This window comes from Bombus affinis, chromosome 2 (assembly GCF_024516045.1).
Source record: "Bombus affinis isolate iyBomAffi1 chromosome 2, iyBomAffi1.2, whole genome shotgun sequence".
NCBI classification, from domain to species: domain Eukaryota; kingdom Metazoa; phylum Arthropoda; class Insecta; order Hymenoptera; family Apidae; genus Bombus; species Bombus affinis.
In genome coordinates, this window is record NC_066345.1 from 5,807,018 (window position 1) to 5,948,862 (window position 141,845).

General features: G+C 34.3%; 3 protein-coding genes and 3 long non-coding RNA genes across 15 annotated transcripts; 2 read left to right on the forward strand and 4 right to left on the reverse strand.

Annotated features, from left to right (window-relative positions):
* The first annotated feature begins 334 nt into the window (after positions 1-334).
* On the forward strand, positions 335-70,601 carry LOC126928711 (probable G-protein coupled receptor CG31760). 5 transcript variants are annotated; one of them, XM_050744400.1, is made up of 18 exons: positions 335-609; positions 35,716-35,873; positions 37,567-37,734; positions 44,390-44,594; positions 48,202-48,436; positions 58,139-58,273; positions 58,911-59,061; positions 59,332-59,476; positions 59,559-59,691; positions 59,953-60,106; positions 60,193-60,302; positions 61,228-61,442; positions 61,626-61,764; positions 61,845-61,950; positions 62,080-62,223; positions 64,264-64,446; positions 64,554-64,937; positions 65,083-70,601. In XM_050744400.1, the coding sequence occupies exons 3-17, from the start codon at positions 37,588-37,590 to the stop codon at positions 64,914-64,916; spliced, it is 2,565 nt and encodes an 854-aa protein (XP_050600357.1). In that variant the 5' UTR covers positions 335-609; positions 35,716-35,873; positions 37,567-37,587; the 3' UTR covers positions 64,917-64,937; positions 65,083-70,601. The 5 variants fall into 5 exon arrangements, with proteins under 5 accessions (XP_050600357.1, XP_050600359.1, XP_050600358.1 ...); XM_050744402.1 differs by having other exon boundaries at positions 65,206-70,601; XM_050744401.1 differs by having other exon boundaries at positions 66,107-70,601.
* LOC126928740 (uncharacterized) lies at positions 4,452-6,250 on the reverse strand. Its single transcript, XR_007716924.1, has 3 exons — positions 5,853-6,250; positions 5,599-5,755; positions 4,452-4,655 (listed from the first exon to the last, which is right to left on the reverse strand). It is a non-coding gene; the product is annotated as an uncharacterized LOC126928740 (long non-coding RNA).
* LOC126928718 (protein tramtrack, beta isoform-like) lies at positions 70,039-91,653 on the reverse strand. Of its 5 annotated transcripts, none has more exons than XM_050744417.1 (6): positions 91,056-91,653; positions 81,588-81,830; positions 80,572-80,963; positions 76,291-76,557; positions 75,618-76,007; positions 70,039-75,247 (listed from the first exon to the last, which is right to left on the reverse strand). In XM_050744417.1, exons 2-6 carry the CDS (start codon positions 81,805-81,807, stop codon positions 74,999-75,001), a joined length of 1,518 nt encoding a protein of 505 aa, XP_050600374.1. In that variant the 5' UTR covers positions 81,808-81,830; positions 91,056-91,653; the 3' UTR covers positions 70,039-74,998. The 5 variants fall into 5 exon arrangements, with proteins under 5 accessions (XP_050600374.1, XP_050600375.1, XP_050600372.1 ...); XM_050744418.1 differs by lacking the exon at positions 91,056-91,653 and adding an exon at positions 84,969-85,074 and having other exon boundaries at positions 76,387-76,557; XM_050744415.1 differs by lacking the exon at positions 91,056-91,653 and adding an exon at positions 84,969-85,074 and having other exon boundaries at positions 76,342-76,557.
* A 1,778-nt stretch (positions 91,654-93,431) lies between these two features.
* LOC126928717 (protein downstream neighbor of son homolog) lies at positions 93,432-101,298 on the reverse strand. Of its 2 annotated transcripts, XM_050744412.1 has the most exons (8): positions 100,416-101,297; positions 96,328-96,474; positions 95,423-96,050; positions 94,938-95,266; positions 94,660-94,865; positions 94,386-94,589; positions 94,132-94,318; positions 93,432-94,054 (listed from the first exon to the last, which is right to left on the reverse strand). In XM_050744412.1, exons 3-8 carry the CDS (start codon positions 96,022-96,024, stop codon positions 93,879-93,881), a joined length of 1,704 nt encoding a protein of 567 aa, XP_050600369.1. In that variant the 5' UTR covers positions 96,025-96,050; positions 96,328-96,474; positions 100,416-101,297; the 3' UTR covers positions 93,432-93,878. The 2 variants fall into 2 exon arrangements, with proteins under 2 accessions (XP_050600369.1, XP_050600370.1); XM_050744413.1 differs by lacking the exon at positions 96,328-96,474 and having other exon boundaries at positions 100,416-101,298.
* Positions 99,855-111,127, forward strand: LOC126928727 (uncharacterized). The gene is made up of 3 exons (XR_007716907.1): positions 99,855-99,969; positions 101,429-101,539; positions 110,386-111,127. It is a non-coding gene; the product is annotated as an uncharacterized LOC126928727 (long non-coding RNA).
* On the reverse strand, positions 111,025-111,566 carry LOC126928728 (uncharacterized). Its single transcript, XR_007716908.1, has 2 exons — positions 111,436-111,566; positions 111,025-111,269 (listed from the first exon to the last, which is right to left on the reverse strand). It is a non-coding gene; the product is annotated as an uncharacterized LOC126928728 (long non-coding RNA).
* Between the last annotated feature and the right edge of the window lie 30,279 nt (positions 111,567-141,845).

A 141,845-nucleotide genomic window follows, 5' to 3' on the forward strand; every position in this document is an offset into this window, starting at 1 on the left:
AATAATAAAAACGAACACAGAATCGATCTGCATATAGAAGAAACGAAAAAATTCTGTAATTCACCGCCGTATTGAGGGGCAACGTTTTATCATAGAACGATAGAGCTTTTCAAATCGTTTCAATGTTTTCATCTAATTGCAATCAAACAAGAAATGTGCTAGTTGCTCCAAACCACCCTATAGAGAGGCGATGGGCCACGTAGCTAGGAGATCCGTGGTTATGGGCGGTGTGGCGAGGCGAAGAGAAGCGACGCAGCCCGTACCCGTGGTGAATTTCCTCGAGTGGAGGCAAAGTTTGATTTTGCGGAGGGCGCACGCCCCGCTTCCAGCTGCACAACCGACTGGCCTTTAAGCAGTCACGAACGAACCCTCGTTCGTTGCAGCCGTAGAAAACCTCTTCGTTTCTGCGCGACTTCTTCCTTTTTCTTCACTCTCGTCAGTGAAAACGAATCGCCCCGAATCTCGGAATCGCTAACCATAAATATCAGTTACGTGTGTGATATTCTCAATATTAACAGTGTGACTGTGATCCATTTTCTGTTTGGGTTTCTCTAACGTTCTGTCGCTGCAAGAGATGCTGCTGGAAATAGAGGGCAAGGGCTACTTCTCGTAAGTCTATTCCTATGCTACGACGCTCGTCGAAAGATGATAAGCTTAGTCAGTTTAGACGAATCTTGCTTCGATTCGATCCTCACCGCGGTTAATCCATTAAGAATTTCGTTAGTAGCGAAATTTGTCGACGCTGGATGCAGGCGAGCTTATTGAATTAGCTCGGTAGGACGGAGATTGGGATGCCAGGATCGTGAATTAGGATGCGAATACACGGAATACTCTCATAGATAGACGTTGTAAATCAGTGTTTGAGAAATCCTCGTTAATTCGGACCGTTTGCTCGAACGATATTTACCTACTCGCTCCTTTTCTTCTTCTTCTTTTTTTTTTAAGACTTCACGGATTTCTACCTTTCAATATTCGCGTGAGGGGAATAACTTTAGATCTAGTGATACGTACATTTATCGTGCATGTATATTTGTAATATTGATGTACTTGTAATTGCTAGAAATTTGTATTTGCTTAGAACATTCTACTTGTACGTCCTTCCGTATGACAGAGATTTTGTTAAGATCAAAATATTATCTTCGCGTTGAAAGGAAGAAGAGGCTTTTATGTGGTTGAATGGACGAACATATTTCGTAAACGAGAAGCAACATTTATCGACATTTAACGATAAACGAGCGATTGTGTCAGCTATTAATCGTGTTGCTAAGCGCGTATCTTATTGTCGATGCAACATGTTTTCTGCTTTAAATTGCATATTGATCATTATAAAATATCCGCGTACACGCGTCGTACAAGATCATTACTTTCTGATTCTGCGTGATGTGATTGAATACCAAAAATAGGTGAATACATATTTTCTAATTATAGCGATAATTAAGAAAACTTCAACGACAAGACGTAAAATATGAAATGATATTATTACAGATTATGCTAAATGAAACGTTCGTCTCTGGCAGTGTATCGTTTTCATGTATATAGAATAATATTACATCTGAAAAATCCTCAAACCATAACAATTTCATGTATTTTAGGGTGAAACGGAGAAATTCTGTTAATTCCTGTAATTAAAATTGAATGTGTTCATTCTTATTCATTGAACGCATTATTATTTCAATGCTTAATTTTAATATTTAAATGTTAATATTTAAATAACATTTATACACCGAGAAACCATGTTACACAGAGAAAGCTGTATTATAGAAATTTACTATATTTCCAGCAATACAAACAAATAATTTCGAAGCTTAGAAATAAATATATTTAATAACTTTGTTGCAGAATATTTTATGGTTTTATAAAATATTAAATATAGTTTCTTAACATTCAATTTGCTGTTATTTACTTGAAGGTAGATTTTATCTGATCGAACATTGGCTTGATTTTAATTGGTTTGAAATCGTTTCTGTTATATTATTATAAGGTCATGGCTATTGCCATTATATAAATAAACATGATACTTATAACCCTTAGATACAATGATACGCAAACGATACATTATGGTCTTAATAAATTTTAACGTTAATATGCAAACAAGAACATAGGCTGTCTAAATAAAAACATTCACAGTGATCAGGTTCCTTTGTTTTTATACGAATTGAATTAATTTTTCATAAAGATTTATGCAAATATAATTTTCATCCCGTCTGTTGGAAATCTCCGCCTCGAACGTGAATTACAATTAATTTTTTCATAAGAAATATATGAAGATATTATACTGAAAAGACATCTGACAAAGTAGATTTTCAAATGTATTGTACATAAAATACATAGAATGAAAATTTGATAAGGATCTTATGAATTTGTGTTGAATGCGTATATGTTTGATGTTTAAATAGCATGTGCCATAAATATCTTCTCAAGCGAGATTTTTATTGAAGATATAATATCGTTTACACAGTTCAGTGAATATGTTAAAATTTTGCGTTAATTAACATATGTAAAACCAAACTATAGCTCATTTACCTTCAAACGTTAATTTGTTTCTTTTCTCATGGTTTTCTAATTCGCAAAAATTATCGTATGTACTTAGTGGTTTATATAAATTATTTCGTACATGAAAATATGTACTGTTGTATATTGTCAAAATCTTCTAACTGAAACAAAAAGATCAAAATCACTAAACTAGAAATTTGAAAGTAAATAAAATATTTTAAATTAGTTACACGGTGTTTAGGCTTGGAATCTTATAAAAAGGACCACTGGTAACAGTGACTTGCATTATCAAAAACCTATTAATCACAATTAAAATACGTCCAGTGAAATAAATGCTTTTTGGACAAAAATACTAGTAGCTTTTCGTCAGGCGCTCTGCTTGATTGATCTACTATGATTTTCAAATATTCGAGCTAATTGGTGGTTTGTTCACAAGTATCATTTTTTCTATTTTTTCCTGTTATACGTGTACTTCACATTAATAATATTTAAAATAGATACATATTTCAAATGAAAATATTAATCATCGATATTTATGTGACATTCGTTAGCTACCTTTAGATGTAAATATAATTATTTATTTATAATTTATAACGTGCTGTCACACGTGCAACAATTAACCATAATCGGTTACTGTTTAATATAAAATGACATCATCCGAAGGCTTGCAAATTTTCTGCAAATTTGTCAATTCCGTATATTTCAAATAAACCATTTGAATAATCCATTAAATTAAAATTATTGTATATAATTTCGTAAACGAAGGTAAACTAGATTCTGCATAATTCGACGTTCAGTTAATGTTGCGAAACGTAATTAAACAAATACGCGTAAAATGTAAAAAATTTGAACAAATGAAAGATAGATATTCCACGGTTTACTGTTATTATTATGAACGTTCACGTTCTCGAAAAATGTGGAAGCTTTAAATACGAAGTGTATACCTACGTACGTATGTGCAATTATTAACATGAAGATGAATATACAATTATTATAAATAAAATATACCTGTATATGTCTTATTTTTCGCGTGTTACATAAAAAAATAATAGCACCAATTAGAAACAAATTTTATTAACGATTGTTTCAATGACATTGATATTGTTTATCTTAAAATTATGGTACCTGTTTTTTTTTTTTGTTAAAAACTCTACCGTAACATTGTGATAACGTATTATAATAATGCGAAGAATACGTTACACAAAGCTAACTAAGCGTAGATAGTGTAGCTAGTGGAAACTATCTACGTGTCAAGTCTAAGAATCATTATTAATAAATTATCTGCTAAAACAGTAGCGAACAGGTGCTATTGCAGTTGCGAGTTTTAAATGTCTGTTTGTATAAAAAGAAATTCGAAGTTTATTCAAAAGTTATTTAGAAGAGTGAGAAATTACCGTATAAGAAGTTTAAAAACCAACCAATTCCAACTGAACTTCATTTAGCTAAGGATTAAGTTCGGCTTTAATGCAACAAAGAGACTAATCCGTGTAATTGTAGAACGACTAGATGACGAAAAAGCTCAATGAAATCCTGTTTAGTAGTTCAGTGCTCTTAAATATCACATATTTGCGCATCGCAGGTTCTACTTTTGACGTTTGCGATTCTTGAATTTCTGGTTCAATAGAACGTCTAAAATGTATGTTTCTTTGACGTAATAAATACATATAAAACGTTGCTACAGTTACGTTATAAAAATTTCAATCATCAAACTAATGCAATAAACATTTTAATTAGAAACTTGAGCCATTTCATTTTCCTTAGCTTTGTAATTATTTAACGTCTTGTGCAACGTTTATGTACGTAGAGGGGAAATAATAGACTGAAAGTTAAATCTTTACTTTTAAATCTGAAAACAAATTAAAATATACTTTATCGATCGGAATTTAATTTAAAGGGAATATTTTGCCGAAAGGTAATTAAAGATTTTATTTTTTATTTCAATGATTTTAGTTGCTTCGGTTACAATGTTTATCCATCCTTATCCGCCTATATTATAAGATTTCGGTAATGCTGTTTAAGTAAAACGAGATTTTCATTGCATAATGCTTCAACTGCTTTATTGTTTTCTGGTAGCCGAGCTATTTCCAGCTTTCTCCCTTTTGTTGCTTTATTGGCTGCTAGCCACGAGCAGTTTTTGACACTTCACAGCAGGCTGATCTTGTCTGTTATACAAAAGGAATTTAAAGAAATTAGAATGAAACACCATAAAGTTCAATCATCTATAAGAAGATTATACATGATTGATGTCAAATTGCCAATGATATTCCGATAAATAAACGTCGATATCTTTTAACGTGTCGTTCTAACAAATTATTTTAAGCGAATCTTAGTTCGCACAAAATTGAATGGATGTTTAACATTTCAATGAGCTGAACTGAAATCTAATTGTACACATTATTGTAATTTCATATTTTGCCGATTGTCGAGCCTATCAAACAAATATCTAACTGAATGATCTAGAAAACTGACAGCTATCGCGAGAGACATTGGACGTTACGGTTATTCCATGCTAATCTTTAATTAAGGAAATCAGAAAACATTTTTATCATTTTTTAATAGTCTGGAACATTGCTGAGACTAAAATTGCTTGTTTGAGATAAACCTCGATTACGTTCGATTTTCGGAAGACGAAGATTGGAAAGACAGATATTTCTAAAACAAAAATAAAAAAAGACCTGCTTTTTTTTCTCGCGAATATAATTAAAGGAGCATAAGTTCGATAGAAAATTGTTTCAAGTATTACAGGAAGCACTATACTTTATATATTTCATACATTTTGTTCATACTATCCGCATCCTGTGCATTTTAGAATTTCCTATAAACGCGTAAAAATCCGCCATAGCCCCCATGGTCTGATTATCTTACATGCGAAATGTAGTTTTAGTTTCAAAGTACGTGGTGCATAACTGAGAAAGCGTATTTAATAAAATTACAAGTGTATAATGTCCAACAAAAAAAAAAAAAAAAAAAAAAAAATTGTACTATCGGGCAAAAGATGTAAGACAATATTAGAACAATAAGAGTCCTCTGCACTTTCTTTCTTTTCCTTGCTCCTTTTGCAGCGTAACCTTAAGGGAAGATGAAGGGAATTAAAAAAAGGCTTACTCGTTTCTTCTATGCAGCCCTTGATTCTAAACAGGCCGATATCCATCGAGGGTCGTTCTATCCGGTCTATCGATTTTTCCTGAAATCCGTTGTTGACCTTAATAGCTGCCTGTCGTTGCTATCTCAATCCAGCTTGCCTTCGAACGACCAAGATCTCCTTAAACATATCAGCCACGAAAATTGTTCGTAAGTATAAAGTAGCTCCATTCATCGTTCTCTAAGAGATACTAAACATATTCAAACAGTATACATACTATACACATGTGAGTGTTTCGAAGCGTGCAAATATTGAATAGAATTCTTTTCTTTTTCTTTTAACTTCTTTCTCTGTTGCATCCACCGATCAATTTCAGTCATTGGAAATCACGTGAATCGACGTAAGATCACAATTAAATATAGACACCACGTTAAATTAAAAGAAAAATTCGAAGGTGTTTCGAGAATTTCGATACAGCTGAGCACGAATTCGCAATTCGAGTCACTTCTTTAGGACTTTCGTTGATCATTACTGCTGGTACATCCTACGTTGATATTCCGGGCAAGATACGACCACGCGTTCAATCGAGTTTATTTCGTTTCATCTGTTACGCAATGGCTGGTCGTCGTTTTTAAGTAGATAAGCATCCGTACAATTTTTAGATGATCCGCAATCTTGTTAATGCTACCGGATGTTTTCTGTCAAACGACAATGGACTGGTTTCGTAAATATCGTTTCTCATACGGTGGAAATTTGTACGTATGTTGTACATGAAACTTTCCAAGCTTGTCTCAATGTTCTATGTATAAATCAATCTGTCTGCTCTTTAGGAAAATATGCAGCATTGCGCGATAATATTTCTAAGTTTAGAACAGGATAGTCGAAAATAAATAAAAGACCTACCTCTTTGAACATCTCCAAGCGTCGAAGTGCTGTGGCCGATTTACGTTTTCGGTGCTTCCTCAAGATTACAAATTCCCCTACATTTGGTTAAGCATTGGATGGAAAATGATCTGAAGAAGTGAAGTATTTTTTTCTACGTCAGCTATCCCGAGGGTAGAGAATATAAATACATTTTTAAAGGGCTCGTACTCGAGATAAGTTTATGCTAAAGTAAAAGGCAAGTTCGTTGAGCCAGCTTGAATCAAAAGACGCAGTTTTCACGTCCCACGCTATAGGATTTCTATATCCTTTGGTAAATCCCTTGAATGATTCAACTTGAAACAAACAATTCACATGTACCGTAAATGGTTGCAGAAATATGAGACGACATTATTATCTTGCTATTTTTGTATTAAAAGAAGAATACAATTCTCCAAAAATATATTTGTATATTATATACACATACATACATACATACATATGTAATATATAACGTCTCACGATTACATTATTATCGAGTTTAAACGAATTTGGTAATGTTGAATCGTTCCAGATTTATTCAAATTCTATCCGGATAGAAGTTTCACGTATAAGATGACACACATAATTCTTACAAGTTTTTTATGGCAAGTGCTCAAGTACTTTGATGAATCATTCTACAATAAGATTCACGGATATTTATAAATATTAACGCAGAATTATTAGCAATCAATGCGTCGAAGCGTTCAAATCTGGATATTTAGAAGCATATAACAGCATATTCAAATATTTATTTTCAGCTTAATTTTGTATCCCAGTTCATATCGTGTAAATTACGAAACTAACTGCTGTAAATAGTATTCATAGAATTTACGCAGAAATCATTTTATTATCCCGTGCTTGTAGGGAGACGGCTTAATCACGTTGGGGATAGAAGGTTTAAACTGAAACAGTAGTTAAAATCCAGACATCCGTCTCGCGTAGACGATGCTAGATAAAGCTTCTCATAATTCATTGGTATGATGAGTACCGGTACTTATCTAGAATAGACAGTGTAACGCAAAAACATCTGACTCAGTAAGTCATGTCCAAAGTTTCAGTTTCTGCTGATTCCCCCAAAACCATAAAATCCTCTGGGCAAGGCTCCTGAGTCTGTCTGCGATTAGATTTCAGAATATCTCTCGAAACGTCTCTCTGTGCTGCGCTTCTTTGATCAGCTGTCGAGACAGTTGATAATCGCGGACATGTTAATCCTATTGATGAAGTGGATCGCAAAAAAATGAATCTTTCCTTTTTTATTCTTCGTCGATCTGAGACTGCGTAACAACGAACTCAGAATTCATAATTCAGTGTCATAGCCACTTAAAGATAGGCGCCTTTATTTTTACTTGGCAGGCAAATCGCTCGAAATACCTGGTCGTAGATGAAAAGCGGATCTCGTACGATTATTTCGAAAGGAGACGATGCCGGACTGAGAAACTACGTTCTTCGAAACGACGTGCAAATGCGTGGCCCATGTACCCTCACAAGCTTCTTCTCTGTATTTAATGGTAACATCAAGGAATTTTGTATTTTTCGTTACGACCGAGAAATGAAACCTTTGCTTCAGATGTATATCGTACTCAGAAAAATTAAAGGAAGCGATACCAGTGAAATGTTATTATGTCCCACGGCCATCGTGCTGCGCGAGGGTTTCCGACATTCACAATAAAAAGAAATATCGTTTTGCCAAAAGAATAAGTTTTATTGAACTGGGAAGTTATCATCAACGCTGCGAATATAGCCTGGGGAACTAAAAAGCCTTTTTGTGCCCGATGTCAAGGTGCCTTTTCTGTCCATTCTTATCTTCAATGGCTAACCCCATGTTAGTTGGCGAAAATACTATGGCATCGTATGATAATCTCGTTTTCACATAAAACCATCCATTGTTTTAGTCTTCATATAACACCTTTCAATTGAATCGTAAAAAAAGAATTATTTCTTAACCCGGAAACGTTAGATCACACGTAACGTAAAATTTATCTTATCGTATTGTCATATTCACCATGTTTCTGAAACGTTGACACGTCCAATTGCTATCTTACACGCTATATTACTTTTTAGCAAGAAGGAACATTGGAAATGTCAATATCTACTATCAGTAGCGTGAAAAGCGATATCATGAAATATTCTAATAAGAAAATCAAGGAAATTTTCGAACGAAGACAGGGTGGTATTGTCACGAAAATGGAAATAATTTGGAAAGGGACAATGATCACGTTTTCTTAACAATTTCAACTCAAAAATGATAATATCTCAAAACTTGAAACGTGACTATGATAATAATAATAGTGCAATAACGCCATAGAATTTTTATCTGGAGTATCGAAATTATAAACTACGCATAATTAAACAACACTTTTGTGCCTCTAACATTTTTTTATTAAGAAACTTGTAACTATAACAATGTAAATTGTAATATTCTTTACTTTAAGGAATTTATCTCTTTAAACTTTGAAGTTTAATATCTATAAATATGCCAAAAATATATTCTTTCGTATGAGAAATGTACTTATCACATACATTTTGATCTACAATGTTGATTCTACAAATTATAATAAAAATTCTTCACAAGAAAAAATTACAGATAGTTTCTTCGCGATAAATGGTAAATAAAAAAAAGATGAAAGCAGAATTTCGGATTGTTCAATTGTCGCTATTATTAACAATGAACATTTTTTCCTGAATTTATCCATTAATCCATTAACGCATCCATTAATTGATTATGTGTATCTTAATTAATAACATATATATTTATCAAGTGATAAGAGAAGTGACACTAATGTGCTTACTTGATATTATCAGTTAAGAAAACGAAGTAACGCGTGATTCCAAAATTTCGAATGGTATTATACAATTACTACACATATAAAATATGTAGATTGGTTTACAAGCTTTTCGAATTTACTTTCTACGTTAGTTAATCACTTTTATCACTGTTTTCCAATTCTTCACTAAAGACCTAAAATAAACTGGCAATTTTAATTAAATCAATATATGGGCAAAGAGATATATACCTATATATATATATATATACGAATATTATTTCTGAGAAAATATTACTCCTATTCATTTTTCCTTCCTCGTGAAACACTGTTACTCATATTTTTATATCAGGCGCAATTCAAAGTTATTCTTTGGTTTCAGTTGATTATTAATTAATTAATTAATCTATCTTCTTTCATGATAAATTTTTGCCGCTTATTTGTGGTAGATAGGATCGTATCATCTTGATGGATATAGTTATCCCAATCGCATTTTGAAATTAATGCCACAGTGCTATCATTTCAATCATCTATAAATTCTCGGATCAATTGCCTCTGTCACGAAAATAATAGAAAATGAAAGTAAATGAAATAACAATTACTATTAATTTAGATTAAATCAATTTACTCGTATTATATGACAATTATCGTCACACTTGTTTCGAGTTATTAAGAATTATTTTCTTCCTCGTGTTAACATCTTCGTAGGCTAGTTTATGATATTAAAAAAGAAAGAGAGACTATTTTTGAATCAGGATATCAGTTAAACTTGACTATCGCTATGTTAAGCCCGGATATCATTTCTGCTATTATATACAGCCTGTCTGGAAATTTAACGGAATTGTCAATATACGTATTGCTGTCGATATATTATCACAAACATTCATCGTGTTTTTAAAAAACGTTCATATTTTATTCAGAATATGTTTGTTCGGCATCGATACAGTGTTGGACGTATAAACGTTAAACGAACGAATAGATATTTTTTTGACGATCCGTTTTTGAAATTGTCCGGGATATTCCTGTAGCGGCTACTGCGCTCGTAATGTTTTCCTAACGAGTCTTTTATTGCAATCATCTTTTTCACTTGATTTTTAACGTCGCATTAACTTCCCAGTTGTTAGCGACGAAGTTCGTTCTGTTTTTGAATTCCTGGGAGTAGCAAGTAGTTATAGAGCGTGAAATCGACTGAATATGTATCAGATGAATATGAAATGAGCAAGTCATTTGCTTTTTAGCCGAGAATTCACGTAGTGTTCAACCAAGTACGCCGCGCTACGATGAACAGGTTGCATTATCATCGAAACGAAGCCAGATTCATTAAGCAAGACGCTGTTACTAGTATGGTATGAGCTTTACATCATGTGCGTTCGAAGCTCATTAAATATTAATACTTGAATACTAAACTGAAAATATAAGTTTCAAGGCGACAGTAACGATTGGTAGGTAGCATTCACAGAGCAACTTGAAGAAAACGAAGTACGTTATTTTTCAGACAGATTGAATGGGCTTATCCAGATTAGGCGTCGCATCTTCAAATTGAAATAAAACATAAATTATTTGATATCTTTATTTCAACATAATACCTTTGTTTTAACGTAAGATTTATTTCATGACATTAGTTGAAGAGTGGAAGTAACAAAGGCTGTAAGTGGCATTTTAAAAGAGAAAACCTTTTTCCTTAAAATAATTGTTTATATGAAGACCAATATCAGCAAATATGGAACGAAATGTTAGTGTGATAATTCATACAGCTTTTAGCATTTCGTACGTGATATTATGTTACACGATTAGCTTTTTAAATTAGGCTGTAAATGTTATGTTTCAGCGAATCTGCTGCTTCGTATTTCAACATGCACGTGGATAAATCTGCTCCAATTATTTTAACAAATAAGAAAATCTGTACTGACACTTACAATCATTTTAAGGAATATACGTAACAAACTTAAAATCTCTCTTAGAATATAAAATTCTTTTTATTATTAATTTATATAATTAATACATTATAATAAGAATATTTTAATAAAGTTTTATAAAGTAGTATGGTACGTTTAATGAATACATTTTGTATAATAAATAACACTTGAGTAAACAAAGCATTGTTTTCTAAAAAACTTACAGTTTTGACACTTACAGCCTTATTTACTTTCACTGTTCGATTATGGAACGCAATATCATTCAAGCGCCTCCCTCAGCTTCTTTCCACTATCCCAAAACGTTTGACTCAATTTTCCGCTACATTTTCACATAACTGGGGCTCAATTTCATCAATGGTGGCAGTGACATTGTTTTTCAGCTCGTCACTCGTCTTTGGATCATTGGCGTAGGCTTTACTTTCAAAAATTCCCACAGAAAAAATTCTAACGGTGTAGAATCGCATAATCTTGCTGGTCAATTGATGTTTCTGCTTCGTGAAATTAAGCACCCATTGAATAACAATAAATTTAACAATAATAAAAGACAATAAATTAATTGAAGAAGATTGGTCATTCAGTAAAGTCAGCAAAGTTCAGTCAGAAGTCTCATTGTCAGACAAGTTTAGTTAAAATCATTCACTCGTTGTTAGTCGAAAGTATCGATATTCAGATACTCACTGGCATCTTAGACATAAATTTCAATTTGCAAGCATGTAGTGCCACGATAACTGATAACTTTACTTCGTTAACCTTCGTCTTTCGAGCATACTTCCAGCTTTGCATAATGTACGATATCTAAGGTTGCTAGTTACCGAAGTTCGAGTATACCTTATGACATCAGCGCTCTTTATTGCTATTAGTTGCTGTAACTGTTACGAATAAATATAATAAATTACGTTATTTATTACTGCGATGCTTTCAGAATGTTGCGAACAGAATTAGTTAATTCACTTCGTTCTATCGATTATATTCTGAATTCGTTTATTTGAATTTGCGTGTATACAGATGAAGAAAAGAAAGCAATAGAATAAGAATAGAATGTTTCATTTGTACATGTAATAACAGCTTATCAACGCTACTGTTTTGAATAGTCGCAGTAACCAAATAACGTTACCATTACATTGACCTAATTAAACATTGCACTTTGTATTAACGTTGGTGGATCTTGGTGAATATGTAATACCTTTACTAGTCAATGTATGCAAATATTTGTCCTGTTTCGTTTAGTGTCTATCATAGATAGTTATCTATCGTAAACAAAAATATCCTACGGAAGGAACTCCTACAGTTTCGTTGGTTACAGAAAGCCAGGAAAGTCGTACGACATATCACGATGTAATAGTAAAATTGCACGAACGAACGATTTTTATTCGAATATTATTACTGAATCTGATATCGATACAACGCAACGATCTCTTCGTACGAGATATGTTAAATTAACGAAGAGCGACTGGTTATTAAGTAGTATTGTACTAAAGTGAGGAGATGGTTAACAGGATGGCACAGAAGCAGGAGAAGTACTCCCCTATCACGCTCATTGTCACGCGATACTATATAATCCTATTTGCAGTTCAGGAATTTTCGGTTAAAATGCGCGCATGTATTTATGACTGTATTCGAAGTTATCGGATAATCGATCCGAAGTTCTAGAGATCCTCTCTATCTTGAGAAACTTTATAGAACAATAATCGCTCAAAGATAATCGATCAAATTGTCATGCCTTTACACACACCTAGCTAGCTTCGTTTCTGTATGATCGGTAAGACAAAGATAACTACGAGTCGATCGGATTTCAAGATAATCGCAAGTTTAATATTGGATAGATAATGTGGAAAGTTCACGTCTGAGAAACTGTGTATGTCTTTGGTAACGATTCAATTGAATTGCTTGTAATCGTCAAGTTTCAATAAAATGAATAATCCGCAATAAAATTATATCGCTGTGCGATGATAATTAAAATAAATTGAAATATAATTGCGAATTATCTATACTAAAAGATTCCTGATTACGATTTGCACTCCTACAGTAACTAAAGTGTGCATATGTATAGGATTGGACCTAATGAATTTTGAAAATGTGATTGGACTATTGGACATTGAATATTTAAGACCGACTTCGGAAGAGCAGTTTGCGGAAAATCGCCTTAGGGACGGTAGGTTGGAAGAACGAGGAAATGCATATGTATGTCTTCTTCTTTTGTGACATAGAAGAATTTTACATCTCTGCTCTATCAGCGCTACCGGCGTTAATCATGTCTTGTTAATCTCATTACAACGACTATATTAATGGGTCCATTCCGTTAATTTTAAGTAAATAAATGAAAAATTAAATGAAAATTAAAACTCGAGCGATATAATGCCGCATCCACGCTGCTACTTGCGAACAGCTCGCGAACCATATTCGCTGATGGTGTGGACACTTTTGTAAATTGCGAGCAGGTTACTGCAAACACTCTTCTTCCTTCTTCCAAAGGAAAGACTATTCGAGAAAGATTTTCTTCTCTTCGAACACTATCTATGCCTGTAAAATCAGCAACAATTTTTTTCTTAAAAACTTCTCACGTCTACGATAATGACCATAAAAAAATCTTATTATTCTTCGATGTTTACGATAATATGAATAGTCGAAATTTCTTTGGATGGTGTTTTCACCCCTAACACCGTTTCCCAGCAGGAAGACGAAATTGCCTCGTTACAAGCACCACATGAACTACATTTGCGTCGCAAAGTGACCAATTTTTGGAATTTTCGAGTTGCCGAACTTCCCTTGTTAGTAGCGCTTGAAAATACTGGTTTTACGAATCCTAATTCATGGTCACACGTGGCACATACACGTATACGTACAAAGTTTGCGCCGAGCGAGACGGGATTACGGTTGAATGTTAAACAGAATGGAAATGAGAAAAAATTATTGGCATGGAGGTGCTTCTGGTGAACGTAGTGTCGTAATTGGAGCGCTAGCAACTAGGTGCTTTTACAAGTATACCTCAGACTTGAAGAATTGCGGTTGAAAAATAGCTGTGACTTTCTCAACCTTACAGCCGCTGTTCATATGGAAGCAGCACTTGTACTTTGTGCATTTTTATTGTTTGCTGCTTGCTATTGTTTGCTAATGTTAGAGAGTGATAGATGGTCATTCTATGCAATACTGCAGAAAAAGTTTAATTATTGTTGATATTTACACATGTATGTAAGGGGAACCATTTAAATAGAATCACCTAAAATTGATCTGAATATTTCATCTGATATTTATGAGTTTATAAGAAAACTGTTTATAGTAACAGTGTATGTTTGAAATTCAGTAATATTTGAGCAGATATACAGGAACTGGATTCTACCAAACAACAGACATTAAATTATATTAAATATACAATTTTGCGCAATTATTCAATTTTTTTAATTAAAAACGTAACAGAAATATACAACAGCAAATAAATTCTCTGTATAATATGACATTGTTATATATCAGGCATTTTTCTTGACGATATCGACAATTTCTAATTTTAGCTTTATGACTGCGGAATTTGTGAAAAATTTCGGTTTACACTTATATCTTTATGGCGATTTGTTCGAAACAGCAAACAGAATCACAAAGAAGAAATTCCTTTGAAAACTTTAAAAAATATGTTAAGGTTAATTCTGTTCTTGTATACGATAAGAAATTGCAGAGTAATTAGAGTTAAATGTAACCACCATGTCACTGCTATTAGATTCTTCTCTGTGGAATAAATTAAATATATGGCTTATCATGATAAGCCAACAACGTTGCAGAATATGAAAAAGATTGTAGTTCCAAATTCAACACAAAATGGAAAATTGTATAAAGTATTGATTAAAACTTTGAGAAGTTATCAATAAAGTGTAACTGTAAATATTTTCCCTTAACTATCTATTACGATCGAAACAAAATCTTGATAAAATTCTTATACTTGTCATCTCATTCCAATCACATAGTAAAATATACAAATATATGAAACATATATTTTTCTATAACTTTGAAAAATAAGTAAATAATAGGCTTGATAGACGAAATTTTATTTTTCGTTGAAACATTTATAAAAATTCAACGGATTACGATATCGAAACAGTTTTACGCTAAATTATAGATAATATATTTTTGTACAAGTTCCCACAAAATTTGTTTACTTCATACATTCCACTCACATTTATTTTCTGAATACAAGCAAACAATGTTCCGCTGGGCGTGGAGTCGAATAATATTATAGCACTCAGGCATTTTGCAATTTTATATAATAAAAAAATTACGATGTTGCTTAATGTTCCCTATAAAAATCTTGATCCTTTGCCAAATATTTAGTTAAATAAGTATTATTTATCTAAATTAGTTCTTTTTCCAAACCTCGCATGCCTTCGTGATTTGATTATCAATGTCAGTGAGGAATTTATTATCTGAACAATCTACGTTTCATAGTAACTACTACGGAGTTAGTGCATCATTGATCAATCAACAATAATTTTCTGCTTATTAATTCACAGTTATATCAAGGAAGGGACGGTGAAAAATATAACTTATCAAGGTAAAGGTTTTCATGATTCATTACATACTCGTACATGCATATCAAGTGTCGTTGGTTCGTCCCGTTCTAATCATCGTATACTAGCGGAAGTTGTACTTTACGTGAAGTGCCATGCGATGCGCATGATACTTCTTCTCAAGACACTCCATGTACAACCCTCGCTGCCACCCTTTTAGATTAGTGCGGTCTGAATGAACAACACTTGCTGCCCATTGCCTTACACAAATTCGTGTGTAATCCACAATATAGCAAAGGGAGAATCTAAGGGAGATCGAAAAAATCTAAAAAGTAAATAAAATATTTACAGTTAGTATAATGTTTAGCGTTCGAAGCTTTATTTTCCAGAATAACGATTTAGAAAATTTATCTAATACTTATACAGCAATTCTCAAACATTCGTTTTGGCCACTGACTTTATCACTGATTTTTGTTATTTGGTTTGTTAATATTAACAATAAGACGAATGAAATTATACAATAAGTTTGGGTATTCTTCGAAGATTGTCGCATTTGATCGAATACGATCAGACGATTCTAAATTACAAGCATACCGAAAGTCTTACGTTATTTTTAAAGATGGTAATATTACGTATACAGAGATCAAACAAAATGATAGAAACATCTCTTATAAGTCGTACATGTATATAAGAGGTGTTTCCATTATCTTGTTCAATCGCTATAGAATCCAGTAATAAATAATTATTATATTACATAGAATATTATTTCCTTTAAAATCACTGAAATTTTATTAAAATAACTACATGTAGTTTCTTATCGTGTGTGGATATTTCTTCTTTTTATCTCCAATAATTTGTACAATTTATCCTAAGGGATATTCGAGGTAAATTTCTGTAGCAGGTTTCGAAGTCGTATCATGTAGATGCTTTCCCAGCAGAAAGCACCCGTGCAGAAAATTTATACCAATGTTCTGTCATCGCGGAAGAAGGTCTTCTGGATGTTTCCTATAGAGCCTTCTGGATACATTAATCGTCTAAAGATCCTTGTCTGCGTTATTCCGATAATTCGGTAGATTTATATTTCCCAATTAGATGGGTTATTTTTATTTCGTAGTGCTTAGTTTACTTCTACTTACTTTACTTAGTCTTTGCTAGAGTTTAGCAATATGAATTTTTACAGGCATGTCACAGAGCTCGACTCCACACGTCCAAATTAATTTGGTAATTATTTCATAAATTAAGAGCTTGTTTTTTTATAATTAATTTAAAGTGTTTGCCAGTGAATCAGTATAAACTTTTTCTTTCGATCCGGATTTCGTCCATTTTTTTACGTATATTGTGTTTCCATGTTAAGCGAGTTTAGACTCATTCCCAGATATGTAATTCTCGTAACTTGTGGTATCGTATTGTTGTTGAGTGATACTGAAGGGAAATACTTTTCCTTAGTTGGTATTTACTTTAATTTTCCATTGATCTTGCCGCAATTCAATCTTTTAGGCATGCTGCTGCGATATAAGAAACTGAAGAAACTGTGTTAGGATTCTCGTGCAAGGCTGACATGGGAACATGTATCAAAATAAGAACTGCGGAGAATATCTGTAAAGAAATTGATGGGGTTTATCATAATTAAAATCGAATTATCGACATATAATAGAAACGTTAGCGACTCTATCCATTCAATAGTTTTAAATACCTAACATATATATATATATTTAATGAACTCTTATTATGGCTTTCTTATACCTTTATGCAAAGTTTATATAAATATAAAAAAGAAATTATGCGTTTATCTTAGAGTGTATCTATTCCATAAGCATATGAATTCATACTTGCGTACAAAGAAAATGTTGTTGTAACGAACAATTTACGCTGTGATAGAAGAAAAATTTTCGGCTTTGTGGCTAATGAAAAGACATGTAATACATACGTACATATAAGGCAATATTTTCACATATTGTTTATTCATGGCAATCACATTTTCTCTTCATCGATCTTACCTTCGATTTACGTTAAATCTGCATTAATTTTATAACAAATACATATTTGTTTTTCTGATCCAAGATTACCTGTCTTTAATCTGTAGTTATCGTCATCGACACAATCGAATAAGGAAATTGCAGACGAAGTTGCAGGTACCTCGATGTAATTAAATAGATGAAAAGGTGTAAATCGTTGATAATTAATCAGTAATCATTTAATATCACGGAGGAACATGTCTTACTATGTTGTTGCTTATCAATAAAATTGCGTGATCGTGCTACGTTTCGTCTAATCGTAGCGTAATCAAGAAAAGTAATAGAAGCAGCATTATATAGCTTGCTTGCACTCAGTTTCTACCACCTACGGATCTTTTGCTCTCCGTCTCTTTCTCAAGAGTCGGCCGTTGTATATGACGAGCTTGCTTGCACACACACCACCTGCCGCGAATAAAAGCACGAAACGAGGCAGGGAAGCAACGTATAATATATAGTTTCAACATATACAGCAACGTATACAAAATGTTCGTAGAACAAACGGTAAGCAAGCGTAACTTTTACACGAAAAGAAATGTATCTTATGAAATATAAGCAAAATGAAACGTCTAATAAGGAGTTACATGTAATAATAACCATAGTATACGCTTGCTTCTCCTGCTACAAGAGATACACAAGGTATATAAATCAATGCTATTCCATGCTGTAATCTTGTGAACATAATATTATTTCATTTAAAATGTGCAAGATTATTTTACATTACACGATATTGCTTTCGGCCTGTAGCCTAATAATTTAAAGTAAAAGACGAATTCGATGTATTCTTTTTGAGAAATTGGAACACGTTATTTTCTTTGTTTATTTCAGAAATGGTATTTTTATTCTTCTTGCTTTTAATAGTAAGTAGGTATAAAGCGAGCGTTACCGTAAACTGAGAAAACATTAGCAAGTTTTTGTAATATTTTGTCGTGCGCTACAAAAACCAAAATACTTATATTTACTTTATATACCTTACCGTGACATTACATCTTCTGTCGTTTTACTTTAATTGCCTTTAACTTATTTAAGTATGCAAAAACGAAAGATTTTTCTTCTTTGCGACTTTTAATCTACGTTAATTGCCCGCAAGTTGTCTTCAAATTAGATTGTAAGTTATAGGATATAAGCATACACATATAGCAGAATCTACGGTAGAATCTCTCGAATCTCACGGGAAGAGTTTAAATCTTCGAATTATGGAGATATTGGCTTATCGACGTTATCGAGCAAGAGAGATTCAACGAACGAAAATTCGTCTTATAGAGGCTGTATACATGGTTTAAGTTCCTCAGATCAGAGATATTCAAAGGTGTAGAGAGACGCGTAACAAATATAACGATAGAAATCATAAATACATGCTTTCGACTTGACTGACAAAAAACAATCAGTTTGTGTGAGAGCAGCAAGGGCACGAAGAAAGGCGATACATAGTTTAGCGTGCAAGAAAACAAGGCCACGGTACTTCGAGTTCTAGAGGCAGCGGTGATAAAACTAACTTATAGGGGTGAACTTCGATTTGCAGAGGTCGAGCTTCTCTGAATTCGAGTTACAGAGATAAAATGACACATCTAAACGTGGAGAGAATAATTCGAGTTAGAGGTAGTTTATATTTCGATTTGCAGAACTTTTTAGAGCAGAGCGGAAGGGAACGAAGAAAATTCTACTCTTACAAATATTTTCAAATTGTAGAGATCCGAGTTACCGAGGTTCTACCGTATTACGTAATTTTGTATTTTGTATTTGACAAAAAGGTTCTTGTTTAGTACATAATTTAACAACTTCGTTACTTTCTATTTATTTTAATTATCGATTAATAATTTTAGACGATTACCGTAATGTTCTAATCAATAACACGAAAGCATTGTGATAGTAACGGCTCTAATTTATATCGTATGGCTTAAATTAAACCAGAGAAGAATATTTTTTTCGAGTTTCCATTGTTCTTCATTTTTTCTATTATCTTTCCGAGTTACCATTGTTCCAACAATTTTTTTCATTTTCTCTTTCTCTATTTTTCTTCGTATTTTCAGATCTTTCCTTGTTCATAAAGCCGATTTTGTATTATATTATTATATATTATTTATTATATTATTGTATTACTTCTGTTACATTATGTATAGGTATATACAGTACTCTCGGTTATATTCATGAATTTTAATTACAAATTTTTTCCAACAAATTATTTGAAAATGCCAGCATACCACTATTGTAAATGATATGAATATACCACAATCACTTTTGTAGATAAATAGATTAGAGGAATAATAACGTAAAATAGAAGGTATATATATGCATTAGATATAGTATCAAAAAGTTATTTTGTCTATCTTATTTATTTAAACCAGACTGCTGTTACATATAAAGGCTGCTTTTTCTCTGCTGTTCTTTTCTCAAGTTCGCTTGTACAATTCGCGGTTAATTTAACTGAATAAAAGTCATTACCTAATTTCGTGGAAAAACGTATGTTTAATGTATTACTTTGTGTCTAAACGATAAGAAATCATGAAAATTTACTCTTAGAGTTTCCTCTAAAGTTTCTCTTATCTACAAGAACTATATAGTAAACGAAACAGTACTTTCCAGTAAGTTAGGTAGAACGTTTCTCTTAAGAGCTAACAAACTACAACTGCAAACAAATGCTACAGACACATTACCACGAACAAATGCTATTAAATTTACTTGTGAAATCGGCGTGTTTTATCTTAAATTTAAAATGTGCAACGAAGATTTACAAGAATAGCACATAGTATCATTTATGTTAATTGAAAACTACTTTGAATTTAGTTTGCAACACAGAATAGAGGAAAATTTTCATTGAATAGGTATTAACGAATGGCTCACGTTCCCACTATGGGAATGAATTTAAAATGTAATTGGAAATTTAAATTGAAATTTCTGAATAACATTTACCAATAAAAAAATTGGACGCGGTAACAAACGACATGATCGGCGACGCTATGTAACAGACTAGATATATAATCTTATAAATTTTTTGTTTCGCGTGTCGATATATGGGCACCAACTATAATAGAAAGTAATTCTTTTAAAACGTTCTACTACAATTTTAATTTCTATTCGGAAAAAGACAGTAGATAAATATTTAAAAAATAAGACAAAATTGTTTGCAATCAACGAATTATTACAAAAATATGCTGTTCGTTTGTGTCATGTTTGTTAAGAGTCGGGTAATATACAATAATATAATATCCTATAAAATTTGTAAATCCACATTCCTGAGAGACCAAGCAACATTTATGCAATCACGTATATTCGTCTATAGTTATCTGCCATGCCAGGTCTTGCTAATAGCTCTGAGATATTCTGTTTTTCTTTTTTTATCATTTCATTATAACACGAATTTCAGATCTAACCATTTTTATATTTTCATGGTTCCGTGCTTTCTTATCAGGTATGCTGGAACAAACTTTGTTCGTATTCTACACCCTCTGATTTCGCATCAGATTCATCTGTAACTTTCTCAACCTTGCACGCTCTCTCCTTAATGATTTTCTGATTTCGCATTGCGTTCGTTCACGAAACTTCAAACTTCATTCGAAAATCCTGACTTCATGCCAGGTTTGCGTACCATACTAACATACCGACAATCGTATTTCATTCAGAATACTTTTCGCCTGTCTCATTCATCGTTCGCAATCTTAATATCTAGACTTGAATATCGACATTTATATCCCAATTATAATTGTTACATATAGATAAAATTCGGGATATTCAAAGAATTCGTTAAAATAAATGAGGAAAGTTTATTAAATATTTATGTAGAAGAAAAAATTGGTAAAAATTCACCCATTATTTTTCCCTATATATGAATTCTCAAGATATTCATCCTTCATTTTGAATATATACAATTGTGCGTATCTTATCTATGAAATTTCTGTGCCATTCTCTCACTTTTTGACACTTCTACGTTTACAGCTTTAATCACTGTACACTATAAATTACCGCATTACATGCCCAACCTTTTCAAGACGAAAGAATTTACAGTTTCGACATAATAGATATTTCAATTCACATTCCGCACACATCTTCTGTTTATTCTACGATCATATTGCATTATTTATACGTATTATTTCTAAAGATAGAAGATCTGTCGTTGCGAAATGTAGGTGAAACGAAAGTTTTAGTCCCATAGTACAGAATGAAAGGAAAGTAACATAAAAAAACAAATAAATGTGTGAAAAAATATTCGTCTTTAAGCTCACAATAATTTTAGGAAAAAAGAGAAAATAGTTGATCGCTTATTTATGGTATTGCGATAAAGAAGGGAAAATAGGAAGTTGGATGGTAAGGAGAAAATGGTGGCGAAGCAATGCAATGGGGAGACAGAGAGAGTGAGTGAGTGAGTGAGAGAGAGAGAGAGAGAGAGAGAGGGAAAATGAGAGAGAGAGAAAGAGAGAGGGTGAGACGGGGTCGTGAGATCTGGGGGCAGCTGGTTGTGCCGGTGGCTGCATCGATCGTCCCTACTGCGCGCGGCAAAGCTCTCCTCGTGCGGACGATACGGTCTCAGTTCCCTGAAAAATATCATAAATCTTGTTAACGATTCATTATGTGAAGCGGTCAATCGTCTATTTTTACCGTTCCGCTTTTAAAATAGGGACCACGTAGCACATATGTATCGTTTCAATCAATGAAAGAGTAAACGAAAAGAAACGTTACTTAAAAAGTCGGGAATTTATGGCTGACTATAATCTCCCTTAATTTCTTCTCTCCCAGGAGTTACCTGTTGACTTTATCGGATCAAAGCATAATATTTGTTCGCGTGTTTTATGGCTGCAAACCGTTAATTAAAATGATAGAAAACAAGTGTGAATTGAATGAAAGATGTGAAATATTAGTGCGTGATAAATTAAGGAAAATGATATATTTTGCTTTCTGTATACTGACCTCTGTATTTATATAAATATACGGTGAATCTATAAACAGGCGACAAAAATATGTAAGCTGTATGATAAGGGTCAACTTAAATTTAAGAATAAATTAATCTGACTTTATAGTACATGTTTTTGGCTTTCCAAGCAATGGGAATGTTATTATCAATGTACATGCAGTTGTTATGAACGATGATTTTAGTAAAAAATATTGATGTGTTCGTTCGTGCTAGTGTATTGAATGAAACAAAGACTATATTCACTAAGATGTATACTCCTGTGTAAATAATCTGGCGTAATGCTCTTTAAAAATACCGCTCACATAATGTTTTAAATATCTATAAATTTACAAAAACAGCCACTACACAAATTATGATTTACTATTAAGCTATTTTTTATCTTTCTCGTATTTATATATTAGTAGATAAAATATTCGAATTGTAAATACACAAGGGCTGTGCTCAATGTCTTTTTAATTTTATGGATACAAAAACATGAAGTGACATGAATATGCAAAATCTGTGTGAAGACATACATTATGTATAATCTATTAAGGGATTATTCAAACTGTAATTAGATTTTTAACGATATGCAAGCATTGTGAAACACATTGAATTGTTATCAAACATTAGTTTTAACAAAATTATAATAAAATCTTTTTGAAATATAAATCGAATTCTAATCAGAATGAATTACAAAAGATATCATGACACATGTAGTGGGTAAATAATATTCTATACAACTATATATGTTATGTAAGTTTTCTTTTATTATTTAATTTATACTTTACAATTTGTTTAGTTGGACATTTGGTAAATATGTTATATAAGTGCAATAAAAAAGTAGTGCGTTTAAAAAATTGCTACTTAATTTCACAGTGTTCTCACTATAACAAAATATTTTCAGACGTTCGTTTAATCGTTACATTAAATAATAATGTTAAATAGAGTTAGAATAATCTTATTGTAGGAAGTTTTGTATCTTTTTTCCTATTATAGAAAGTATCTTGAAAATTTTAGAGGTATCTTAAATATGCCACGAACTTTTAATGAATTTATTAAAACCTTGATAATTCCTCGTTTCTGGTCATTCAACTGTCATATAAATGCGATTATATGTACGTATTTTTATTCGCTATGTTGCGTATTTCATATATGAATTATTAACATCGTTTTTCATATATATAATACTTTATTTTCAATATGAATTAATTGCAGAAATCGTACAATAATATTCTTTCAGATTCGTTAATGTTGAATATATGTAAATGTCAACTACGTTTATAATTTATCACGTTTGTTAATTTAAACTTTTATTAGTCTCTTTGTAAATTATATCATGTTGTCAATGGAACTGTATTGAATATTTATTTGTTATTAACCACGTAAAAAGAAGCGTTTGTATCATCTCAAATTTCCTTAATTGTTTAAAAACTCTTCACGAATTCCGCATGTTAATTTTTACGGCCCACAATCAATAAATTGATCGAGTTGAAAAAAGAAAATATTTGTAATAAAACATAATGTATGATGAAAATGAAATATTTCTTTTATCAAGAAATGATATCTATGTATATTCTTTATGATGTTTGTACTCCAATAAGGTAATGTGTAAAGACTACTACTGATACTAAAAACAAAATCAATAATATAGTTGATTGACCTTTTAAACTTACCGAGTTTCAGCAACTTTAGTTTCTAAATGAATCCTATGTAAAAATTCTATTATTTCTGGCAATTGTCGATCCCAGTACTAAAGTGAGGTCAGCAGAGTCGTTGTACCTGAGCGCCTTATAAATGGTAAATCATTCGAATCATTCGACAAGTCGGTGGATGGAACAAAAGCGCAGTAATTCAAACATAGTGAAATCTTCCATTTAGGATGCACTAAGGTCAGAGCACACAGAATATTTCTCTGGGACCTTTTGCAAGAGACATCTCGCAGCGGATTATTATATGAAGAGGAGCTTTTCTTCTACATTGCACCTTGGCTATCCATATTCTTGCTCCAAAATTTGTTTGTTCGTTGTCTAATATGCGCTCAACGAAGAACTGAATGATCGTCGAGTACACGAAGAGTCTGGGGTTCTTTCGAAGGTAGATTTTATTAATTGGGCCTTTGTATGAGACGCATCCAGAGTTTAGGTATAGAGCTCGACAAACTGCCGCTTGAACCGGTTCTTTACCAACTTCTTCACAGTCTTATACATACGTATATGGGATACTAAAATGCCCTAGAACTTGTTGCAGACTTACGTCATTACACAAAGTCTAGGCCACGTTATACTGTTAAATACTATGACCTAAAGAAACGCGAGTGCAGCGCAATTCTCGCTGTAAACGTAGATTTGTTGAGTACTGTGGTATTTCTGTGGCTAAAGTACCACCAGCTTAGAAGCTCTTACACCTGAAAGACGAAGACACGAGTGCTCCAACTATACGCGAAGCTTACTCTAGGGCAAATCCTACCTTACACCAGCCATAATAGCACTTTGATGCTGGAATCCGTCTGTATAGAAACAAGTCCGTTTGGAGTGAGAAGTTTCTCTTAATTTAATCATAAACTGTATGTCGTTAGTCCTATCTAAAGGTAGAACTTTAAATTTTTTATATTAATGGAATGTCACGTAGGTTTAAAGCTATCTTCTCTTCAGCGCAGGTTCTCCGAGGAGACTCCTGCTGTTTGGAGAATCGATGCGTAACCCAGTTGGGCGTGTCTTCGAATGTCTGCCAGGTGAAATTTCATTGTCGTACCTTACGCATCATGGTATCAAAGAAAATACTATCAAAAACACGTTCAACGTCAAAAAAGATGCACAGGACAAGTTCTCCAGATGTCAAGATGTCCTCCATCGTACCATAGAATTATGACGTGTCGTTTCTACAGATTTCCCGATCCGATGTGCATGCTTGTGTATCAACGAGCTTTCATTTATGAACATACGAATCAATTTCTTTAGCATTTGCAGCAAAAAGTGTGAGAAATTGATAGTACTGAAGAATTTGGACAAGTCATAACTATTATCACCCGATTTGGATATAAGCCCTGAGTTGTTTTTTCTTTTTAAACGTACACTCTTAAGTTAAGGAGATACGTGGCTCTCATATTTTAAGAGTTTATCTTCCATCTCCTGTAGGATAGCGGAAAGATTCCGTCAATGCTTGTGTTTTTATATCCTTTAGAGGACATAATAGTCTTTGAGATTACTACTTTGTTCTCTAAAATCTCTCACACCGGTCGTTTACGTCTATGGCAGCCCCAAAGAGGTCAATTAATCCAAAGAAATATGCCTTCATTTGGCAGACTTTACTTAGATTTCTCAACGAGGCTACTGTTTGAGAACTGAATATCTAATTTTGCTAGAGAACTTGTGCCGAATATTCTCCCAAGCCTGATCGTAAATTGAAGGATCCAACTATCCTGTAGTCTTCATCAGGTTTTCCGTTTCGAAACATTATTATAAGCTTTCATGCGAGCTCTGAGTTAGCTTTTATTGACCGTTTAGTAGCTTACGGATACCGATGATAGGTAGTTTCTTCAGCTCTCACCAGGGTATCTTATTCCTGCACTTTCTTTATCTGTTCAGACAATTCGCCTTCTACGAGGTGTCAATGGCGTTATATTTATGGTCATCATCTGACAATGAGTTTCATATACGGTTTTCAGTGACTTCCATCTCTTCCTTGGCTCCTCGCTCTAGTTCTTTTTGTACAGAAGCTAGTTAGTCGCTATTGAGTTCCTATAAGTTTGCCCAGACGCACACGTAACATTGTCGTTAAATAAAAATGTGATTAACAATAGTCCTTCACTTGCCAATTGCTGATCTGTTAAGTTATCTTTTTAAAATCTAGCATTATTTTCCATCTTCTAGAAGTGACAAAAGTGGATCTGGTTCTTCTATCGCGGATTTAGACTTGGTAGGGACATAGTAGAAAGGTACTCTTGAGAGTGCAAGGGTACTCTTATCTGCAAATATCAAACCTCCAGCTCCATCACTCCAAGCAACGTAGCGCACATTTACATCGTATCTGAAAATTGGGTTACGGTTAGGTTAGGGTTAGAGTTAGGGTTTGCTGTCTTTTCGGTAGATATCGTTTATTAATCAGCTCTGTCCCATATATAAACCTTCAACTAAAGTTTTCACCTACCTTCATTGCCGTTGGGGCGCATTGCGGCTGTCCTGTGTCGAGGAAAGCTTCAGTTTTAAGGATCTACGACTTTTACCTCTACGTCTTCTACCTCGTTAGAACTTTAGCCATCGAAGATCGGCAATTTATTTCTCAGGAGGCCACGTGCTATCCCTTGGAAGGATCTCTTGCTTATTGGTTCCTTCCGTACTAACTTCCGCCTTTCTTAAGACGGAGGTACCTAGAACTTTTCGTTGTTTGGTTTGGCCAAGGACCTCATCGATCACATCCGGACACGACCGGACTTTCATGAAGGTGGTCTGAACACATCGCGACACAAGTTACAGTCACGTCGCCTCCGCCTCGAATCTTCAAAAAGATATACAAGGTGTCCCACGCAATTGGATCAAGTCCTATAGCGTTAAAACGGTAGAAGAGAGGAATTGATTTCATCAGGAAAAGTTAGATGTTTCCGAATAACGCATGACGCGGTACACGTATCTCTTTCGAAAGTGAAGGCGTTTCGATAATTTCAAGTTCAACTTTTTAAAATGGAATTATACATTTTTTAATACACCATTCTCTGTATTTTTAACTCTTAAACTCTTAATTTTTCCTACTGAAATTTCATTCTGTCGCCTACCGTTCTAACGCTATGGCTTGTTCCAGTTGCGTGGCATACCAGGTACAACGCTCATTTTACAATCAATGGTCTTTGAGAGGAACTCCTTTCCTAAGATTCCAGGAATCGTCAACCAGCATGTTAGTGCGCGGATGGTGCACTGATTTTGGCCATATATTATCTCTGCACACATTTCATAGGACACCTCTATCGAATTAAATCCTCCCGGAACCTATCCCTGTTTGAACAATCTATTCCGGTATCAGTCGGTTTTGGGGCAAGACCCCGGCATAGTTCCGATCCTCTTATTTCCAAGTGTCACAGTTCTCAGCTAGTGGATCTGGGATCGCGTTGGCTCGATTCTGTTATTCTATACTGTTCTATACCATTATATATTATTCTATACTATTCTATTATTGGATGGTATTTTAGCAACATTCGTAGGGTGCGTATAGTTTGACGGCGAAGTCTCTTTGGCTTCCTGGCATCCTTCTCTCGTCCCACTTCTTCAAGGAGCAAATACTTGGAAATATGCACTCTTATGATTTTTCTATGCTATGGCAGATGTCGGTGGAATACCAAATATGTCTCAAGCAATGCATCTGTGTCTCTGTGAGCCTTCCTCCTCGCTACTTTGTGTTGTCTGCTCCTTTTTAGAAGGTGACGTTCTTTTAGACTCTATTGGTATAGACTCAATAGGCTGAAAGTTCCATTTCAGGATGGAAGGGAGCGAATATTTCTATCCTGTATCTCCTTAGGTTAGTCGCAGATGAGTTTCTACATTCGTAATGTACAAACTCACAATTTTTTCAAGATTCTCCATACAATTTTCATGCAGCCACGAGTACTAAGGGTCAATCCTACAGAGCTCGCTGTGCAAAAGCGACGATTGCAATTACAACGAGAGGAAGTTGAACACCCTAGGGCCATCGTTCGCAACTCAATTAACCCACGAGCTATTTAGCCGCCGGTACGATCGCTTACGTACACTTGATGATTGAGATAAGTTTACGAAAGGGTCTTGATATCCTTTGAAGGTTCTTACATCTTAGTTTTACTGGCCAGAAATCTCGGCGGACAGCTCAGTTTGATCCGAGTTGATTGCAGAGTCGACCTGGCTCTCGCTCAGCTTGTAGTCATCCTTCTATTGGCCATCTAAAGATATGTTTTGTTGGAATTCAACGAAAGCGTCGTAGAAGATAAATTAATTCGCTATGAAGAAATTCCGAGTGTAACCTCAATGCATCTTAAAAATAAATGTTTAGAAAAGTAAACATAAGGAAAGATTAATATTCAAGCTTTTTAAAAATTCTCTGCTTCAGACATGATCATCTTAGAAAGCCTGAAATCTGTTGAATGACATAGTTATATAAATATCTGTATAGTTAGTATTATCCGAAATAGAGATTCAATTAAATCATCAAAACACGTTAAAATTTAGGGAAATTGGCTGGAATAGTTATTAATCATTCTTCTTAACTACTGATATTTTAGAACTATGACATTTTCTATTGAGGATCATACCCGAAATTAAGTGGTAAATTTTTGTTCATTGGTAACCCCTCGTATTTAGAGTGAATCAATAACAGCTACGATTTAAAATAACTCTAAAATAAACCATTTACTGACACACTTTCAACGATTCATTGATATGATATATTTGTTTGATATGAATATTCTATATGGTGAGATACAAATAGAAACATTTTATAGTTTATATTTAATATTTTCTTCTCTGTTCTATATTTCTCTATTTTTCACAAGAGAAACACTAAATTTATACATACAATAACGACAATGATGATTGTGTAATTTAAAAAGTTATGATCTTAAGAAATATGATTTATCAAAATATTTTCCCTCATAAACTTTCTTACTACTTTCCATTTTTTCTTATCAATGAAAATTTATTGCCTCCAGTAAAGGTACTCTGTGCGAAAAATTAATTCACAATGCACAAACACTTATAATTTTAATAATTGTATAGTTTTCTTTGTCCCCTAATTTTTGGAGTATTTTATTATCCATATAAATAAAGATTTTCTTCTTTAGATAAAAACAAATGAATTTTCAATAATCGTACCTTCGTTAGATTTAAAAATGCGATAAAAAACAAGACGTTTAACGCGACTTCGTAATATGTTTGGCCCTGAACAGGATTCCCGAGGGCAACGAAACTAGTTCGAGGTCTCACGTCGAGGAATGTTCATCAAGTAGACCTTTATCGCAAGAACCTTGACAGTCTTTTATATTAGTACACTTTGGAATCATGTCAATTGAAATGGTCTAAATGCACAATGATTACGAGAAACAATGAAAAAGTTTTTTAATTAGTAATTAGAATTTCGAACACAAATTCAACGTAGATAGTGTTATTCACGCAGGTCATGATAACCCAGCAATTTAAATTATTATGTATAGTGATTCATGGAGGTAAGCATTTACCATAGAAAACTTTTACGAGATACAGTTCGAAATATCTTGAAATTTCATGAGAGTTGTAATGAGGAAAATATAAGAAAGTATGTAGACTTTTGCAACTGATTGTAACTGTGACAAGATTTACGTGGAATCGTATCGGTTTGAAAGCGTTATTTTCTAAAACATTTGCGGAATTTTAACTTTGCACTTATTTGAAAAATTTACACGCTTCATAGGAAAAATTGTCGTCTGTAAGTTACTATCTGTTTGTGCCAAACGACATCGAAAAGCGTCATTGTTCAAATGGAAAGACTGAGAGAATCAGTGTTCTCTTCAAAGCCGTGTACAGCCAACAAACGATATTTCCGATACAGTGACTGAGCGTTGGAATCGACATGTAGCTCTCTTAATTCTTTTGTTGGAAAAGCCAGTTCTAACCACCTAGACAAAAACTTATTAAAACTTGAATGAAACGTGCCGATGGGAAAAAGAACGTAACGAGGAATGTTTTAATCTGTTCGTCGAATCTATTACTCTTATCCATTGTTATAGTTCTCGAGATAAAACATCAATTTATAGTACTATTATTTCTCTCCTTTTTCTATGAATAAAATTGAAAGAGCAAAAATACAGAAGCGAATTGTCAAACTTGAGATCTAATGTGATATTGTCGAAAAATAAGATTTCTATTTTATGAAATAATGACATTTAATTATATGACTAAAGTTTTTAATTAATTGTATAAATTTATATTTCAAAGACTATCTAGTAAGTATCATCACTTTCTTCGAAATTAACTCGAAAGTGTATAGTTTCTTTAACCGTTGAAGTATTAGAAATTTTGCAGTGCGACGATAATATGAGAGATAATATAATTATTTTCTAATTGTTTTAAAGTGATAACTAAAGTATACATAAAACGAGCATATAATTATCACCGTTGTAAAAATATCGAATAAATACTTAACGATAACGTAACTGTACAAATTAAATTACAAAGCAAGTCTATTTTCGATAATATTGTAGGTTTTGTAATAAATACACAAAGTTGCTTTATACGTATTTTTGTTACTTTGAAATAACGTTACACCTACGACAAACATTTTATCGTTTCAGTAGTTTAAACTATCATTAAATTATTATCTATTGCATTAAACTGTATCGAAAGTATATTTCGTTAAAATTAATTTAAGTTCCTGATTTCTCTTTATTACTTCACTACGATTATCGATTTAACGTTATCCAGACTTTGCTCCTTCCACTCGATTTCCGTTCTTTTCAGTACCAAGAAACTATGATTTAACCGTTCAATGAATTGCTAATTCATTCTTAGCTCGTACATTCAGTAAACACATGTATTACACATACATATATACGATCATTTTCTTGTTTCCTGATGCTACCTGTAACGAGGAATATACAATAAAATGAAATAAATATATAATAATGTATAAATAAAAATCTACTGTCGGTAGAAAATGTTCAAATTGGAAAATATATGAAATATCACAGAAAAGCTTGGAAAGTATGAGCTTTTACTAAAACTTTTCAACCTAACAAAAAGCGTTTCTCTTCCAAAAGCATAACTTGTACATTCGTCAAACAGTGTAGTTTAATTTGAAGCATACCTAAACTTAGTTTTAATTTCACCATATTTCACGACAAAAGCTGTATCATAATTTCATTTTCCACCAAGTTATCCACTCGTCTTTGACAAGTGAAACGTGAGGATTTACTCAGCCTTCAACATATTCTGTGTATCCCTCTCAATAATCTGATACATATCAATACGCACGTGGCTATAAATTCACATAGGTGTGTGTGCAATATACTAAGTAAAATATAAATTTAAAAACAAAACTTCGGCTAACAACCAGAACATGGCAGAATTTGGTTATTTCAATGAAGTGAATGAAAAATTCTGCGACGTATAAAGAAACTAACTTTCTTCTTGCTATTATAAGAAGTTAATCAGGCAAAAAGATCAAACAAACGCTCGGAAATTCATCACAGATTATTGATTAAAGATATTAATGGCCAGTAGTGAATTGTTAATTCTTGATTGAAGTTTAATTCGACTCGATGTAAATAGTTTTATAAAAATGCGTATCATGTTAAGCGAATACTATCAAAAACTAAAATTAATCGATACTAGATTCCAAGTTAGATTCAAATCTCAATTTTACGACGAAAAAGATTTTAATAGCTATAATTGCTAATTTAATTTGCGATTAAGCAACTAATTCAATTAGGTTTGATAATAAAATATTTTACTTGAAATCTATAATTGCTAATTACATTAAACATCGCCTAATTGATTCATATAAACATACATCTTTGTTGACTTCGCTTTTGAGAAATTGTTGCGTATCCGATTATGTTAGCGTTTATAAATCAAGAATTATTATATAATCCAATATATATATATCTGTAACACAAGATATTTGAGTTTTTATCGTCGCGTGGAAGAAAAATCTATATCCAAATCATTATTACGAATAAAATGATTAATGCAATTTACAATGTTGAATCCTTATTTTAAAAATGTTGAAAAATGTGGAATCGAGAAGAAAACATTGTAAGTTACAGATTTTACATCGATGTTTTCTCGAACTAATCGCTTACAATCTTATAAAAATTCAATTGAAAAGTTTTCTTTACAACAGCTCCAACAGCTGTAGGAATTATAGTTGTATATTTGGATTTGATTCTCAAATAACGTGATAAAGAAAAAACGGTTTCCTCCAGGCATTACATCTCGAGAGCAGACAAGAGGCAAAAAACATTTTCAATTACGTGCAATCAACTATAAGGGTGGGAAGACTATACTTACAATTAAATGAATAGGGAAGGAACAGAATTATAACGATAAACCTCGATATATAAAAGAAGATATTTTTATATAGAGATACAAATATAAATATACCTAACTGCACATATATACATATATTATTGTATTAATATAGCCATATAGTACTATGATATAGTACTGTGATGATATGTAGCTAAATAAATGATATTTAACGTAAATGTGTTATTTCAATCGTATCATATGTGCCTTATAGTGTAAAATATTTAACCTGCTGTATGATTTACAGGAAGAGAACGCTAAATATTTTGAATAATTTAAGCTCTCATGAGAATATGCTGGAAATCTCCCACGTGTATCTTATCTCTTGTAATTACAGTAGAAGTTTATATATCAGCAAATGATTTATTATTTTATACAAAGAAAACAGGCGTGCGAGTAATAATTTCTCAAGTTATTCTGCGAGGCACGTCAAATAAGCTACAAATTTGGGCAAATAAATCAGGTTTCAGTCTCCTCTAAAATGAAATACACTGAATATGAAATTATTTCTCGAAAATAAGTTTGATTAATAAACAAATCAACTGAATTCAAATTTTAAGTGCGCTAATCATTAAGAAATTATGATTCCATATTAAATTATGAATTTTAAAGAAGAACGTAATATTCGTTTAAACATTTTCAGAATAATAGCAGATATAATTTGAATTAATGAATATGTACACAACTATTGTTAGATCTAAGAACGGTTATAGTACAATAACTTACGAATCAGCAAATAAATTTGTTTTTAGGAAACTAGAATCTACACACAATTCTGTCTTACAAATAATAACTAGAACACTCAAAATTAGCTTTACTTCGCTATTCTATCTACTTCACTAAACAGTTATGTATATAGATTTTTATAAATTTGTATAAACGTATATACTTTAGTCTTCGGATGTTTCATCCACCATAACTTATCCAGAAATATTATACTTCGATTCATCGGAGAATACGTTATTTTCTTTCAAAATGTATTATATCAGCTTCAAATAAATTTATAGTCATTTATAAATCAAAAGTTCGTCTATCGCGAAAACTAACATACAGCAAAGTAAAGTTTAGAATTGGAAGTAAAAGTTTAAACGATTGAAAGTTCGAAATTCGTAAAATATAAGTTTTGGTACGTTCTAAAGCGAACAAACTTGTAAAACGATCCAAAGGCTATAAAATTCTAAAATTATCCGAAGTGGTACGAAAGTCTAAAACACAAACAAACTGTGAAATGTTCTAATCTTCCGTTTCTGATTCTGAAGGTCTCACACCCTTCAAAAACTTCCCTCCAAGATTAGCTTGGAGGATCGCGTCTCTTTGGTGAAAGGTAGGATTAGTCAATTATATCTCGCAGGTCAGCCTCCTGATAATACGATACTTCCGAGTATACGGAAAATTGTTGCGCTTATGTCCGCTGTTCTCAAGAAAATCGACGGGTGTTTACGCTAAATTGTGTGAGAGTTTACGATGATGTCAAATGCCGTTGAGAGTGGCGTGACTGGGAAATATCATTTCGACTTTTACGATCGTGTTCACATTTCAGCCAGCCAAAGTGTTCGAAAAAATATATCTATCGGCGTACTGAGTTCGCGAAAATGTCAATTCGTCCGAGATACCCGAGTATGCATCACAATACGCGTATGATATGAAGATACTGAATATAAAATATTCAAATTTTCCAAAGCATTAGATATTCGATGGTGTCGAATATTTTTAATAAAATTGACTATTATGAATAAGAATTATACATTACAATTTTGTGAATTTCTAAAATAATAATTTTGTATAATAATTAGTATATTTAAATGCACGTGCATATTCCTTTATTAAAAAGTGTTCTCGCGAGCAAAATGGGTTATTTGTTCTCCATATTTTTAGCAGTAAATATTTCATCGTATATACTGTTAACAAGTAAATAATTACTTTTGTCACAGAAAACAATTCATTCTTCAATTTATATATGAATAGTTGTATAATATTTATATAACTATATAATTTTAACACCAAATTTAATCATCAAATTGTTTGAACAAACAGCCGTCAAATAATTTGGAGATCCATTATAGATGTATAATAAAAGGTAACTTATTTCGTAAATGCAGGGGCTAGAAGTAGAAAAAGAAATTTATAACAGCGCGCAATCATATCATTGGGCGAATTGTAGGAAGTCCCTCGAGGAACCCCATCATGGACTACTTTATTTAAATTAGCGCCTCTTCTAGCACGAAGCACGACACTGAAATAATTTTCACCGCGAGCACGGTGTTGATATTACAACCGTGTTTCAAAAGGGAAAACTCTTCTGCCACAACATAAAGTATGTCGTGCAAAAAAATAATGTCCTTCCCTAGGGGAAGAATTATATTTTCAATTTGTTTGTTTCGGCTACATTATTAAACCACCGAAACACTGAACGGCGTATTACACGGAAATATTAAAAATCTACTAAATTCGAGACTATCACATGTATTATTATTCGTGTAAAAATGAGAAAATATGCATCGACAATTTAAACAAATATTTTCCTCTGCAAAATAAAATATATATATTTATATATTCGAGACATTTTATATTGCAAATTACATTCATACGAAACGTAAAACAAATATCTCATCAAAGAATACTTGGTTTCATCCGATAACATGGATGACAATTATTTTCAGTGGTTTTTATATCACAATAACTTCGCAGAAGAGGGTACTTTTGATATTTTTAAACAAATTTCTAAATCGATATGAAATTTTTGTCAATCTGAATGACGTCCGTGCTCGTGTGTATACGTAAAATAGTCAGTGATTTTGTATACATACGATCTAAAGTAATCTGGTTTATGGCAATTCGATATAAACGGTGGAACTTTATATCTTTGAGCTCTCATTGAGCAAATCCGAATTTGGTTGATTCCATGCGAAAGTCACAAATCATAAATAGCGTAACCAATTAGCTAAATTACTAAACTCTGTTACTTAAGCATTAATGTATTCTGTAGTATTTGTAATATTTTAATAAATGTAATATTTATATATTTTGTAATATTTTAACTAACGTTTTAATAAATGTAAGCAATGTATAGACTTGTCTTAGATATTGCCATATCGTGTTTGTTAAATAAATGTTACAATGCATAAACGAATAATTTCTGTTTAACAGAACCACCTCTTCGTGATGAACAATCGGTGAAAGTGGCAGGTAATCAAAGAAGATTAAGAAAATCATCGAGGAGAATGTCGAGGAAATCAGAGGGGGTGGATGAACGCCCCATGGATCCGGGGCTCAAACTTGGTACCACTTGAATGCAAAAGAAAAAGGTTTGTTTTTGTACGAAACAGAAATTTCCATATTCTTACTTAATTCGGTAGATATTAGTTTCTGTATCGTAATACTTAAATATGCTAACAATAAGCGAACGATTTAGTTTTACGATCAAACACCGTGCAAAGTATCAGATTTTAATCTATTGTATTATATTATTACCATTATTTTGAGTAATACATTTAATCACAAAGTTTGTTTATTCATGCAGAACGTATTTACAAATATGTTTAATTAAGAAGGACAGGAAAAATAAATTGCCAGATATAAATATTAAAGTCAGGCGAAAGTTACTTATATTTTTTGTAATTGTATCAAATGCTTTTTATGCGTAAAAAGGAGCTTGAATCTACAGTTACTCTGATGACTGATTAGGCATCTTATGACTGATTTAAAACAGAGTAACTGCTTTGAAATTGGATCAAACGACTTGAATTTTTTTTTAATTAAAAGAATTAGAGTTGACTTGGTGAGTTATATAGAGTTGTATTAATATCTATAATTAATTTCTATTAATATCTATAAGTAATTAAAAAGCTTCGTGAAGCTTTCTCTCACAGAAATGTAAATATGCTTCAAAATATTTTGGATTCATTAGAAGAGCTGTAATTACGATAAAGCAACTGGAAATTACTAACATTCAAAGAATTTGCCAGAAGTCCTGAATCAAACATACGAGTAAATACTTAAAATTGTAACATAGAATAAACATACTTGAAAATTCGTTTCTGTAACATGCACTTAAATTACGTATGTATGTATAATCGTACAACACGTATCACTTAAAATATTATTTTTATCGTTAGATTTGTTACAGTTCCAAATCATCAGCACGACTCTATATTACTATATATCTTCCTTTGTATGCACAATTAACAAGTTTACTATTTTATTCTAGGAGTTAATCATACTGTAACGAATTTAATAAATGTAGTCGTCCTAATCAAATAAAATCGACAGATTTATAGTAATGGAAAATTTATATTTCGTTAATATAAATTTTACCGATATCTGCAAAGTGAACTCTATATGTTCTCTTATGTTAGAAAATAATTGTATTTCTATCCAGTATATGAACTGGGAAACCTTTTTGCTTATATAATCCATATCAATATGTCTGAAATTGTATCATAGTCTGCTATGATTAAGTTCAATGGTAAACTGAAAATATTCTTTGTTTACCAATTTACATCTCTTTTACTGTTTTAAGTAAATACCCTTATACGCTTGTTTACAAGTCAAAGAATTTCCAATGAAGCTCTTTTTGAGTATTTCGATGTCGAAGAAGCAGAGTTATTGTTACACCTGTGAGCTCAAATTAGTAACATTATTATCAATACGTTTTCTTCAATTAAAAAATTCTAGATTATTTTCTCGATCATCGAATACGTGCCATTTATACAGAAATTATTATTAGTTTAATTGAAATATATATAATTTTGATTCACTAAATTATGTTAGTGAAATCTACTTGTAGTATCTCAATAGTTACAAAGCCCTAAATTGCTTCCAAAGTCTACTTATAGTCTATCTTAACATTGTTCAACGTTGTGTATGGTTATGTCTTGCTACTAAGCATCAAGATTACAAATATTGATTCTCTGTTTATCAGTTGCCCTTCGTTCCATCATATATGTAACTATTTCTGAACAGCGACAAAGAATAAATTGATAAGCACTTGTTTTAAAGTACAAATGAGCAGTACGCGGGATGGGCAAATCTTGGCTTTGGGCCCTGTTTCCTGCGACGATGACGACGATGACAATGATGGCGTACGTTACTGTAACGACGGCTACCTCGACCTCGGTACCGTCTCTTTTTACAACTACCAGCAGCGAGATTTTCGATACGAAAAGGGTAAAGTAGTTTAATGTCTCTCAATTTCTCCTTCAGTGGCCTTCTCGTTTAACTTGGACAAACTTTCTTATGTTTCATAATGTGATTAATTAACAGGCCATTGAAATATTACGTCATTCTACCCCCTACATTCTATATTTTCTCACAGGCTGCATGTTCTTTGTTCTTCTATATGTTTTAAACGACAAATACTTCTTTTTCACGATCCTTTGCTCAAAGCATTACCAAATGGCTATTTTGAATCTGAATACATCGTTAAATAATATCGGACCGGCACTGTACTAAGTGAGATATAACATTGACCTAACATCTAGTGAGTTGTTAATTCACATGAGTTTCTTAGTTCTCGAATCTTTCTATTATTTTCGCGTTATTTCTAAGCAAATCGATTCAACGTATAATAAGGCTCGTAATACTGAAAAGTATTTTTTTATCTTAATTTATATTTGATTCTATTATATTTAATAATTTAGAACGACGTGAATGCGATGACAAAATGTCATAATGGTTTTGTAGAACCGCCTTTAGAAGGCTACAATATAAAACACATAATGCTTTATTCTTTTATAAAATACTGTTCGCTGAACACGAACGTTACAACAAATAGAGATCTATTGTAACAGCACTCAATAATTGATATTGTATATTCGTTATTTTCTTTATGCCCTACGTTGTTAAGGCATTCAACGTTAAAACTACGAAACGGACGCTTGTACATTAGAATTAACTTATCTTCGTTCCTCATTCCACTGACACAAAATACAAAAAAGAACTTCTGTAATTTAAAATGAATTGCAAATTGCTTAAATTTAGTATATAGCGTTTAATTTGATACCGAATTCCAAGAAATAATCTTCAGAAAACAACAGCAATTACCAGATCTCACTACAGAGGGGAGAATGCGCTCGATAGGTTCTATTTCCCAACGATCTACCATTCCATTGATTTGCGCATTCAAGCTGTCACTAACAAGATTACTGACTTCTAACTCCACTTAGCACATAGGTCTGTATAAAAAGGAATTTGCGGAACGTCAATCTCCTCACAATGCGAAAGATGCGGCAACTTTTCACAATAATTGCAGAATTCTGCTCTACTAGCGATAGCGATTCAACAGTATAGAATAGCAATCATGCTTTTATTTCAGCTGGAAAATGTGACTTTCTTCGAATAGTTATATCATGTACATCGATCCTGGCAATTGTATTAAAACTGGAAATGTTGACTCGTGATTAGATTCAAAATTCTTGTTGTCTCACCGTGTCTGTCTCGGTTAATTTTTACTTTAATTGTGACACGAGCTTACAACGAATATTAAGTAATTAATTATCTAATCGAGATATCATTTTTATTTGAAATACGATGGCTGCTGATGAATGGATTCGAGTTCGTTTGAATAAAATAAAACAGTTGGCTTTAAAGAGATTATTGCTATACACGCTTGCGTTATACATACATACGGGTAACGTATGATCACGTAAGTGAATTTTGGTTGCAATGGTGCGCTTGCATCAGGCGAATGAATGCTCTTTCTCTCCTCACTCCAGCAAAATTAAAAAATAAAAGTGGAAACGCGTATCCGTTGGAGGATTCAGTTTCGTGGATCCAATCAGGTATTCTCGAATGCTCTGCGGACGCTTCAAAAACGCTCCGACTGTTTTCATTGCGCAAATATCGAGCGAATGCTTTCATGGCGTGTTCTTGCAAATATTTGATTAACTTTAAGTGACAAAAAGAAAGCGACGATATGAGGTTTCCCGACTATTTTGTACAATAAATATCATCCGTACGCGCATACAGAAAGTTCAATTCATTTTATTTCCACCGGTTATACGTGCAATTTGTTCGTTCATGTTTTCGGCCAGTGTTTATACCAACTTGCTTATTTCCCTTCTGCAGAATTAAAATCTTCCGCTGTTCGCTAAAAAAGTTTGGAATTTGTAATAGCAAAAGAAGTACGTACACTTTATATGTCGAAATAAACCCTCGAAATTTGTTACTGTATATCGATAGAAGTAGAAGTTAACAAATAGATGTTGTATCGCGACCTAAGCTAAGGGAATTGGAGTGTTGAAATTTATCAAAAATAGTGAGTCAAGAAAAATAACACAAATGTGGAGAAGAGATTGGACTAAAATTACGGCGCGAAAACGAATAAATTTGCAGTCGCCTGAAAGAACCGATTATATTATACGACGTAATTCTATACTCAGAGTAAACGTAATTTTATTTGAACGTCCTTTCCCATAGCTCGAATCGACTACGACTACACGAAAGGAGGCCGATGCCCCCGAATCGATGTGTTTGCGTTAATTAGTCTAGGGTCAAACAGGGGCTAGTAGGAGCAAAGGTTCTTCCCATGTAACATATCCTAGTTGACTTCCTAGATGTTCCAATTGATTAGGGCTACACATCCTCGACTGAACAGCGAAACCAATATTCATCTGACAACATTTCAACAAGCTTATGGCGCTTCGGCTGAGTTTCAAATTAACTCACAATGCGCGTAAGTTGTGCCTTGTGTCGGTTGGAGAGGAATCGATAATCGTGAGAATGAAAATATTGCAAGTAACTGTGTTATTAATTGTTTATTTAATAATAGCGTGTAAAATTAAAAACTAACGTTCGTTAGAAATAAATTTCGTTAGAAAAGTCATAATTTTATCAAAATTCAGAATTATTACAGTTCAATGCGTTCAACCAAACATTCATTTTCTTGAAATTCAGAGAGATATATACGATAGTGATATAATCAAAGTCTGTTACATTACAAGTCATTGAAATTATACCAGCATCAGACAAATGCTCTTTAACATTTAGAAATTTTGTGGAGATAAAATAATAATTTAATCAAATATTATACAAATATTCAATATTCATTAAGAGTTAGAGCTATAAAATATTATTAAAGGTATATTATCTTCTTTTAAACTATAGAGTAACTGCAAGTTCTAATATGTTCCATAAGTAAAACTAACAATTGATATTACGATACTAAATTTTTCTTTGTGGAAGTTTACCAAGTAAAAGTTGGTAATGCATGCATTGAAATGAAAAAAAGAACAAGCAGAAAGTTCGTAATATGATAGATTAAGTTTTTGGAACTAAAATAAATATTTAATACAACGTTGTTTCGAATAAAAACTAAATTTGTTATTATTTCTTATTTTTGTTGTAGGTGTTTTTAAACAAAGTATACTTCTACAGACTTTTTTTCTCATTTTTACTCTTAGAATATAGTTCTACCTCTTGATGGAATAAACCAAACGCTCTCCCTGTAAGGAATGCTACAATAGAGATAGGGTAGACAAGAGCTATCACCTAACACCCTCGGCTAACTAATAACCCTCATCCATCCTGTTCACATCGCACAAGGGAAAACCACGATCTACATAAAATTGGCTTTTAAATTTTTAAGCTAGTTAGCATAATCAAATTCTAAAGTACTACAATTTTTTCTAACAATGGATTAATTTTTGTTGCAAATTTACACAGCATTTTTATTTGAATAAAAAAAAGGGCTATTTTTAGTGGTTTTCGTAGAGAAGAGATACGTATAGCAGTTAATATTTAGTATTTGGAATTCGAATTTAAATCCAAGTGAACAGGTTTCAATTTTACGAATCAACATTGAATTATCCTATTTAATATATTGCAATTTATGTTTGCTAAATTTATCTGCCTAAATTTTTTGCCATATACAAGAAAGTTAAACGATTATTCTGAATCATAATATCTGATGTGACAATATATTCTTTCTATTATAAATCTAGCTAGCATTCGGTACGCGTATGTTGCAAATGCGATTGATAACAGTTGACGACAAGGCATAGTTGGTTCATTAAATGTAAATTCTGGAAAAAAAGATGCATCGATCTAATAATTTCATTAGACACACATATATAATAATTAAAAAAATGTACATGTGTATTAGCTACTAATGTTCTAAGATTTGCATAAATATGAAAAACAGTTTCATATTCGCGTTTCATATCCGTTTGTAAAGGCAAATTTTAGTATAGATGAAATAGAAATCGCTGTAGCGGAAGTAAGTAAAATTATGCTCTGATAAATGAACAAATCGAGGTATACCTATTACAAGATGTTCAGTTTCCTCCTTTCCATACTTTCTTACATTCTCTGGCACAAACACTCCACTCGTCCTCAGGAGTACCACTTTATCGCTGATCTTTCTCTCTCTCTCTCTCTCTCTCTGTTTGACCTTTTCTCTTTCCGTTTTTCGTTCTTTATTACCAAGTGCAACTTCAATCTTTTCGATGCGTTCGGTGTGGATTACTTCAACGTATTTCTCCGCTGAGACGTACCTCTCAGGGAATTCGTAAATGCAACAAACGCTGTGTACGGGATGTATATATTCCTAATATTTATCGGAGTCTGTAATCTTTAGACTACGGAACTTGCTCAGGTTTGCTTCGGCTGTATCTCGCGCAAAGCGGTTTTGCTGAGTAGGCAGCTAAGCCGAGTCGCTGGCATAACCTTCAGCTCTGCTCAGATAGTTTGTAAATTACAAGTTTAACGGCCGTCGATGAGAGGAACAGTTGTTTTCTCCCATTTAACGAGACGCGACAGAAATCTCAAGACGGTTCTAGCTCGCATGGTTCCGCTTGGATGCCTGCATAATAACACGACTTGTTGACAAGCAACAACTGGAAATAACTATCGCTGTCGCGACACCGGACGCCACATTCCATGCTGTAAAGAATGTCTCCTGTTGGCAGAGAACGAGATATTACCATCAGTCACCCATCAGAGTTAGAGATACAAAACTTAGCTTTCGTACGTCTTTACAGAAATGTACGGCTGTTATCGCTTGGCTCACTCTTTGGAGGAGAAAACGACCGGGTAGCGATCGCCTAAAACTTGCTAAAAATGCACAGAGACGACTACCTGGCTCGACCCTTAAAATGGAAACAGCGGCTGAATTATTCGGTAGTCGCCTTCCAGGGAAGGAGCATCATCGGACTGTCTGAACGTACGCGAAATACATAATATTGTGATAAGCGTGGAAAGACTAAAGAGTGGAAAACGATTGATCGCTAGTCGCCTGATAAACTCAATAAAGAGAGTACATGGATTCACCTGGACGCTTGAGAATACACAGAGAGAACTGCTTCATCCGCCGGAATAAAGAGAACAACTGGATTATCCAAGAGGAGGAGTACGAGTAGATTCTGGACGTACGCGAGACACATAATATTGTGACAAATGAGTATTATCACTTGAGTCACACTCTGGAGGATAGAGCGGCTGGAGTATCTACCGATCAGCTACCAGAGAGGAGAATATAAGGAGTCTCCGTCGCAATAATTACAATGCGAGGTTTCGGTTGCTTAAAATCGGACATCCGAAAGCGAAGCATTTACCGATTTTGTTGAATTTAATTGTATTTGAATTGGGCTTGTAACATTCGTAAAAATGGATAATCTTCTACGCTTGTCCTACTACACAGAGAAATATGAAGGCAGTATGCGAGTCACGTGTTACCGTGTGAACGGATGCGATATGGGAATAGAAATGAGAACAGGAGAAGTAGATAAAGGGTCTTTCTACATAGAGACTTCTTCTATCGTTGTCTTTGTGTGTTACGTTTACTTAAGTATTAAGGATTATTAAGTATTAATTAAGAGTCTTAAGAATGTGAAGAATATTAGCTATCCGAAGAGATGTAAAAGCCTTAATCAAAGAAAGTTTGTTATGTCTCATAGATAGAACATGATGTGCCTTTTTTCTTATTTTAATCAAATAGATTTGGACTTTTTAGTTTACAAAACTACAAACTATGTTATTATTATCAGTGTTTGATTCTTTGCGAAATTAAGGACACGATGGAACATTAATATCGCTTTATGTATCGAGTCTGATAAGTTGAGATTAGGTCTATATTATATCTCACTAATCGCAATTTACTTCTGTGTAAAAAAATTCGCGATGAGGACTAATATATTTTCGGATCATTAATTTCAGAATTTTCACTCATTTCGTTTATTTCTTTCAAATCCATTTATTACTCAAGCAATTACGCTCCTAGTTATTTTTTCGACAACTGTTCAACTTGCGTGCGCATACTACGGATTTGCTTAAATATTAATATATAATTATATATTATATTTTTATTCATGCATGAATATATATGATACAATTACAGGAATACAATTGCAGCCTAAGGGAACAAAGAAAATCATTTACATTTTAAGAAAAGAGAATTCCTCGTACTTAATTTTGCGTAATACGGTTGCGTAATATATAGTATCAAAATTGTATTGGACGATACCATTAATCATTCAATTTGGAATGCAGGTTATATTCTAAAACAAATATTTGTTATTGTACTCATTATGTTACTGTACACAATTTCTTATGAAATGTACGTATATATTTATAAATAATTTACTTGCTTGCGTATTGAAAAATACTTGTAAAATTTATTTATCACCGATTGTATTAAATTTATGAAAACACATCGTATGAAAGTTGTTCATATTTATGTGAATTAATTTATTAAAGAGTGAAAACATACAATAATTACAATGTTGAAGGAGGAAAAGAAAAATATTTAAGTTTGTAGCAAGATGTCGCTTCGTTTTAAATTCTGATTAATTAATTAATGCGATACATAAATTGTGTTAATTGAAAGGCGGGTATCGAAGAAGCTCTGGACGTGATAGAGGCGGCATCGACTGGATCGCTGGGTGAAGATTGTGCCACGACAGCTGGTTTTAAATCCTTGCCAGCTATCGTAGCACTTGATCCTCGACGTTACGATACAGCACGTCAAAAAGCTGACATGACAGCCCTGATGCTCCAAAATCTTGGCACTATCGGAGTATCAAGGCACAATGGTGAGTTACTAATAATAATTGCTAGAAACTTACAGTGAAACATTCTATGTAAGATTTAAGTTACAATCACTTTAAAAAAATTGAAGCAACAATGATAAGTAACAATTATAGGGTACATAATATTACTATCTTTTTAGTTACAAGCATAGTTACTCTTTTAATGTATAATACTAAACTCTATCAACTTTATCTAATATTTACATCGAATATTATCAACTATAAAAAGAGTACATTATTAATATCGATAATTGGAATAAATGAGGAATCCAATATGTTTTTAAAGAATTATCTTATCGGAATTCAATTTCATAATCAATTGAATCAAGTAAAAGAATATTATCATCTAATGATAGTGTTGGGGTTAAACCAAGATTTCTGATTTTCCGGTGAAATCAAAATAGAATAAGTTATATGATTGTAACGATCATGCAACGAATTGATTATTTTATGTAAAAACATAGTGATCATAATGCAAACAATTTATTACAGTCACTTAAAACTCAACCTATCGCCAATAATGTCCTGGAGACGTTAATCACCGACAATCTCAGGATCAGCTAAATCATTTAAGTCAAATAAACAATAATCGTTGTAAAATTGTCAATCTCAATGGCATAAGAAGAATGTAAAGTGTCATGGACTCATAGAATATTCAATACATTCTCTGTTCTGTTATTTTGGTAAACTTATCACTATTATATATTTTCTTTACAATTTACACTTTCTGAGAAAGACATTAAAAGAAGTATTATTAACAAACATAATCGGCCAATGAATAAAATAAATTATGTTGCAACAGATTATCTTTCAAATATTCGTTAACCTTTCAACTGTGCGTGTATTTTGAAGAAGTATATAATATTGTAAAAATTTTACCGATGCCAATTATAACGAACAAACTTATCGAGCAGAAGACTGTCGAAGTCTTAAATAGCAGATAACACACCGTTTCCTTCTCCCACTATTCCAACATAAATGAGGACAATAAACAGCTAGCATTTCGTATCTAAAGTATTAAAACAATTCTCAAAGAATACATCTTTTATGTCACTTTAATCACTCGTACAGACAGTGACGGCTATAGTAAAATCCCATTTATTGTAACTCCATTTAGTGGAATGAGATTTGAAATTTTAGTTAATGTCCGATCAAATGAACTCCTGTCGATTCAACTCACTTATCTGAACACGAACCCTTACTATATGTACCTGAATTTTTTGTTTCCCAATCGATTCAGATAAATGGAGTTTGATCGTAACATTTCACAATAGATTTTCAAGTACTGTACGTGTTGTTACGACACACGGTCGACTTTTCGTGATATTTAAACCTTGGAAGTATTTACATGCAAGGTAATATCTAATCTATCTTTTGGAACAATTACCCTGAAAATGTTAAGGCGAAGAAATTGTAATAAGAGTACATACATGTTGAATAGTGATAAACAATTTACCGATAAATAGTTGATACACTAGAAGGCGCGTACACAACGAACTTTTCAAATTACTAATTAACTATGATTTGTTAAATCGAAAGAAATTTCCTACGTCTCCATTCATGTGCAAAAGTTTAACTAACTCGGCTAGGAATTAGTGGTTGACAATCTTTGTGTTGCTGTCTCAAAAGAGAGTTACTAATTAGAATGTCTGATATCTAATCGCCTGTAGCGCGTTTTCACTTGTGAAGGGGTAGAGGCGATGCTCGTATTTATGCGAGTTGAATGCGAGCAACGATGCGGAATATCCTCTGGGTCTGACACTTCTATCATTGTACTGTTACAACCGGATGTATGCTTCGAAAATTCTTACATTACGTCTCTATTGCTATTTGTAGACGAAAGAAGCGCATATCCTATACAAATATTTAATCCTTTCCCTTAAGACGAACTCAACGCTTTACGCGTTGAGCTTAAACCGAAAATTGTTCTTCAAAAGTAGCAATTTTTTAAATTAACTCGTAAATAGCATAATGTAAACGAAGTGCTAATACGTATGTGCTGTTGAAACAAATAGAACACCATAGCAATGTTTTGGTCAAATCGTAAATCTCGTAAGAAGCACCAAAAGCGAATTCACGATAGTCCTGCTTACATTCAACAATCAATGCGATAACTATACTGATAATATTGTCTATTTTGTATAAGTTCTAGTGCATCATTATAGAAAATTATGCACAAACCTTAAAACAGTATAAGTTTTGAGTTCATTTCTTCGAATAAATGTCTTTAAACTAGTTTAAATAATATTATATTAGATTGTTAATAATATAGATTAAATATTAGTCGTCGAGTCTCTACATTTCATGCTGCGTCGCTTATCCAAAAATTTGTGAAATACTTAGATTCTCAAATTTGGAAAAATTATTTTACAGGTGCGTGTTATATATTTGTATAGATTATATATAAAAGTATAAGAACATTCTTCTTTTAATATTCTAGAGGATGTAACTCTCTTAAAATGAAATAACTATAATACTTAATAAATAATATTTGCACGTGTAATATTTCTCAGTATTATGGAACAAACTCTGACAAACCAAGGAAACTAAACAATAAAAATTCCTTCTTTTATTTTATAACGCATGAAACATCTTTCTCTAAAATTTCTTCTCGTACATAAGAATTAGAAGAAAAAAGGACATAATGGTTTGACATTTCAAAATATGGGAACACTTTCTTGTCGTTATTGAATTTTGAATCGACAATCTACGAGAGAAGCGTAAAATCGATTTGCCCAATAAACCGAGCACGATGACGGGCCGCATTGTCAACAGTTCAATTTGTACGGAGCCTGGTATATCAGCACCTAATCGAATTCCATCGGCTGAAATGGTAACGAGAATATGCATACCATCGAAATACATTGACTATCCTCTATATGGTTGGACTGATTTTAACTCTGGGCATGGATTGATTTTAAAACGAATCTATAAAGTTTTTAATAAATCCACAACTACAGTTACAAAAATACACTTTCTCGAAATTTTATAGATTTATTCTTCGTAGTTAAATTCTGTAACGATATTATTCGTGTCTCTGTCGTAATTCTACTTACGATCGAATCGAATAACAATCGTTTCAATGACGATAGAATTAAAAAGCCTTGCTCGAATAATATATTATACAGAGATGTTTTTTTATAATACTTGTTTTTATTCTGTTCGTGTAACAACGCTAGAAGCTAATATTATTATCATTCTTTTCTATATTTTTTTGAAAGAAATCCGTAATTACACGTTTGTCGCATAATCTTAAAGCTGATCACATCATTGATATTTTAATTAAACGAATTCTTAAGGCGAAGAAGTTATGAGGAATAAATTACATCACGTGCTGTGCCCACATTTTTTTTTCTTTTTTTATGAATGAAGGAATTTTGGATACTTGAAGGTCAACTTCGCTTTATGTTGTATTTAAGGATTTGTTAAACGGTTAGTTACATTTTTCGAAAGCTTTCGAAAGTAGCTCGCATAAAATGTGTCACAATTAATACTTTGGTTTCTCTAAACCAAATTATTGCACAAATAACGTAGAAGTTAATGGCTTATAGCAATTCAAGCAATCGATATATACCTGATTTTCCTATCTTATAATTCGTTGTGATGTCAGTGCTTTTAGATGTGTTAGCAAAATCATTGCTGATGTCAGTGAACGACGCCGTAGAAACGAGGGTGATCGCACTAAATACGTCCACGGGTGCGGTTATTAGCGCAGTCTGGTTGGAAAGAAGCCCAGGAAGCGTCGGAGAACCGTTCAAGGTCGAGAGTCACGGACTTCAGCCAGGATCTATACCGGATCCAAATTTGCCATGGTTTGAAAACGCGGGTGCCACCACAGAACTGAGGTTCGATTTGCCTACTGTATGAATTTCAAATCCTCACGCACTTCGATAAAAATGCATGTTTTGCATGTATCAATTGCGCTATCATTGCTTTTATATTTCCGATCGTTTATGAAATTTCCAATTCTTTTAGATCGAAACTACTCGAAGAAATTTAGACAATTTTGAACAGTATAGTCAGCGTACGATTAGTTTCTCCTAGCGTTTATACCTTTCACCATTTATACCCTTAAATGTATCAAAATAAATCGATTCCACGACTTTTACGAAGCAATGTTAACTAAAATACGTTGTTTCAAATAAAGCATCGCTTATTCGTAACGATTATAAATTTTTTATACATTTGGGAAGAATACGTTTCCTAGTCCGCAATTGTGTTCAGAATATCACAATTATAGAAATCTCAGATTGCGAAATAAAGCTTCAATACGTATGTAATACGTACATACGTCGTGCATAGGTCTTTTCTATCGAGGAACGAACTTTGATTAACAATGGATATAGGCGTGGCAAATGAAACAGAACAGATAGAAAAATATGATATTACGAAATTGGTAAAATACCCTATCCGAAAGATTTTGATCTCTTGTTTTTTGCAATAGCTATAATTTGTCGCTTTATACGAATTTTACGACATGATAAATTTGATATATTTTATTTCTCAGATAATTACAAATATTCTTCAGTTATGTCTTTTGCACTGATAACAGCAGCTCAGCAACGAGAACACTTTAATTCAGAAATAAAGTTTGACAGATGTACCATATACTGCATTTCTCACGTACGACTTTGAATAATCCTACGTTGTTCGAACATTTAAACTTGTTCACACGAGCTTCCAAGTTCGCTCGATAAATTTCCAATCGAATTAATTTTCCAAGATTGAACTGCTAAGATTAAAAATTTTTCATTTTTATATTATGAGTATTTCTCGATCACTTTTATTAAAGCGTATCGTTGAAATGACCAGCATTCTCGTCCTTTTTCTTTCTGTCTGTTATACAACCTGAACTGGTACCCAGCAACTGGATAACCAGGTCGTCGCATAATAGGAGTCCACCTATTTTTCCCCACCACCTATGATTTTTTATTCAACTATAATAGGAGTTCATGTTTGCTCATGACACATTTGCTCTTAAATACATAATAATGTTGCAAACTAGTATCGAAGCGTGAGAATGTGTCATATAATGCGCGACCCTTACTGTTTACTATTTTATTGTTAGACGTTCATATAAATGGATCGACACTCGGCAGCGGTTCAGATTATAGCTCAGATAAAGTTCAGTGAATTGGGAGCTAGTAAAATTTCGTTCGTATTTATTTTATGTCAAATAAAATTTATATAAATGGAATTCCATCGTAGAAAATCTTGGCCTAAAATGTTCTTTGTATCAAATTATTTGTAATTCCAGAAATTACCACGATTGAACTTTTCAAATAGAGAAGGTTTGTCACGATAACAAGAACAGTTTCATTGAACCTAAAGATTGGAAGAGTAGCACTTTCACGAACGAGTTGAAGTTCAATTGTTTCGAAAATTAAGGGGGAAGCTACATACAGTTGGTAGAAGGAACGACGTATTAGAAAGTAAAACACGGTGTGACAGAAGCTGGTGAAGTCAGTTTGATAAGTTCGCTGAGATTAAGGAAACCGTGTATGATTTAATATATAGAATTATTTCAGATAATATTTTACTGTATACATAGGAAGACTGACGACAAAAGATTGCGTCTTTCAACATAGTAACGAAAATAATTATCAATATAAATATAATTATCTGCTAACATTTTTATACACTTAAGGGTTTTAAACTCGATGTTAGTTTTATTTCAGATTTAAATAAAATTAAGAGCATATACTTTGTTTTAATATCAATCGATGATTAGTCATGCTGATGTCAATGCACAGAATACGGCTACAGAGTATTAATAATAATTTTGTAAATAAAATATGTCAAATTTATGTCATAAGATAAAGTACAGATTTCTGCTGTGAAATGAAGTGGATCGAAATTTTCGAACAATGTAATTTAACAATCTCGTAAGTAAGTGGAAATAATATTTTTTGTTTGACATTTGTATTGCCATATATTTTTCGGGTTTCGACAATGTTTTTAGTAAAATACTACGCTCTGTTCCAATTTGCAGACATGAAACTGACGGTTAACCTAAACCGAGTTTCAGGTCTGCCCCGAAGAAATAAACTGAAATGTACACGAAACGTCGAAACACAGTGCGACGTGCTACAGTGTATTAAAAACACAATCGAATCCCGAAGAATCACAAACATGTAATTTGATAAACGTGAAAGTTTAAAATCTAAAATAATATTTCTTTCTCTTCTTTTGTCCTTTTTGGTAATATCCAATAATATCTACTATTTATTTTAGAAATCGTTTTCAAGAAATGTAAAATGAGAAATTCATATAACTGGAAACTTTTGCTCGATACTGTACCTTTCAGTTTCATCTCCAGTCGAGAAATTTACTCTCAAACTCTGTCACAAAATTGTTGTCATAAAACTGTGTTCTAAAAATCTCCATTGAAATGTAAATTCTTCACTCTGCTTTCTCTATATACCGCTTCTTTCATTGATTTTTTCATCACTTGAAACTTAATATGAAAAACTGATAGAATATGTGCAAAAGACTGCGTACATTTTTCCACAACTTTTTATTTGTAATTCGATAATCTATAACAAAATTAAGGGAAAGTAATCGTATAACGTGAACTCCATATCAGAAATATTAATTCAATCGTTTATTTATACCAATTTACTTTAACCAAACATTATTTCCTCTAACAACATGTTTTTTATGTTTCTTTATTCAAAATAAATTCTGCTATATAGTGTGCCCGGTCTATCTCGAACCGCTCAAATATTTCGAAAAACATGAATCACACGAAAGAATATTTCAGACAAAAATTGCACTATATCGACAGCGATATACGTATCTACTACACTCTTGTGTATTCGACTTTGTCATCACCTTGAAATCTCCTGTGAAAGACTATTGAGATTATAATAGTAATATTTGAAACCAATCCGAAAATCTATATGGAGGTTACAAGATATTTATTATAAATTTGCTGTTAATGAAAAATTAGTATACGGCATAAATTGTATACTGTCTAAATATACAATTGATGCTAAAGATATCTGTATTGTAGCTTATAAATATACTGAATGTAAACTAAATCACTGTAATGAAATTCTTTGGCGATTCTTTACCTCCTTCTCTCTCTCTCTCTCTCTCTCTCTCTCTCTCTCTCTCTCTCTCTCTCTCTCTCTCTTTTGCGAGATGTACAAATAATAAATACATATCTTATAACTTCTATATAATTTTCCAGATCTGTTTAAAATTTTACTAGTATATATAATCACATGTCTTGTTACAATGCCAATGAATTTTCAAAATATTTTGTATCATATAGATCATATTCTAGAAATGTTCGAATATTTTCCTGAGCCACTATATATCGAGATAATATTGTCATTCTCGTTCCTTCTTGTAACAACCAGGTCCGTTTCGTTATTGGTATAAAATATTTCCAGCGATCAATATTTGAACGATGAATTAAGCATCGTTTTTTTCCTATGACACTAACATTTATATTCTTCTTGTTCCTAAACGTAATAATAATTATTCATAATTAAACATAATAATCGCAAACTTTTGCAAAGCATAATATAAATTCTTTCTTATTTATCAACTTTAAATATGATGATTTTTAAATAACAAATTATGACGTAAATTACAGGTTATTCTATTGTTCGAAAGTATACAGTTTGTTCCGAAAAGAGCTGATTGTAACTGAAAATGAATATTTTGCCGCTCTCTTTTAAGTAAATATTACAGCCGATTATTGGGATGGGTTTATTCTTCTTTAATTATTGTTCATGTTGTTCGTATAAAAATTTGTCTGATGTTATTAAGTCGAACAAATGCGATCTGACTTTATGCGATGCTTATTTATTAGATATTAAGTATTCGTCGAAAACATTATTTAAAAATAATGTATTCACATTTGCACATAGCTTTTTAAGAAGCATCAACCTGCACGCACGCACACGCACAAGCACAAAACATTTTTGTTTTGCACTTCGCCCTTCATACTTGATTTTCGTTACCTCTTCTCGGTAAAGTAACCGATTTTAACATATAAGAACGGATAAAAAGATGATTATAAATGACGAACAGTATTGCCAATGCAGTATTGTTACATACATCGTGTTTTGGTTGTAAAATTTAGACAAGAAACAGGTATACATATGCAATATGTTTTAATTTGGAAACAGTTCTACCGAGAAGAAAATAAACATTTCATAGGCGCTCCACGATCATTCATCATCCTTCATCATCTTGTACGAGCGTCAAGTCATAGAAACTCGATACGCAACAATGAGATACGTTTTGAAAAATTTTAGGTCTTGTCAAAGTGATTATCACAGTGCTTATCCAAATCATATATTGTCTGAATGTTTCAATGTTCATGATTTTACAATTTACATGCTATCTGTTACATACATGGAGTATATCGAGTTAAATTATATAAATATTCTATCGAATTATCATCAAGCATAAGTAAAATACATCTATAGCCACGATAAGATTAGAAATAAGAGCATAAAATATGCATAAAAGAAACTTTATAAAAAATCAATGATTTATGTTTGTTAAGAGACTCGAAGTTACGTCAAAAACTATAAATTGAACATTTCGTGGAAGTTCCTTCGTTATTTACTACGACAAATCCATTGATAGTTATCCTACTATTCTTAATTCTGTTAATGAATTGATTTAAGCAATGATTTAAACAAATTTATTGAATATATAGTAAAAAAATATAATGTTTTCCCAATAGAATTAAACGATTAACACCGTGTACCGTCTCTTATATCACTACATAAATTTGATAAAAGAAACATTTTTTATAATGTTTTTGATGTACAAGAAATATATTACAAGTTGTATAAATTCTAATTTGTTTTGATAAAATACACACTACCGGTAGCTGTGCCGTCAAAATGTTTACATTAAAATTAAATCTAGTCACAGGATTAAATAAAACACTTTCTTCGATAAGTATCATGCAACTTTGTTCGAATTTCTATACACACGATAGCAAAAAAGGAAACGAAATACTATATCGTAAAATTAAAATGTTTTTATGGAATAAATAACTTATTAACCCCTTGGCATCGAATCGTATTAAATGGTAAATCGTTATATATTTGCATGAAAAACACATTTAGCTGCAAGAGGTTAAGCTTTTATCCTCTTTACGATTAGTAGTTTCGTTTAATTTACTATTAGATATTCTTTAGATTTATAAATCTTTTATATAATGCATATATGTTGACTTTATTTTGAATTGAATGACGAAAAACATCTTTTTTTATGGTGTAAAATCTATATCTACACATCTTTAATCGAATTGTAATCTATTTATCTCTTTCTTTTAAAGCGGTGTAAAATACTTTTTATGCTATTTCTTTCTTTTTCGTGCTAATCATAATAATCGAGTTTTCGTACAACTTTTCATATATTTTGTCACTGAACTTTCTTGTCGTATTATTTCGCGACACCTGTAGCAAGTTTTTAGGCAAACTTTTAAATTTATTTTTATGTGAACTATAACATGCCTCTCATCAAGAGCAATTAATGACCTTATTGCCTTATTACTTCCTTTTAATCTCTTAATTGTAAATGAGGCTTTCAGTTTTGTTTATACCGTTTTATTTATAACTTCTATTCGCAACATCTGTATCTCTTCGAGTACGATTTCCTTTGCTCGAGAATGAAAGCCCACAAAATTCTGATCCTTCTGTTTATTTCTAATGATCTTTCATTTCACTAAAAATATCTTCAACGTAATACAGTGTAAAAAAAATAATACGAAGTCAACGAATAGTAATATATACGTCGGATTATCATTAGAATCTTGGGCGCGTAACAATTCTTCATTTGTATTAGCCATCGTTTTGCTCAACAGAGATTATATTTACAAATATAAATATGACTTTTACAAAGTTTAACGAATAATAAGTTTAACGAATGCTATTGACAACGTTCTTGGGTTCAATAACGAATCCACGGTCAACGGGGAAAACTCTTTGTACAATAGAATATATTTTGAAACACAAAGTGACGTTAGCTGTGACGCTCGGTTACTTTCTGATTGACTCACAAGACGATACCAGTAAACTCTCCAAGGTGATCACAAGAATAAAAGACTGATACGATCACATTTGTCAATTGCATATTGACCGGGGATATCAACAAAATTCCAAGCGCCGTTACTAGGCAGACCCGCGTAGAGCCGACATTGCTTCTGGCCGGGACTTGTTTGTTAATACAGCGTGTGTCCCTCAATATCGGTACTTCTTCTGTTAGGTAAAAACGTTCATCCCGTAACCGTGGACCAGCGACCAGTTGTGTCATCTCAAGCCCAAGTATTGGGGAACTTCCCAAAAGAAAGGCCTGATGTCCCTACATCTCCGACATATATAAATAATAATGAAATAAATAATATATAAATAATAATTTTTAAGAAGCGATTGAATTGCGAATTTTATTATTACGTGATATTGGTCTTACGATACGAATAATGCAAATAAAATGAATATAGTTGAACAAGTAACTTTAATACATTATATTTATACTATTCGATGTGTTACAAGATCTGTCAATTGACACTTCTGCTGCGTCCTACTTGGTTCTTTACACATTAAGTAACAATTTTACTTTTTCTTTTATTTCGTTCATTGCGTATTACAGATATCGTGTGCATTGTATTCAAGGGTCTTTATTTTGAAGGGGAACATAAACTCTAAAACAGAACTCTACGATAATCAATACGCTATCGGTATATCGTTAAAGGTTTTTTATTACATACACCAATGTACGGCGCCGTGGTATTAATAGCTTGTATCGTAAAACTAACCGTCGAATATAATAAAACAAAGCAATTGTTGCAAATACACTTATGAAAAATGTGTAAATACACGTACAGTTTCCCTTTTCCTGATGATCAATTACGAAGAATTTTATGTAACTTAGTTACTAATTAAACGATTACTAATGAAACGGCTCTTATCTTGAGAAAAACATTAAAACCGACAAGACTGTAAAAGTTGTTTATCGCAGGTTACACGTATAAAATTTATACAGGTTCACATTTTCAGTCTCCTCTTAGGCTATGCGGGTCCAATTTCTTCTTCTTCTAATAATAAAAAAGCTGTGCCTGATGCAATCACGTCGTCAAATTCGCGTTGTCTTCGTAAACGATAAATTGTCGCTGGTGCGCGCATAACCGTAACGACTGTAATTTTACGCGCAAGCAATGCTTCTACGTGGCATATAGAACATCGATAACTTCGAAATTTCGCAAAGAAGTAGCCTTAAAGATATATGAAGCAATCATGACGCATAACTTGAATAAAATAACGTAGCCTATATGACTTTACCTTTATCGCGTACCCGACCAATCTCTTCGAGCAATTAGAGCGACGCTTTCCGAAACGATTACTATTCTCTTAAAAGCACATTTTGGTCGAACTTGTCGTTCTTAGGACGAGAGACTAGGGGCTGCGATGAGGATCAAGAGATGTTGTACGAATCATTCTTTATACACGTGATACATACATATGTATAGGTATGGAACATAGTGTGCCAATCTCGTGCAACCCGTACTTTCTCGCTTGTCTTGCAAAGATCAATTACCGTGGAAATACACGCGGTAGTTCCTATTTATAGAGGACTTCCTGTAAAAGGCACTTCTAATTTACTATCGTTTACGAACTTCACATGACAAAGCTATTCGCCTGCGAAAATGCTCGACAGTAATTACGGCAAGTGTTCCGTACACGCGAATATCGCCAATACGAAATAAAACAACGGGAATTCGAGACGCATGGACGATTAAAAAACGAAATACTTCTCGTAAAATTGTTTATACGCTTGTCTTGCAACGAGGCATTCTTTCATCAGCTTCTGCATTCCAGTTCCATGGCTATAAATTTTCGTAATCGTATGAATGTACTAGCAAACGATAAAGTTAATGGATTAGCATATAATATACGCCACTGTATGTGTACAGATTTGTTTCCAAATTATCTCGTAGAAAAGTCACTGGACTATTCCCTGAATTATTATTATAATGTCGTAGATGATCAACAAATCAAAATTCCAGTTTGGAAATAACACGAACGGTCACATCCAGTTGATTTTGCACAAATCCACGGAGAAAAATATACTCGCAATGCGGATATAATGCTGTGTTTTTTTAATAGCAGCACTTAGGTACGATATTTTATATGATAAGCATAATACTCACTTGGTGGAATTCTTTATAGATATTTTTGTATTCTCTGTAAATATTGAAAATATTGGAACTATTATGCTGTTGAATGTGAGTATTTCTTTTACTATTTCGAAAAATTCTTTTCGTTCAAATTTTGTTAATACTTTCTATTGGAAAGATCAAGAAAAGATTTTATGTACGTACACGTTACTTTACACGAAGCTTCGATAAAAGATTATAGAAAACGAATAAAAAACGAAGGGAATAATTTTTTTGATTTGGCTGCTGGACTTTCGTGTGTGGGAAATTAAAGAAAAAAGTATGCAAAAATATATTACTATAGGATTTTTTTATTTATTTGGAAATATTAGAAATTAGGGTTTCCAATGATTTCTATCCTATATAAGTTTATTGATCGATAGATCTATTTACAATGGATTAAACAGGAAACGATGGTTATTTAACGCGAACTAAATACAGTAATGTGCTATAACTAAGGCAACTAAATAGTTAATTTACAATTTACAATTAATAGTTTACAACTCATAACAACTCAGCAACTCAACTCTCGACTCCTAACAACTCGACTCTCAACTCACAACTACTCAACTCGATTCTCAACTCACGACTACTCCACTCGACTGTCCAGGTGACGACCACACGGTAAAACTACCAGGCCCTTTTGACCTAACAGCACTTAGGCCTTCTCGCAATATTGTTTATGGCGATATTTCTTAGGCAATTTGCCACGATACTACATTACAATTAAGACGTGTGATTAAACTGATAAGAATCTATCACTGACTGACTGGGATTAAGCAAAATGAACTTCGTAGAATGATAAATTCAACTTTTTCATACTCTCGGTCCTATACTTTTAACAGAACGAGCGATCTTTTGAAATGGACCATTAATACCTGGTAACGTCATTCGTTAATAATTAACTTATGTCATAACTACAAGTCTGTTACATCCGTGTTTCATATTCAATTTCTTAATTATTTAATAAAATTTCGAGCAATGTAATATACGTTTATATAAAATTATTTTCCTATTTACGCTTATAGAACGTATTGGTAAAGGCTGACAGAAAAAAGCTGTAACACCTTGTATATGTTGTTGTATAAGTTTATTTATTTATTTTACTTTCAAATTATTACAATCCAAGTACTTGCATACACTCGTTTGCAATGGAATGTTGATACATTCAGACAATTATTTCGAGATTAGGAATTTAATGTTCGTATTATATACCGGATGACCGTGAAGTGCCAAGACTACGGGATGAAGGAAAGAATAAGATGTATATACAATAATGGGGTCGTTGCACAAAATACGTGTGCGTAAAAAGATCGAAGTTTCTATGGCGGTTTGTGGCGTTTGCGTGTTATCCCAGGTCACCGAAATTCATGCAGTCACCGGCGATTGAATCCTACAGGGGTTGGTGGACCATCCCGTATTTCTCCTGCAAAAGTCATCGCTGGTTGATTTCGTACAGTGTTAACATACGGCCACCAGACGCTCGTCATGGGTTCGTATCCAGTCATTTATCTTAACTTTTAATCCTTCACGTTAATAATTTAGATTTTTATCAAACTTCGTTTCATTATTCGCAATTAAATTGAATTCTGTCGTTTGATTAAAGATCGTATTAATTTTTAACGACTACGTGCGAATGTAGTATTATTTTTTTAATTATCGTTATTAAAATTGAATCCTGTTTATTTCGAGTTGAACTTGTATACTTCATTACATTTACGTCGCAAAATTAATTGTAATTAATTAATTCATTCTAACTGTTTTCAAGTACATTTTTAGACAATTAAAACTTGCGGTCGACATCGGTGTTACCGCTACGTAGCAGTGTCAGTACGTCTGTTTTTAAAAACTTATTTTAAACCAACATAAATATAACGTCGTTCGTAAATAATTGCAACTTCATTGATCGTACACTTGTACAGCGACTAACAAGAGTATGAATTATAACGTAAGGAAGATAGTATAAATATGTTGCATGTATGATTTAATGTCATCAATATTCTATTGAAAATGCTCGATAAGAAAATTATCTTCGATCGACAGCCCTTCAGATTGACCTTTAATCCTCTTTACTCAATAAGTGGATCAGCTATGTTGATAAATATTAATGAGATTATATCTTGTTTAAGGATTCGAGAATTTTTAAGCGTAGATATCGATATCAGTGGGCTAGAAGTAAATCAATGTGATGCATCGTCGTTAAATAATGAGAACGAAGTTCTAAGTAATCAAATAGCATCTTTTAAAGGCACGCACAAATGTCATACCGACACGACACAGGTAAGTCTTCCCTACATCTAATTAGCGTCTCTTAGAACTCTCTGTGTCTAGCTACCGTTACAAGTCATTCCCCGTTTCATTTATTGTCTTTATCCGTTATCGTGATTCATTTTCTGAATATCATGCAGTCGGAGACGTTACAACGGAGATTTTCGAAGTGCTTAATAGATATCGCATTATCAGAATAGCATCGAAGCTTCTTTAAGGTTGTGGTTTAAGTCGCTCGAGTTTAAAGGGTTCGTTGCAATTGATGCCTCGTATGGTTTACAGTGTGAGTATCAGAGTCCAAATAATCGTATAAATGAAAACGGTGTCGGTGCTGGTTGGGCGAAAGGTGCATATGTATGCAAATGTCGGAAAGGTTATTACAGCGCGAGCCAACATCAATCTGTTTTTGATGGAATCCTCGTCGAAGGTTGGTAGATAATTTGACTCTCGCCTACGAGAAACGCGTTATCAGCGAGACTTGTAGCTCAGCTAAACCATTAATTTTATAGCTGCTTGGAAGGAAATGCAAGAGAACATAAGCGACGCGTACGTAACGGTGTTCCGCTGCTTACGTTGTGCACCAGGATGTGCTAAGTGCAAGGGACCCGAACCCTGTTTAGCCACCTACAACTGGCCCTTCCGGTATGAACGTAACCATAAACTTCTATTTGTCGTTCGACTATCTGTCTCAAACATTTTGTAATTATCAACATAATCGATCTTATTCTCGGATACATAGGTACAATTGAATTATGAAAATGATACACATTCTCGTGTTATACTTTAATTATTTATTAAAATGGGGAATGGCACATTTTCAGATTAAGTAAATGAATTTTACGATTCTTTAAGATGTTTGTTTATCAGATAATAACATGTTTGCACGTGTGTATGTGTTTTCAGAATCTCTCTTCTATCGTTCTCTATTTTCTGTGTGTTTGGTACCATCATCCTAGTGGTCTATATGTATCAACACCGTAAGCTCAAAGTGTTCAAGGTCGCTTCGCCGATATTTTTGTCTATTACGCTTTTGGGTTGTGCTATTATGTATCTCGAAGTACGCATACACTTTCTCGTAAATGCATAAACATATCCAACGCATCGCTCGTATGTAATATTTTTCATATTCTTTCGTGTATTTAGATGGCCGCAATATTTCCCGTTTTGGACATGTATTCTTGTATCGCCACGAAATGGACGAGACATCTCGGCTTTTGCATTTCATACACTGCACTGCTGATGAAAACTTGGAGGTAAGATGTACAAACTTCGAAATTACCGCGATATTTATGCAGAATATTTTCAACCTTACTCACATAATAACACTTTTATGCAGCTATACTGTATACATATTACGAAGGATATTCGAACTAATTGTATGTTTAATCTATAATCTACGTAGAATAATCTATAACAGTACAAGACTAATTAATCTAATTTTTCTCGAAGCGCAGTGTCTTTATTCGGCAAAATAAAATATTATTCTGATAAGATCAAAAACTGTTTTCATGAAGATAATAGAAGGATGACAACTGCTTTAGAGAATAGAATTAAGGAGAATTAGAATTATCAGATTTTATTAGAATTATTATTATTATTAGAATAACATCATTATTCATCTTTTTCGCGAACTTCAAACAGAGAACGTTAAGTATTATTTTTGACTAATAAAACGAAGAGACTGGAATTTAAAATCCATATGTGACAATCGAGAAGTAGAAGAAGAAAAGAGTAGTAATAATATTTGCGACGTAATAAAAGATAACTAATACGCAAAAATATTATGTATAATTATCAGACATTAAACGATATGGAAGTAACCAGTAGTAAAATGAAACGATACCGTTTTACTCCTTTTAGAAACAGAATCAATCTCTTTATCATTTTGTGAATGTTAATTTAATTCAAATTTAGCTTCTGTTCGCTTTTTGTTTCTTTCCTCGAGTGTTATACAGAGGCTTGATGCCTTGATTATACGAACACAAATATAAAAACCGTTCTCTTTCTCAGACAAGTAAATTTTTTTAATTCAATGGACATTTTATCATAGTTGTATAGTGTTATTATCTTTTTTATTTCTATGCACATTACCTTCATTGCAAGGTCGATGTCGTAATCAGCTACTATGATTATGTGTCATTACCGTATATGTATAAAACGAAGTGTCCTTTTTCATAGAGTGTCTCTCACATATCGCGTGAAAAGCGCGCATAAGGTGAAGCTTACGGACAAGCAGCTGCTGCAGTGGATGGTCCCGATATTGTTAGTAATGTTAATTTATCTTGGCACGTGGACACTCAGCGCACCGCCGTATGCCGAAGTGATAGCTGACAATTATGGTCTGAAATTCTACCAATGTTCTTTCAACTGGTGGGACCATAGTTTAGCAATCGGTAATAACAAATATTGAAGCAGATTATTGACAAAACATATTTTTACGATCTTCGAGACAGCTCGCTAGTCGCTTGTTTTAGGTTTGGATGATAAATGTCTAGTATCCGTTAGAAACTTCTGCTGTTGTATCGAATAGAAATATATCGCTAGACGTCACCTACTAAATGAACTTTTCTTTTCAGGAGAAATTCTGTTCCTCGCGTGGGGTATTAAAGTATGTTACAACGTTCGCAATGCAGAGAGTCTCTTCAACGAGGCCCGTTTAATAAGCTACGCTATTTACAATATAGCAGCTGTGAATATAACAATGATCGCTATTCAGTATGACTTTCCATCTTTTTACTATTACCTGTCCGATGTTACTGTAATTTAAAATTGAAATTCTACGACGTCTTTTGCAGTCTTTTCATTTTCCCTCATGCTGGACCCGATATCAAGTATTTGTTAGGCTTCTTGCGTACACAGCTGTCTACTTCTGTCACCATATTTCTTGTATTTGCGCCCAAGGTAATCCAATTATTCTTTTGCTGTCTCGCTTTTCCTTCTATGCGGTAAAATAGTAAAATTCAGCTTTTCAAACGATTAAATAATCGTCATTTAATTCAATCATAAATTTCTAATCTCATATAACTATAGGTGATCCGAGTTTTACGAGGCCAAGGAGATCAATGGGATAGCCGTGCTAGAGCCCGCGGTGTTACGGCCAGTTTCTCTTTAAATGGGATCGGCTTAGTGCCCGAAGAAGCGACAGATTTACACCAAGAGAACGAGGAATTGAAGGTATATTGTTCTGTTTTAATAAACACACAGTGATGTGTGCAAAGGAAAGAGCATAATTTTAGAAAATGAATTTAGGCTTAATATGAGTAATTTTGAGTATAACTATTGCTAGAATTCGTAGTCGTATCGATTTTAAATTTTCTTTTATCGTCATTGTACCACAGATCGATGAATTGGTCACAAAATACGTTACACGTCTAATTAAACAAATATATGTAATCCGATTTGAAAAATGAATGGTGGGCATCGGATCACGAATATACATATGTAGTAGCTCTACCTAATCTACAGAGTGCTCCACATAAACTGTTAATGACATTTTTCCAGAAGCCGTAGCAGATATCGGCTAATTTCTTTTTCTTAATTTTAATGGTACAAGAAGACTGATTATGTGGGGGACAAATGATTTTTCTGAGATGATCACTAGGAAGGCAAGAGCAGCGCCCTTATTTTTTTAAATGAAATTTACGTAGACTGTTCGTTTGGATAGCTCTTGTGAAACTGAATAACATTTACTTGAACCATCTTTCGTTATTCTGCGTAATTAAAGAGTTATGACGAAGGGATATCTGAAGGGAAACTACGTGGAGGCGTCGAAGGGTAATTAAAATAGACTTATTCTGAAGGAAAATTTCATTAAGCGTTTAAAATCGTAGCGCTTCGACGCCTCCGCGTAGTTCGCCTTTAAATATTTCTTTCGTCATAATTCTTTAACTATGCGGAATAAATGTTTCAAGTAAAATTCAGATGTTCTAGATGAACAGAAATCAATATAGTATTACATGAAGAAAACTCTTCGAGTAATCAGTTCTCTCGTACTATAATAAAAAAAAAAAAAAAAAAAATTAATAGATACCTGCTATGGTTTCCGAAAATACGGCTTGTAACATTTTTTCTGAACACCCTATATAATAAGACATTCCTCGAAACAAAGTAAACACCACGTGCAACATTTTGTTTAATAGCGAATAGCTTGGGAGGTAATTACGCGAAAAAGATGAATATTAATGAATACTCCTCACTTTTAGGTAATCAAGAATTTCCAATTCTTGAATATTCCTATTGTCTTGCTACAGTTGCCTCCATATCCAGATATTTTCTGTATAAATTTTCTACCTCTATGTGCATTCTTTTTACACTGACAACACAGCAACAAAATATCAACCCGTCCCGTGACTTTGAAAAATAATTCGCTTTTATGACAGACAAACTTTTTGATATTTGTCTATTTACCGCTGATACTGTAAATTCAAAATGCCGTTATTACAGTCCAAAGTAACACAACTCCTGCGTTTCTTCAGATTGTATTGCAATATAATAAAAAATATATATATCCTAATATATGGACCGTTTATTTTGAAAGTGGTGCAAGTCCATTCGCAGCCCGTAAATATACATTATTTTAGTTAAATTTATCTAAAAGAAATTTATATAATCAAATTACATATTGACAAATTAGTAGAAACATTGCCAGACTTGATATAATTAATTTATATTTTTGAATTGACTAACATGCTAATCTTTAATTTTCTCGAAACAACAAAAAAAGGTACTTTCAAAATAAGCGTATATAATATTAGGATGTCCGAAAAACGTGTTTTTTTACAACAGTACACCTTCATGCAAACGTAAAACCAAATCTGTGAAATGTCGCAGTGTTTATCTCAACAGAACAAAATGGATCGACAAAATAATATAAAACGAAAAACGTTGTGCATCTATTATTTCCTCATAAAACGAAAGAAACTTTTCGAACAACCTAATAAAACATGATATAAAACTATTATTACATTATACACATACAGGGTGTCGCAAAATATATTGGGAATATACACTTTATGGTCGATTGTAGGCGCCGAAACGATGAAAAAAGTTTGTATTCTTAGTTAAAAACGATTAAGTTATAGACAATACTATCTTACGCCAGCCGAATGATACCATCAATGAATTATTGTGCTGATGAACCTTTCTCTCTGTTTCGCTCACACCACTTCGTGTTACGTCGCGGATAATGATTATCATTGATTATGTATGCTGCAGGAAGAAATACAAAAATTGGCAGCGCAGATCGAATTTATGAAAATCGTGCACATGGAGATGTACAATCGCCACATAAAACCGAAAGCAGGCGGATATTTTACTACTCATGGACCCGGTCATGGTCATCCGTCCTCGGCGCAGAGTCCCATCGCCAAAAGTTCGACGGCCAGTTTCATATTGAAAGTATGTACCTAACTCGTCTTATTCGTCCTGGGCACGCGTGCCTCTTCGATGTATAGAGATTAGATACACAGAACATATTGAAAAATACAGTCAAGTAAATTATTGAGCAGACGGCCGTGGAGCGAGGGGCGAGTGCGGCCGCGGCTGCCGCGGTCGAAGATTCCACTTTCCCTTCAGGAAGCTTGCATCGGGCACGTCGGATGGAAATTCTCAGAGAACGCAAAGCTGAGAGGGAGAGAGAACGGGAGAAAGAGCGTGAGAAGGAGAGAGAAAAGGAGAAGGAAAAATATAAGGAGAAGGAAAAGGAAAGAGAGAAAGAAAGAGAGAAAGAGAAAGAGAAGGAAGAAGAAGCGAAAGGGAAAGAGGCGGAAATGGAGAAAGAGAAGAACAAAGAGAAACAAGCAGAGAAAGAGAATGAAAAGCAAGGCAGGAAACAAGAAGGAAATGTTGAAACCAGCGGACAGGTTTGACTAGTACTAAATAGCGAAGAGGTAAGATTCATTCGTTTATTTTTATAATAGTTTTATTATCATTTAACGATACGCTGAATACGCTGTTGTAAATAATCCGCAAAATTATAATCTTTCGATGTTAACATATGCTAGATTGCTGACGTAATATTATGCTTTTTTATAGATCAATTATCAATGACCCTAAGCAAAGAAGAAGTTTTTATGTTTGTTTAAATTAAAGCGATACAAGTTATGATGCATATTCGAAAACAAACTTATCAAATTTTTGCCCTTGCCCTAATTGCAGAAACTGTCGGTCTTCTACTTTAGGATTTCTGTAAAGTTATCGGCCACGAACGTGTTAGAAGAATAATCTCCTCGCGGAGGTTAAAACTGCGTTAATACACACACCAAGAAAAAAAAAAAAGAGAAACGTGTTAAGTATTCGGTATTAATGCTATTTTCGTCTACAATGCGTTGTTTTTGAATTCAAAATAATATATAGAGTAATAAACATTCCCTCGAAGAATTGAAAACTCCCCCTTATAAATAATAAACACAAATGTATCCAGAGAATGAGTTATCACTACCATTTTACATTTTTTGTTACGTATTACTTTAAGTCTGTTTATTACGTATTTTAAACAAGTATCCAATGAAGAGCATACGCTGAAGAATTTTTCGAAAGTTCTCGGATTAAAAAGTACATACAAAATCGCTATTTAAAGACGTATTGAGAATAGCCTAAACTCCGATTTAAAAAAGCACAATGGCTCTGGTAAATGAATCATTATGATAACTAGACCGCGGATTTTTCTCCATTTATGGGAAATTGAAAAGTGGAAAAATGCAAGAGATGCGCATAGCATGCAAATGTGTAGCACGGATAAGCAAAGCTTACCATCTATTATAACGTTCAAGAAGGAAAACAAATTTCCGCTTAGGTTCCATTGCTTTATTTGCCTTGAGAAAAATACGAGTTTGCATAAATATCACACGCAGTGTGATAGTAACTACACGTATGTAGAATATAGAGTAAAAGTTAGAGTTAAGTATAAAAATGAAGAAATAATGATTATAGTCGGTATATAGTCTATGTATAGTATAATACCATTAAAAGGGAAAATGTGTTCCAATCCATCGCCTGCATCTTTTGTTTCTTTTGTTTCTTTATTATTAAAATTTTAATATCTAATTACTATCCGTAGATATGGTTATGACAAATGCGAAGCATTAAGAAGAATAGAAAGACGAAAACAGAATATGACCGAGGGAATGAAAAGCGAAAGAAAAAGGGGAAACTTAAATGGTACTCTTTAACGGACATAAGGCGTTCATGGTTTGTATAAATCAAAGAACTGTGTAATCAATAAATAGTGAATACTAAATCCGTATAACGTGTATAACGTGTCATTTGCTTGTGGTGGCAATGTCTCCTTGTTAGCTTTATTGTAAATTATGTACGTTACCACCAAATGACACCTCGTTGTACGTAAAACAAGAAGCATACTATGTATAATGGTGAGGAGAAGTATTGTTAACGATATAGTTATACAAGATTTTTATTAATTTCGTTACTAACCGATGAACGTAACGAAATTCTCATTATTCAAATAACTATGATCGCGACTGTAGTAATATTACTCCTAGGTAAATATTATCCAGAGATACCTGTGAAGTAGAAGAACGAAAACTGTATTTCTTGTTACCAAAACGATCACCTTTGTGATTCATATTAACAAAATCGTAAGTTGTGTAGATCTACCCGATTAGCTCACGAACAGTTTAATAATCGGTTATTTTACACCGTAATGTTACATTTACGTCTAACGTTAGTTATCTTGTTTTGGAATAATATATGGTTTTGTTAAAAAAGCAGTTCAGAGAATAAACAGAAAGGAAGGGGTCGTTCAATATAATTATAATGTTTAATGTGACAGAATGTATCGATATGTGTTACTTCCGTAGCTAGAACAACAAACGGCGGCAGATATAGAAACTTTGTAATAACCATTCGACAATTATTTTCAGTTTACGTCTACAAAGCGGTCGAGTATGTGTTCCTCTGTGAAAATAAAGAGAAATAAGTGGGAACGCTTTTAAAAGATTCGATTTCTTACAAAAAGGAGAAGTAATCTCTCTCTTAAGTTACAAATATCACATACATATACGTAACTCTAATCGTAGTTTTAATTTTCCACACTGTTACCTGTGTATGTGAGAGACGCACACGGGTTTATGTCAACAAATGCAATCATATCATAATTCATACCGAGTAAAAAGAATTGAAATTATCAATTGTTCGCTTTAATCAATAGCGTTATCTAAACACTCACTCGATATAAATTTCTAAAGCATAACAGCTATTGCAAATTATAGTAATATACAGATAAGAAAATAAAAAGCGTAGTGTTTACATACATACATACATACGTACATACATACATACATAGTTCGGTACAACTCAAGAACAGGTATATTGACACGTTTACTTCTTTATAACTACACGCGAATAAGATAATTGTACGTCAAACGTTTACTTTTCGTGTCACGAATTAAAATTAAGAGAATTTTCATAACGTACCAAAGTTACGAAATCTTCGAAATAAATTTGAAAGTATGAATTGCACATGATGAATCGACAAATTGCAAATAGCCAGGTGTAAAATTCACGTTGTTTAAAAGGAAGCAATATTACCAGCCGAAAGATTAATTATTCGAACGCAAATTAGCAGAGTCTACAATGATATTATTGGAGAATTTGTCGATATATCGACAATATTCACACACTCGTGAGCGTGTACGTTTATGTGCGTATACATGAGTATGTGTATGCATGCGTTCGTGTGTTCATGTTGAAAGCGTGAAAATTGCCTCGAGCGTACAAACGCACATTCCAGGTTAACGAAACCCTTCACTTTTATAAGAACGATGCGTTCAAACTAAATTGAAAATTACGATAATCGCGATTATTCGCATCGATTACGATTTTCTAATTCCACTTTTGTTTCATTCTAGTTACGATATCACATACTATTTGTACACTGTACAAGGACTGTGCGAATAATAATCGAGTCGCCTCATAAGGTTATCCTATTAGACATAAATCGCGAGAAATGCAAGAGGCGTATGATAGTTGAAAGTAAATACAGAATAAAAACATCGTTGTATCGCACAAAGTATCGATAAGTATCGAGCACATAAAGCATTTTATTATATGATTGGGGTGTAAAATTCACTTGAAGATATGTCAAAAGATATATGCATTTTATACGACAATAAGATTTAAAATTTAAGGCATGTTCTTGTTACTAGTAACACACAAGCAGCTCGCAATTTCTAATTACTCGAACGATTTCTGTTTCATACATATGATTTCGATTCTGATCATTCAAGAATCCGAATACTACTAAAGTACGCATTTCATAGCTGTCCCTGTACGTGGCAATCTCTTACTCAGTACTTTGAACTGTGCACCTGATGTTACAAACGAATATAATCGAAATGCGATTTAATTTACGATACATAGATTTTACGTATTTCAATTATTTTAATGATTTAATTAATTGGCGAACGATTAATTAATTTCACGAATTCTATTGCATGTTATTTATTATGAAAAGGCGAAGAAATCGCGGTATAAAATATGCAATGTTAGTACTATTATTAGTAGTATTCAACGGAACTGCCACGTACAGGAATTGATGGTCAAATTACAATTGTACGTCAGCAGCACATTAACGTGTTGCAACGTTATGCGCAAGAGCCTGCCCAGCTTATGATCATATGTATAAATAAAACAAGTAATGGAAAGAATGGTTGTATTGTAAGTCAACTTAAACAATGATTGATTTCTTTGGAAAATTTCAGTTCTCGCGATAGGCATTATTGCGTTATATAGTTGATAACCGATAAATATCACTGTTTATATCTAAGATATTTATCGTACACGTAACCATTAATGAACTTGTATGTTTGCTTACCTATCCGAATAACGCGCATAAAGCATTGTAACCAAGACGTTTTTATTGCAGCCTTAACGTGTGTAACATACACAGAGCGGGCAAATTGGTTTTCTATTTTCCTTTGGCGAATTCTAATTTACGTGAAATCCAAACTTCATAAAGTGCATGTAATTCTAAAGAAAGAGAGTTTTATTATTTTGGAGATTATCATGTTCCCCATATCTATGTAAATATCTTGTCATTTTAACAAATTCTATTCGACCGTATTACACGAGACTTTACATTCAATTTCGTATTTTATCAATTTTCTAAACTTTTCGTTTCCATCAAATATTCGCATCTTCGAAAATCTTCTCTTTCATATGTGATTGAAGTTTGCCGATTTTTTAATCATTGGACATTTCGTGTATTAAGACCTAATATATATTACACTAATTTGTCGAAGGAAAATAGCTTTGAGGATAATAACGCCGGTGCAAGGTAGCTTTACCAATCGATCGATTTCGATGATAAAGGTGCGCGAAGTTGCGAAGAATGGAAAACAGGAGAAGCTAATACTAGGGATCGTCCAGATCGAATTTGTCTCGAGAAACAGAAATAGCCTGTCACATACGTTTGTGTGTACAAGTGAAATGGACGTAGTCTAACAGTAAAACGGTGTTAACTGAAAATAGCTGGTAACTTGTTATCGCTTAAGAGATTTAGAATAATTTTAAAGATAAAGGATCGAATTGGTTGAGTCGATGAAAAGATAAGAGCAAAAAATAAATAATCGTTCCGAAATTGTCGTATAACGTACTAAGATTTTTATTTATTCAATTATATTAGTAAAAAGTACTCATCGAATCATTAAAACATGGAACGTTTCAATAACAATAGGAACAACATATTTCGAAAGTACGAGTTTTATGAATTTTCCGCAACACGAACTAAGTGTTATTATTTATTTTAATAATATTTTAATAATATAATTTTGCGCGGGACTGTGTCATGACAAGATGTCAAAATTATGTATACATTATTGCGGATAATTTTCATCGGTTCCACCTTGGAGAATGTAGTATGGATGTATAATAGATAACATTCAAAGGATAATAATAAGGACAGAGTGATCGCGATAATAAAATTTAGCTAAGCGTAATGTGACGTAAATAATGTCTGCAGAAAATTTATAATTGTCTTTTCTTTTTTTTTTTTTTTTACTAAAGAGGAGCGTTTTCCGGAAACGTCGCGCGTTTCCTCTTCGACGCAGTTACATGAGTGCAATCAATAGAATAAGAAATAGGGTGAAAGAAAGAAAGACAAAGAGTATTATGCTTTCGATGTCGTCGTTGTAACTTAATGTAAGACTAGTTAAAGAAAGAAAGAAAACCACTTTAAAGTAAATCGATGTTAGAAAAATGCTAATTCACTAAGATTGCGTTCACCGATTGAACATTATAGCTGCAATATCTCTCGAGGCCGATCTCGAACTTAGACGATTCATCGTCATAACACTGTTTTTCTCTTTTTCGTTTGTTGCATCGGATATAAAGACATTAATATGCAGTTTGACACTATGTAACCATCGTAAATCGTGGCAGAGAGAAGGTGTATGATTATGCTAAACGGAAAGATATATCCGTAATTTTCCCACCTGATCCTTGAAAAAGTCTGTGTATAAACGAGAAAACGTATTTGTAAAAATATATTGTATGTCCGGGAATATAATGATACTTGCGAGTAACAAGAGGAATAATGCTCTTTTGATGCTAGTTTCTACCTAATTTCCAACCACGTCAAATATCCCACGTTCTTTTTTCCATATAATAGTATCGGAATATTCCACGAGTAATAATAGAAGGAAAATATTCCATAAATAAAGATTCATTAATTTATGATTTATCAAAAAATTACACGCAGAAGTGTAAAATAACACTGGATTAGTTTTTCGTCCTATAGAGTATTTTCGTGTATTGCCCGTTACTAAATTTTATTATTAAATAAGATTCACATCTGTAATAAATTAAATCTATCACGATACGAATTTCCTTTAATTTCAGCAAATGCATTACGAATCTTTTATCTTAATTATTGCTGGATACGCGTTTGCTCCACAAGTTAAAATCCGATAACGTGGTATCTGATAATCTAGGCATCAAAAAGTTTGATGACCTTAACCTGCTCGTTGTTGAGATTAGTTTTGCTATTATATCAACCCAGAAATTATTTTCTTGTCATTTTGTGTTTTTGTTATAGCTTTCAGTAATAAAGTATTTATGAGCCTGTGTTTATAGAACATCTTCTGTCTTACTTTTATTCATAGGGTATGCTAGTACTTTACCCCTGTCTATTTATACATTTATAGTTCTTCGAAGAGAATTTACTAAAGTTACGCTCGTATTACGTTTACACGTCGCATAAAATATAATTATCATATGAGAAATTAAATATGTATAGCCTGCATACACTGTAATTTTGGGAGTGTGTCAGTGTAACAAAATGTTTAGTTTCTTATTTAGAAAGTGTAGTGATACGTGAGTGCATCTAATCAAACGAATTAAGAAATATTCCTACAAAAATGATTTCAGCCATTTCTCTAATTATTCTTATTTACATTTAAGAACTGGCAATATTTTATTACGACCTTAAAAAATTATTTTACAGAACACATATTCTTCAATTTAAGTAGTATTTATGGTGAGATATCGGAAATATTGTTATGTACAGTAAGAGCATGTTGCTGCAACGGATCATGACAAATTCCACGTATTTTCAGTTTCAAGTCGATCGCAACATACGTAATTACAGAATATGTAACATATTTGATATGAAGATTTCTTACTAATTAATATTATAATAAATTACATATAATAAATTACAACATATTGCATTTAGCTAGAAAGAAATTTCTAACTTTCATCTGTTCTGCCCTCTACAAATATTCGTATTTTCCATGTAGGTACACACGTGTGTATGTGAAACTAATTTAAAGAGACAACGAAAAATATTAACATATAGCTGTAAGTGAGTGCAAATAGTTCTAAAACACATAATCGTAGGATATGTGAAAAAAAAGAGTATGCCAGGTTGCTGATAATCGTTCGCTATTGTAACTGCTTCAGCTGTCTTACTTATTGTTACATGTATATATATATGTGTGTGTGTCTTTAAACAGATATCGCTTCAGAAATTGACAAAAGAAGTTTAATAGTATTTCAAAATATTAAAACAAATTAGAAGAAGAAGGTATCAATTGGAATAAACATTGGCTTTAAAATTTATTTACACATGCTACACAATATACACTGTAAGATATGAAGACTCGCGTACGACCTTCTGGACGCTGTAATTGCACCAAATACACTCGTTATTTGCCGCGGCAGACCAAACAGTCATATCGCTAAAATAATTGCACATCGCCGTAATAAAAGTTATAATGCAGGAGGTGTAACACTGGTAGGTCGAGCAACAAGAATTTAACGAAACAAAATACAATTCGTACAACAACAACAACTGATGTTACAGGAAGATACAATTCGGATGGCACCACGTACGCTACGCAATACATTGTTCTATATCGCTGTAGAACTCGAGCGAAACCGGCTTTCGTGAAATCGATGAAAATAAATAATTCGATACAATTTTCATAACTGTCTGATTCTTCCTTTTTCTATTTTACGCTTAAAACATGGAATCGATAATTTGCCATTTCTTATTGATTTATAAGAAGGGAAGAGATGAACGAAATGATACTTTGCTAACATGAAATTAGATAAACAAATGACAAATCTATGCGGATAAATAGCAGTACCGCTACATACAAACGCATATTCTTCCATATTTTAAGCATCGAATTATTTCATCTAGAACCACCGAATGTAAGCACAATTATATATCTACTTATAAAATTACGAAAACAAAAACACAAAAAATGTTAATCAATCGAGAATTCCTTAAGAAGCTAAACTTTTGGTCGGAGAAAGGAACAGAAACGGATTAACAAGTATCGTTCGATTGAACACAAAAAAAGAAAAGATTGCACTCGCCAATAATTCTTGAACGCTATACACATACTGGTATTTCTTTCTTCTTTTATAGTACGACAGGCACGCACACTTACGCACACGTATATTCTAATATTTGGACATTTGTACTTGACGTATTTATAATCGCATGTATAACAAAATATTCAAAGCTACATTTCTTTTTCGGCTCTGAGAATCGTTGAGCCTCATCTACATAGATGTAAGTAGTTTGCACTGTCGTACATTTAACTGCCTACGTCTCATAATTATAAATTCAGAGAAATATATCTTTCCGAATTAATTTCAACGACAATTTTATCGGCGTATCATATTTGCACAAAAATTTAACAAAAAAAATGTTGCTTTACTCTTCATAATACGATGAACATTTAAGAGCTTTTTTTTTCTTTTTTTTAGGCATTTAAATAGATCCAACCATTGTTAGGCCTACATTTAAAGGCAAATGTTCAAAATATAAATATATTAACTTGGCTAACGCGACGATCGAAATAATATAAGCTCAATAGAATTTCTGTTGGGCCCCTTTAAATATTGTAAAATTATTTCAATGATCTTATATGTATATCGCACGTATACATATATAGTAGAATACCGAAAAATATAGCAGGAATACCGAAACGATTTATGCATATCAGAAAATACATAGATAAGACGATACATATTTACATACATATTCCCCTAAATTAATAATTATCTTCGTATCCTAAGAAGGTGAACAAATTCTGTAACTTAGGCTTCAATCAGTTAAACAGTTTCACAATGCAAACCATACCACAGTCTCGCAGCTTAAGTAATTTGGTCGAGTTTTCAACATAAATTTCTCCTCCTAATCTTACGATAGAAATATTGTGTATACGACAGTAAATCGTCGTAGAATTCGACTTATCAGTACCTAAACAACCATCTCGGAAAATGAGAGATAAGGATTGTTTATTATTTTCCTACATGGCCTGTGTCCACCATCAGTTAGTCTCGAATCTAACATAGGTGCTTCAGGTACTCTTTCGAACAAATTTCTATTTAATCTATAACAAGAATACCGCAAACCTTAATAAATAAATACGTAAGTTGTGGTAAAATTATTTGGTAAGATTCGTTATAAGGTTGATTCGCATCTACGACGAGATTCAAAGGGGACACGTAAGATGTAGAAAACGTGGAACTCGAATTTAATATGACAAAGTTACATCGTATTTTTGTGGAGAAAAATTAATCGTAAATTTTGGTAATTAAATCGTTCGTATGATCCTGTACGTTATTTCTGATGTTAGTTATAAATGTTGTCCTTTCAAAAAGTATGTTTTAATGCGCTCAGTATTGAGTCGAATGTATATTTTTTATATATACTATTTATTGAATGCCTATTTATAGAAATTATCTTCATATGCTCGTCTGTTAATCGTCACACGAATTTTGAATGACTCATCATACGTGTAATAATCTAATTCTCTTATACGTTCAACCAGTAATTCAAATAAACGTGTTGTACACGTTTCATTTATACGAATTGCGTAAATCTCGATATCGTCTCAGCTACTTTCACAGCAGCATAATGTTAACGAATATATAAAAACGAAATAAGTAAGTGGAATTCCCGTATAAGAGTAACAATGGTCTCACAACAATCAGTTTCATTCCATTAGCGTTTCATTTTGAAACCATAGTTTCTAATTAGCGTTGTATATAGTGAAAATGTCTCTAATACATATCGTTGCGTATTTATCTTATGTATATAAATATGAAATATAACTTGTAACCAATTTACGACCTTACTAATTTACTTCGCTAGTTCAAAGAATGCAAATTTTCTTTGCAGAAGAACGAACATCGAAAATCAAGAATTATTGCACATAAAATTTTGTTCAACTAGAAATCAAATAAAAAAGATTACTAATCATAGTATCTAAAAGTATGCTAATAAATTTCTAGCTTTTATGTTTATTCTCACGCTAGTGAACGTTTGATAAAGAGAAATCAAGAAAAGTACCTGTTTCGAATCGTTGATCGAAAATGCTCGGTAATTTCCGTCACTCCGTAGCTGTATGATTTCCTACCCATAGAAAAATACTTTTTGTAAAAGTACGGGAGAAAGTAAAGAAAAAATTATTTAAACTATATCTTGACCGTTTTCGACCTGACAACCATAATTGTCTTTATCTCTGTTAGCATCTTTATCTTTATCTTCGTTCCCTTCTTCCGCGATATATTCTTCCTGTTCCTTCATTTTTCTTTCGTTTTCAATGGATGCGAAATCTTCATTTTTGCTCGTCGCATTCGCGGAATGGGATTTGTTTAGTAGAGAACTGAATTCGCCAAATTTCAGAATTTCTTCCATGGCGGACTGTTCTAAATTTACCTGCCACATATTTATAGTATTAGTATCTGCATTTATACCGTTGCCTACTCGCTCAAACTCTCGCTGGTTAAAATATTTTTGAACGAATTTCCAGGAAAATAGGATCTGTAAGGATGGAAAATGGAAATGCAAAAAATAATATGTACATGTTATCACGAATAAAAAGAACTCTAGAATATTCAGGCTAAAAAAAGGAATTAATTGTAAAAAGAAAGAATTATTATTTGACATTAAAATAAGAAGAAATCTAAATGTTAAAGGAAGGAAGAAAGTTGAAATGAAAATAAGAGGAACAAAGGCCATCTGCGAGAGCATTTAGAAATCGAAATTGATTACAACGTGATTACGATATTATGTAAACACGTCTAACCTTTCTCGGTCTACCCCTTTTCCCCTTTACCACCGCCGACGGTGCTGATTGACAACTCGAACTTGACAAGCTATTCTTCCTTTTTGGCCATTGTAAGTGCGAGTCCAAATGCTGCTTCAATTTGTCCTGTCTGGCAAACATTCGGGGACAAATGCTACAGGCAAATGGTCGTTCACCCGTATGAACTCTTCTGTGTCTGGCCAAATGAGAAGCTCTCGTAAAGGCTAAAGTACAGAGGTCGCAAGAGAAAGGTTTGTATTGCGCTTTTTCAGACTTTGGCTGTATCGGTCTGGTTTCTTTTCCTTCGTTTAGTCCTGACCTCTTCGTAAGATTATCGCCCTTCTTCTTGATAGTTAATCTTGGACTGTCATCCATGTTCTTTGACGATTCCTAAAAATAAAATGACGGTGTAATGAAAATCATTGCCTGCGATGAAGACGATTCCTAACTTACAAGAACGGTAGTAATAATTAGATTTAAGTGCAACAAATTGATATATATTACCAGAATGCATATTCGCGAAATGATAGTGCCGATTCTGCCTAATTCTTATGAATAAAGTGTTCATACGTTAAGAGATATCGAAATACCAAATACAAATACCAATCTTTGTTATACCGATCAACCGATCTTGAACATAAAAGCAATTTCAATTGTGATCATCTTCTCATACCAGACTTTCATCTCGTTCTTGTAAGTCGTCGTTCATCTGTATATCCGGTACCGTAGGATCTGCAGATGTGTTGTTAAAATTTGGTTCGGACTTAACCGTGTTCGACGAGTCTTCGTAGCTCTCCCTCGTAGACTCTTCCTTCGAAGCTATACGCTCCTTTGATCTAAATTCTAATACATCATTGTTTCTCGTTGAACGTCCCACCGAGACCCTTTTCTGACCTTTAAATCTTGTCTCTCGCTTGTACATTGGCGGTGGCATACGTCTCTAAGTCATGCAAAGAAATTACAAAAAATTAAGATGCCAGTCATAAGTATTCTACGCTCGTAAGAGCGTGAATGTATTAGGTTAAACGTAAAGGTCACTTTCTGCTGCTGTATGCATTTCAAAGAATCTTATGAAAGCGTTGCTCGTGCTAGCTATAACGAGCGAATATTCTAAAGGAGAAATTGCAAAAATTTCAAGTTAGCTGACAGCATTCAATTCACCTGTAGATTTTCTATGAACAAATGGCATACATTTCACGTAGGTCGATCGTTAAAAGAATGAAGACAAATTTTTTCAGGTAGATGAAGCTTGTTTCTGAATATTTCAAAGAAAAATTCAATCTGAACAATAAACTATGTATCGCAACAGTCGACTTGTGCTCGAAGGCGACACTTTCATCTCTCTGAAAAAAAGTTAACAGTATAAATATTTTATTAGGAATTCTCATCGAATTACCAGACAGATGACGATGATAAATCTTGCCTATAACAAAATACATAGATCCGTCACTTACGTCTAGGAAAGGATATTTTTTTTTTTTTTTTAATTAAATACTTCTTTTACGATATAACAGAATTACAGTATGACATCATCTATATAAAAAATTAGTAGAATACGTATTGAGCCTTCCTTTACCTAACCCGTATTTGGTAATCCAACTGTGAATAATTATTAAACAAATAGCAGAATGCAGAAACAAATCTACAAGATTTCTTTAGATAAGAAACCAAAGAATTTTAGACAGACCAGATAAATAAAATATTTGACAGAATTGCTAGAGGTAATAGGCTCGATTATGTACATACATAAACAGATCTTATATAAAACTAGTGAACTTGCTATACTATATTTAAAAAACGCATTGCTCAATCTGTTCTTACTCATGAATATTCTTAATTCTTAACATTAGAAATCCTTGATATTTCCCCATATAAATATACAGAGCTGACGCGTTCAAACTTGAAGCGCGTGTAGCATTCATTAAAATACGCAAGAAAGTCTTAGCAAACATCCATGGAAAAATCACTAGTCTGAAAATTACATGATTTCCTGTTTCCTCATTGCTTATCGCTCAATTATTATCTATAAATCCAACTTTGCTTGCAAAACTTTTTCCTCTGCGAATGAGCTACTATCACTATTTATATATAATTACTAACAGATCTCAATCTTCCACATTCTTAGAAACAGTTAATATAGTAATTACTTTTCAACGTTTCAGTCTCGGTTAAAAGTAAATACATGTAAGTACAATAATATCTCGCTCGATATTATCCTATTTATGTACTTGCAATTGGAAAAGTTTTCCTGATACAAGTTGTTTGTATCTAATGTTACTACTCACTTTATCGTGCATGAAAGAAACGTCTATTATTTCGAAATTTCGCGCAAGAATAAACTGTAACCTGAAAAATAACCATACAAACGTATATAAACGCTGCAATGTCAAAACAACAAAATTCTGCTTTCTTCTAATGAATGGCGTCATGTGTTTATCTATGATTACATAGGGCAAATCACCTAAAAGTTTAAGTTGAAATATTTTCGATACTAATAATTAGGTATATCGAAAAATGTTTCAGGTGAAAATTAAATTATTTGAAGGTGGGTGTATTTCGACGTTATTAGTTCTTCCGTAGGTAAGTGCGTAAAGATCATGTAGAGGTCAACTTTGACTTTTTAAACGGACACGTATATTTTTTAATACATTAGCCGATTCTCTATAAAAGAATACATAGCGAGATTCTCTATATAAAGTTATTAACCTATTTTTATGGAGAAAGTGTTAGTTGGTAGATGTTTTGACTTTCATCTTGTAAAATTTATCGTATAAAATATAATAAAAGCAAGTGCAAAAGTAGTATAGTGTCTTACGTTTTCCCTACGACAAGTTTTACAAGATAAAAGTTAAAATATCTATTGAATTAATAGTTTTTCGATATAAGTAAGTATGTAATTTTATAAAGAATCTTTGAAAATTTTTTCGATTTATTGCGTGCTTAAAATATTATCGACACCAAGCTAAAAAAACTTAAACACTTAAATGACTCACCCCGTATAATGCTAGTACTGCGTTTATTTTGTGTCATTTGGTAACAACTAAAAAATTTAAATGATTCGGTTGATAAGTTTAAGGTAACACGCAATAGTTACTTGACTATTGGCTAATGCACTGTATTTACACTGTCCAGAAACTAATCAGAAACTAGTGATTTTTGTATCTATGTTTTCTAAAACCTTTTGTATACATTAGACGTTTCACATATAAAACCTATAGCGACAGGATCAATCATGTTAAAAACGTACACAATTTAAAATAAACAGTTTCTGAAATTTTTATACAAATGTCATTAATTTGTCAGTGGAACGAATATAACATTTGCTATTTTTAATCATTGGAACAGGTAAACGGAAATTTCGGTTTTCCTCCTTTTATTGATAATAGTTCATTTAATCTTAATTAGATGGCATTGAAATGTATTGATAAAGAACAAAGAATAAAGAATATATTCTATTTGAAAATTGTACTATCTCGATTTTTCTTTATTTATGATAAATCGCCCATCGTTAAAATCTCTTGCCACGGAATGACATTTTGTTTGCGCAATTGTTAATACGCAATTAATCTTACACGTGTTTCAAGGATAATGCAACATTTAGTTGACATTAATATTTAAAAAGAATCTTCTTTCTCTTTCTCATAGTAATTCATTTACATTATACGTGCACGATGTCTCCGAAATCATAGCACAAGCGGTCGGATGATTCTACGTATAAAAATGAGTCGAAGAAAAAAAAGAATAACATTTGTTCGTCCAAGACTTTGTTCCCAAGGAAAATAAGTTCGAAGATCCGTCAGGTGTACGTATACTAATTGTGAGCTTCGAGGTATCCGACTTCTCTTTCTGCTCGTGTTTATATTTATAAACATGAACAATGTTATGATTTGCTTTCTATTATTGCTGCTATCTTATTTCTACGGTCTCCGTATTAGCGACGGTTTCAGAAATAAGGATAAGAGCATTAATTTTTAAAAATTATTTTATTGACGTAACAAGCGTTCAAAATGTTGACGCGTTGCTGCATGTATAAGTCTGCTTGTCTAATTAAATTATTACCAACGCGAGCAGAAAGACAAGTCGAATGCCTGGAAACTTAGAATTGGCACGCGTGCATCTGACGGACTTTCGAGCTCATTTTACTCGAAAACGAAGTCTTAAACGCAAAAACGTTATTCTTTCTTCGTCGATTTATTTTCGCGTGTAGAATCACCACCCGAGTGCACCGCTTGTGCAACGATTTCGGAGACACCTTATGTATAAATAATACAAGGTGGGACAATAACTTTAATCACCGTAAATATCTCTTTTCTTCTTATAGATATGGAAAAATATTGTTCACGAACGTTCTATGGTATCGAGAGACTTGTAATATGACAGTAATAATTTTTTTGCACGTGGAGGTTTTTCGAAGATTTCGAGGTCACCTCCATTTTTTTCTTTTTTTTTTTATGGCTTGTCTTAATTTCTTATTCCTGATAAAATAGGATATGCTTGAAACAGTTGAGATGATTTCAACGAGGTCATTCGACAAAGAGTAAGCAACAAATCTTACATCACAGCAAATGTTGGAAGTGGTACCGTTTGCATCGATCCCCCCACCCTCATCAATAATGGCCCGCTATCTTCTTCTTGGCATTGATAAAATTAAAAGTTTTGTAATCTCTGATGTAATTTTATCTCACGGTATTTGTAAGTTAATGTTCTAGTTTTTTACATTCTTTTTACAGATACATTAATATAGCGATTGAATTCAAGGTAACTTCTTATCGATATACTTGTATAAGTATAAATAATTTCGTGATAAAATATGTTTCTAGAACTAACATAGTTCGATTCAGGTATATGTAGATTTGCGTGACTAATTACATACGTGCACGTACATTTTATGCACTACGATAACTTGACTGTTTCACATTTTCTCTATTATTTTAATTATATCATTTGGACTTACAATTTGCGTTTCCGACGATCGCAAAGGTTCATCGAACGTATCCTCGTGCCCATCGATCACCATCGGATCGTCTTCCACCTCAATTTCTTCCACCTTGATGTGATCCTCTAATGAATCTATGGAAGACTGTTTTGGTAAAAATGGTATCACGGACGGTTCCTTCATGTACTCCGTTGTATGAACTCTCGCCTCTATGTGACACCGTTGCATCCGCGTCTCCACTCTCGTATAAGGGCTACGACTATTTTCTTGATTTCTCTGGTCACCGGAAAGACCACGAATCTCTAGATCTGTGGCAGTTTTAATCAAAGATGGCAAATGTTCTTCAGCGACATCGATCGAACCACGGTACATAAAATCCAAAAGACATTCCATTTCTTCAACCGCGACACCTACGGGATACGGTGTAAATAAGTAGAAGCCATATCAATATCTACTGCATCTACATAAATTTAAATAAATTTGCACACCTACTGTCGTGCGAAGCTCACACAATATTTACATACTCGCATCTAGTATGAATATATATTGTTTACTAGACATCGATTTCTTCGTCTACTTTACGCGATTGAAGTAAAACCATTGTACAGTATCTTAAATTTCATGTAAGAAATCAATTTATTAAGAAAACCGTTTATGTGTATCGATAGAAATATTTTTCAAAGTACTTTGTTACGCAAAAATTGTTCAACGTTGTACTTCTTCAACGTTCAATGTTATTCTATGCTATGCTATATTATTCACAGCGTTAAAGGAAATGAAAAAATGCAACCCTGATATACTTAATTATACTTCAAAACAGACATTATTGCACGTTTTATAGAATTTTAATCAGAAATCATAGCGATCAGTCTCGTCATTAAAATCGAATGATTATAACGCTGTAATTCAGCATTAAATTTTGTTGTTCGACGCTACTACGTTAAAAGTGAATTGACTGATATCAATACGTAAGAAAAGGTCATATATTTTAGAGAATTGCGATTGTTAAACTAACTTTTACTTTTTAAGCTTACCTTTTAAAATAAGAATTGGCTGTTCACCATAGTGTTCTTTGAAAACTCTTTCAAAATAAGGACTGCATGCTGCCAAGACCAGTCTATGTGCCCTTAACATTCCACCTTGACAAGCTAACGTTGTATCAGTCAAGGAACCACTCTTATAGAGTCCTTCAAACAATCCAGACAAGTTCGCTAGGTGATTGTTCCAAGTTAGGTTGAATGTTTTCTCACCCATTGTTATGACGCGTTCAGTGTTCACTGTCAAACATACCACAGTCACACATTTATTCGTTAGATAAATATAAATCACCTTTTGAAACTTTTGCATTCTTTTCTACTACAAAATGTACTGTTCATTGATAATAATTAAATGAATAGAATTTTTTAAACAGATTTCATAACAATTTTGCCCAAAATAATATTTCTAGGATGAAATGATACAAACGTTAATTACATTAATTTTCATAAATCATATATATATCATCAAATGCATTGGACATTAAGATTTTAATTAGACCAATTACAATCTGCTCAGTATTTGCAAAATTATTGCAAAGTTGGGGAAACTTATTATTTAACGTAACGATCACGTTATTTTATGATGTTTGTACAAGAAGTTTTTATAAACTCGAATATGATATTCTGTATCTCGAGCGAACAAATTTCTTGATATTTACCCTTTATAATAATCTAACAATACAGATTAATTCTATACAGATTCTATATAATTTCTATAATACAGATTGTATAATTCACGAGTGAATATTTATATTATTATTCCACTTTTCACATAAAAATTAGCGACATGAAACCTGAACTGCATTTCCAATTCTTAAAGAAAAATCAATGGACACACTTTCCAGCATTATTATATCTTATAATTATATAAACAAAATAGCTAAGAATCTTGGCTTTGAGTACTTCTATAGTTAAGAAATTAGGTCTACAGATAAAGCAGATGTTGGCTAACAGTTGTTGCTCAAATGTGATATATAAATTCTTTCTGTCGAAACATCAAAATAATACAATTTTCTTATGTAATAAGCAACTCTGTTGAATTTAGCAAGCATATACAATAAATCGAGGACGTTTTGAATCATACATTTCTTACTATCATACTTACAACGCTTGCAATCAAATTCAGACATGTTCTGTCCAATTAGCAAGCATTAATTTTACTGTACAAATATTCATTCTGTACAAAAACAAAGAGAGGTATCTCTTGAGATTCTATTTTATGACACATTAAGAAATGAAAACAGAAGTAACATTAATTTATATTTTATACAACGTGAATCTAAATTCATGTACAAATGAAATTATGGAACATTCTGTGGTTCAAAATAAGACGAAAATTAAGAATAACAAAATTGCGCTGGAGATTTCATTTTCAAGAAAATCAGCTTTAAGTTATTCTACACGCGAAAATAATTCGAAGGTATAAAATAAAGTTTGTGTTGGAGAAAGTAATTTGAATATACGTGTATTTAATGTAGAATTATTTACTCAGCCCACGCGTATTTGACAAATTTTCAAACTTCACTTTTCTCAACAACGAGGTTTCAAACAAGAGGACGTTGTTCTATATTTTTCACTTATTTTTGCACGTAGTATAACCCTCTGCTAATTGTCAACTCGTAATCGTCTAATCGGAAATTAATAAAATGCACAAGTATTTGACAAGTTTTCAAACTCGATTTTCTCAGAAATAAAGCTTCCAATGCAAACTTTGTTATACTTGATTTTCATCTTATTTTGAGCCATGGAATTTGCCTGACTTCATTTGTACCACGAATTAAGACCCACGCTCGGTGCGCATCTATGCCAAACATTGTATCGAAATATAAAAATTTAAATTATTTCAAGCACATCTTGAAATTCTGTTAAAACGTTGAATTATCTTCTAATTCTAAGGTTCTGTACTATTTTGTTTTTTAGCGAATTTATTATATTCTTATTGCAAATTGTTTTCTAGATTACCTTTTTATTAATAATATATACAAATATATATATATATAAAATCTTTGTAACTTGATGCATACACTGTAATGCTGTCACTATAATAAATGTACTGTCAGAAATGACTTCTTCAATTTTTTTCAATATCTAAAAATTATTGGCTTTAACATACTTAAAATTTCGAATATTTCCTTAATGAAAACATTTCTGTTTTTCTTGCTGAATAAAGGTTACGAACCTTATAAATTTTTAATCATTTAAAGGAAATTTTAGTTCTGAAGATATTGAAATCCTATGTCACAGACAAAGAATAACATGATTTCTTTTTTGTAAAGTGCACAAGTGTTTCTTACAGCATTTTTCGATACATTTTTAAAATGCATAGATCAAACATTGAAGAGAAATACGTATTTCTACTTATAACGCTTCACTATGCAGAAGTATTCGCTATACGAAGGGCTCTTTGCTTACATAAATTTCAAACAAATAAACTAAGAAAAATGTGCTACATTTATAAAAGAAATTCGTAGATTAAGATAGATAAAGATATAGCGGCACAAATTTATGGCATAATCTGTCTATCACTAACATTATTCAGTGTAATTGAACATTTAATAAATTAGGAAATTGACTGAATTAGAAAGAAACATTCTTCGCTTTTATTACAATATCTAGAGCACGCCTAGCAAAACCAAATGGTTTCGCTGTCCTGGAGAAACTATAAATTCTTCAAAGATCATGCATTAGATAAAACAATATTTATAGAATAAAAACTATCAAAAAAAATGTCATAATGATCTAGTAGTTTATTCATTAATAATGGTTTTTATACCTGTGTAAAAAAAGATGCTTGTGTTTCCTTGTGCAATTATTCAATTTTAATTGAATCTTAAATTTGCTTCAGGATTATTAATGATAGAAACTACTTTTTGCACAAATGTATAATTTGCTAAATGTTTACTATATGTAATAGAATAATTAATGTAGAACGGCTGTGTAACATTAAATTACCTAAACATTGTTCTATATAAAAGCAATACAAATATTACTAAATTATTACTAAATATAAAGTAAACATTTATGCTCTTGTGTAACTTGCAAATTAATTATAAGATCTATTTACTATTATAGTTTTTTCCTAGCATACTGTTTCATTATATAATCTCTGTAAACATTATTCCAATAAATTTTTTCTCCTATTCTTCTCTATGACTACACTCTACTACTGCACATATTTATTTGCCTTTATATTAATACTCCTTCGGAAATCCTCCAAGAACGAAAGTATAAATATAAACCGAATGACACGCAATTAGCAATCAATAGGAGCAAGATATCTTAGCGTATTTGAAACGCGCAATGATTCTCATGATGTATTAATTTCACTAAAATGTTTCACAGAATCACTTTAATTGTTTATATCAATGTAATATTTACGTAATAATTGGTATCTTATAGCTGTACCCGTAACGAAGTAGTGTTGATGTTTAAACATCTAACCACTGCAGAATGTTCGTGCAGTTAACGAGTTTGCGAAATCGGAAGTCCACCTACAATGATCAACGCCGAGAATAATTTGTCGGCACTACCATGGTCGATTTGGAATAATGTTCGAGTAGCAATGTACTGGGCTTAAGAGTAGCAGACTTTTTAATAGATTTTATGAAATAATAATTTAAAAGCAAATTTATCGATTTTGTGTGAATTCAAATTGATTCACAGAATTTTGAAAATGAAATGCATCTGATAAAATCTGATAAAATTCGTTGTTGTTTTATATAGTAACAAGAATGACGTAAAAGGTTTCCGACGCCCATCTTGGCACTCTTCTTTACACATGTATTTATTTCATACATTAGAAGACATGAATTTAATTTTAAGACTAATTATACATATAATGTGAAGGTAAAACAAATTATGTGTAATAACTAATGAAAACGTCTATGCATTAAAATAATTTGGAAGACAAGTTTGTATCTTAAATTATTATCATATATATTGAATTTGTTTAGTTAATTGTAAATATTGTTGTAAATATTATTTCATAATAAAATATTAACTTAGAAATAGGCAATTATAAACAATTTTTCGATTGCAATGGTTACTTAATTCTGTAAAATATATTTATTATAATATAAAGTATAATATAAAGATAACGATTTAATAAAAATCTGATTTGATAAATATTCACAGCTAATATTTAAATTATAAGTTCAATGAATTATTGAAATAGTTTGCACTTTTTACTAACTAATTTAAGCGATCTATTATATTACAGAACAAATTTAGTTTGTTTACTAGTAATTAGAATATAATGCGATACATTCAAGTCAATGCAAAACTTGTTGTCTAAATATTTTCATTACTGTTAATATGCTCATTAATGTTTATAGTAAATATATATGTTGCACAAGTAATTATTTTTCTCTCATGAAATACAAACCAGTAGCTATGAGGAACATAAAATATAAAATATAAAATAAAAATACAAGAGTGAAAGTAATATTTAAATTATTTTAATTGAAATAATCGTATAAAAGCTAATTAGAAAAGCAATTGCATTAATTTAATTGAATTGTACAAATTAAGATTTGCTTTCAGTTTAATGAAGTGGAAAAAGTTTATTTCATTATTTTTCTTATTAAAGTAATTGAAATACGAAAATACCTCGGTGAAGTGATACGGTCATTAGCCAATACAATTTAAGCAACGATTTAAAATATACGTACTTTTACGGACGTACGTATAATGTACATACATGAACAAAAAAATAGAAAGTGGATCATCAAAGATAGAAAATCAAAATGAATATTTGAATGAATATTTAATGTCGGGATCACGAAATGAATCAAAGAAGCCTGACCCGAAGAGAAAAGGTATTGAGAGTAATATTCAAAAACTCAAAAAATTCTGAAAAATAATCGTCAAAAATCAATTAGAAGATACCGTATGCAAATCTTGAAAAATGTGTACATATAATGAATCTAATGCAACAGTCGGCGATGAAAACGAAGAATTTTTATCTAAATTACGATAACGCTTAACACAGAGTACCTGCAGTAAAAAAATTCATGCATTATGTAGAACGGAGAAAATATGGATTAGACAAGGAGAAGAACCGAGAACGACCACGGGAAATGGATTGAATTACGTATTTTCCTTGTTTAATCGGATAATCTAGCTTGAAAATTATGCAATTATATCAAATAGAGAGATCACAAATTGGACACAAAGATACACAATTTAACGTATAATGTAATGTTATATCTCATGTAACAAAATGAAAGCACGAAGAAGGCAAGCAAGAGCAAGTGAAATACGTATCTATAAGCAGAATGCATGGCTAGGTGTTCATGTTCAACATTCATACATGGCAAGGGAGTAGAAAGTGGGCTGAAGGGCAGAGTGATCTAGCGATGGTCATGCGCAGGCGTGGTACCTAGGCCCGATCCATAATTTCGTTGGTGGACCCCGTCACGCATTTGCAAGGGGCTAGGCCGTGTGTCGTCCGAATGCACCCTTTTTCCCTCTCGTTTCGAACCATGTACATACATAACTACGTCACCGAACAGCAGACGCGGGGGCCACAAAAATCGTCAACCATTGGGAGAGAGAACGACCCCCTGTGCGATCAAGGGAGTCGTCATCACAGATCGTTGTTCGTCGCCGCGTGGAAAAATGTCTAAACGTCTGTTCATGGAAAAAAGCACACGTCTGGTTCTGACCGCGTAGAGAATTTAGAACACATTAACTAACGATACGAAAACATAGACATTTCTCCAACTTACAGCTGCTTCTATTTATGAAACGACAAATTTGAAATTTCAATCATTCAGTTAAACGATGGAACGTTTAATGAAATTATGGGACAAGAATGTGATAAATGTAGAACTCGCTGTTCGAAATTGCATTTGAAGATATTTGGATTTTCGTTCCAATCGCTTATTTTAACAAAATCGAGTTTGAGATTGTCCTGAGGTATTATAAAATTAATTAAATTCGATATATCTTTCCCGTAGATTAAATTTTTATGCTCGTTACAATTTACGTGATTATTTAATAATTATTTTTTACGTATTATTTACAATTTGCGAAGATTATTTTTTATATCTCTATCATGAAAATTGTTGTCAATATTCGATTGTAATTTTTACCTTTCTAATTAAAAATAAAAAATTGCTTTATTTCGAAATAACTATCTGAGCATGGAGAGATATTTTTTATTTAATGCTAGCTTATAGCATAAACCTTATGATAAACCGATGTATAAAATAAAAGCACTTTGGTATAATGATTTAGAACAAAAGGTATTTTATAAATGTACCCATCATCTTTATCAGTTGTATATATATAACAATTTCATAGTTGTAGAAGAAAAATGGCAAAGATATATTATTGAAAATATTGAAACAATTAACAATGAAATAATTGAACTGAAGTAACTATTTATCATGCTATTCGTCTGGTGTGAACATTTGAAAAATATTATATAATTATGTAATGCATTATTACACAATCATGTGTTGCAACTAGACAATGCAAAATAAAATAAATGTAATCTACAGTTTATCATTAAACATACCGTACAGATTAATTTATTAATACAAAACTAAATTTAATGTACAATTTCTCATTTTTTCAAAAATAGATGTAGATGAAAAGATAAACGATTTTATCGCAAAAATTAATATCTAGATATTTTAACATTTTTCAGAAATAGAAAAATCATTTGTAGAATACAAACATACAACAATACGTTCGATGTTTATAAACATCGAAGACTATTAATCATCTGTTAAACACATCAATCTATCTCAATCTTACATGGTAAAAATTTCAATATAAGTGTGAGATATTAATGATATATGTTTGATTTCTGAAAATCAATTTTTCTACCATATAACAATTATAAATTATATATGATAACATAAAAGCTTTTCTCGTTTGTGTGCACATGGTACTTAGTATTATTGTAAGAAATATGCTAGAAGCAAAGATAATCACAACAAAATAAATATTCGTAGCCAAAATGACGTTAACGTAGTATTACGACTGGAAAACATATTCAACAATATGCATTGATTACGTAGTGAACAGGTGTACACAATGGGAGAAGAAGGTAACTCAACAACAAAGTTCAACCTGTGTTTTTATAAGTTTTATAAGTAAGTATATTTGCTTTTTTATCAAGTACTAGAATACGTGACTAGTAAGTGTTTCCCTCTTTCTAATTGCAGTTTTAAGAATCTCTTCATTTACCGATGTTGATTTTTTTCGTTATTCAGATATTGTTTTAAATTATATAACTACGTAAATATACTACTTGGATAATTTAAAACAAGTTTCGTTACGAAGAGCCCAATGTTAACAATTTGATGTTATAACACTGTGATAAAGGAACGATTGATATCAGGCGTGTGTAATCATCATTATAGGTACACATTGTGAAGATAAAGTTATCGAGACAATGTTTTACGTACAGAAGCGGATGTTCCTTGCTTAAAAATTTCATTGCTTTGAATTTAAACCTAAAATTTACAGTTGAAATAAAATACAACATTGTATAACTTTTTCCTTTAGATTTTGGCTTAAATTACTGTAATTACAAGGATTAAACTTGTATTCCTTCTTCGTTTTCTTATGTCTGATTTTTACATTTTTACAACGAAAGAATCTTAATCGCAAAATTAATTTGCTGCTCTTCTGTTGTGTTATTTATGTAAAATTACTCGCAACACAGCTTATTAAATAAAATTACTAACGACAACGATTACTACGATATTTAAAGGAAAATTTTATTCACGTTCGAATAACTGCGACCTATGTTCGATATACGCACACACTATCTGTATCCTCATACAAGTATAATAAACATACCAAAACTATCCACTCAACAGACTACCAAAATAACAGCGCGAACAGAAGCAGAAATTTTCACTGGCATTGAATTCTTTTCGCGTTAAATTTGTTCAGTCTACTAATACAGTAAAATATACATAGAATATTTTAATTCAAATCATTTATCGCTGAAAATCTGTTAAGCAATTTTTCTTCTTCTTTTCTATCTTCCAATGATACATGATACGTTTAATATCTAGCGCGTTTTGGCTCGATCAAACAAAAGAGCTTTTATGTGAATAACTCTAAATTTTGAATCAATAAGTATCATTTACTTAAGTTGAAGTGAAAAAATTAAAATTAAATACACTTATTGTATGCTTTAACTGTTGTTTCCAGACTGTTTCCTTGTGATAATTGTTACTTAATTACCTATCTAATATTCCATGTTTCATCCACATATGATGCAGCATAAGATGAACTTTTCATTTAGTTAAACAATCGTAAATACCTGATTTTGTAAAATTCAGAGTAAATAATGCACATTTCAGTAATGCCTATTCATTATGATTTATTTGAAATTACGTATCGAGGTCACTGATTCCCGTGACTAAGGTATCCAAGAATGCATAAGATCTCCCGTGGCTGGTTAGAGCGCTCTAGAACGCTGAAGATCAAGAGAGCAAAGAGTCGGTTTAAACCGTGTGCCCCGTCCCAACGTCGACTCTATTAATACCCGCGCCTTGTCGTCGCGTCTCGAGAACGTGTGCACCGATATAGAGGCATTAATACGATGAGACTGTCCTTTTATTAAAAAATCTTCTGGTCTTAAGAACGAATAAACTGAACAGAAATTGTATTCGTGTTGATCTCGATACGAGTATATACGAAAAAAAGAGAAAAAGAAATAACAAATCGTAACAATAATATTGCTAAAAAGAATCGAGGCGATTTTCATATGTTAAATGTGAAAATATTGAAACATATTAAAAGAAGGTTTATCGTTCCATCAAAATGGAAACATCAACAGTATACTGTTACATGTAATTAAACGAATTTACACGTTTGATAGAATTATGCGTTTGATTGTGACAAAGACGCCTTTTCTTTTTATAAACTGCGTTATTCCATGAAAAAATTGTAAACGAGAAGGTGCGATCAGGTTATCGACTTGAGTACGAGACACGACAAGGAAGGAAGGAAAGGAGTTGCAGCTTTAACAGGACATATCGTAGATGTCGTACAAGTGCATTCGCAGTCAATTATGTGATCAACTACAACCATTCGCTTCATGAAGCTATTAGGAACAAGTTAATAGAATCATCGCATCGTTCCGATGTGCGATGAGTTATCATAAACAGTACGAGTAAAGGTATAAACTGTTGCAATTTTAATGGAGTAGCCTACAGATGTCGTACGAAGACTTAAGCCCGATCGGAGTCAGCGCAAATATCTAATCGACAGTTTCGCAATGTCATTTCACCCTTGTAAAAGTTCTATCGTTGGTTCGACTCGATAATTGATTCAGATCATTAAACAAGCTGGCGTTGCTCAGTGATTTGCCAAACGTATCTTAAATTAAACAAGGGATAGTCGGGAGTGAGCGAAAGACAAACGTAAAAAATTATTTCACGTAGGTAGACGGATGCACCCTAACCAAAGGCCATTGTCTTCGGATTCACTCACCTTTGATTGTACGAGAGGATGAAAGTTACGGGAAGTCTTGTGAGATTAAAATATCACCAACGAAATCAATCGACGAGTACAATCCAATAAGAGGAGGTAGGTTAAAATACACCGTGGCAAGTTTTCACTTTTTCCTTTTCCACAACCACCGTACACCCTTACGTGTTCCCCGAAATAACCAGTTTCGAGCGAAAACGCGCACCGCGAAAAAAAGCGTACGCGAAGAACGTACACCAAGTAAAGAATCGAGCAAGCTATTGAGCTCACTCTGCGAGGGGCACGGCACGTGCTGGGGCTCCCTCGACCGAGTCGCGACTGATATCATTTCCAGCGGGGGACTGTGGGGTCGCCAGCCAGAACCCCACCAGGGGGTCTTCGTGCAACCCCCACGCGGTGTCGTAGTAGTCGTGTTCGCCGTCGTGGTTGTAGCTCGTTGTCGTGGCTCCACCGTTGCTAGCCTCTCAAAACCCCCTTTGCACGTACAGGGAATAAGGGACCAGGATGTATACGTACATCATGGGGAGAGAGACCTCTTTCTTCTTCTCGCACACTGCGATCCTGTCCGCGTCGTTCTCTCTTGCACTCTCACTCCCTTGCTCCCACGTACCATTCATTTCCGTCTCGTTTCTACGCGCACTTTTATCGTATATGTTTCTCTTTGTTTCTCAACGAGCTTCTCTCTCGTTCTCAACTCCTATCCTTGTTTCGCGTAACGTGTTAGGTCGAAGCGTTTGTTTCTCTTTCGTCGTTCTCCTAGCTTCGCCAGTTCCGTGTAAAGCACACGCAATACCACACCAACACAGCTATGGATCTTCCTCCCCCGCCCTTCACCGATGGTCCCCTCCCTTCGCGCGAATCCCTTACCCCCTACGTATCCAGCAGCTTTATCCACCCTGAACCCTCCTATGTACGAGGGTTGCTTCTCGGCAGCCTGATCGGACGTTCACGAGAAGGGACTTTCCCCTCTACCTCTCTACACCGCCCTAACCATGCTTTCTTCGTATTTCAGATTTGAGGTTGTTTTATTCTCGAGAAAAATTCCATCGTCCTATGTTTTATCTCCTACAGTCTACTTTTGAGACTTTACCTTTAATGTTCTGTGAAATTCTAAAATATCGCATGATCATAAATTGCAGTGCATCTCTTTCAGGGGAGATTAATTATGTACTTGATAATTAAAATTTTTAACATCACTTCAGTTACATCGTTGTATTTATTTTTATTTATATATTAATCGAATTCCCTTTTTCGCGTTCTTGCTCGTTTCATGCGAGGTAAGATTTGTTCCATTCTCACTTTACGACTAACACTACTTTCAGCTATCTTTAAGAGTATGATAACGATTGCGATAGCATTATAAAGAAATTTGGCTTTGAATCAAGAAAATCAATTTTTAAATGGAAGGTAAAGGAAATTCCTAGTGTACGAATGTCGCTTTCACCAACACCATTTGGGGCAATGTTATCAGTGCATTATTCGATTCGAAAATTGAACTCGCATAAAAGACCTTGGAACATGAAACTGCTCGTTGAAGAGAATCGCAATACGATGAGCACAGACTGCAATGGGTACTGACGTAATCATGACATGGATACATATGTACTCGTGCTCAATGTATGCGTAAAATATACAATATACATATGTCCACGTAAACTGTAATAGATTGCACAATTTGTAACATGATCAATAAAATTTAAAAAAATTTTTTTTACAGTATAATTGAAATATTAGATAAAATATAAATTGAAATATTATATTTCTAAATAGTCGAAAAAATATTTCTATCTTTATTAAACTAAATATTTACCGAAGAAAAATAAGCAAAACAATACCTTATTACAATAAATTGATTGTTCACGCTCGAGGTGACCGGGCGACCAATTCGGGGGCAGCGAGCGAATATCGATTCGTTATTTTTAGGGGTAGTCCATCCGCGAACCCCACCTTCGTCGCGCCCCCATTTGAAAATTTGTCTGTAATGAATTATTGTTACGTATATTTTCGCAGGACCAATATATTCTGTGAGTAGTTAAACAAAAAACACCAAAAGTGAAGAATATCAAATAGAAATATAGCAACACTATTTTTATACAATTTTTATTAACAATATTTTTTTGTAAATTTAATACAATTTTTAGATATTATAAAACATTTTTACCGATAAAAATTAATTTTATTTCTATTAAAATTATATAAGTTATAATAGTTTATTTATTTATTATTTTCTGCACATGTTTTATATAAAAACTAACTTGCATCTTCTGTGCATCTACAGTGCATCTACAGTGCATCTACTGTAATTAATTAACAAATATAATTAGATTGAAACAACGGTAAGATACAATATAGTTTTAAGTATTTAAATTTTATAGCGACTTTGTTTTAAAACGGATCGAATAAACGATTATCATTTATTGTTAAATATTTATTACACAGTAAAATAACTGTTTCATTAAAAAATTTTCACAAAATATGGTTATTCTACTGATTTTAATATAGTGCCAGTTTTGTAAATGACCTGTTATACATTTAATCATTATTGTAGTCAATGTATAGATTTCAATAGCAATGATAATAATTATTACTGCCCTAATTAATATTATGTTAGCATCGGATGATCCTTATATTTAATATTTTAATTTGATGTTCACTGGGCCAATGAATTTTAAATCTTCAAATAACTTCGCTCAATTGATTTCATTGATGATTAGTTTTGAGAATAAATCATATTATCCTAATATCTAAATTCTTTTCCTCAAACTAATTAATAAATATAATCAATTAAAACTTGGCTATAATCTCCTATATTATTACAATTATTTGTCAAGACCATGTATACGAATTATTTGAAAATTTAATATTTTCTATAATTTGAATATTTGTTGGGTCAGGACTACAAAAATCCTTTAATAATTCGCTGCTGAATCCACAATCGCTCAAATTCTCTTTACCAAAAACATTTTCTGGAATTTTTGGTATATTTCCTAATTCCATTTGTTCTGTGAAAATACAAACATTACATACTGTTCATATGATTTTTATATAAACAATCAGTTTTATAGAAGAAAGCATTTACCAAAATTATTTTTCATTGCTGAAAATGAAGTTGTTGAGTGTAATCGTGCACAACTCGCAGAATATTGTTCTAACTGACTAGATTTCATTAAAGAACAGAGTGAAGGTAAGACATGTGGTAGGAGGGGTCCTTTTAATTCCAGAGAAAAATATTTTTCACTGTCAACACGAACTATGCTTTCTTTAACCTGTAAAAAATGAAAATAATTTATAATTCTATTATGTATCACAACTGTAGATATAAAAATATTTTACCCTAATTGGCTTTAATGTTGCACCATGAAAAGCCACTGGTGATAAAAGAGTTGGAGGTACTCCTGCTAAAGGACCAGTTGTTGTAATGGCAGATTTACAATTAATTAAGAAGTTAAATAAAGCTTGTGACTCTACACCTTTTACAAAAATCAAGGATTGTTTCATATTGTCCAGTTCAGTTTCTTTTTCTAATGTCATTCTTGCCTAGAGAAAAATCTTAAAAAATTAGTATCAATATAGAAATAAAAAAAAATTGTACATGTTGTAAAATTACTTGAGAATTATTAATTTTACGAATTTCAGAATTTTCAACTCCTAAGCTCTGCAGCCATTCATCTTGTGTTTCATCTTCCTCATCATCAAGATTTTGATTCTCTGTATAGCTCAATGATGTAGCTGAATCTGCTGTATCATATCCTGAATCAGTTACATCTAATTGCCGTTTACAATCTTTTCTCAAAGGCATTGTATATTCAATTTCTATGAAACATGTACAAATGAAAAATAAAATGACGTCAAAAATTTTCACTACATATTATAATTTGTTCATACCTTCCTGTTTTAAAGACTGTCGAAAACCACGTGTTGTAGGTGTCAAAAGTGCATGAGCTTCAGAAATTCCACAAATTCCAGCAGCACGGAATAATACAGTAAAATTGGTCGCACAAACATAAAAATATGGACATTGTCGTGCTCTCAATAAATGAAAAAGTGACCTGAAGCTTTCACTCCATTCTTTGTATAAAGCTTCTTTAATGAGCATGTTGTTTACTATCATAGAATTACTTGTTAAATTTGCACTTACTTTCCCAGTAGAACGAGGAAATAACTCCAACCATGGTAATGAAGGATGCTGCCATATTAAGCAGCATTGGTGTAACCTGTTTAACAAATATTTTAATTGATATATATATATATATATATTCGTTTTTAAATTTAGTAAATATTTAATATATATATATATATATATATTAATATATATTTACTAATATATATATATATACTAAATTAAAATATATAAAACATATAAAAATTACCTTGCATTTGGACTAGTATCTAAAGTCGAATGTTGTTCACTAATATCCAAACATCTTACAAAACCAGTCGTACCAGAAGCTTCTTCGCTAGTTTTCAATTTACAATTCCAAGGGAATGGTTTTGGAGACATAAATCTCATTTTAGTTTTTAAAGTCCAGTCTATTGGAATATATTTTTCACCTTTTGGTATTTCTAAATCCAAAATATTCTTATTTGCTTCCAATTGTAAAAATGCATTGCTAAATGTTAAAGAACGATCATTTATTGAGTTTTCTGTTTCATTCACTTTTGGGACTTTTATTTTTAATAATTCAAATAGTGTATTATCATTACTAGCTTCCATGTCTGGAGGTGTTATATTAAGCTTTTTATCTGTTTCATCTTTAATGAAAGGATTCTTTCGCTTTTGACCTACATAATGATTGGACACAATATTTTGATTATTGGATTTTTGTGTAGGCTCTGATTCTAAATTTTTTTTATTAATGCGTGTATTGTTTATACGTGCTTGTAGGGCACGCTTTTTCATTTTTAAACGATGCAACTGCATTACTTCGTCTGGTCTTTTCCATTCTGATTGCAATTTATTTCGATCCTCCATTAGTAATGGAAATGAATTTTGTCATGCTATCATACAAAAAAATATAAATGATAATTAATAATAATGGTAATAATAACGTTTAATATTAAAAGATATAAATATAAAAAAGATATAACATTAATGTCCTTCTATATATTCTCAATATAATACTGTAGAATTTAGCTTTTGCTATGTTCTGCACATTATCTATGGTTTTACTTGATAGGTTAGAGCAATAAATGTCTTATATTTCTGTTTATTTATGATGTTTTAAGTGATTCTTGACAATACTGAAAGAAAAATTATATGATTGAATATACACACCGTTCCTTAAAATCTTTTTATCAATCTGAAGATACTGTCAATTGAATAAAGATTCCCTCACTTGACACTATAAACAAGGTGGCCCCATGCACAGTAGAAGAGTTTCAAACTTACTATAACCTGTTATAACGTACTAACAGCCAGTACCTAAATAGCACATACATCTGTACTACATATGTGTCAGAATATGTCACACATATCGGAATATAACATATAATTACGATTGTAGAATAGATAAAAAAATCACAAATTATAATACAGACATATTTACAACTTTACTGTAGTTTAAGCGATATTTGGAGTAGTAAGCTGCATTTGATTCGTCCAGGGATAAGAAATAGGCAGTTATTATATATACATACATATGTATACTTATGTACGTACGTTGTGTACGTTATAGAAGTTCATCGACTCCCTCAATCATTTATCATTTCTCACTCAAACAATAAAAGTTTACTTAATCGGATATAAACTAAATTATCATTCCATTTTTTTCAATACATTTTTGTCAATAAATGTCCTATATAAATAAATACAGTAATGATCGAGATCAGGAGTAATGGAATGACCATATATCTGGAGAGATGACTTTCCAGCAATTGGACCAAATTATCTGACTTGTGTTAATTGTACTGTGCTGTACCATGTATGAATCGAAGGTAAAGATGAGAAACAGGCAGTGCGAGTGAGATAGAATAAATAGAGTGTAATATGACACAGTCGACGTGCAGTTTAGAGTGAGGCTTGAAGTCTTTTACCACTTCTACCTACATATATTTTTAATACGTATATTTCTTTAGTTTAAAAAATTGTTCAGTAAATACAATTATAAAAAAATTAAATCTATTAGCAACCAGACGTGGATATTATTGAAATAAAGTATTTACAAAATGATTATTTAAAGTTTTTTGTAAGCTTATTATAATCAATTCCACATTGGAAGTTGCGAGTAACACGATATAAATAACATTATTTAAACTTAACACAACATATCCTTAATATATTTAACTTAATTCTCTTGGCAAAAGATTGATCACTTTTTACACTTTGTTGCCAGATTTTTCCAGAACATCCTTATCATCATCCAGAGAATTTGCCGTCCGAAACCATAACATCTGTGACGTAATATTCATTGCCAATGATATGGTATCTTTAAAAACATTTATCAATACACTGTAAAAAGTTTTTTGTGCCAGCAAAGAATTTTTGACTTTCGAATATTGTCAAAGTGAAAAAGGATTTCATTATGGCATCTTCAGGGAAGAGATACACAGTGACTGTGGGAAAATGTTTAGAAATTCTGCAGAAGTTAGAGGAGTGTTTAAGTACCGATGATCTTGCTATTGAATATGGTATAAGTCAAAGAACCATAAGAAGATACAAGCAACAATCGACATCTATTCGTGAATTGAGCGAAAATCCGATGCGTGCACAGTCTAAGAGGCAACGGGTATCTTCGTATGAAGATATGGAAGCTCGATTATACGAATGGTTCTTAGCAAGGTGAGCGTTAGGAGATATCATACAAAATGCATTACTACAGAAAAAGGCGAAGGGGTTTAAAAATGAATTTGGCAGTTCATCAAATTTTACGGCCAGTCAAGTATTACGGCTCTAGCATTTTAAAGCCAGATACGGAATATGTCAAGTATCCAAACATGAAGAGAGAGCTGATCTTGATGAATTAGCGGCACAAAACTTCACTGAACAATTAACAGAAATTTTGTATAACGAAGATCTTAAGGAAGACAATATTTATAATATGGACAAAACAAGCTTAATGTGGGAAGCTCTTGCACAGGAAACGTTAACCCATCGAGGTGAACAATGGGTGGATGGCAATAAAGTGGGAAAAGATCATGTAACTGTGGCATTTTGTGTCAATTTCACAGGTATACATAAATTACCGCTACTTTTTTTCACAGATATGCCAGTTCGAGAGCATTACATTCGAATTTTTTCTCATCTGTGATATTAAAGATTGTATAGATTTTATTGCAAAATCACGGAGCGATGTAATACCGAGAAGTATTAAAAATGCGTAGAGGAAACTTTAGAAACGTCAATCCCCGTGTGAAAATTTCGAAGCGGGTCCAAGGATCGAAACTTAAGAACAAATTTGTAAAAATGAAATTTTGAATCCAAAAGAAATAGCAGAGTCATTATTATTATTAAACGCTACAAATACATAATATATATACATAATATATATACATAATATATATATATATATATATATATTATACATAATATTATACATAATATATATTATACATAATACATATATATATACATAATATATATACACATATTATGTATTTGTAGCGTTTAATAATAATATATGTAATATATGTATTATGTCAGTTTTTCAAAATCTTCCACTTCGTCATTTAAACATTGCCCATTTAACTTACAATTAATACAAAAATTAATATAAATGTAAACGTGTTTGGTATTATTTTAATCGTACGACTCTCAATGATTCGTCTAAGATCATCTCGCAACAATATAACAAAAAATAAAAAAAATTATATTTTTCGATATCAGATCGAGTTACGTCAATGCAATACATATCTCACGCCGAGATTTGCCTCGAGAGTGTCTCCCGGTTGTGTCCGGACAAATTTCTGACCACATATTCATGGTATACATATATACACAATACATTTATGTGTCACGCGAAGGAAAATATATATTATAAAATATATATTATATCTTATATGTTAAAAAATTTCATATTTACATATAATTGTAAATGTAGATTCATACTTAAAATTTTAATTGTAGATTGACAAATGCAGTACATATGAAGTGAGTTATTGAGACAAATTTGCGAAAAAGCTATTGCCTTCTCACAAGCTAACATGTTAGTGCGATTGCTACAATTATTATTCAAATTTTTCCTTTGTAAATCAATAATGCAGGATATATTTTTAGTAATTTTTTAGGCCAATCTAATATTGAAATCATCGAGCCGTTTCGAACCCGCCATTCCGCTGTTGATTATTACTTGTTAGTATTTATAGTAACTAAGATTTACAAAAACGGTTTAAAGGAAAAATTTGCAGTAATAAATATAGCAACTGAGCCAATTACAGAAAAATTCTCAAGCAAAGTACTATTTATTTTTAAATAAAATTTGAGATAATAAAAATTATCATTGTTATTTCCTTGAGTAATGTTTTAGAAAGCACAAGTTTTGAATATTCAAAAGTCATAGCAAACGAAATTTTCAGAATAACAACATCATAAGAAATAGACTTTGAAGCAAATTAATCTTGTAGAGCAGTCATGCTCAATAGTTGCGCTCTGACATAAGAATATACATGCGCTGTAAAAGAGCAAGGCTTTATTTTCTTCTTTTTTAATCGCACAGCCATATCTGCTATTGTAAATTTTGAAGTTTGTATATAAAGAACGCCAAAATATCTGTACCTTCTCTAAAATGCGCCATGACTAAAAAAAAGTTGGGAACCACTGTTGTAGACAAAGGCAAGGTATTTACTTCAACGTAGAATTTTCTGTTTATATCGACAGACCTTACTCAGTAGGACGTTAGTCTAGAGCTGCTATTTGCAGAGTCAAGACATGAAGCGAAGAGTGAGGTGTCAGCAAGTATCGGTGCTGAATTGTTAATACGAGGTATGGCAACCAAAATTAATAAGCGAAGATGAAGATTAAGAAGAAAGTATTGTACATAGTTTGATTGATTTTCCATAAAAAACAAAATCGTTTATTTGCGATTAGAAACACGTTATTTAATTTGACGAAATTAAAATTAACAGAATTTCATGTAATTAATGCTCTTGGCCAGGGATTTAGAAAGTGAGAACTTCGTTCGTATTAAGCAAATATTGCAATCAACAAACAGGTCTTTGTCGTATTCCTTTCTTTTGAGCGCTTTTTTTTTTTAAGTCATCCTAGTTCGACTAAATTTTTTTATTTTTCTCATACATTATATGTATAAACGAAACAGTTAAAACAAGTTCCATAGAAAAACGGTAACGACGGCATTTTCTAGCAAGTTCACTTATATTGGTAAATTTTCCGTATAAAATCTAAATCAATTTGTATCGATTTATACATACCGATTTATTTGTTGAAACCGATTTATCCAACACGTATTTAATTTTGTTACTTTCAATAGACGGTTCGTATAGACTTTTGTAAGCTAAATACGAATCTGCAAACCGTGTTTTCAGAAAAATTAATTTTAAAAAACATTGCAAATCTTCGACTTTGGAAATGTTTTGTGCTTTTATAGTAGCAGCCATCGAGTTGTTGTTAAGATAAACAAATTTTGTGTACTGTCCCGAATAAAATGATATATTTTGCTATTGCATTATAACCATTTAAACATGTTTAAATAATGATCAAAGCGAAAATAACACCTAAAACACACCATTCTTTGCTTACATTTCTCAGTTTATTTCAAAAATTAAAGGTCTAGGAGAAAATCTTACCTTAGCACGCGATTTGCTAAAGGAAAACACTAAGAAAAACTACAAGGTTATGTTTTAATTCCAATGTAAAAGCGAAATAGTTTGGCAAAACATGTAGCGGTAACTAAAGGTCGCACGCGTTTAATGGTTCCGTTGTGCTGAGCAACAGACAACGCAACCGTAAACATTGTGTCATTTCCGTCGCCACATATTTTGCCAAATTTTTTCACTTTACGTTGGGATCAAAACATGATCTTAAATTTTTCCTGACGCTTTCCTTTTCCTGAGCAAAAATGTCTGCCTTCTCACGTGATATGGTTAGATTTTTTTCCAGATTTTCAGTTTTTGAGATAAATTGGAAAATGTAAGCAAAACATGCTGTGTTTCAGGTATCTCTTTCACTTTATTATTTAAACACATTTAAATGATTATAGTGCAATAACAAAATATGTTATTTCATTGGCTGTTATCATAAAGATCCACAAAACATCTTCAAACCCCAACCTAACCCCATTGAAAATTTGCAATTTTTCCCAAAATTGGTTTTTCCAGAAACTGAGAGTCCCAGGAAGATACACTTTGCAGATTCGTGTTTAAATTATAATAGCGCACGAGAGTCACTGAAGATTGCAAAATTGAAAGAATGTTATCAAATACAGATTGTCGACGCATGGCGACATTGGCGACTATTTCAATGATGGCGACACTATCGACCAACGAAAAATAGGCGCACAACTCGCACAAGCACGGAGATTTCTATGCATACGCAGGTAAGCGTCCTTTCTTTGAAAATATACTTTCGTTGATGGCATATAACTGATTCTCTTTTCTGATCGTGAATAACATGAGATGATCATGGGATTGAATCATGTTATGAATAATAAATTATATAATTGTTCTTTAATATTCAATGGGTTGTCCCATGTTTAGGTAAACAATGTTTCTTCTTTTAATTTTCCATGAAATTTAAATGTACATATTCTTGATAAATTTAAAAAGAATTAATCATTTTTAAAATTTATATAACTCAAAAATAAATACATATCGTATAAATATGTAACAATTATACAATAAATACATAAATACATATATTGTTTAGTATATACTGATATATATTTAAATAAAGTCGCTTTCAGAAATATTATAAATCTCGGTTAATCGTAAAAAAATTAGGTTTACCCATTGCTTTTTATAAAACGTTATTTATTGTACTTTAAAATTACAATGCTGCTAATTTAATCAATTTTTGTAAATAGTATTGTAATATACCATAATTGGGAACATGTTCAATTATTACTGATAATGTAATCAAGGATATTTCGAAAAATTACACACAATAAAAGGATCACACAACTATTTATTAATAATGAAATAAAGTTAATTATGTAGTTATCCAGAATATACTAAGGCACACACTATGTTTATTCTTCAGCATCTGCACAACAATCCAATAGTCTAACTTTTTATGCATCAGAAACCATACACACTTTGCTTAGATTACAGACTGTCTTATTTTAAATTAATATATAAAGCTATTAAATGCATAAATCATATGTATTTCAACACACCTTCTTGATTTTGTTTTTATAATCTTGTGGAGGATTAGTCGCAAATAGGTATCGTGAAATAATGAGAGCGAAATATTGCTGTCGTAGTCCGTCAATTGTATTTGAAATAAATAAATAAATATACGTACAGTGAGTCGTTGATACCAAATATAAAAATCGGAATAAATACTCGTTATTGTTCATCGCGTTTATTTGTTCTTACATCGCTTGTAATCTAACGGCCTTGATACTCCGAGGCAAAACAACAATATGATTTGAAATGTTCTTTGACTCATGTGCCGCCACAATCTTATGAACATCTTTACACGTTATCTAGTCCTAGAATTTCTGAAGCTTTGAAATTTTATAACGATTTAATAAGCATGTCTGCAATCTGGTCATCAGTAGAGATTTTCTCTATATCAATCTTCTTTCTTATAATCAGAAACAGAATGGTAACTGATACTTATATATTCAGAATGTTTCGAAAATTTTCCCCCTTTGTTAGCTATTGCTCTAATATTATCCTCATAGATATTTATAGGTCCTTTCACATTTGCATTAAAAATTTCTTTAGTAGGCAAAATTTGTGCAATTAACTAAAGCATTGTATTCAGTATGAGTTGAATCTCTGGAGACAGTCTTTTGTTTCTGTGACCTCCATAAATATGTATTTCCAAACAAATATTCCTTTTGTGGATTTTTTGTCAACTATACCTGCTGCCTGCGCTTCAACCAAGGTCAGTCAGTGTTTACATAAGCATCCATTTCTTCACTATAACTTGAATCATACATTAACTTTATAGAACTAGTGTAAGACAAATATTTAAAAACACGTAATGAATATTTGTAGTGTGTACTGCTTTGACTATTCTGATGACTTAAATAATTTACTAGGAAGGATACATCCAGGTAAGTTTTATTTGCTACATATACATAATGAAGTTTCAATTGAATTTCTATATATGTTTCAATTGTTTATCTATACTTTCTGTTTGGGTTCTAGTTTTAAATTTATTTCCATCATGATCTCTGAATTCTAACTGCATATTTTTCAGCACAGCCTTTTATGTAATTTTTCTGACTTAAAAGCATTTTCATTTCATCTTTATAATATCCCACTTCAATTTCTTAACATTGATTTTCTAGGCATAAATCATTTACTTAACATTAACTTAATTTTTTTATACTTTTTATATTAGTACTAGAAATCAATACATCATTCATATATAAGATTATGGAAATCTTATTTCTATATATTTCTTCTATATAGAAATAATGTGGAGGATTAGTCGTGAATAGGTATCGCGAAATAATGAGGGCGAAATATTGCTGTCGCCGTCCGTCAAGTATATTTGAAATAAATAAATATACGTACAGTGAGTCGTTGATACAATATAAAACTCGGAATAAATACTCATTAATACTCGTTAATACTCGTTGGTACTTGAAATGAACTGTTCGATACTGTCTCGCTCACGATCACGTCACCAGTATAGTGGTCAGGGGAAAGTCGGAAAATTCAAATTCGTTTTCGTTCGACATTGCTTATAATCTAACGGTCTTGATACTCTGAGACAAAACAACAACATGATTCGAAATGTCCTCTGACTCATGTGCCGCTACAATAATAATCACAGTTCTATCTTTTAAATTTTGAAATTTTATAATTATTATATATACTATAGTTTATATATGAAATCGTGAAAATGACAGCACTCGTGTCAATCATGTGGACTTTCTCTGTAAAAAAACATGCTTTGTTTGTTTTGATTTTGCAATTATCAGGAGGGTGAACATATACCTTAGACTTAAACTTTAGAAATGGCGTTCGAACATCCATTTGCTTGCAGATTAGATTGGTATGAATCATTAACTTTTCGAGTACATATTTAACCCCTTCCCGTTAAGGGGTTAATGTAAGATAAATTTTGAGCGCTCCTTGAAACCTTTTTCGCGGTTTTACAAATTGTAATGACTTTTCCTATTTTGAGAATTTTCATTTTCATTATTGGTTCTAACAAAAAATATTCGATTTTTTATCCTTATCAGTTTAGATGAAATTCCATCGTTCTCTAACTGTAGCACACAGTTAACTTCTTTTTCATTGTTCTAACTATGTAACCAATTGCATACAGAAGAGATTATTTCGAAGCTATATTTGCGGTATGATCATTTGTTGGATCCTACATAATCATGCTCAAAAGAAACAATGCTGAGAAAATTTTTCTATATTTCCTTTTTATACTTTTCTATGTCTATTTTTAAATGATTAATAGTGCGTTGTCTGTTCTTACGAACATTATGTTCAATATTCTCCGAAATAAGAAATCCGGAGATGTAAGATACGAATTCCATTATTCCTTGGCAGGTAATTCTATTTTCAAAGAATTCTCTAACCATCTTCGTTGTTATTGATGCCAAGCCGTGTGCATTAGTGTTCCATCCGACTGTATGTAGCGATACTTCTCGTTCTCTTGAATCAATGAAATCAATTGATGAATGATTTCTTATACATCGCTATTGTGATCATTACCATAAAAAATGTAGCCCAATTAATATCGGTTTTGTGAAAGTCAAGCGAAAGTGGTCTTGGGAATCTTTTTCTCGATAGGTAGTCTTATGAGGTCGTAGATTATATTTAACTCAATTCCTCGGAGTGACTGTACTTCAGCTGTGCCAATGCTGCTCGTTTCCTCGCGACAAATCTGTCCATCGGCGTGGAAACATATTGTTTTGTGGCGAAAAACTTCATGTAAGTCTGGTAGGTTTCGTTCCTTGGTACGAATGCGGTTCGAAGACGCCTTGTTTCACTCATCGACATCCTTCTTGGCGCCTTGCCACCAGATTGTGGTTTCTCTTTACGGTAGGAGCTGCAAGCCTCGTAGGGAGTTCTCTCCGCTAATATTTCCGATATCTTCGTATACTGCCACGTTATTGATAAATTCTTCCACAGTGACGCGAATCTTCTTTTGTATTGCGCAAAGCTCCCTTACTGATTCCGGGTTTCGGATTGGAGAGTCTGGAGAGTTGCTCTTCCGTCATCTCAATAGCTGTAACTCTTCTTGGGCTGATCCGTGTAGGTGCCGTTGGTTCCCGCGGTTTAGCTCTCATACTCTCTTTCGTGTCGGCGGATTTCGCGGGTCTTTAGTTGGGCGCCAGTTATATAACGTTATCACGGTAGTTCGTGGAAAGAATGAAGAAAGGATTGCCAGCATGGGACGCTCGGTTTACGTTTGAAAAATATAAGAAGTCGTCGACTCCCACTTTCTTGTTTATAATAAAATGAACCGAAACATGTGTAAGATTTATTAGATATAGAAAAAAACACAAAATGTTCTGTATTTACATAAACATTATGTATTTATGCACTTATTTTGCTAAAGCCAAGTAATATTTATTCTATTATAATATATATATAGATGTAGTATCTTAATGGGTCTTAGAGGAAAGGACAAGTAATGATGTTTTGATTTAATAAATAATATTCGAAGCAACGAAATGATTACAATGCTGTCGTACGTCTTATTTTCATAGGCAGCTTTCGACTTCCCGATTCACACTCTCCGGCTTCTACACTCGCTCGCTCTCGCTTCTCAATTCAAACTCTGCACACCTTTTGCATCCATCCTCTCCGGCTTCTCAACTAACACTGCCTTTAACGTCTCTTTGTCTTTTCCCGTCGTTCGAGACACGTGTGCCGAAACGCCCGTGGCCAGGGTCATGCAGGCCCTTTCCACGAAACTATCCACTTAAAAAGAAGACCGACGACACATTGATGTACCCGACGATGCCGCGGCTCTCGCGACATTGTTTATGGTTCGGCCGATATCTTAGGCCGTTTGTCCACGATACTACATAGATGTAAATACTACATAGAGAATTACGTTTTACGGTGATATAGTTTTATCACGCAGATTCTACTACGTTGGAAAATAATCCGGGAAATGTGGGTGATTAATACAATTATTTATTTCCCACAACTATTCTCTATTTTTGCAAATTGGTGGATTCTTTTCAAAGAAGGTCTTGAGGTAGTTGTCGACAGCTTCTATAGAACCAAAACTCTTACGGTTCAAATTATTCTGCAGAGGCCAGGACGACATCGATAAGATAATCATTTTTTATATGAAGATTCTGTTCCATTGTTTGAGTTCACCGGAGAGGTTTGTACTATGATACCATTATTGAACGCCTTTGTATCGTAACCAGCCCGGACAGATGAGAGCGATTGTAATTTTGCAGACTTAATCGGTTCACTATCTTCTTGGCTCATGTCTGATGTTTCCACCGATCGACTGTAGCGAATAATCTCAAAAATTCTGAGCTCGTCTACGGAATACTAGTTATATACGCACACGATAAGAAATTAGGATGTGTGTCCTCTCTCAAAGGATAAAAATCAGGTTTCGACTAGGTCAACCTATTCGATAATTGGCAACTAATGCAGACGCGCTCGCTACCGCGGATGTACAATTATTAGCAGAATGTATAATAGTAGTACGATAATTTTTGCGAATTTGTTCAAAACTATAGTCGTTCGATACTTTAATGTATAGGAAAAAGTTGCTCAAGTCGTTAAGTTTTGCAGAGTACTAAAAAATCATTAAAATCGGTGAAAAAGTACCTTTTCTACAGTTTTATCTATCTGTATATTTTTTGGCAAATGCCAAATGGGTTTACATATTTTTCTCACTTATCGCGGCTTTTTTTCTTTCTTTACTGCCTTGACACTAAACCTGCCGATACTTCGTGTATATCTATCTCTATCGGTAGTGTGCGGTCAAAATGACCGGTGATTAAAGAAGTAATAGTTTTTATAATTTAACTTAGATAATGGTTAATTTATAACTAAATGTATATAAAATGATGAACTTTCATAAAATTTCGTCCAAATTTACTTTTGTTTAATTTTAATTATAGGCTTAAATAGAATCACACTTTTATTTATATAGAGATATGTCTTACTCAACTTTGCTGCATTTTTTACGAGTTATCTTATTATCAAATGTGCATTTGCCGCATAAATATTTCCTGCATCTTAAACAAATTTTCGTAATTTTGTAATCTTTACTCGAATACTAATCTTTTTGCTTGACAAGTTTTTTGTAGTACTTGTTGATAGTTTTATTGCATGGCTTTTCCCCCACGATTCTTCATATAAAAGTAATGTATGCACTAGATTTATAATAATTTTGTGAATTCTCTGTAAATTGGCCCCATATTGTAGATACCATTGCAAATTTATTGGTTCGTAAACGTTAGCTTCTTTCGCTCATCTTATCAAATCGTATAAACCTCATAATTTCAGCAAAGTCACTTCTGCTTATTGTTTTTGAAACAAATGCAGGTCTCTAATTTTTATTCCACAAATATTAGACATCTAAATTTTTTGCCTGATATGCACCGCGGGCATATAACAGAGCAATACATGCATCTAGTTTTGTTGTACCTAGCTCCCTCGTAATCCCCAATACTCTAAATGGTTCTTCTTCGGTACATTTTATTATATGATTCCTTATACGGTGATCAATGATAAGATAAAGTGCCGTCTTTACTTGTCCTTTTATTATATGCCGTTTAGTATATCCCTAAAAATATTATGAACTGATGTCCTGCCAGGTTCAAGACTTGCATCTATTTCTTTCCAAACTGTCCTATCGGGCCCAGTTTCACTCTCTGTCGTCAACGATAATTTCTTTCCTTTTTGGCCTTACGTAAACGCTTATTTATAATATTCAACTCTGATTCGGTTGTAAGTAGCTTTTCATGTGTTTCCATGCCGTTTTCAGTTGCTAAAGTTTCTTGTTCATCGCACACTGAACAGTCTTCTTCTATGTCCGTTATTTTTTTTATAATTTTTTTTTTTGAAAAGTCTTGATATTTTTAGGGTAAATATCTATCACAAAATAATACCATGTACGGAATACAAAGTTATTGTCAAATTTGATATGCTTTACTTTTCCTTTTATAACAACTTTACACAAAACGCTATGAGATGCTTTTTGTCTGCGTTTTAGAGATAAAAAATTTAGATGTGGAGTAATTGACTACCAAACCAAGATGTATTCTAGTCGAAAAGACAATAGCAAGTAAACATATGATCTTTGACCATTGGAGATGACCATTCTCCACCAACGGTTACGGTTTTAAGAATAACTAACATATTTTGTCGGTCGGTCAAAATGATCGCTCACGGTAGGCAAGGCAGAATATAAATTGTTCTCAGAAAACAAAAGAGCAAACTAAAATTAAATACAGAAAAATATATTGTATGTATGTTTTGGGAAAAGTCAGAGATTATGAAGCGATATGATAAAGTTTAAATATGGTTTAATTTGTATAGAAGTCGCCAGAGCGGTCAATTTGACCGCGCCGGTAGATTTAGTGTTAAAATTCATTTCTTTAAGAGTCCCTCATACGGTCCAATGACTGAAACGTGCTATGTTTTCTATTAATTTTCTTGCTATATTATAGCAGAGTACTTTTTACACATTTCACGAGCTGAAATTCCTTTCTTCAGTAAGAAAATTATCGCATCTCGTTACGAAAATTATCGTATTTCGTAATGAATTATATTGTGACGAAGCTTCCAACTTTGATACGTTGTCTCTAACAATTTAAATTGTTGTTAATGTCCTTCTTACAAATTATGCTTGACAAATGTAAACAAGCTTGACCTTTATAGGTATAGTTTTAAAATTTGCTGGCCTTGATAAGGATCCATAATTTGATCTACATCTATACTACATGCTGAAGATGTTCTCCCCATTTGTTTAAACAAATCCTTTAATTTTCTGATAATAAACAAATCTTGTAATTGTCTAGATCCTTTAATTTTGTTAATGGTATTCATCAAGATGCTTAGGTTTACGAGCGTTTCTTATATACCTACCTCTACGAGGACCCGTCAAATTGACGGGTGAACGGAAATACGCATTTTTTTTAAAAGACCGATTTATTTAAATTAAATCTGAATTGAACAATATTAGTCTTCAAGTTTAAATAAATTATTAATAAGTGATAAGTAATAAATGATAACAATAATATTAACGGTATAGAGTAATCATATTTATCGAGCACATTTTTTACAAGTATACTGCATTTTCCACATATAATCTTTTTGCAATATATACAACAATTATTGCTTCTATTTTCTTTGCAGTAGCCCACTTGGCAACTTTTTCGCACTTCTGACGTTGAAGGTGACAGAAATGAAGCGCCTAATCTTTGGCAAAATATAAACTCTGGATATTTTCGATCCGGTGCACTCTTTACATAATATCCACGCGTTTCTAAAATCTAAAATATTGAAAAAAACTTGAAGGGGCCATCGAAAACTCCCTGCTTTCACACTATATTTGTGTTTCTTTTGGTCAACGACGTCCACACCAAACTTTCTTTTATTATAAAAAGCAATGGTTTCTGAAACACGTTTATAATTGTGTGAAAGATTAGTCGACGATAGATAATGCGAAATAACGAGAGCGAGATATTGCTGTCGCAACCCGTCAAATATATTTCGAATAAATAAATAAATTAATTTACAGCCCCATACGTGAGTCGGTAGTACAAAATATAAATCGCGGAATAAATTTTCGTTAATGTTCTTCGCGTAACTCGCGTCTTATGGCGTTATTACCTTATTGTCACCCCTCCCCCCTTATAACTATCTAAACACTTTTTCTCATCTATCTCTCTTTCCTGATATATCTACCTCCACTCCTATCCACTCTATTATATTGCACTCCATTATATATTCTGTCTCTAAAACTCGTCGTTTCGTAATTTTTTTTTCGCTCTTTTTATGCTTCCGTCTGTGTCCCTTCATTTCTCATTCCTTCTAGTCCCTTCTTTCCTTTTCTTGCTCTTTTCCCTTCTTGGCCATTTCCCCAGATTCTCTCTCTTTCCTTTATGCACTCCTTTACTAGTTCCTTTTTGGCTCTATGGCTTTTCCGTCATACCCCCCTGCTCTTTTTAATGCTTTTTTTTATTCCTGTTAGCTTGCATTCTTCTATCAATATATAATTCGGTGTTACCATATCTAAACCTTTTTTTTCTTTTTTTAGATGTGGAGAAATCCTCATGGACACTCCGTTGTTGCTAATAATCGGCAACAGCAGAGTAGTGCCGGACTCTTACCGACTAAAACTGAACGATGACCATCCTACGCGTGTGACAGGAGTGCTTCGGGGACCTCTTACGAATTATCTTTCCGTTGTACCTCCCTCTCGCGTCCTCTCGATCAAGCCAATCCTAAAAATTCCCTTAACTCTTGAGTTTGGCGCTAGGGGGGTCATTGCTCCTAGCGCAATCCCCCTTCTAGTCGCGGTCCATTGGGACGGCGATGAAGCGGCTCTAGGCTGCCTGACCACCATCCCCCTCCATCCCGTTATCCTACAAGGGTGAGAGTTTCTCTTTCTCGCCCTTTCTGCCCCCTCCTTCTACGATCGCCGAGGGGGTAGATCTCTCGCCTATGACGTGACGCAGGGTGTAGCAGGACAGCTTCCACGCCGGACAAAATTGGTGAGCGGGAGGCCGCGGCGTCATATCTAAACCTACGATCCGTTTCATATATTATCTTTGTATTCTATCCAGTCTTTTTCCCATGTTCCAGCCCTATACCTTCTCATCACTGACGTTTTCAGTAGTATGTACCCTAGGTATCTTATCTTGTCTACTTCTAATTCTCGCTCTCCCCATTTCCATTTTCTTTGTCTCCTCTTGTTCTTTTTTTTTGATAACTACTATCTTGATCTACTTCATCTTTAATTCCAATTCGGTTTCCTTTAAAAAATTTTTTGAATCTCATTAGCATTTCTTTATGACAGATGCGAATGAGTTCGTTCTTTAGTTTCGCGTACCGGCCGGTGGCTGGCGGGCCCGTCATAACACTCTCTACCGGCTGGAGGAGTTGGTCGTCGAGGTTCTTTGCAAGAGTCGCGAACCTCACCTTATCGGACGTAACGTCCGCCGTGTTTAGTTGCGTTTCCAACAAGGCAAACCAAACAGTAATGTTGGAGGGTTGCAGCGGAGGCATTGTAACCGCGACACTTCTCGTAGCCTTAACATCGTCTTTCATAGTCGCCATGTTCTGTTTTCGATCACGTCGGGGTCACCAATTCTAGTGGAGAATATAGTGGATCGGTAGAGGAACAATAATTTAGAATGTGAGAAATTGTTGCTACAACCCGTCAAATATATTTAGTATAAATAGAATAAATGAGATTAAATATAAATATCGTCGAGAAACGCTCGTACAAATGTATTTGCAAAGCTAGCATATGAATGCTCGCGAAAAACTCGGTAACTAATAACTCGGATAATGACTCGGATAATAACTCGTAGATAAGCAAAAGCAAAATTTGGGAAATATTACACTAAAATTGAACATATTCAGTATTCTATTAATGAGGATGTAAGTGTTGTTATTTCCATATTCAGAGGTAGGATCACAATAGTTATTATAATATTGTGTTATTACACAACAAGGCAAACCAAACAGTAATGTTGGAGGGTTGGAGGGTGATATACTTTTTCTTCTTGCGTGCATAGTTTACTTTTCAATATACTAGCACTTGACGGTTATTACAACTCTATTGTTTCATCAGTGTACAAACCTTTAAAGCTCATGTGAGGAATGGGGTACTAACCGCTATACTTCCCAGTAGCTGTGCTCTTTTCAGCCCATTTAATACTTATCGAAATTACGCTGCTGTATTTACACGATCAAATGGAAATGGAATTGCTTTCATAAATGCTTCATCAATATATGAACCTAGTTTTGGCTCTCGTCCACTTCGAAGTAGTTATGACGTTGTTTCCAATGGTAATGTGACATCTTAAATGACTTTTGGAAATCATTTCTTGTAATCTTATCAAGTACCCGTTGCGACACCTTTTGTACCTTTTCCACATTATTGAAACGTCTCCATCTGATTTTTGATTTCATTTTAGTGCACAAAGGGAAATCACAAGGAGCTTCTTCTTCGAATGCTTTTAATGCATTGTAATATTCCTCGATGGTAGACCACTCATGACTGTTTATTGTGTCAGGCATTCGCTGTTCCCGTGAAACTGTATTCAAGGCTTGTCACACGTCAGTAAGCGATACATCATATGTCGCTAAGAATTCCATCAAGGATCCACATCACGAATTAATTTTAGAGGCGTGCGATGAGGATAATATAGTATTTGGTGCGCTTTTAATTTTTTTCGGTGGATATAGACCGATGGAAAAATGGAACAATCGCTCTGTGTTTCTTTAAAATTCCCATTAACCTTGCCGAATGATTTGCCGCAAATTTTATTACCAATTGAAAATAACTTGTTACATTCGAATGTGAAATGTCCATATTATTTATTTCAATGTGTAATTGTTTCTTATCGTTTGTTCACCTGCAAATGTGAGCGAAAGAGGCAGTAGGTTTCCACATATGTGATAACGATTGTATTTTCGAGCTATCGCGGGGAGATGCGGTCGCAAGAAAACGCGTCACCGGGAGTCATAAATTCCCGTTACGATTATAATAATCGACACCACGAATAGATCGATCCCCTTATTTCGGTTAGGATAATAGGGGTGATTGATGTAGTATAATACTGCGATTAACAGGGTTATAAAATTTATATTTCCGACACTTAATACACTGATGAGTTACACCGTTACGTATGATGTAAAGGGCGTAGACGATATTTTGAGATACGACACTCTGATAGATGAATACTGAAGGTGCTTTCGTAATACCGCAAGGCCCTCGTGATGTAATAGAAGTAGCGATTGAACAGACTGATTTTTCACTCTCATGCAATTACGGAGGAAAGCTTGGTGTGGGTGTGGTTTTTTGAGCGAAGAAGACGGATTCGTTGCTCACACTTTTCGTTAGTAAGGTGAGGGCAACTATATTCGCATTGATTATAAATTTGGTACACGTTAAAGTTAGTGTTATTGAAACCCCATTCATTAAAGGTGTAGAATATTAATTCTTAAAGTACCTGTAATTCTTAATATTAAAGGTAGCTTTTAAATAGCGCACTGTTACCGATATGATATATGTGAGTAATTCTGTATGCCATGTCCATTTATCCCTAATGAAAGCGCATATGTTCATGTCAAAACAAAAACATTAAAGAGATATTCGTAAATCCTCTATATGAGCGTTTCGAAAGCTTCCCTGTTCAAATGATACAGGAGATACTGGTAGATATTGTCAGCGATATTATGTTGAAGTAAGAATGGTGGAGTATCTCAGGAGGGATGTTATCACAAAAATGTTTTGCAAAAGTTATTTCGCATTAGTGGTGACATTATGAGATACGGATGAAACGATGTGTAGTGGATCATGGGATTCATCCTAAGAACGTGATTATGTTACGTATAAAGAAACGTGGGACGTACGAATTTATTTATTTCTAGTACTATTATAAACGGGATAAACTCCCATTAGTGTACAAACGCTATATATCTGTATGCAAGCAGTTGAAAGATTCATAGTAAAAATACATAAAATTACACTGGCAGGAATATTTTAATTTTTAATTTTTAGAAATAGAGAAAAGCACGTGCATAATGATTTAAATATGCACAGAATATTACGCTTTTATACAGATGTGATTTAGGAGGTAAGATTCAAGGCTGCAGATCTGAAGAAGATATGTTGAATTCTCTCGATTGACTGTTTATACGTGATAGGATGTCGAAACGGAATGGCAGATGTATATTCTAGACGAGGTCACGCGAAAAAACATAGCATTTTAATAGTTCGCAAGCTTTGGAAGTTCACCGTACAACGCTTCACAAGTCCGATTCTTTTAGAGGTTTCGCCAACTACACGCTGTCGGTGAAGTAGGGAATTTAACAGTGCTATAGCCAAATTGCTTAATTTCGAAAGCTGAAAAATGACAATGTCACTAAGTAATATTTGTCTAAAGTGAGCGACGTATCATTTGTTCCGCACCAGTTGTCAAAATTGTCAAGGTTCAGTTGTGGCGAAACGCAAGTCATAATATGATATACAAGAGATCAAGAAGTGAACCCTGAAAGGATACTTGAGTAACGACCGACGACGTGAAGAACGTGCTTGTGATCGCTGAAGTAACTTATCAACCAAGAAAGCGACTGATTAAAAGAACCCAGTGCAACAATTTTGAACTTATAATATTGTGTAGTACTGTGTGAAAAGTCTTTTTAAAAAAGCTGTACACTCTATCCACTTGGTTATTCTCTAGACTGGTTGAGACAAAATTACGGTAAATAGAGAGATTAGTTACTGTGGACAAAGCTGGCGTAACGCCACGTTGCTCGTTACAGATCAGAGACGTGACATGAAATTTAGCAATGTCAACAACTACGCTTTCGAATAACTTTGGCATTACATCGATGATGCAGACTGGTCTACGGTTCACCGCATCGCCAGATTTAAATGTAGAAGTAATTGTATTAGTCTTCCAAGCATCCAGAAGAATTCCTGTCGCCAACGAGTTGTTAAACATGTTGCAAAGCACGCGGAATAATACGAAGCTACGTTTAAAAACAATTGGGAGAATTCCATGGAGATCTGATCCATGTCGGACCACAAAAGTATAGATGTTGCCGCATGCTGATTGCATCTCAGAATAGAGATGGTCACGAATTCATTTGATGTGAAACTGAGAGGATTAAAGACGCCGAATAGAAATATATGTAATATAAACATAAATATGCAACCAACTGAAAACAGATCACCAATCTCAATAACGTTGTCGACAAATTCATAGTATAAATATAGCATACAGATATTAGCATACAGATAGCATGATGGTAGTGGTAAAGGTAATATGAAAATGTTGGTGAAAGGTATACCGCCACCATAACGGTAAACATTGAACAAACATTGAATCCTGACGAACTAGTGTTCAATGTGTGAGATATTAAGACGAACACATGAGCTACAAAATTGATTTTTTACGCCAATAAGGACAGCACTGCCTCTAGAGAAGTTAGGCCAGATCCATCACAAGAATAAACATTGTAATCGAAGAAATCCAACTCTGCGAAAGAGATATCTGAATGTAATCAGATCTCCAGAGAAAAAGGGAAAAAATGATAATGTTGCAGTCTTGAAATTATACTATCCCGCGCCGCAGATTATGTAATCTGTAATCATGTAATCTTGCTTACAGATATTGGTGCGAAGGCTTCTAATATTCTGCTAATACACTAATGGTGAGATTAATCGTTTTTTGGACTTCGAGTGATACAATTCTTGGCACGCCACGAATGCATCGAATAGTTTTCGTAGCGTCATTCATCGGCCGTCTGTGACATTTGGTCGGGTCCTTCACATTTGCGTTTGTTCTTCGATATTAATAAAGGAAGACCTGAAGGTTTGAACGCAAACTAGTTAAGATCTGCCGCTGAAGTTGTTTCAGCCGAATAACGTTTCATTAAAAAAAGACTTTCTTGATTTTGAAGCCTTTACTATTGAAGTCTCCACTGTTTTACCAACACGAAAATTATTTATACGTCATAATGTCCACCTTCATATTAGAAACAATTCTTGTAACATTGATTTGTTAACTTCAATCTCTTGTAAAATATTCCATCGCTCTTATATTTCACGCAGCATGCTGATTTGTCATTTTCATATCTTTCATAACATCTTCTTCATTTGCAGGCATCTAAAATTTATATCTTAATCTGTAACAGCCCATTATTTAAACGATAATTATATGATAAAGTCTTTGGAAATTAATGTTTTGTCCGAGGCGAATCAAACGAGTTACTGAAAAGTATCTTACATGAACGGGGTTTATAATGCGACATTTTCTTTTAAGAATTCCACAGAAAGAAATAAAGAGTAAAAGATATTTATAATAAATTTGAGATAACATGGAACATCCGATCTTTACTATGTTTCAAACGGAAGTATATATTATACTTATCCCATTTTTCCCAATCACTCTAACATTCCTCATGTAATTCTATTCGTTCGATTAGTCGCGACATTTGAATGGATGTAGTTGATTCTATTATTTCTTTTTTAACTGCCCTATTATGGAGTTTTGTATAGTTTACTCTACGGGAGTGTTATGGTTATTATTATTGTTTATTTAATTTCGGTCTCTTCAAGAAATGGATTTGGTCTGCAACTCCATTCATTTGTCCTTCCTTAATTATCGTACTTGCCTTACTATCACTTCTTAGTGAACTAACTACTGGGAGTTGATATTGATACTTCTATTGATCCTTCTATCCTGTTTTTGCCGTTTATTACAGAACTGAACGAGATATCTGGTCTTATAAAGTGCGGACTCTCGTCTGAGTCGTGTGACCTCTTATAACTGATGTAATTTACATCGTAGTTGAATGTAACGTCCTTTATTTTCAGACAACAGGTGCAGGAGGGGCGTTTTTCGGATCTATATCTTCAAAAAAAAATTAACAATTCATAAGATTTTAATTTTCTTAAGGCGATCTTCTAGTTGAACGTCTTTTTACATTTATAAAATCTATCTATTATAATCTCTTCTATTTGTTTGGAGAGTAATGCTCCTAATTCTTCTTGGGCTTCAATGAAGTTTTCGATATTTTTTAATAATATGGTTGTATATTTTGTTGTTTCGGGCGTGTATGAAGAAATGTGTATCATTTCGTGTTGATAAATTGCTGGCTATTGTGTAATTGTCTAGTATGCTTTTACCGTTGTGTGGCCCTTCTTGGCCATTTCCCCAGATTCTCTCTTTCCTTTATGCACTCCTTTACTAGTTCCTTTTTTTACTCTATGGCTTTTCCTTCATACCCTCCTGCTCTTTTTAATGCTTTTTTTATTCCTGTTAGCTTGCATTCTTCTATCAGTATATAATTCGGTGTTACCATATCTGAACGTTTTTTTTCTTTTTTTAGACTTGGAGAAATCCTCATGGACACTCTGCTGTTGCTAATAGTCGGCAACAGCAGAGTAGTGCCGGACTCTTACCGACTAAAACTGAACGATGATCATCCTACGTGTGTGACAGGAGTGCTTCGGGGACCTCTTACGAATTATCTTTCCGTTGTACCTCCCTCTCGCATCCTCTTTATCGAGCCAATCCTAAAAATTACCTTAACTCTTGAGTTTGGCGCTAGGGGGGCCATTGTTCCTAGCGCAATCCCCCTTCTAGTCGCGGTCCATTGGGACGGCGATGAAGCGGCTCTAGGCTGCCTGATCACCATCCCCCTCCATCCCGTTATCCTACAAGGGTGAGAGTTTCTCTTTCTCGCCCTTTCTGCCCCCTCCTTCTACGATCGCCGAGGGGGTAGATCTCTCGCCTATGACGTGACGCAGGGTGTAGCAGGACAGCTTCCACGCCGAACAAAACTGGTGAGCGGGAGGCCGCGGCGTCATATCTAAACCTACGATCCGTTTCATATATTATCTTTGTATTCTATCCAGTCTTTTTTCCATGTTCCAGCCCTATACCTTCTCATCACTGACGTTTTTCAGTAGTATGTACCCTAGGTATCTTATCTCGTCTACTTCTAATTCTCGCTCTCCCCATTTCCATTTTCTTTGTCTCCTCTTGTTCTTTTTTTTGATAACTACTATCTTGATTTACTTCATCTTTAGTTCTAATTCGGTTTCCTTTAAAAAATTTTTCGAATCTCTTTAGCATTTCTTTTATGACAGATGCGAATGAGTTCGTTCTTTAGTTTCACGTACCGTCCGGTGGCTGACGAGCCCGTCATAACACTCTCTACCTGCTGGAGGAGCTAGTCGTCGAGGTTCTTTGCAAGGGTCGCGAACCTCACCTTATCGGACGTAACGTCCGCCGCGTCTAGTTGCGTTTCCAACAAGGCAAACCAAACAGTAATGTTGGAGGGTTGGAGGATGATATACTTTTTCTTCTTGCGTGCATAGTTTACTTTTCAATATACTAGCACTTGACGGTTATTACAACTCTATTGTTTCATCAGTGTACAAACCTTTAAAGCTCATGTGAGGAATGGGGTACTAACCGCTATACTTCCCAGTAGCTGTGCTCTTTTCAGCCCATTTAATACTTATCGAAATTACGCTGCTGTATTTACACGATCAAATGGAAATGGAATTGCTTTCATAAATGCTTCATCAATATATGAACCTAGTTTTGGCTCTCGTCCACTTCGAAGTAGTTATGACGTTGTTTCCAATGGTAATGTGACATCTTAAATGACTTTTGGAAATCATTTCTTGTAATCTTATCAAGTACCCGTTGCGACACCTTTTGTACCTTTTCCACATTATTGAAACGTCTCCATCTGATTTTTGATTTCATTTTAGTGCACAAAGGGAAATCACAAGGAGCTTCTTCTTCGAATGCTTTTAATGCATTGTAATATTCCTCGATGGTAGACCACTCATGACTGTTTATTGTGTCAGGCATTCGCTGTTCCCGTGAAACTGTATTCAAGGCTTGTCACACGTCAGTAAGCGATACATCATATGTCGCTAAGAATTCCATCAAGGATCCACATCACGAATTAATTTTAGAGGCGTGCGATGAGGATAATATAGTATTTGGTGCGCTTTTAATTTTTTTCGGTGGATATAGACCGATGGAAAAATGGAACAATCGCTCTGTGTTTCTTTAAAATTCCCATTAACCTTGCCGAATGATTTGCCGCAAATTTTATTACCAATTGAAAATAACTTGTTACATTCGAATGTGAAATGTCCATATTATTTATTTCGATATGTAATTATTTCTTATCGTTCGTTCACCTGCAAATGTGAGCGAAAGAAGCAATAGGTTTGCGTTATAAAATAACGGCGTTCTCTTCATTTCTCGAATCAGTTTACCGTATAGCGATTATCCTAGATAGAACAAGATGCAGTGTGAGAATGTTTGATCTGCATTCGAATTATTTGGGAATAGCTATATGAGTGGCTTGTGATTGAGAAAGTGATCTGTTTGAAAGTTGGACTGTGAATGATGACTCGTCCAAGAAATAATGTAAAACTTCTTGGACTCCCTCGTTTGGGGAATGCCAGTGATCACGTCAAAGTTAGCACTTTCAAGCATGGTGCATAGACCTTACAGCGACGTGCATGGACATTGTTCGGGTCTTACCCAGTGACCGTAGCAGGTAGTACAGCCTTATAAAGTGCTCTGAATATGTATATATGAATAATTTTTGCGAAGTGTAATGGGTCCATGATGTATAATGGAGTGATTCTGTATTTGACTTGATATTGGTCGAGCCTTCTTATCCTAATGTATAAATAATTACTTCTGATATAGTAATTAATTCTAATCCTATTATGCAAATATCTGAGCACCTAGGAATTAATTCCCATTGCATAAACATCTACTTGTTTAAAGAGCTTTCAGAATCTCTTAAATTTTGCAGCCCTTTCTAATATTTCTCGCGCCGTATATCTCAAAGTATCGACCTAATTTCTAAATTAGAGGCGTAATTATTCATAATTTAAAATGTTTTATATTTTTCATGCTTAAGATGTCGTCTTACGTTGATTGATTATCGTTGATTGATTTTATCTCAATATGTTGTGCTTTTCCGTTTGTATAATATTTAGAACCAGAAATTCGAACTAACCTGATAATCCTAAATCGCATACACAACAAATACCATCAGCTTTGATTAATTAATTAATGTCTCTCTGTGCAATGCACGGCTTAAATTTATCTGTAAATTTCATTAATTTTTTATGAATATTTCATCAATTTGAGGTGGACGACATGTACGGTGTGGCGAACTTCTTCAGGTTCCGGTAAAACTGGGACGGCGCCCTATCTCCCACGTGTTCGCCATCTAGTAGCTTTAGCACTCTGATAGAGTCCCAGTCAGCCAGTCTTTTAATGAATTTCTTTTTCAGATGTTCGTACCTGCCCCGTCTTCGGCGGGTCGAACAGTACGTTCCGGACTGGGTGTATAATACCGTTCGGTAAGATTCGCGACGGTGGTGTGGAATTTTTCCTTGTCGCTTGTAATGCGGGCATTTAGATCTGATTATTATTTGATAATTTGACAGATGTAATTCCAGCATCAAGAACCACAGCATTACATCGTGCGGCCAAAACGGCGGTATACGGAGCGATGTACTCACCGCGTCTACGCTGTCGCTCGTGTTCGTCACGTGCTTAGTTCCGTTGGTGCTAGTCATTTCGAAGATTGTTGATTCGTGAAAACACATTTTACAAAATGTGGTCCAATCAATTACATGCGTTTCTAAAAAATCCGTTAAAATACCGCATGCTGCAGAACTAAGTACTGAAAGATATTCACTATTACCTCCCATACTGTTTTTTCATCAACACCTAAATGAAGATTACGTATATTTTTCAATGTTATGCTTAAATAAGTAATACAATATCACTCAGGAATAAAACAGAATATCAACCATAATAACATAGAAGAAATGGGTATTCCATAAAGAGAAGACAGAAAGTATCTCGTTCCTATTGGATAATTACGATAATGGAAGGAAATATTTTTACAGCAACATCTTGATCTCCCATGCCGCTTTGCCATACCGGTCCATAGCGCCCTTGTTCTGAAATTATACAATGTATTATGGCCAAAAATATTTAGTTTTGTTGTAAATCCAATGGTTTAATTAACAAAGAACATACCTACAATTATCGTAAGTTTCAAATAATCTTTTATATTAGTACCAGCTCTTAGCCCCGTGCTATCCATAAATTGATCTATATAGGAAAGTGGTTTTCCTAATGTTGCTAACATGTTAGTATGATATACAGGATATACCATTATAGTTACAATATATATTACTAATAATGTGCATAGTAGAACACTTGTTATGATAACAATCCATTTCTCAGAATTTCCAAATACTCCAAAAATTCCAAATGTTCAGTTGCTACAAGATTTCATAAAAGACATTATAATGAAATTATAAATTAATACAGATCATTCTCTGTATCATTGAAATTTACTTGGTTGATTATCTTTTGCAGAAATACAATTATGCGCATTATTCTCAGAGTATGAGATATTAATAATTTTGATATTAAGATTACATCCATGACAGCAACAAAATTTTTTATTGTTCAGTGCCTTAGTAGAAATTGTTGGTTTGATGCCCCGTTCCAATTCTTTCAGTTTATTTGGGGTTCGGTTCGGCGGTCTATGTATAAACTTGTAGCATTTAAAACTATTGTAGTGTCTCGCGTTTAATTTGATCCCACAAAGAAAGACCACATCTGGGTTATATTATTTTTCCCTACTTATCATATTTGCCTCGTTATCTTCATATTCTCCTTGCCTTTCATTACCTCCACCCCTCTCTTTCGTGTCTTTATAGATGCTTTTTTCTCCACGGTACCATCAGGGGTCGAGAGTTGTTTGGCTTCCGCAGATCATTGGACCGTTACTTAACCAACGGTCACTCTACTACTTCTTTATGCATGCTATTTAGCATAATTTATAGCGTATTTTTCATGTATTGTGAATATTTGAAAGAAGACGCTATGTAAATGACACGTGCCATTACATATAGGGATACATTCCATTGCATAGCAAGACTTGATACCACAGCACCCCTTGGAATGCATATAGTCATCCCTGGCATAATATATTTTTTAAGCGCCTTTCTATTAACTTTTCTTTCTAATCTCTTCTTCATTTCGATCACTTAAATCTCTTTGACCTTTCATAAATACGCAGTTTATCTGTCAAAATCCACTGTCATTTCACTTCACAACCTCTCTCTCGCGCGACTCGAACTATTACTCCTTAGTTAAGTAATTTCTGGGAGTGTTATCAGTTGTTTCAGTTGTGTGTGCGTGTATGTGTATCTGCAGTTGATACTACTATCCTGTTTTTACCGTTTATTACCGAACAGAACTAGATGGCCTGGTCGTATAAAGTGTGGACACTCGCCTGTGTTGTGTGACATGTTATATTTAATGTAATTTACATTGCAGTTCAATGTAACGTGATTTATTCTCAGACATCGGATGCACAGGCGGTTCTTTTCTGTTTTATATTTAAAAAAAAATTGATAGATTCTAATTTTCTTAAGACCATCTTCTAATTGAAGGTTTTTTACATTTACAAAATCTATACCTTCTATTTGTTTGGAGAGCAATGCTCCAAGAAGTATCATTGTGCAGCTTGGCCCAGGAAGTGTCGTTAAAAGGAACTCCGGTGGTGCATGGTGCAGATCTGTCAAACACGACGCAGAGTTATGTAGCTAGTCACTTGTTCCTGAGTGGTAAGCCGTGATGTGGCAGGTAGTAACTGTTGTTTAAGTGGTCTGTTGTGGTCTTAGTCATGTATTTCATTGGCGGACCCTCGACGATTTCCCCGTCATCGACCTGGAGCGAGGTCCATCTGTCGATCCGTCGTGGATGTGTGAAAGATGTTTACGGTTAATTGGGAAGCATGGCTTCCCCCTCTGAAACATCCCAATCGCGTTTTCTTGGTGATGATCCTTTGTGGTTGAACAGGCTTGGCCCATGGACTCTTCGTCGTCTCGTTAAAACAGAGTCTCATGAGGCCAATTATCCGCGGAAGGCAAAATCAGAGATATCTTATCCCCTGTTTGCTCAGATTCCTTCCATTCAATTGGATGCAGTGGATTAGAATTTACAGCTACTGACGTGCGTAGCTATCCCAGATTTCTTAGTAACATATACATATATACCTGTATATTATTATTTTTTTATTTTATTATTTTCTAGTCCGTGCCTTTCGGCTTTGAACGAACTTCCAGCTTTACATCCTAATTATAGTTTACATATTTCCTCATTTTTCATAAAACTACCACTAGAAACTGCCACTTCACCACTGGTGGCTAGAGTTCTTGCGACTTTGTCCTTTGGTCTCCTTGCTGTGTGTCTATCTTGTCTGTTGCCTTCCTCTTCTCCATTACCACTTTTAGTTCTGCCAGCACTTCTCCCGTCTCACTTAATACTATGCCTAAACTTTTTGATCCCCCCGTTATCTCGCACTCTTCTAATACGTGCTTCAGGTCTTTCTCATTCCTTTTGCATAGTTTGCATCTTTTTTCTCCCTCTTCCTTCCAGTATTCCCTTGCTTTGGTCTCGACTCCACATCTGAATCTTGCCAGTATGCTCCTGTCTTTCCACTTCATATATACCTGTATATTACTATTACTAACTTGAAGGACCGACGACACATTGATGGACACATAGAAAAAGCCAACCTGTTTACTAAATATCTATATAAATATAAATAAATATCTAAATATCTCTATAATATGTATTTAAACCTCATTTCTCTAACGTGCGCGGTTACAGGAGGCCATGAAAAACGACGATACATCGTCACAGAAAAAAAGTAACGATTAAGGTGAGAACGCAGATGGTAAAAAAGATATAGATGAATGCAATCAAAAGGCACGCGTTGGTTCGACATTGAACTTTGAAGATGCCAAAGACGCATTAGACGCATTACATATATACCTGTATATTACTATTACTAATATTTTTTCGAAGTATTTTCTCGATTATGATATGCAACAGATTTAGGCCGCGTTTTTGAAAAAGTAGCTTTGATTAAAACATTCGATTCCGACGAAAATTTATCCAACGCCAAGTTAAAAAAAAGAACGGATTCTGTTTTAGTTCTTAAAATTCATCGCTGTAATTTGGTGATTAGTACCGAAACAAAACCGCTTATACGTTTGACGAGTCCCGATTGTTCCACGAGAGATTTCTTTACGGTGGAATTCCTTACACTCGCAAAGGTTGTTTATTTGACAAAGTTTTGTAACGACGAATTACGAATTCCATCCACTAAAAATTCTTATTTCAAAATTCGCAGTTCTTCCTCGTTAACGGTATTTTTGCTATTCATAGCTCCATAAGAACCTGATACGGACGCATTAAAATACGTGGATTAACGAGAAACGTAATATAAAATTTTCAAACTCGAATGAACTTTTAATTAATCCTTAATATGTTCTGTTGCTATCTGCGTCGGCCGACATTAGGCCCAGATTCTCTTTGGGAGGTGTCACCATGCTTTTCTTTTTTTTCTTTTTGGATGTTCATGGATACTCTGCTGCTGCTAATAATGGGCAACAGCAGAGTAGTGTCGGACTCTTACCGACTAAAATTCCACGATAACCATTCTACGCGTGTGACAGGAGTGCTTCGAGGACCTCCTACGAATTATCTTTCCGTTGCACCGTGAACACCTGGGTCATCCTGTAGTGAGCGGGAGGCCGCGGCAGCTTCTCCATGCTTCCCAACTTGGGAGGACCGCCTCCGCGCCTCGATGTTCGCCTCTCTCGTTGATCAGCTGGAATCGCCTTTGGTCTCACGCGTCCCCTCGGGGGTTCTTAGGTCGTTTGGTGCTGCCTGATCGGTCGAGTTCTTGTCTTCCCCTCTTCACGTGTTCTCCAATCATCCCTCTGGGCTTTCCTCGGGCCCTTCGCCCCCTTTTTTCGGAGGAGGGGAAAATGCTTATTATTTCTTATTTATTTATTATTTCTTAGTTCGTATTTTTCGACTTGGGACGAACTTTCGTTTTTGCATCATTTATGTCTTCATTTGTCGACCCTCCCTCTTCTCCCGTTCCTGCATTCCAGTTTCCGCCGATGATCATCACTAGGGTTTCGTCTGTCCATCGTGCCTTTTCGGCTGGTACTTTCTCGGGATTTTTACCTGATCTCGGAGTCATTAGCTTTACAGCTTGCGGAGGACATGTAATTTGGAATTTCCTAAAGAAGGGAAGTGTCCGTGCCATAAACGGACGGTTCGAAATTCCGAACAGTTTGCGTTATAAGATAACAGTGTTGCCTTCATTCTACGAATCAGTCTCTTTACCGTTGCGATAAGCGCCCCAGATATATGGTCGATTTACCATCATTTCTCCTGTATTCGAACGAGAATATAATTGAAAGTATTTTGCGTCGCCTTGGTGTATTTGTAAAATAAATCGTCCTTTTCACAAAGCTCAAAGTTTTTTCACAAAGCTAAAGTTTTTTTTTTATTTTTATTTAAATTTTACAATTTATCCAGTAGAACATTTGGTAAAATATTATAGCTTAGAGAATAAAAATATAGCATGTGGATGGTTACCCTCAGCGGTGTTCCATCTTCCAGGTTGTTTATTGTATTTCTATTGTGATGTCTGCGAGACCTTCTTCTTCAGTCTTCTTTCTATTCTGGATTTATTCGTTTCAGAAACTAGCTGGGTTGGATGTGTTATAAGTCTTTCTTTATACTTTTTGCATATTTGGCGATTTCCTCTTTGACTGTTGGAATTTTTAAATCTTTACGTAAGTCTTCATTTATGACGTACCATGGAGCGTTAACTATTGTCCTTAAAATTTTTGCTTGTTCTGTTTCTATTTTATTTATGTGACTCATTGCTGCCGTCCCTCATAGTGGGACTCTGTATGTCCAGATTGGTTTGATTATTGTTTTGTATATATTTAATTTATTCATTATGCTCAAAAAGTAAAGATGATGAAACTCTCTTGTCTTTTTAAATTTGTTGCATTACCTATCGTCTCGCCTTCCATGTATTTTCTAACGGCGTATATATAATACAGTAGAACCTTGCTTATTCGCTTATGGGGACTTCAAAATGAGTTGCATTAGTTTACTGAAATGAGTTCTATTTGGAAGCATTCTACAGCTGTATTTGAAGTATCCAATACATCCCTGTCAGTGGTAGTTTCTTCATCATTGCTGCTAGTATTAAATTCCGTTTCTTCTCTTTCTACTACTTCTTTTTCTAATTTATCAATATGTGCTGTGATTTTCATATTGCGACTTGTATAATTTCTTCATCGTTCAAAATTTGACGACTTTATTTCTACCAATTCCGATCCATTCTGCGGTGTTCTCTGTTTCATAATCTGCATAAGAAGAAATGCATCTCGTAATTTGATGAATATCTGACATTCCTTCTCTATCGTTATTCCTTTCCATCATTTCTTCTTCTATTTTCTTGAAGCGAAGGAGTTTCCTCCATGCTTTACGAAGAGTTTCCGCTGTCAACAAATTCATCGGCGTTATAGGTGCAATCTTTTGAATAATTTTGGTTGCGTGCAGGATCGTACAAAGTTTTCTCGAATGCTTTAGCACTGTCTTATTTTGTACAAATATTTTTAACATAAATGTTTTACATTCTTTCGTGCTTTAAACTTCTGTAGCCATCCGTTGCTAGCTTTAAAATCTGCATTGCACCCCATTTTTTTTATTGAGGTACGAAACTTTTTCTCATAATGGGGCCGCCAATTGGCATGCTCATGACACGCTGTTATGTAAACCATCGGAAAAATGCACTATCCAATTCAGAATTCCTTCTTCATATTTTCATATTTATCATTTTAATATTTATCACGTTTAAAAATGAAAAACTCAAAGGAATTCCCGCATGCGTAATACGTTCTTACGCTGAGTAATTTCCTGCAATCAATGCAAACTCGTACTCCTCAGGTCTTCTTCGATTAGAATGGCGTTACCCAAGCGGATTCGTTTTCTTTAATAACGTTCGCTTTTAATATTTTCTGCAACTCTTGCATTATGGTGGTGATGCATTAGCAGATGTCGTGCAGTATGTATCGCGTACAGGTTGTTCGGAACCATTAAGGTGGACGAGTTCGTCCACGTGTCGCATTTCGCGAGATCGTACATCGGAATCAGTAGTTTATCGCTCCATATCTGGATCATCCATATACATACGTCGGTGTTCACGCATGCCAACGCTCAAATCCGCAAGTATTTGTTCCAAGCGATCCATTGTCGGTCAGTTTTCATTGAACCAATCATTTCTTGTTTTCGCGTGTATATCTGCTTCTGGCATTTTCTGTAACTTCTGTTGCAGGAGCATCTTGTTCTCCATTGAAAAGCGATATGATGAGCGACTTCCGGCGAAAGGTTGCCTATATCTGTGCCTTCTATATGTTCGGCATATGTCGTTCAGATGTCCGATGAATTGGAAGACATTGAATGAATCTCCAAAAAATGTGTCTCCAGACCCTCCCATTGAACGTTCGGGATTCTGGATGACTCTCCCTGTGATGTCTTATTTTTGGGCCTAAATTGATATTTCTTCTGAAGAGAATTCTCCCGAGGAAAGAGCATCTTGTATGTATCTTAACTGTTAAGGTTTGATTATTTTTGTCGTATCTTTGATCATCGATTACAACCTATCTATTGAGCTGCTTATTGATCCTGATTTGTGCATCTTCCACGTGCAAGGTTATCCAGAGGCAATAACAGTAAAATTATTTTTGTCCTTTTTTCCTTGCAGATACTTCTACCCATACCTCGCTCTTTCTTTCGTTGTACTAGTCATCCATGACTGTGTCGTTTTGTGAGATGACACGGTATATCCAAGATGCAAGAACTTTGTTGGTTTCAATTTCATTTTCTCGCAGGAATGCTGGTTGATTTTTCTTTTGTTGCTGTATTTGATACTTGATCCAACCTTTTCCTTTATTAACTCTTCGTTCATTTCTAGCATTTTCGTATTTTCTTTCCTAGCAGTATGGGCGCCGAATTTAATCTTTTTGGGTCTTTTCCGGCTTTGCAAGTAATTTTTTATTTTGTCACTGTTTCGCGTCGGTTACCTCTCTATTTTCATACTCATACTGCATGAAATCAGTTTTCCTGTTGAGTGCCGAAGCGTGCAGACGTGTGTCTAGTGCTCTGTGATGCCGTAATCTAGTGTCGCCCATCCATTGATAGTGAATTGAAACACATAATCCAAGTATTTTCTATTTTATTAGTGTGGTAACTTAAGTGGGTTTTAGAGTAAGGACAAGTCTGTTGCTGTGGAACATCGCGTACGACGCGGTGCTTCGGACGCCGATGCCTCCGGACTCGACACTGGCGTGCTATGCTGACGACACGTTGCTGCTGGTCTGGGGGACGGCGTGGGGCAGGACCATCCGTTTGGCGGAGCTGGCGGTGGCCTGCGTGATCGCCACGATCAAGGGATTGAGGCTGAGAGTGTCCCCTGAGAAATCCGAGGCAATGTGGTTCTGCTGCAGGGCCGATCATGGGACGCGTTCAGCGGGCTATCGCCTGAAGTTGGAGGGGGTTGAAATCGGGGTCAGGACCCGCATGAAGTATTTGGACCTGATCCTCGATAGTCACTGGACCTTCGGCGCTCACTTCGAGCGTCTGGCATCGTCTGTCGAGGCGACAGCGAACGCATTATGACGTTTGCTGTCTCGGCTGGGCGGGCCCGGCGTCGGAGTGCGCCGGCTGTACGTCGGAGTGGTGCGATCGAGGCTCCTCTACGGAGCTCCGATCTGGGCGGAGGACCAGCTGCCGCAGTCTCCTGAAGGAGGCTGCACAGGACGGTGGCCATCAGTGTAGTGAGGGGCTTCCGCACCATTTTGGCGGCAGCAGCGGCGGTGCTCGCTGGATTTCCCGAGTTCGAATTGCAGGCCTTGCGGTGTCGCGAGATTTATTTCCACACTCGGAGTTTGTCGGACGGGGTCGGCCCGGTGAGCGCCGAAGTTAAGGTTCGGCCTCGACGGGCCTTGCTCGACAGATGGCGCGTCAGCCTCGGCATGAGAGCGGGCGCGCCGGGGCTAAGGATCTTCGAGGCCGTCCTTCCAAACTGGGACGTTTGGTTGGACGGTGACGGGCCTCCCCTGACCTACAGGGTGACGCACGTGCTCACCGGACATGGGTGCTTTGGTGAATACCTGCACCGAATCGGGAAAGAGGCGACCGCGCATTCCCACCACTGCGATGCGAGTGTGGATTCGGCGCAGTATACGCTGGAGTACTGTCCGGCGCCGCGGCCTCATCGTGGAAATCGGATGAGACCTCTCGCCGCAGGCGATCTTCGAAGCACTGTTGGTGAACGAGAGAGGGAGGAGGGCCGTGACCTCCTTCTTTGAGCAGGTTATGCTTCGGAAAGAGGCAACGGAGAAGGTGAGGGTGCGGAACACCCACCCCGAGAGGATCGGCCGGCAAAGGCAAAGGTCGCGTTGTCGCGTGGTCGCGTGGTCGCGTTTCGACGAGGCGCGCTAGGTTCGCCGCGCCCCCTGGTGGGGGTCAAACTTAGGCGCTGGCAGATCAGCGCCTCGGGACCACCAAGCAGTCCGGTAGAGGAACCAGACTGCCTTGCACGGCGGCTCCGGCCACGAGGCGTGGTGTGACGTGACCGCATACCGTTCCATTAGGGGATGCGCGGGGAGGGGTCCGGTGAGTCGCTCACACCGGTTCCCGGGCCTCTCTCGATCGCAGCCGGGACAGTCATCGTGGAGATTTTAGTCGGTTGGAGTCCGGCACTACCACGCCGCTTCCCCCTAGAAGCGGTCTGGTGTCCGTGCGGATTTCCTCCACGTTAAAAAAGAAAAAAGAAAAAAAAAGAGTAAGGGCAAGTAATGATGTTTTATTTGGAGTTAAGTTTTAGTTTAAGAAGCAATACTCAATACAACAAACTGATTACAATATCGTCGTACGTCTTATTCTCATACTCGGCTCTTAACTTCTCGATTCATCCTCTCCGGCTCCACGACTCACACTCCGCGCGGCTTCTGCACTCACCCTCTCTGACTTCTCAACTAACACTGACTTTTAACTGACATTCCCTTCTAACTGATAGCCCCTGTTCTAGCATCTCTTTGTCTTTTCTTAGCCGCACCACGCATGTGTTCCGCGAACACCCGTGACCAGGATCACGTAGGCCTACAAAACTATTCACTTGAAGGACCGACGACACATGGATGGACACATAGAAAAAGCCAACCTGTTTGCTAAATATCTATATAACGTATTTAAACCTCATTTCTCTAAAATTGCCGCGGATATCACTAAATACCTGCACTCTCCCTTCCAAATGTCTCCTCCTATTGAATGCGTCACTTCTTCAATTATAGAATTAATCCATCGCCTAAATCCCAGGGAAGTGTCACGTAAAATAAAAAGAAATTTAAAAGAAAGAAGAAAACTTTATTTTTTCCTCGTTTATACACTTATAAGACACTTCTGAGCTCTAGCCGTGACCGTTCGAGACTGAGGCTCTTACAATATTTTTACTTTCGGTGACATCTGTTCCTTCTTTGTTTGTCATCCCACATTATCCCCACTACCCTGTAGGCGTACCTGACCGTTGCTACGCTTCTGGAACATTTGGTGGAAGGACCGTTAGGACATAGATGAACCTTTAGGCACTTCGACGATATACATTGTCGCGAAGGCCGCCATGTGTAATGTTCAAGTATCGGCTGTCTGGAGAATATTTAGAAGTGGTCGCCTAAGGTGACGTCAGGGTAAAAGAGTTTGGGGTTACACTCCCCCCTCCTTAGAATGAACTTAGTCCTCGAAGTTCCTTTTCCTCTTTAAGATAGATGGGTGAAATTTTGCCTTGGGTGTTTCCAGGTCGAAGGTTACTTGTGAATCGTTGCTGGTGCTGGGCACAGGTAGAATCGGGGTGAATATGTTGATAGGTGCCGGGTTGATTGGCATCGGAGCGCTGGCTGGTGGATTGTTATTTGTCGTGTTTCGCTTGATTTTACAACAGAATAAATGAAAACACAATTTCGGCATTCCTATTTTGTTGAGAAAGTATAAACATATGAGAGCAATGGATAAATATCCTATAATTTGTAATATAGATATTCCCCGTGATTCAACTTGATCGATTCTATGAGCAAAAGTTAGTTGATTCGTTTGATCTTCGATTCCATCCAGAGTGTTTTTGTATCCGTAATTATCGTTAATAAGTTTTGGAGTTTTCTCTAGTTTATTTAGTAAAATAGTCCAGTCTGAATCATTAGTTACATTGACTGTTTTGATTTTAATCTCGTAAGAAATTTCCTTGCTACTACCACTGATTCTCATATGGTTATTCTTGTACAATATGTCTACGGTTTTATTAGTTTATAACAAAGATGGTTTCTCTAATCTAACAATTCGATGTGTCTTTTCTTCGAAAATGCTCAGGTCTATTGGTTTTTCTGGTATAGCTATAAAATGATTCTCAGCATTTAATGGGATAGAAGTTATATCTTCAATGTTATAAACTACTACCTTACAGAATTTGACAGTGTTTTCTGCGCTTAAGATTTCAGAGTTACAATCGTGCTTCACTCGACGGTCGTGAATCGGCTGAGTTTGTTTGCAAATGTAAAAGTCAGATATAGAACGGCATTGCTTATCCAAGTAGTTTTGATCGGCATTGATGTAATTTAGTCCTGACGTTAAGAATATCGGATGAACTACTAAAGGTGCTAAAAACACTTTGTTCGTGAGAGATGGTATGGGGTATATTTGCTCTATATCCCATTCCATGTCCATAACTGTTGGTACCGAAATTACAAAGAAAACTTTGTTTTGTCGAGTAAACAATGTGAGTTCTGAGATATCTAAAATATTTTGGAAATTCTCTTCCTTTGGTATAAAAGCGTTTCCTACTGTTTTGCTACCTAGTACTTGGGCGTAATTGTTAATAAAAGTTCCGTGATCAATAATCTGTGGGCTTATTATTCCTTGTTTTCCTAAGATGATTAAATTGAATATTTCGTCGATTTGGAAATGTAAGTCAGAGAGTGAGCTTTCTAGAGCTATGACTTTTATTAAGGTGATTTCGTTTTTGTTAAGCGTTTTAAGTTCGTTTGTTACACCTGTGTCTACTTGTTTCAGTCGTTGGATGACGTCGTTATTTAAAATTCGTTTAATCAAAGCTGTCTGGTTGGCTACTATGGTTTTTAGACTGTTACCTTCTTCAAAGAGTTTGTCTATATTTTTGTTGATTATATCTAGATCATTTGCGTCCAGGGTTCCGAAAAGAGTTTTACTAATAGATCCGATAGCGTCTACTAGTCCTCTTCTACTTCTGAGATGAATGTGAGCTAAGGATCGTAATTCGATGCTAAGTGTTTTGACGTTATTTAGTTTTGCTTGTAAAGAGCGTATTTCTGGTAATATGTTACAGTCTTTTCGTGTCTCGCAATGATTCCTAACTTCGGCTACTCCCTTTTCAATATATCTTACTTGTTCCAATACAGCACTAATATCTAGTCCTATAATAACATTTATGTGTTCGCTATAAAGATATGCTTTGGATATTTTCTCATGAAATATTCCATTATTGTCAATAGGAGTTATTTTTAATCCGTTAAGGGTGGTAAAGCCGACGGCAAGGGTGATCGTCCTGAAAAATAAGGTTTTATTCTGTTACCGTGGATTTTCTTAACTCGATCTCTAATAAGAATCTCATAATACGGTGTCTTGACTGATTTAATGACGTAGGGTCCCAACCATTCGTCGTCCAATTTATCTGATTTATGATCGTTGTGAAGGAATATACGATCTCCTTCCTTAAATAAGGTTTGAGTTCTAATGATTTTTCTTGTCTGATCTCTCATGTACCTCTTTCTACTTTGTTCAAGAGTGTTCTTCGCTATCATTCTATATTTTTGCAATTGTTTCTGCCATAATGCAAACATTTCTTCTAGGTGTAATTGGAAGTTCGGGATACGGAAGATGGGAGGTTAGCTTTTCTTCCAAATGTTAGTTCGAAGGGTGAAAATCCAGTTGCATCGTGTATCGCGGTATTATACCCTAAGCAAATAAAGTCTAATACCTAATCACATTCTTTATTAGAATCGTGTAGGCTCGTGCGAATCATGTCTTTTACTGTGGCGTGTGTTCGTTCTAAGGATCCGTTAGATTGAGGATGAAAACTAGTGGTCTTTACATGTTTGATTTTAAATGCTTCCTCGAATTTTTCCATTAGTTCGCTAATAAAGTTTTGTCCCTGGTCTGTTAGTATCGTTTTGGGTGCTGAGAAGATGTAAATGTAGTGGTGTAGTAGTGCATCGATAATCGATTCGGTTCGTTGTGTTTTCAGTGGTACTAAAACGAGATATTTCGTTAGGTCATCGTGAATCGAAAGAATGTATTGATTTCCACGTGTGGTTTTAGGCATCGGACCAATTAGATCCATGGCTATCTTTTCGTTTGGCTCTACTGGTGTCTGAGGAATTACGGGTTGTTCCTTGGGTCTGATTCTAACTAGCTTTTGTCGTTGACAAGCTTCGCAATTTTTTATAAAATCTTCTATCCTTTCCATGAGGTGTGGGATTTTGAATTGGTCTTTGATTTTACTATATGTCTTTTGAATACCTAAGTGTCCACTAATGTCGTTATGGTTTTCGCGTATAATGTCTAGAGCTTGTTCGTCAGTTATGGTTTGTATTGGTTCGTATGCAAAAGTTATTTCTTCAATTTGGTCATTAATAAACATGAGTGTTACTTTGATCCTAGCTTTTTCGGTTTCGGTAAAACTATTGTCTCCTATTCCAATTTTCTTGTGTTTCTTGGTTAGTTCAAAAATTTTTCGGATCCAAGTATCTTTGTCGAATGGACCTGATGTTTCTCTATTCAATTGATAGAAGGTGTGATCGTTTGGCGTGATTTTAAATCGTCTCGGGGGTGTCGCGTCTTCTGACCATGCGTTAAAGTGTTCTACAATGTTTTCGGAGTTTGCAGGTGTGTCTGGGACTGATTTGTAGGTAATTTGGTAAATTTTTCTGGAAAGTGCGTCGGCTACTGTGTTCTCTTTACCTTTGCAATACTGAATATCGTACTCGTATTCTTCGAGTTTAGGTCTCCATCTAATCAAACGCGAGGAAGGGTCTTTGCAATTTTTGAGCCAAGTGAGTGCTTGGTGATCGGTCCGAATAATGAATCGTCTTCCTAACAGGTATTGCCTGAGTCTTTTAACTGCCCATACGATAACTAATAATTCCTTTTCTGTGGTAGAATAATTTTTCTCTGGGGGGTTGAGTGTCCGTGATATGTAACAACAAGGATGTCCGTCTTGTGATAAGATTGCGCCTATTCCTTCATTGGAAGCGTCTGTGGTGAGTGTGAATGTTTTCGTGTAGTCTGGGTATGCTAAAACTGGGGCTGAGCATAGCTTTTTTTTTTAGTGTGTCAAAGCTTGTATGTTGCGTTTCTGTCCATCTAAAAGGATTGTCTTTCTTTGTGAGATCTGTTAATGGTTTGGCGAGTTTGGAAAAGTTTTTAATGAATTTTCTTTAGTATCCTGCTAATCCGAGAAATGACTTTACGTCTGTTGGTGTTTTGGGAATCTTAAAGTCTTTAACTGCGGAGATCTTTTTAGGATTTGGCTTTATGCCCTCGTGTGTTATGACGTGTCCTAAGTATTCTAATTCAGGTTTTAGAAATTCGCATTTGTCGGTTTGGATTTTTAGTCCTAACTCTTTTAATCTTTGCAATACTATAGCAAGGTTTTCATTGTGTTGTTGAATTGTACTACCGAATATTATTATGTCGTCAAGGTATACAAAGCAGTATTTGTTCAATAATCCTCGTAACGCAGTATCCATCATGCGTTGGAAGGTGGCTGGGGCGTTTTTTAAACCGAATGGCATGCGATTATAGTGAAAGTGTCCCCGAGGTGTGCTAAAGGCTGTATATTTCTTTGAGTCGGGGTTCATAGGTATTTGATGGAATCCTGAAGATAAATCTAGAGCAGAGAAGAATTTGGCGTTGCCTAATTGTGATAGAATGTCGTCGATTGTCGGTAGTGGGTAGGCGTCTTGATCGGTAAGTTCATTTAATTTTCGAAAGTCGACAACTATACGCCATTTCTGTTTGCCTGATGCGTCTGATTTCTTGGGTACTACCCATACTGGACTGTTGTAAGGAGAATCTGATTCTTCAATGATATTTTTATCTAACACTTTTTTCATTTGTTTTTCAATTTCTGCTTTATGGGCTTCGGGAGGTCGGTACAATTTGGTATTGACGATTTTGTTTTCGCGTAGGGTAATAGTGTGTTTTGTTAGGTTGGTACAAGGTAGGGTATCGGATTCTAGGTCAAATACGTCTATGTAATGTAGGAGGATCTTTTCGATAGGAATACGAAGTTTGTCTTCAATATGGTCTAGTCTAATTATTTGTTTCATTTTAGCAATTTTATCGAGATCGTGTTCATAAGAAAGATCATTAGTGATTATAGTTGGTTGCTCACCAGTATTGCAGAAACATACTCTCGTCGGAACTTTATCCAGATAAATTGTTTCGATTTTGGTTTGCCCTGGGAGAATGGTTTTCGGCGCCTGAAAAAATATTTCGTTCCCGTTTAATTGTATTGATTCGTTGTTAATTTGATATGAGTAGTTAGAGAGCATAGGTAAGCCAATTATTCCGTCTTCTATTAAAGGAAAATCGTCTGGCACAACGTGAAATGTGTTCATGATGTTAAAGAATTGAAAGTCTACTGTTTCGTCAGTTTGGTATTTGTCATTGCCCATGTAAAATGTTTTAGCTACTGTCTTTTTAGGTTTAAATGTGGCACTTGATCTTTTAACTAAATTTATTCCTGCACCGGTATCGATTAAATATCGTTTGATTTCTGTTCCTGATCGAACTCCAATGGATAGAAGTTTCCCTGTTGTTGCGTGTACTCGTATGACGTCTCTCGAGGTTCTGGTAGTGCTGTTTCCTCTTCTCGTCCCGCATTCTCCATGTTTATATTGTAGCTGCGCGGTGGCGGAAGATTTCGCTGGCTGGCTGGTTGAAAATTTCGGCAGTAATTTGCGGTATGTCCTATTTGGTTGCACGTTGTTTATTTGAGTGCTTGTCGGCAGGCGATTGAGCGTAGTCATCGGACCGCTCCTAAGTGGGGGGTTGCGTTGTGACGATTAATAGTTCTGCTTCGAACGCGGCATCTTGTGCTTCTTGTAAGGTGCGCGGTTTCGTGCTTGATGTTCTGATTTCTATCTCGGGTTTTAAGTTTAATATGAACGTTTTAGTTGCGCGTTCGTTTTCTAAGTCTATCGCGACTGCTCGTCGAATAGGATCGCGGATTTCGTGTTGCAATGCGTATATAAGTTCATTGAGACTATGTCGGAATCTTTTGACGTATCCGTGTACTGATTCGTTAAAACTTTGACGAGTTCTTTGTAGTTTATCGCGTGCACCGTTTGAAGTTATGTTAATCGATACGAACTTCCTCAGATTTTCGAATAAGGCGCCATATGTCTCGATAACCGAATGTCTAATGCTTCTTTCGGCTTCGCCGACAATGCGTTTGGTTAGAATTAATTTCAATAAAGCACGCTTTTCCTTACATTCCGATCTAGCTTCGCTTACCCGCTTGATGAATCCCTTCACTCCAATGTCATCTTGACCGTCGAGGACTGGGATGAACTCGATGCTGGTTTTCGCGTCGAACACATGTCGTTCGTACGAGGCTGATTCTTCTTCTTCGTCCTCGGAGTTCGCTGGGTCGGAGGTTTCTGGAGTTTCTTTGATCCGAACGCGTTCTTCCGGAGATTTCACTATACGGGTGTCCCGAGTAGTGCTTCTGCTGGCAGAACTAGTATCGTCTGTTATAATTGAGTTGAATTCAGACGTATCTACGGACGATTGTACTCCTAGCTTGAGTTCGGCCACAGTCTTCCCTGTTAGTTCTATTTCTTTAATTCGTTGAGTGCTTTCATCGCGGATTAGTTTATACAAATCACTTACAGCTGCCTTATGTTCTTCGTGCTGGCGCTGCATCATATCCAAAATTGCCCGTAGGTTTGGATCACCGCTAGTCGAAGCGACAGATGTAATTTTCTTATCGTCTCTTTTGTCCATTTCAGAGTAATAGATCGTCGGAGTCTGACGTTATCGAATACAGTCGATCGATCCTTTTAGAGGAAATGGTTCTACTTAATTTACTTTCTAATAAAATCGTTTTTCGTAGTCCAGGTTGCTTGATGTGCCAACCTTTGGTCGGATGTCCCGTAGGCCAAAACCGTAGTCTTGTTTTATCCAACGTTGATGTATCCTGGCAGGATCGCCAAAATGTCATGTAAAATAAAAAGAAATTTAAAAGAAAGAAGAAAACTTTATTTTTTCCTCGTTTATACACTTATAAGACACTTCTGAGCTCTAGCCGTGACCGTTCGAGACTGAGGCTCTTACAATATTTTTACCTTCGGTGACATCTGTTCCTTCTTTGTTTGTCATCCCACATTATCCCCATTACCCTGTAGGCGTACCTGACCGTTGCTACGCTTCTGGAACATTTGGTGGAAGGACCGTTAGGACATAGATGAACCTTTAGGCACTTCGGCGATATACATTGTCGCGAAGGCCGCCATGTGTAATGTTCAAGTATCGGCAGTCTGGAGAATATTCAGAAGTGGTCGCCTAAGGTGACGTCAGGATAAAAGAGTTTGGGGTTACAAAAGCAACGGGACATGACCGCACTACGTGCGCTGTTACAGGCGGCCATGAGAAACGACGATACATCGTCACAGAAAAAAAGTGACGATTAAGGTGAGAACGCAGATAGTAAAAAAGATATAGATGAATGCAATCAAAAGGCACGCGTTGGTTCGACATTGAACGTTGAAGATGCCAAAGACGCATTAGACGCATTACATATATACCTGTATATTACTATTACTAATATTTTTTCGAAGTATTTTCTCGATTATGATATGCGACAGATTTAGGCCGCGTTTTTGAAAAAGTAGCTTTGATTAAAACATTCGATTCCGACGAAAATTTATCCAACGCCAAGTTAAAAAAAAGAACGGATTCTGTTTTAGTTCTCAAAATTCATCGCTGTAATTTGGTGATTAGTACCGAAACAAAACCGCTTATACGTTTGACGAGTCCCGATTGTTCCACGAGAGATTTCTTTACGGTGGAATTCCTTACACTCGCAAAGGCTGTTTATTTGACAAAGTTTTGTAACGACGAATTACGAATTCCATCCACTAAAAATTCTTATTTCAAAATTCGCAGTTCTTCCTCGTTAACGGTATTTTTGCTATTCATAGCTCCATAAGAATCTGATACGGACGCATTAAAATACGTGGATTAACAAGAAACGTAATATAAAATTTTCAAACTCGAATGAACTTTTAATTAATCCTTAATATGTTCTGTTGCGATCTGAGTCGGCCGGCATTAGGCCCAGATTCTCTTTGGGAGGTGTCACCATGCTTTTCTTTTTTTTCTTTTTGGATGTTCATGGATACTCTGCTGCTGCTAATAATGGGCAACAGCAGAGTAGTGTCGGACTCTTACCGACTAAAATTCCACGATAACCATTCTACGCGTGTGACAGGAGTGCTTCGAGGACCTCCTACGAATTATCTTTCCGTTGCACCGTGAATACCTGGGTCATTCTGTAGTGAGCGGGAGGCCGCGGCGGCTTCTCCATGCTTCCCAACTTGGGAGGGCCGCCTCCGCGCCTCGATGTTCGCCTCTCTCGTTGATCAGCTGGAATCGCCTTTGGTCTCATGCGTCCCCTCGGGGGTTCTTAGGTCGTTTGGTGCTGCCTGATCGGTCGAGTCCTCTCCCGGGTCTTATACTCTCATGTGGGTGTATCTCCTCTTGAGCACCAACGCCCGAAGCTCCCACGGGGAAGACGCGGCCAGAACGGTCGTCGACGCGTGGGACCCCGTTCGGTATCCCCTGACGATTCTGATGACGGTTACCCTGTGCAGCTTCTTGAGGAGCAGCATGCTGCGACGACTCACCATCAGATCGTCCGCCCATGCCGGGGCCCCGTACATCACCTGGGACCGAACGACGTCCTCGTATAGTCGATGCACCGCGACTCCCGTCCCTCCCATGTTCGGCAGCAGGCTGCACAAGGCGTTGGCAGGCGCCGCCACCTTCGGAATCAGGGAGTCGAAGTGCGGTTCGAACGTCCACTGCCTGTCCGTATTTCATCCGCGATCCCACCCCGACGGTTTCGCATGCCATGCTTATGCGCAGACCGGGGAGAGGAGACCCTCGCCTCTTCTTGTCATAGAACCAGACTTCTCAGGGGAGACCCTCAGGCCCAGTCCGCGTACAGTACGAATCGCGCAGGTCCTTGCGATTTCACCGATGTGCAACGTCTCGTGCTACCTGCGACCTCCGACCAGAGTGTCGTCCGCGTAGCACACCATCGTCGCGTCCGGAGGCAGTGGGCAACGAAGTACCTCGTCGTATGCGATGTTCCACAGGATTGGTCCCAACACCGAGCCCTGCGGAATGCCGCGCTTGACAGGCTGCCTTTCTTCCCTGTCCCTGCTGGCATAGTTTACCCACCTGTCGTCGAGGTAAGCGCGGATTAGCCGAAGGAGATAGCTGATAACCTTGAACCTTCCGCCACTATCCTGTCCCACGGTATGGAGTTGAAAGCGTTGACGATTTCCAGAGACATCGCGTGCCCACGCCGTCCCGGGAAACCATGTCTGGCACCCACCCCGACTTGCGTCGTTCCAGACGGGCGGCATCCACTCTCTCAGGGAGCTTGAGACTTCTTCCTCGTCGCATCGTCTCCAGCGGCGGGCCCTCAGATACCGTTTTCGGGCCCGGACACCTCTCGCCCTCAGCTCCGCGATGTCGGGAGTCTACCAATACACGGCACTGCTTCGCCCTGTGTCCAGCGTGGTTCACAGCATGAACGTGTCACATATGGAGATTAGGTTGTGTTAGATTGTGATTGAATAACACGGATGAAAAGTTGCTGTTGCAAGCCGTCGAGCATATTTGAAATAAATGGACGTACATTGCGTCGTAAATACAACAAATAGTTCGAAATAAATACTCGATATAATTTGTCGCGGAGATATTCGTTAAGCGCTGTTGATCTCTGTTGATACTCACTTGATATTGACTTGATACTATACTATACGCGTCTTTTTATTTATACTGATCGGGGGAGAATCGAAAAATTCGAACTCGTCCTTACTCGACGGTTGCATGTATCGGCGACATTGTTTTGCTCGGAGCTTATTTGTTCTTACATTACGTGTATCTTAACAATCTTGATACTCCGAGGCAAAACAACAATTTCTGTTTAGTCCCTTTGTATTTAGCTGCAAAGTCGAGTAGGTCATGTTTTTTCTTCAGGTCTGTCGGTTAGTATGTCGGTCTACCTGTGGATAATATATTGAGGTTATTGTTTCTAATGTATTTTCCAGGGTTCTACCTGGAGGTGTAGTAATTCTTGATCCTCATAGCGTGTGCTTTGAGTTGTAATCTCCCGCTGCGATGTACTTGTCTCCTAAGTGTTGGAAGTACTCTTTCCACATTTGTGATGTTATTTTGTGTCGCGGTGGTACATATATTGCTGACAACTATAAGTGGTTGCTGCTAGTTTGAAGTGTAACTTATCTTATTTCTTATTATCACTGCGGTCCCTCCGTGCGCTGAAGGGTGTTTGGTACCATATATGGCGTGGTATGGTATTTTCATGTAGCTTTTTGGAGTGAAGTTCGTTCAGGAAGCCGTTTGAGTTCCAGGCCACTATTTTCAGTGTTTTGTTCGTTTATCATTTTTGTTAGCATTTCGGTGTTTTTGATGGATTGTTTGAGCAGTTCCTTGATTTCTCTAGTGTCGTTGCTGATATTGTTCTGATTTTGATTGTCTAAGAGTGGCGATTGGTTGATGACTTGCGCGTAGCTTCGGTTACCAAAGGTGTTGGCGTTACCGTCGTTAATGTTCATTGCGTGCTGTAAATTTGGTGTTGTCTCAATTTCTGTGCTATCCTGTTGCGCTTGTAAGTTATTGTATGCCCTGTTTCGAAGCGGCGGAAACAGTTTACGTTGCAGTTGTTTTCTGATTACACAGCCTTTGTAGCTAGCTGGGTGGTTTCCATTGCAGCTGAAGCATTTTACTTCATTTATTTTTCCTACATATGGACAGTTTATTGTTAGGTGCTTTTCTACGCATTTGACACGCGCCGGGTTTCTGTTGCAGTAATTTTTTGTGTGTCCATATTGCTGACACCGTATGCATTGCGGTATGTCTTTTTTATGTCCTGGTGGCTCCATTGTTACTATTGTGTTTAGAACTTTTTTAATTTCGAATATATCTTTGTTTTTTTGGTTCAAGCTCTATTAGAAATAGCGGTAACGACTGTTTATTGCTCTTACCTTTATTGCTCTTGCCAGTTACTCATATATGTTATTTGTATCTTTTTGGAGGGGTGTAATCCTCTGATAACTGCTTTGTAACTTTTATTGGCTTTGAGCTGGTAGGTGTGATACCCTGCGTTTTTCTCTTTTAGTGCTTTTGTTACTTTTCTAAATATTTCTGGGGTATTTGAACTTTGACTTGGTCTACTTTTGGTTGTTTTGTGTTATAATTTTCTTTCCCTACCGCGTTGTTTAGTAGTTCAATGAAGAGGTCTATTATTTGAGCATCTATGTAGATCGATGGTGGTTTAGCGATGCGGGTTATTGGTTTTTCAATTTGATCTGTTACTTTCTCTTCTGGCAGTGCGCTGAAGGAGTTTCGGAGAGTGATTTCTTGTAACCATTGTTGCTTATCTGCTACTATAGCTTTCCTACCGCTTGTGCATGGTGTTACTTTTCGTTTTTTGTTGGAAGTTGCCACCTTCCAGCTTTCGTCCTGGTGAGTTAGTTCATTGTTGGTTTTATTCTCATCATTGTTTTGTGTTGTTTCCATATCTATTTCATTTATATCTGAATACTCCTGTTCTTCATTTAGTGATTGCCTTAGGTTTGTTATGCTTGTAGCTTTATTTATGTAATATGTTTCGCCTTTGCTTGTAATTTTTATTGGTGGTATTAGCATTTTACACCATTTGGCGATGAGC

What these genes read in the sequence shown, in the direction of transcription:
- LOC126928711 (XM_050744400.1), top strand. Translation starts at nt 37,588, where the DNA reads ATGGGCAAATCTTGGCTTTGGGCCCTGTTTCCTGCGACGATGACGACG. An exon ending in GTGCTATTATGTATCTCGAA is followed by an intron (nt 60,107 to 60,192) that starts GTACGCATACAC and finishes TCGTGTATTTAG; the next exon opens with ATGGCCGCAATATTTCCCGT. An exon ending in CGGCCAGTTTCATATTGAAA is followed by an intron (nt 64,447 to 64,553) that starts GTATGTACCTAA and finishes TAAATTATTGAG; the next exon opens with CAGACGGCCGTGGAGCGAGG.
- LOC126928718 (XM_050744414.1), bottom strand. Translation starts at nt 85,026, where the DNA reads ATGTTTAAACATCAACACTACTTCGTTACGGGTACAGCTATAAGATAC. An exon ending in AAGAACGAGATGAAAGTCTG is followed by an intron (nt 76,008 to 76,290) that starts GTATGAGAAGAT and finishes TTTTATTTTTAG; the next exon opens with GAATCGTCAAAGAACATGGA. An exon ending in AAAGGGGTAGACCGAGAAAG is followed by an intron (nt 75,248 to 75,617) that starts GTTAGACGTGTT and finishes AATATGTGGCAG; the next exon opens with GTAAATTTAGAACAGTCCGC.
- LOC126928717 (XM_050744413.1), bottom strand. Translation starts at nt 96,024, where the DNA reads ATGGAGGATCGAAATAAATTGCAATCAGAATGGAAAAGACCAGACGAA. An exon ending in GATACTAGTCCAAATGCAAG is followed by an intron (nt 95,267 to 95,422) that starts GTAATTTTTATA and finishes TTTGTTAAACAG; the next exon opens with GTTACACCAATGCTGCTTAA. An exon ending in AGCAATGAAAAATAATTTTG is followed by an intron (nt 94,055 to 94,131) that starts GTAAATGCTTTC and finishes GTATTTTCACAG; the next exon opens with AACAAATGGAATTAGGAAAT.